Here is a 123,495-nt window from a genome sequence, read left to right on the forward strand (position 1 = left end):
CCTCCTCTACTACTCCTACTATCAGTTGTAGCATTGCCAACAGACTCTACCAGGCCTGTAGCCAGGATTTTGTTTCGGGGGGGGGGGGGGCTGAGTTTGTTTCAGGGGGGCTGAGTTTGTTTCGGGGGGCTGAGTTTGTTTCGGGGGGGGGATGAGTCTGAGTGAAAGAGGGTCTACCCTAGCAAACCTTTTGTATCGTTACCCCAATACCCCCATGCATATGGGATATATTGAGTATAGTGATCAGATCATGATATGAATAAACATAGCAATTTGCACCAGTAAGGCCTTCTCGTGGACCACCATCAGAATTTCGGTGGGGGGGGGGGCTGAAGCCCCCAGCTACATGCCTGGACTCTACTACAACAGGGCCACAGCAACACGTGGCAGGGGATGGCTAGTAGTGTATATGAATTTAATAGCCTTCACTCACCATTCAGCCACTCCTCACTGTGCTCACAACATTCTGGAACTTTATCACAGGGTAGCCCCTTATTGAGAAGAGGTGGCGGATATTCTAGAGTTTGGCTGAAGCACCAGCGTATCTCAGAGCTTCAGCATACTATGGATATTACTTCAGAAGGTAGAATTTTTCTGAAAAGGCACAAATATAATTCTCTTTTTTCCAAGGGTGCTCTGCTTTACTGTTAACTCCTATAAGGAGCTTTCCTTTGCTTATTTGTTTTATTTTTTTTCATAATCTCTGTTTTCTGATGACCTGGTGTGAAAAAGGAGAATGACTTACCTGATGAGCTGCACTACTCATTAATACTGCAGATCCTTTTCTGTGTAGATTCAGGTGGCCTATTTCTGTATTCTCATCTGCCAGCTCTGATCCATAATTCCAGCTCACCATTTGAGAATATCATAGTAATACTGAGACTATTTATGACATCTCTGACTCCAATCAGGGGGCAGGCCAGGGATGGAGTGATTTGACCCTGCAGATGTTTTGTATTTTCTCTCCCATCAGCCTCATACACTATAGGCCAGTGGGTCCTCAACCTGTGGGTTGCCAGATATTTTGGCCTTCTACTCCCATAAATCCTAACATCTGGTAAACTGGCTGGGGACCCACAGGCTGAGAACCACTGCTATAGGCAGTAGTGAGGGATAATGGGTGCTGAAATCCAAAACACATTGCAGGGTATTTCCCTGGTCCTTAAACTTTCCTTATTCTTTGCAGCTTCATTTTTATTTTGATCCCAACTATATTAAATATGTTTTAATAGTTTTTAACTGGGATTTTTAAAAATACTGTTTATATTTAATGTTTGCCTATCTGTATATTTTAAATTGTATGCTGATGATTTTATGTTAAGCCGCTCTAATTTTATCTCTCCTTTGGGAGAGATAAAATGAGGTATAAATTAGTAATAATCATTATCGTTGTCATCATCAACAACAAACAATCCCATTGCATCCATACCAACAAAGTTGCATTAGACCAAATGTTTGGTACATTTTTAGAAACAGTGCTCCCTCTAGTGATGGTTTGCATATTAATATCACTTGCTTCTCATATGATTTTTTTGGAAGTTCGTTGATGATTGTGATGGCTGAGATTACATCTCTTGCTGAATCACATATTTGCTAAGAAAATTAGATTGCAACTCCCATGATGTGCAATGTTTCCTATGTAATGGATTCCTATTTATGCAATAATGCAAGTTCTATCATGTCAATTTATATGTGCCACAAAACATACGATGTAACCAAACAACTCTTTTTCATCAGATTAATCTTCAGCTGCTGATTCATTAGGAGATAATGAGTATGGGAGATTCTCCTAAAGATTATGTTGCCATTATCTTTTATGTGTTCTCCATTCTTGTTGATTCTGAGTGTGAGGTCAATTTACTTGTGAGAAGGTGACACTACACAAGATGGGTTTTGTCATGACATTTGCAGAAAAGAACCCAATTTCTTGACACTGATGGATTTTTACATTTCTAAAATATGCGCCAGCCTTCTTAATACTGTTTTTATAGCATTTTTTACAGAGAGGCATGAAGAGTTTCATTTGGATTTATTGATTTATTTATTTAATATTTCAAAGAAGTTTTTGAGAAGTGATAGGAAAATGCAGTGAATGAATCAATAGCTTAGATATTTAACCTGCTATTTCTACACTCAGAAAAAGGAAAGTCTTACAAAATCTGGCCTTGTAAGATTGTGGTTCTTTTGCAGAAATATTCGCTTGCAGAAGATGGGCTCTGACATAAGACAGAATGGAAACTGCAGTCGAGAAATCTGAAGATGTGGAAAGGAAGCATACTATAGACACCATATCTCCTTTAAATGGAGAAAGCAGAAGTCAGGCATACAAATAATGAAAGGTTTAAGATGCATTTGCCTGTGTATGTAAAAGAGACATCCAACCTAAAGTTCTGTGATTTCTTAAGAGATGAAAGTCTTGCTATGTCAGTCAAGAAGAACATTGCATTTGTAGTATATTTATTTTTCCCAGAACTCTTAACATTTTCGGTGCACGACCAAGATAAAGTTTCTTGTGATTTCAGCATCTGGTGATCATCATGGTGAGGAATATCTGCCACCAAAAAGGATACTCCCAGTGCTATTATGTCTTATTAAAAACATGAAGGGACGGTCAGCTGTAAACTCTGGAAGAATTTCTGCACTGTATGGCACCACTTCTATACCAGTAGCAGCAGCTGCTTCTGTACCCTCTTCATTAACATCAACATAAGCTTTATGAGTGACCTTGGACACAACCAGATTACGATCCTGGTTTTTTGACATGCCTGATAAGTCAGCTTTTCCCTGTAGAAACACATCAGTCATTTCCATGGCTTCTAAAATTGGTACGAGTTCATATTTTTCTTCCAGTTTGAACTTTGGCATGAAAACTCTCATTTTTTGTTTCTTCATATGTGCTGAACTGGTCCATTCTTTCAGCTTCACACACGTGAGTTCTCTTTCAAGCTGTAAAAATATAGTGGGAAGGTGTAGAAACATTATTAAAACAGATAATCTTTATCTAAAACCATTTATATAAAACCTGCTAACCTGGATCATTTGGCTTGCAGAGCTGTTGAATGATAGCCTTCCTCAGAGCTCCTAAATAATGAAGGATTTAAAGAATAACTACGCAAGTTGTGGTTTTGAGAAGCAAAAGTTTATTGTTGAGCTTCATGCCTTTCTCAGGTTGGATGAGGGAAGAGCAAATCCAACTGAAGAGAAGGTGACACCTCAAGCAGCACTTCCACAAGCACTGGCTGAATCCCTTTTCAGCAAAACTACATATATCATCAAGGGTACCAGCATGCTCCTTTGGTTTGTGAATGGTTGTATAGGTGTGTGGGATTGAAGGTGTTTGTCAGTAATTGGCTGTAATGTATATGTGGAGGGGAGCAGCATGCCATTACTACAGGGCTCACATTCATTTTAAGTTATTACCCCACCCACTGCTAGCATGTGAACCAAGACAAAATTGTCTGGAGCCAGTTTTCCCAAGCTGGGTTGTTTAAATTAATGACAATCAATATCAACTACATTTCCCTGTGAAGCACAGGCCTGGGGGAACCCAGAACTGTGGGTTAGATGTAGCCTCTTGGACTCTTGGCCCTCTCTCCCAAGAGCTCTGCGCAGCCACGTATCAAGCCATGCCCTCCTGCAGTGAGGAACACCCTACAGGCACATGTTGCTGCGCGGGGTTGTGTCAAGCCCTCGTTTTCATGGGAGGACATGGTGGGCCGCTGTGTCCTCCTGCGAGGAGGAGTGCAGGCACAAACAGCTATGCATCCCCCTCCTCCCGAGCCCTATGCAACCGCATGTGAAACCCTCTCCACCATGTCTGTTCTAGTGGAGAGCAACCTTCAGTATTTCAGAATTGAAATGGAAAGCTCTCCTGCATTTTTAAATGTGGTTGTAAACTGACATACAATTAAAGACACAGAAAACTGAACCTTTTCAAAATGCAGTAAGTATTTTAAATGAATGAAGTTTTGCTGACTGTTTACTTAGAATTCATCTATACACAGACCATTGAGTCTGAATGGGTGCCTGCAAAATGCACACCATCAATGCACATCCCAAACTGTACATTAAAACCTCATCAGAAAGTTGGAATAAGTCAGATAATGTCCATATCAGAGTATATCACATGCAGGACTTGAAACTGGACTCAAAAATGTGGAGCGCTTGTCAGGACACCACTAGTGCTGACACCCTTAGTGGACTGGTTAAGAAAAAAGAATCCTGGGTTTGATTCCGGTCCTCATTAAGTGGATACTGTGTCCATTTTCCCAGCCTTAAACTGGTTTGTGTAGGCACTGTACAGCAAAACTGGTTCGTTTTAATCCAGCTCTAAACTGTGCTATAGTGTCAGTGTAGAAGCAACTTTACTTGTGCAGTGTAGATAAGGAATGAGATATTCAACATTTAAAACTATTTCTGTAAAGGTATTTCAGCATCTGTTTGAGTCTTATAAGATTAATCTGCCAATAGTTAATATTGAAAAAAAGGAAATTGATGAGATATTGAAGAATAAAAATAGTCATTTAAATATCACACTACTGTATAGTTTAAATAAAAAAGGATGGTGGGATCAGGTGATTCATCTTATTCTTCTCATTTTTAAAAATATTAAAAACATAAGTAGCTACTGCAAAGCCTATCTTAATCTAAATTTAAAATTTTCATTTAATTTCCATTGCTGATATTGGTAGAAATCAGACAAAGATACCTGGTCTGGAGATTCTTTGTTATCTGGCAGAAGAATGAGCATACTTAGTTCATCCTGATGATAAGGAAGCTCAAGGACTTGCAAGGGTGGGCTCTTTATTTTAGCCAGATTAAATTCATCTTCCAGGAACATCATCTGCACTGGTTTACTCTGATTCTGCAATAAACAAAGCAGCATTTAAACATTCCTAGTATTCCATAGTAGCCTGATAAGAAACTGTATACATAATACATGAAATGTTGACTAAAGTCAGCTAATTGACATAATTTCCAGTGTCAACAAAATTTAAATTCAAGAAGTCATATGCTGCACAGCTAGTGAGAAAACCCCAACTTGATCGTTGCAGTTCTTGGAAACATATGGGGGACCAAATCCCACAATTAGTCCCAACTGGAACAAATCCACTAAATTAATGGGAACTTGGCAAGTCAACTCTTACACTGATTCAATTATCACCTTTCATTTGGTACTAACAAAATCTTCTAAACCAACATAGCCATACTGGCCAATATATTTTGAGAGACGTAAGTCAAAGAAATGTAATGTTTTAAGCTCTAAATCTGTGTACTCCAGGTTATTATGGAACCAATCATAATGGATACATTCCCATGTCTGCAAGCTTTTAGACATACCATACCTTGCTAGTCCAAAATGGTGCTTCGTGTGTTTTCTTTGGATCAAATTTCACCTTCCACTTTCCTTTGAAGTATATGGCATTCACTAAGATCAAGACAGCATCTTGGGAAATACTCCCACTAGGAAAGAGATCCTTGATTTTACCTTTTCAAAAATAAATTTAGATTATTGTCTTTTTATTTAATTATTTTTTTAAAAAAATCTGTTTTGAATTGTGATGTAGAGAAACACACAAAATAATGATATAAAGTGAGCGAGAAGGGATACATGCTTTCTTACCATTTGTCTGGCTTTCAACCCAAGAGTTAATCTTCTTTCTGACTTCTTCTGTTGCGTTACTAAAGTCAACTCTTTCCAGTTCAGCATGGTACAGCTCCTTTGTGGAATGTAAGTATTGCTGTGCATAATTAAGTACAATAAGGTAACTATAATGTTTATTTACAACAAATTGGAATTTCTATTTCCATGTTTCCTAATTTTGACTTTTCATGGTTTTAACAGTTGAGCTTTAAGTGGGAATCCTTTCCCCTTCAGATGTTTGTGATTTTAGCTATCAGCATCATCCAACATTGGAGATTGGTAATGATTTATCCAAGTTAACACTGAGCACATCTGGAAGGTCAACATCTCTCAGTATATTACTTAAGTGCAGACTGGAAAGTGTAAGACAAAGAACCTACTAAGGGGCCAATAGGTAAATTTATTACGAACCAAAATAGCAAACATGTTCATGCATGTATGTGTGGGGTGGCAATGTATTTTTCTGGCCCGGCCTACAGCCCCTACAAATGAAGAACCTGTATCAAATTTAGCACACAGTCCTCCCATGATCAACATAACATACCAGCAAGGTCTGGAGCGGGGAGGGTGGACTACGGATGATGAGATTTGCAGTACATTTACCTGCTTTGAATCTGATTTCAACTGACCTTGGCCCCCACTAATGATGGACCTGGACCAAACGTGGCACACAGACACCCCATGATACGCTTTACACACTGGAGTGGTATAGAGGAGCATTGATAATGGACAATAGAATTTCCAGTGCTTTCACCTCCTTTGGCTCCAACTTTCACAGTCCACTGCAACCCTCACAAATGACAGACCTGGACCAAACTTTGAACCCCCCACAACACACTTTACATCCTGGTGAGGTTTGGGAGAGGATGGACCACAGATGATGGGATTTGCAGTACATTCACTCACTTCCAGAGACCACTGCAACACCCATAAATGATGCATCTGGACAAAACTCTCACACAGACCCCCCTCATGGCACACTTTATATCCTGGTGGTCATGTTTGGGGGAGGATAGACCATGGACTATGTGATTTAAAGTACCTTCACCCAAATCCAGAGACTACATGTTACCTCATCACCCAGGATCTATTCTGGGCCAAGTTTTGCACAAAGACTTCCCATGTTGCATTTTATATCCTAGTGGAAGATGGACCACAGACAATGGGATTTGTAGTACCTTCCCCCATTTCCACAGGCCACTGTGGCCCCGATGAATGATGGACCTAGACCAAATTTGAGACACAGACCTCACCCACGGGAAGAGGTATAGAAAGCAAAATTTCTTACCTGCAAGAACTCATAACTGTTTGATCCATACAGTCTGTTGGCAATATTCAGATCATAATCTTTGGTAGGCTGGTTGATGGCAGATAAAAGTGCCTTGAACTGTTCATGAGGTCCTCCAGATTTGTCACACTGTGCCCCAGTAACCTTTAAAGAGCAAAAGCTGTTTAACAGGACATCTGTTGTCTTGTAAAGAACAGTTTAACATATACTGTAAAGCAGGCTTTACAACAGAGTGTGAAAATACTGTATGCCATTTTGGACTACAGCTGTGATAATACCCCATCCAGTAACCACACCTACCATTCTGTCTGCAGAAGGTCTGGGAGTTGCTATCCAAAGCACACACTTCAGCACTCAGAGCCAAAATAACAAATAATATAGTTATGACAGTGAAATGCTCATGAAAATGCTCTTACCACCTCATCACATGGAGGCCAAGGAGTGTCTTCTCCCCACTTTTTGGCACTGCTGGCATGCTGCTGGCACAGAGTCTGCTGGAGCCCATCAGATGACGCAAGGCTACTTCCAGCAGGGCTCCATGCCAGCAGCATGCCAACAGTGTGCTGACAGCGCAGAGACATGCAGTCCTGACTCCTCATTCAAGAAGATGGGGAGGTAGTGGGAGGAAGCTGGGAACAGTGGAGAAACATGAGAAGGATCCCATGACCAACCTTGGTAAGGGGACAAAGCAGTATGCTGCCCCACAGTTTTCCCCGCTAGCCCTCAGCTTCTAGGCCTACATGTGATGAGGTCCCTAGAAGCAAAAAGATATAATCTTCACTAAGACAGAGGAGCCCCCAGTGGTGCAATGGGTTAAACCCTTGTGCTGACAGGACTAAAGACCAAGTGGGAGGTTTAAATCCGGGGAGAGTGAGCATGAGCTCTCTCTGTCAGGTCCAGCTCCCCATGCGGGGATATGAGAGAAGCCTCCCACGAGGATGGTAAACCATCAAAACATTTGGGCACCCCCAAGGCAACGTCCTTTCAGATGGCCAATTCTCTCACACCAGAAGTAACTTGCAGCTTCTCAAGTCACTCCTACCACACACACACACACACACTGATAGTGAAAACAAAGAAGGAAACAGCCAACAGTTTGCTGGTATCACAGAGACATGCAGCCCTGACTTCTCATTGAAGAAATTGAGGAGGATGTAGGAGGATGCTGAGAATAGTGGAGAAACATCATGGGAAGGGGTCCCATGGCCAACCATGGTAAGGGGACGAAGCAGTGTGCTTCCCCACGGTTTCCACCTCTATCCCCCAGCTTCTAGGCCTCCATGTGATGAGGTCCCTAGAGGTAAAAAGTTGTAATCTTCACTAAGGCAGTGCAAACAAAGAAGAAAAACAGAAATGGGTTTATTTGAATTACTTTTTCAAAACTAATTCCAACCAGCATACAGTTGGCTTTGCTGGCTTGGGGAACCTGAGAACTGCAGTTAGAAAACTAAATAAATAGAGCTGTAGGACACTAAACAAACTAGGCACATTCTTGTGTTTTGGTGTATGTTTTCTACCCATTCAAATATAACTAGGATATACAGGGTGGGTCAAAAGTAACAAAGGAGTCTGATGTTTCAATAACATTTTGAAAAAGAAATTGAAAAGATTTTACACAAAATGTTATGTAATTTTCTTTCCTGTATATACTGTATATGATACTGTGATATTGTGACTTTAAAAGAAAAAATAAAGAGGTTATTAGATATTGAAAGTTCTTCATGATTTTTGGCATCACCCTATATTACTTGGGATGCCAAATACCTTGGTAAAGAGCAAACAGGGTAGTGCCATTTAGGTGTTTTGTAGTCATTTTCAAATGTTCAAATCCCCATTGCATGACTCATTTAGTTAATGCACACAGCAGCCTTACTACACCAGATCATGTACAAAGACAGCAGCTAACTGCTAATGGATTTGTTTCTGATTTGGGATTAAATACCATTTTGAAAAGGTAATCTGTCTAAATTTGCATTTTGTCTTCCTTAGTTGGAGAAGTGAAAGAGACAGAATAAGACAGATAATACTCTTACAGGAACACCCTTCGAACTTCCAGATCCACCAATCTCAGTGAAGTGAAGGACCTGCAACATAAAATGTGAAATGAGAAACCTGTCATTGTGGTCTGCACAATTGTGGCACATCTTTTTTTTTAATGAGGCAAAGTAAATGCACGCACATTCTCACACAGGTGATCTTAATGATGCGAGACAGGTCCTTTGACATATATACATATATACCTCTTTTTTCCCAACACAATACTACTATCCCTGTGCCCAGAGGGAGCTGCCTCACTCATTGCTTTATGTCTATGCTGGCAACATTGTATGGAAGAGTCTATGATTAGTTTTGAAGAAGCTCCATATTTTGTTTAAAACACAAATAGAAAAACACTGTAACATGCTGCATTGTTGGGCATGGATATAGACTTATGGAGTGTGCTCCCCTTAGACCTCAACCACACATGTACTTTCCACTTCTTGTGCATACAAGATCCCAGACCCTAATTGCCATTCCTGAACCTCAGAAGAAGGGATGTGAAAATCTTTCATTTGAATTTTCACTGAGGTTTTTTTTTAAACATATCTCAACTACAGTTTCTTCCAATCCTTGTTTCATATAAGTTGTGAAGCACTGTATTTTTCTCATATTGCATTTCCACGTTTCATTTTTAAAAATAACTTTGTGTTTCAGATGCCAGTGAGGGACATTTCCAAGTGATTTCCCCCACAGCTGGGATTATGGGTGGGCCTTACAACAATACTGTCCCACATTTTCCCTTGTGACGGGATGATTACCTTTTCCATCTGTTTAGCAGTGTTCCCTCTGGCACCCATAAGGAGCATGCTCAGAGCTGCTGAGATACTCAGTGGGGAACAGAAGATGTTTCCCCCCTGACTGTTTTTCAACAGTATTTTCAGAAGTTCCACAGCAAATTCAGTGTTTGCATCAGTGAGGGTTTTCATGGTTGAAGCCAAAGATACCTGTGACAATAACAGAAACACAATAACATATCATTTAGAAGCGATATGTGGCTTATGATTCTGGCTTAATATACTGCCAGGTTACAGTTTCAGGATTATGAGATATTGTCTTATGCTGTATCAACTGTCATTGTATATTTCTTCCCCAGGGCCTTCTTCCAAGTGGCTGCGGGAGAGGGGGGGGGGTTCTAGTAAGGCAACGATGGCTGCATGTTTCACTCCCATTGGCTATCAGCCCCCATTCATGCCAGTTAGCTGTTCCAAGTGCCAGAATGAGCTCTCCTAAGCTTGCTCCAATCTACACCCCACCCTCCCTCCCTATGTCTAATGAAGCAGTTTTTATAGTTTTTAATTTGTAATTACTTTGCTGGACTGTTTGAATAGGCCATGGATCCAGGATTGGGAGACTAATATACCCAAGGCACTCTGTATGTGGTTTGGAATCAGTCTTCCTCAGTTTGGAGTGAATGTTTGCCACTTGCCCCTAGTGGCTGACAGATTAAAGACCTCATCACACTTATCTAAATCAGCATCCTTGATGCTTCCCCTTCCATCTTGAGGATGGAACCCCATGCCAGCTATTTCACAACATCATGTGACTTCTGGAAGGGGTCCTGCCCTCAATTGGGGTGGAGGCATCATTGGACACTTTCCCCACAACACGGGAGGCTTCCCATGTTGTCCAATGGAGCCAGCACATATTCTTGCAGAACGGCGATGCTCCCCACATGTGATGGGAGCTGTGTGTGGGGTGATTTGCCCCACTGCCTCCATGTTTTCTCACCGAAGCCAGGCAAAGCTGGACTCTTTACCTGGACCTTGTGATGAGGCTCTTAGGCTGATGCAGCACAGTTGTTAACTCTCATGCCATCCCTTATGGGATCTGACATAGATTCAGATCTACTGGTTCATTGGTTGATTGATGCCTAGATCCAGGCTTATGGAGTGTGCTGCCTTTGGACCACATCAACCCTTTTAGACAGTTGTAACTAAATAAAGTTGTGGCATTTTTCTCCAAGTTATGGTGTATATCTGAGGTTTGGTTCTTTATCCAGAGTATATTTCATACCCGAACATGCAATTAAGCTAAACCAGTTAAAAGTCAACCACAACATGCTCTTTGGATAACCAAAGAAATAATTAATTGAAAAGAAAAGTGGATGCTTCCAATCTTCTTGAGGTTTTAATATGTGGGAAGTTGTTTGGATATATAATGTTTGATTGTGGGATGGTATTATTTCCAAACCTGGCAATTACTCTGATTTCCTTACTTTGACAGGACTTCAATTGGGCTTAATAGTAAGTCATTTTGGTATGTAAGTCTTCCTTCAAATGAAGAAAAGAACGATGTCCAAACAAATGCAGCGTTTGTTTAGTAACCACTGTGGCTTTGTTGTTTGTTGTTTGTTTTTTGTCAGTAAGCAATAGCAGCCACCCTTTACTGAGCCTTACCTGTAAAATTGAGAATGAGGTAGAAGAAGGTGGCTTTACTCTATTGTTGAAAAACAATGTAGAAAGCAAAAATTCTCCCTCCTAAACATGGATAAAACTTCCAGTTTCTTCTATATATAATCCCAATTCTATTAGCATACAGGTGGGGCTTCTGCTTCAACATGTGAGTGGTATGAAGCTTGCCTTAACTTATGGTTTCCCCATTTTTCCTCTGTCACAATATACCTCAGTTTCACATGTATCCACAAACCAGGCTATTGTTTGTAAGACAATGACACACAATCTTTTTCTAGAAATTAAGGAACCTTTGAAACCACTCAGTTTACTAAGACCTTTGCTGAACACATATTTTGGAAATTGTGTAAGGGACAATGTCTCCAGTTTGCTGTGAGGACATAGCAGAGAACATCCATATTTAATACAAGGTGGACCAAAATTCACAAAGAGTTTCATTATTTAATACCACCTTTATGTTTACAATACAGCAAAGCTTTCCAAGCTTTGTGTTGACTGCAATGTGTAGGTGTGTTGCACGAATGTAAGGGGAAATAACAAAAATATTATTTTTCTTCGTGGTCTCTGCGAATGCACACTTGTGGAGAGACTGCGCCTGCGCGGGCTCCAACGGAAACTTCTACATTTTAAAACTTTTCAAGTTTTGGCGGTAACCCCGCCCAGCCCCGTCAGGGGATAAAAGGGCGCCCCGCGCATACCGATCCAATTCTTTTTTTTCCGCCGCACGGCTCGCTTCGGTACTTCTAGTCGAATAGTTGGATAGTTTCTCTACAGAGTTTCCTCGGGTTGTTCGACAGTATTATGTCAACAACTCGCTTCAAAAGATGCGCGAATTGTCCGAGGAAGATCCCTGATTCGGACAAGCACGCTCTTTGCCTTTTGTGTCTCGGAGAGGCACACATTACTTCTTCGTGTCGTCATTGTCAATCGTTGACGGCACAGTCCCATAAGAACCGGGTCCATCGGCTTCGATACCTTCTGTACCAGCAGACGTTGGCTCCGGTACCTTCAACATTGACATCGGCATCGACGTCAGCTGCGGTATCCAGGCCTTCAGCATCAGCTTCGACGTCGAAGGCAGCATCGACATCAAAATCTGTCGATCCCTCGGTGGAGGCCGAGCCTCGCCAGACAAGGGCGAAAAAGGCTGCGCAGAAGAGGCCGAGAGCAGCTATGTCGACAACCTCTAAAGCCTCGGTGTCGACAGCTTCTAAGACCACAAAGCCTACGAAGCAAAAGACTCCATGCACGGTCACGACCGAGACCATACGCATCCGGCACTCTTCGACCAGTTCTGTGGCGTCGGTGAGATCGATCAGGTCCACGAGGTCGACATCGGCGACTCCGCCATGTTCCACGGCGGTTCGCATTGCCTTCCGCCGGTCTCAAGAAGAGTCTTGGCGTGCTTCCACCTCATCCTCCGTCCCGCCCACCCCGGGCAAGTCTGTGTCAAAGACAGCTCAGCCACCGGCAAAGAAGAAGAAGACGATGCCGCCTCCATCCTCGTCTTCTTCTTCTTCACGAAAGCAGACCACTGCCTCCTCGGCCACCTCGTCGGCGAGGTCATCGCCGTCGCAGACTGCTGAACCCCAACCGGCACCACAACCTGCCCAGGAGCCACAGCCGTTGCCAGAACTGCCGTCGGAACAACCTGAGTCCCCGGTGATCTCGGTGGACACGGTGATCGAGGCACCGACTCGACATGTGACAGCCAGACAGGAGCTTTTCCCGTCGGTCACGACCTTGACAACTGTGATGGCAAGACAGGAGACTTCTCCAGTGTTGGAGACTCCGGAAAGGGGCAGACAGACTATGAGACTGGCCCGTGCCATTCAGGCCTCAGCCTCAAAAGCCCCCCCCAGTGGCTCTACTGCAGCGCCCGAGTCGCGATGTCTCCTCATCCCCTCCTCCCCAATCCGTGGCTGCTGATGATGAAGAGGAAGATGGCGAGTTACCGGGATCGGTACACTCGGGGTCTGTGTTATCTCTCGGGATCGAGAGATCACCCACTCACGACGCCTATTTATTTATTTATTTTATTTTATTTGATGCACTTATTAACCGCCCTTCTCAGCCCATAAGGGCGACTCATGGCGGTGTACAGTACACATAAAAGACAATTACAAAAAAGCCAGTTTCAACAACATATAAACTATACAACAATTACAGACTACACTAAACATCCGCTTCGTCTCTTAGTGGAATCATAGCCAGTCTCATATTCCTTGTTCCATTCCAGTTCTCATTACCGTATTGTTTAGCACTTAATTAAATGCCCTCTCGAACAGCCATGTCTTAAGGCTTTTTCGAAAGGACATGAGGGAAGGCGCCTGTCTGATGTGTGCAGGGAGAGTGTTCCACAGCCGGGGGGCCACCACCGAGAAGGCCCTCTCCCTCGTCCCCGCCAGCCGTGCCTGTGAGGCAGGCGGGATCGAGAGAAGGGCCTCCCCAGACGATCTCAAGGTCCTCGTGGGCTCGTAGGCCAAGATGCGGTCAGAAAGGTATTTTGGGCCGGAACCGTTTAGGGCTTTGTAGGCCAAAACCAGCACCTTGAATTGGGTCCGGTAGCAAATCGGCAGCCAGTGGAGCTGGGACAACAAGGGCGTTGTGTGCTCCCTGCCACCCGCTCCAGTTAGTAACATGGCTGCCGCGCGCTGAACCAGCTGAAGCTTCCGGGCTGTCTTCAAGGGCAGCCCCACGTAGAGAGCGTTGCAGTAGTCCAGGCGGGATGTGACAAGAGCGTGTACCACCGTGGCCAAGTCAGACTTCCCGAGATACGGGCGCAGCTGGCGCACGAGCCTGAGCTGTGCAAATGCTCCCCTGGTCACCGCTGAAACCTGGGGGTCCAGGCTCAACGATGAGTCCAGAGTCACACCCAAGCTGCGAACCTGCGCCTTCAAGGGGAGTGCGACCCCGTCCAGCACAGGCTGTAACCCTATACCCCGTTCGGCCTTGCGACTGACCAGGAGTACCTCTGTCTTGTCTGGATTTAGTTTCAGTTTGTTCGCCCTCATCCAGACCGTTACAGCGGCCAGGCACCGGTTCAGGACCTCGACAGCCTCCTTAGTAGCAGGTGGGAAGGAGTGACAGAGTTGGACATCATCTGCGTACAGATGACACCGCACCCCGAAACTCCGGATGATCTCACCCAGCGGCTTCATGTAGATATTAAACAGCATGGGGGACAGTATGGAACCCTGTGGCACCCCACAAGTCAAAGGTTGTGGTGCGGAACAGGAGTCCCCCAATAACACCTTCTGGGTGCGGCCCTCCAGGAATGACTGGAGCCACTGCAGAGCAGTGCCCCCAAGACCCATTTCCGCAAGGCGCCCCAGAAGGATACCGTGGTCGACGGTATCGAAGGCCGCTGAGAGGTCCAGGAGCACCAGCAGGGACACACTCCCCCTGTCTAGCTCCCGGCGCAGATCATCCACTAAGGCGACCAAGACCGTCTTGGTACCATGTCCCGGTCTGAAACCAGACTGTGCCGGATCCAGATAATCCGTGTCTCTCAAGAATACCTGGAGTTGTGAGGCCACCACGCTTTCCATGACTTTGCCCAAGAAGGGGAGATTGGAAACAGGCCGAAAGTTGTCTAATTTAGTGGGGTCCAGTGATGGCTTCTTCAACAGCGGCTTTATGATAGCCTGTTTTAGGCTCGCTGGAATCTTGCCTTCCCGAAGGGAGGCATTCACCACCACTGTTACCCACTCAGCCAATCCCCCTCTGGCCTCCCTCAGAAGCCAGGATGGGCAGGGGTCTAGGATGGACGTGGTGGGCCTCATTCCTCCAAGTATCTTGTCCACATCCTCGGGTTTCACAAACTGAAAAGAATCCATCAAAATAGGACAAGCAGGTGCTCTTGTTACATTCTCGGAGTCTGCATCTAACGCGGCGTCCAGCCCAGAACGGATCAAGGCGACTTTGTCTGCAAAGAACCGAGCAAATGCTTCACAGCGCGCGACCGAATTGTCAGGGCTCCCACCTGCAGTGGTGGGAGTTAAAAGACCTCTGACAATCCGAAACAACTCCGCCGGACGGTTCTTTGCAGACGCAATAGTGGCCGCAAAGAAAGTTTTCTTTGCGGCCTTTATTGCCGCGGCATATGCCCTAAGAAAGGACACAAACCGTGCTCGGTTTGACTCGCTCGGATCTGAACGCCACACGCTCTCTAGTTCCCTCTTCCTTCGCTTCATCACTGCCAGCTCCTCAGTAAACCAAGGGGCTGGTTTAGCTCGGCTACTTGAGAGGGGACGTTCCGGAGCAATCATGTCAATAGCCCTGGCCATCTCCCCATTCCAGAGAGCCACCAAGGCTTCGACATGGTCACCTACCGAGGTGGCGGGAAAATCCCCAAGAGCCGTCAGGAATCCATTCGGATCCATCAGCCTCCTGGGGCGGACCATCTTAACAGGTCCTCCACCTTTGCAGAGGTTAGGGGGCGCAGTGAGCCTAAATCTGATCAGGAAGTGGTCGGTCCATGGCAACGGAGAGATGGACAACTCCTCCACACCGCCACCCTGTTCCCATCCCTGGCAGAAAACCAAATCCAATGTGTGTCCAGCACAGTGGGTGGGGCCAGATATTTGTTGGGACAGCCCCATGGTTGCCATGGCAGACATGAAGTCCTGAGCCGCACCTGTGAGGGTCACCTCGGCATGGATGTTGAAGTCTCCCAGCACAAGGAGCTGTTGAGACTTCAACGCCAGGCTCGAGACCACCCCCGCTAGCTCAGGTAGGGAGACTGTAGTGCAGCGAGGTGGACGGTACACTAACAGAATCCCTATTCTGTCCCGGTCACCCACCCTCAGGTAGACGCTTTCAAAATTTGCGGTCTGCGGGATGGGGCACCTGGTCAGATGGATGGAATCTCTATAGACCACTGCGACCCCGCCTCCCCGCCCTCCGGATCTCGGTTGGTGCTGCACGGAGAAGCCCGGAGGACAAAGCTGGGTCAGATTTACTCCTCCAGCTTCATCCAACCAGGTCTCCGTGATGCACGCCAGATCTGCCCGCTCGTCCAGGATTAGGTCCTGGATCCAGGTCGTTTTTCCGTTGACAGATCTGGCGTTCAACAGCACCACCTTCAGTCCAGAGGGTCCGCTCACCTGGTTACACCAATTTACCTTAGGAGACCGAATTGGAATTGTTAATGTTTTGGATAAATGGTCCGAATTTGGCCGAATTTGAGGTCTCCTTTTCCCGCATCTCCTCCTTCCCACCACGACCTCTATGGGGGCCCCTCGGCTAGTGGAACACCTCCCCTCCTCCATGCCGCAGTTCCTGACCAGGGTCTTAATCTCTATTTCATCAGATGTTTGAAATGTTGGCGTTTTTTCTTGCCAATTACTTTGGTCTTCTTTGTCCCCCCTCCCCTCCTCATTGTTCTTCACAGGCTCCAGCCCACTTCCTCCCCTGCTTCTTCCACCAGTCAATAGTATCAGAGACAGTATACATAAGAGGGTGGGGGACCACATGGATGGGAACAATACACTTCGGTAGATGGTAAATACAGATGGTAAACGTTCAACCGCAAAATAGGGTGGTCCCTAGAGTGCTAGAGTCTTAAGTGCAACAGTAGTAACAGTAGCAAAATCCACGGCTACAAGGGTAGTTCTTAAAGTGCAGGAACTTAAAGTGCGACAAGATATTAAAGTGCAACAAGCCCAAAACTTGGCCCTCAATGCTACTAAAGTGCGGCAGGGGGACTCGGGGAAGGGACAAAGTGCAAAAACAGTTGGCGACAGAGGCAGGCGCCTTTAAAGTGCTATGCTATGCTCTTATTATCACATTAGCAGCAAGTTAGGATGGAACTATAACGTTCGATGTTGGCAATATGTAAACACAGTAAACAAGAGATTGACAGTTGGCACAAGTGCTATGATTCAGATGTAAAACAGACGATTGATGTAAGATAGCGGATGGACCTCCGGAGGTGGTCGACACGGTGGCGGTCGGCCCAGTTGGTCTCTATCCGGTTAAATTGCGCAGGCAACACAAGGCCAAGGCAGGTGCAACACAGCTTTATAGTCACTCCCTCCTTGGAGGATTGCTGAGTCGCACCCAGTTGGAAAGGGCCTGGGGCTTCTCCTACTCACAAGTAGTCCAGGGCAGCCAAGCTGGGTGGAAGGATTCAGGACCCCTGTGGCAGGAGCAGCAGCAGTCTGAGACTAGGCCAAGGCAGGTGCAACACAGCTTTATAGTCACTCCCTCCTTGGAGGATTGCTGAGTCGCACCCAGTTGGAAAGGGCCTGGGGCTTCTCCTACTCACAAGTAGTCCAGGGCAGCCAAGCTGGATGGAAGGATTCAGGACCCCTGTGGCAGGAGTAGCAGCAGTCTGAGACTAGGCCAAGGCAGGTGCAACACAGCTTTATAGTCACTCCCTCCTTGGAGGATTGCTGAGTCGCACCCAGTTGGAAAGGGCCTGGGGCTTCTCCTACTCACAAGTAGTCCAGGGCAGCCAAGCTGGGTGGAAGGATTCAGGACCCCTGTGGCAGGAGCAGCAGCAGTCTGAGACTAGGCCAAGGCAGGTGCAACACAGCTTTATAGTCACTCCCTCCTTGGAGGATTGCTGAGTCGCACCCAGTTGGAAAGGGCCTGGGGCTTCTCCTACTCACAAGTAGTCCAGGGCAGCCAAGCTGGATGGAAGGATTCAGGACCCCTGTGGCAGGAGCAGCAGCAGTCTGAGACTAGGCCAAGGCAGGTGCAACACAGCTTTATAGTCACTCCCTCCTTGGAGGATTGCTGAGTCGCACCCAGTTGGAAAGGGCCTGGGGCTTCTCCTACTCACAAGTAGTCCAGGGCAGCCAAGCTGGATGGAAGGATTCAGGACCCCTGTGGCAGGAGCAGCAGCAGTCTGAGACTAGGCCAAGGCAGGTGCAACACAGCTTTATAGTCACTCCCTCCTTGGAGGATTGCTGAGTCGCACCCAGTTGGAAAGGGCCTGGGGCTTCTCCTACTCACAAGTAGTCCAGGGCAGCCAAGCTGGATGGAAGGATTCAGGACCCCTGTGGCAGGAGCAGCAGCAGTCTGAGACTAGGCCAAGGCAGGTGCAACACAGCTTTATAGTCACTCCCTCCTTGGAGGATTGCTGAGTCGCACCCAGTTGGAAAGGGCCTGGGGCTTCTCCTACTCACAAGTAGTCCAGGGCAGCCAAGCTGGGTGGAAGGATTCAGGACCCCTTTGGCAGGAGCAGCAGCAGTCTGAGACTAGGCCAAGGCAGGTGCAACACAGCTTTATAGTCACTCCCTCCTTGGAGGATTGCTGAGTCGCACCCAGTTGGAAAGGGCCTGGGGCTTCTCCTACTCACAAGTAGTCCAGGGCAGCCAAGCTGGATGGAAGGATTCAGGACCCCTGTGGCAGGAGCAGCAGCAGTCTGAGACTAGGCCAAGGCAGGTGCAACACAGCTTTATAGTCACTCCCTCCTTGGAGGATTGCTGAGTCGCACCCAGTTGGAAAGGGCCTGGGGCTTCTCCTACTCACAAGTAGTCCAGGGCAGCCAAGCTGGGTGGAAGGATTCAGGACCCCTGTGGCAGGAGCAGCAGCAGTCTGAGACTAGGCCAAGGCAGGTGCAACACAGCTTTATAGTCACTCCCTCCTTGGAGGATTGCTGAGTCGCACCCAGTTGGAAAGGGCCTGGGGCTTCTCCTACTCACAAGTAGTCCAGGGCAGCCAAGCTGGGTGGAAGGATTCAGGACCCCTGTGGCAGGAGCAGCAGCAGTCTGAGACTAGGCCAAGGCAGGTGCAACACAGCTTTATAGTCACTCCCTCCTTGGAGGATTGCTGAGTCGCACCCAGTTGGAAAGGGCCTGGGGCTTCTCCTACTCACAAGTAGTCCAGGGCAGCCAAGCTGGGTGGAAGGATTCAGGACCCCTGTGGCAGGAGCAGCAGCAGTCTGAGACTCTATGAGGCTGATCCTCCATCTCCCACTGACAATGTCCGAGCCTTTGCAGATCAAATGGCTCGTATGGCTGATGCCCTAGGCCTGGAGGTGAAGCAGACTTCCAAGGCAGTGCAAGATCCTGTGTTTAAAAGAGTGCAAGCGGAATCCCCACCCGCTCCTCTTCTACCCTTCCCTACCTCCTTGAAGTGATCCAGGGCTCCTGGAAAACCCCTTCCTCCATCCCTCCAACCTCTAAGAAAATTGAATCATGGTACAGAACGGACGATGAGGGCTTGGAGTGGCTGAAACACCATCCCGACCCTAACTCGGTGGTCGTGAAGGCGGCTCAGGGGTTTGGAAGACAATCGTCGGTGCCGTCCGACCGTGAGGGGAAGAAGTTTGATGCGGTGGGCAGGAAACTGTACTCTGGTGCCCTCCTGCTGGCCCGCATGGCCAATTATGGCGCTTGTATGGGCGCATACCAGCAAATTCTCTGGGAAAAGGCAGCCCCATTTTTCCAGAGAATGTCTGACGAGGATCGCACTGCCCTCGCCACCCTGGCTCAAGAGGCGAACTCTCTGGCGCATCACCAGATGCAGATGGCCAAACACACGGGAGACACTGCGGGCAAGATGATTGCTCACGCTGTGGCAATCAGGAGGCATGCCTGGCTCAGATCTTCTGGCCTCTCTACTTCGTCGAAACAGGTGATCGAAGACCTTCCGTTCGACACCCTGGGGCTCTTTAACGCCGGAACGGATGACAAGCTGAAGTCAAACCACGACTTCAAGACCTTGGCTTCTAAGTGCGGTTTCGAAAATCAAATCCAGGCACAGAGGACCAGATGGTTCCAGTACAAACGCCGGCACACAGTTCCGTACCGCACCATACAGTACCGCCAGCCAGCCCGTCCCCTGCATACCTCCCAACAGACCCACCCTCAGCAACCTCAACAGCAAAGGAGGCAGCACCAGCAGCAACGCTCGCGATCCCGCCAGCCCTCTGGAGGCAACCAGGCTAGGCGCCGCATTTGACGCCCTAATGGACGATACCGTTTGTTCCTTCGTTACAGATGTTGTTCCCATGTCCCTCCCAATGGTACCCGCCCTCATCCTTCCATCCGGCTCAACACCGTTCGGGGATCGCCTGACGAACTTTCTCCCTGCATGGGAAAATATCACCTCAGATGCATGGGTTTTAAAGATTGTCGATGAAGGCTATGCATTGGAGTTCGAGGAACTCCCACCAACAGGGCAGATTGTCGATACCGAACCATCCTCGGCAATTCTGACAGAAGTCGAGACCTTGCTTCTGAAAGGGGCAATTTCCCCTCTCCCGGACTCTCAAAACCATCGAGCCTTCTTCTCCAGATACTTTACTGTCCCAAAGCCGGATGGCTCCCTCCGCCCCATCCTCGATCTCAGAGACTTAAACTCCTTCATCGAACCTCAAAAGTTTCGGATGGTGACGGTATCGTCCATTCTCCCTCTCCTCAGATACGGAGACTTCTTCGCGTCCGTCGATCTCCGGGACGCTTACTTCCATCTCTCAGTCAGAAAACATCACAGACGCTTCCTGGCCTTCAGGGTAGCGGGACAGACGTATGCCTTCAACGTCCTCCCGTTCGGTCTCGTGACGGCACCGAGAACTTTTACCAAATGCATGTCGGTGGTCGCAGCAGCCCTCAGGAGGGAAAAAATCCGCATTTTCCCTTACCTAGACGACTGGTTGTTGGCAGCACGCTCTCCGGACCTTCTGCGGCTTCAGGTGGCAAAGACACTTTCCCTCCTCGAGGACCTGGGCCTCCAGCTGAACGAAGAAAAATCCCATCTCGAGCCCACCACTTGCATAAAGTTCATCGGCGCCATGTTCGATTCTCTCTCCCAGACGGTCTTCCTTCCAGAGGAGAGGTTCAGGGCTCTTCGAGCCGAAGCGCTCAAAGTACGTCGATCCCGAGTGGTCCCGGCGAAGCAGATACAGGTCCTCCTCGGGCACATGGCCTCCACGGTGATGGTGACACCATTGGCGAGGCTCCGCTTCCGTCCCCTCCAGAGATGGTTCTTGGATCACTTCAATCCCATGCGGGACAGTGCTGCGAAACGATTGCTGATACCGAAGTCGGTGAAGGACTCCCTAAACTGGTGGATGAACCGCCAGCATGTCTGCAAGGGCGTTCCGTTCCACCCAGAACCCCCAGCTCTCACGATCACGACGGACGCCTCGATGTTCACATGGGGATGCCATACAGGAGACCTCTCAGTCCACGACCTCTGGTCTCCACAAGAAAGGCAGTGCCATATAAATTACTTAGAACTGCTGGCAATCTTCAAAGCCCTGAGGGCGTTTGCCCTCCTGGTCACGGGGAAGTCGGTCCAGATCCTCACGGACAACATGGTGGCTATGTTCTACGTGAACAAGCAGGGAGGAACGGGCTCGAGAAAACTTCTCAAGCTGTCACTGGAACTTTGGGACTGGTGTGTGGCCAGGTCGGTGTCGATAACAGCTTTGCACCTCCTGGGAGAGGTCAACGTCGAGGCCGACGCACTCAGCAGAACCAGGGCAACCTCTCATGAATGGAGGTTGAACCCCGACGAACTGGCAATGATCTTCAAGGATTGGGGCTTCCCGGCCGCAGACCTTTTCGCGTTACTCTGTTATAGGGACAGAACTGCTCTGCTCCCTCAGTTCGGTGCCTGGCTTGCGCCGAACACGGTGCCGGGGTGTCTCAGGGACGCGTTCCTTCTAGACTGGTCGCGGCATCTGCTCTACCTCTTCCCTCCCTTCCCGCTCATCCCGAGGGTGATCGAGAGGATCCAGTCGGCGCAAACGAACTGCATCTTGATCGCGCCGGAGTGGCCACGACAACCGTGGTTCTCGGTCCTTCTCCAATTATCCAAGGGATGGATGAGGTGCCTTCCACTTCGGCAGGATCTACTCTCCCGGGAAGACGCCCAGCTTCTCCACCCCGACCTCGCTTCTCTGCATCTTTCGGCGTGGAGGATCCAGTTCTGAGATCCCTGTTTCCAGGAGTTCTCCCGATTCTGGAGGCAGCTCACAAGCCAGCGACCAAAAAGTGCTACTCGGCGTGCCTTAACCGCTTCCAGGCCTTCCTCTCCGAGAAGGGCCTAGACGACCATCAACCATCGGTACCGTCAGTTCTCTCGTTCTTGCTGCACCTTACCGAGCGGGGCTTGTCGCTGTCGTCACTCAAGTCTCACCTGGCAGCCATCTCTTGGCAGCTTCAACGGACAGGAGAAGCCTCCTTGTTTAAGGATAGCTCCGTGAGGTCTTTTCTGCGGGGTTTCAACAACCTGCACCCCCCAGTCCGCTCCCCGACCCCGGGTTGGGACCTTGACGTTGTGCTGGATCGGCTCGCACAAGCGCCTTTTGAACCGGTGGCATCGATTGACCTTCGGCTTCTGTCGTGGAAGGTCGCCTTTCTTGTCGCTATCACCTCGGCCCGTAGGCCTTCGGAACTTGCGGCACTGCGTGTGGACGAACCGTATTTTGTTGTCCACGAGGACAGAGCAGTCCTCCGCACGGACGTGACATTCCTCCCTAAAGTTGTGTCCCCTTTCCATGTGAATGAAGACATTGTCCTCCCTTCGTTGTGTCAGTCTCCCTCTACCCCGAGGGAAAAAAGACTTCATATACTCGATGTGCGGAGAGCTTTACTCTGCTCAGTCTCGAAGGACTCAGAGACTGTTCGTGACATATGCCCAGGAGAAGGTGGGCCTACCAATCTCAGCGCAACGCCTGTCCCATTGGATCACCTCGGCAATCGAGCTTTGTTACCAGCTTGCTCGACAGCAACCCCCCTCGGTTGTCCGGGCTCGGACAACCAGGGCGATGGCGACATCGACAGCCTTCCTTAAAGGGATTCCCCTGGACGCTATTTGCAAGGCGGCCATTTGGAAGAATCCTCAGACATTTGTCTCGCATTATAGACTAAATACCAGGTGTACACCTGACATGGCCTTTGGGAGGGCAGTTTTGGGATCGTGTCCGCCCTAAAACTTTACGAAGTCTTCTTCTACGTGATCGGTACCGAGAGTTTCTTCGGTACCGTATATTGTTGTGAATGTTATTACCATGTTTTTACTTGAATTCAACTGTTTACCGGTGCTAGTGACTGTAATTGCACCTCTACACTCGATGCCTTTACTGCCTGAGGCACAGGCAACCTTGCACTATGGCCTAATGGGGCTCATCACGGGTAGTGTTTTGTGTCGATATCGACGTCTTTTACCCTGCAAATGTGTTTTTGCACTTGTTAACAAAACTGTTTTTGTGTAACTACTTAATGTGCCCTCATTGCAATGAGTGTCTTCAACAATCACCATGTTGTTTATTTCAAGGGTCATGAGTTCACTTTAATTGTTTAAAGAATGCCCTCATTTGTTGAGTGTCCTTCACTGTTGATTGGTCACCCTCATGTGACCGGGAGGATCACGTACTCCCATAACTTTTATGCACTGTGCCCTTCTTCGGAAGTGATTGCAATCTCTTGTTTAGTAAATGTTTGCACTTAATAAAATTGTTTGGCCTTGACTTGAATGGTCGGTTTGCATTCTTCCCGCCTCCGGGACCTGAGCTTGCTAGTCTCCACAAGTGTGCATTCGCAGAGACCACGAAGAAAAATGGTAGGTTACATACCTGTGACCATCTTTCTTCAAGTGGTGCTCTGCGAATTCACACTAACCCGCCCAGCCTCCCCTCTAAGCAAACCTCCAATTTCTCGCTACCGTAGCGGCGTAGGAATTGGATCGGTATGCGCGGGGCGCCCTTTTATCCCCTGCCGGGGCTGGGCGGGGTTACCGCCAAAACTTGAAAAGTTTTAAAATGTAGAAGTTTCCGTTGGAGCCTGCGCAGGCGCAGTCTCTCCACAAGTGTGAATTCGCAGAGCACCACTCGAAGAAAGATGGTCACAGGTATGTAACCTACCATTATCATAGAAATCATTTTTAAAAAATATAGATGAAAATGTTTCATGAAATATGTTGTGTCTCCATAAACTTCTTAATTACAATTATGAATGTGTCTATGTCTATGTGTCTATGTCTTTTATAAGGGGTTGGTTTAAGGATTTGTTAGTAAAACTGAATGATTGTGTCATGAAATGATGCTTGCCTAAATCGTGTTTTATCAACATGAAATATTTTGAAAGCTCTGGTATACAGTATAATCATCAAGCCCCTTTGTGACTTGTAGCCCACCCTGTATATATGCAGATTTGATTTGCAGGGACAGATTATAGAAGCCTAAGCTCTCAAAGAAAAACTACTGATGGTTAAAAATCCAGTCCAATATATCCCAGCAATTATGGGTGAGCAAAATGTGTGGCTGTAACTTCAGTTGGCATTTTCAGGCATAGATGCATGGAGGCAAAAATCCCATAAATAACTATTGACATGAACCTTAGGTTTCTATCAGCAATACAAACACCCTGGTAGGGACGTACATATGTTGACTCAGAATATTTATAATTTGATATTTTAAATATTTCCATAGCAAGCAAGGGTTTTTCTGATTAGTTCAAAAATAATTAGCTATCAAATTAATCTTTAAACATACTGCTATATGTTTATTTATTTATTTATGACATTTATATGCCGCCCTCCTCAGCCCGAAGGGGATTCAGAGCGGCTTACAAGGTATATATACATACAGTATATATTATTAGCATAGTACAATATCAGTATTAAATATTACTATATTGTACTATACCATTATATTGTAATATTATTAGTAATATTACATGTAATATAAATATATAATTATAATATATATTATTATTATTAGTATATTGTATTACATTATAATATTATAAATATTAAATGTATATTATATTATATTATATTATATTATATTATATTATATTATATTATATTATATTATATTATTAGAATAGCACAGGGGACAAGGTGGAACTGTCCCCTGGCCCCCTCTCTCTTTACTCTGGTCCAGAGTAGCAATTTATGCTGTGCCAAAAATACAAAGAATTTTTGCTCAGGTTGCTACTTAGAGAGCATGACAATATGTTAAATAGAGCAGAATAAGGTTTTGGTTACCATACGTTGTATTTATAAGGTAGTGGAAAATGTGTGATTGAATAAATTAATATAATGTTGTATATTTATACTGTACCAAAAATATAAAGGATTTTAGGTCCAGTTGTTATTGATACCCCTTCCATACTGCTATATAATCTACGTTATAAAAGCAGATAATCCACATTATTTGTTTTGAACTGGATTATATGAGTCTACACTGCCATATAATCCAGTTCAGAGCAGATTAATGTGTATTTAATATGACAGTGTAGAAGGGACCTTAGAAAGCATGACAATATATTGAATAAATTTTGGTTACGTCGTATTTATAAGGTACTGGATAATGTGTGATGGAATAAATTGATACAATTTTAAAATGATAACAGTAAGAATAACTTGGAATGAAAAAGGTGAACATGCTTAATTAGAGACAGAACTGAGATTAATCCTGAAGAAAAAGATAAAGTATTATTATGCACCAGGCAAAAATCTGGTCTAATCCAGTTGAGTTCCAGATCTGGCTATTCATATTAGAGACTGTCAACCTTAATCTTCTGAAGAAGTAATCAATCAGACACCTACTCATTTTTATTAATCTGCTCACTCAGCAGGTTTGCCGGTTTGGATAGTTTAGCAATGCTATACCATTTCATTAGAATAAAGAGGACAGACTTGTTGTTGCCTGTTTGATCAACATAGGCTATTGATGAAGGAAACAAAGGGTGCAACACAACTTTTTGAAATGTATTTTGTGTTGTGCTTTTCCTATTTTTATACGTCACAGCAGATTCTATTTTCATATTATTGCAATCCACAAGATACTGATTTCACAGTGAGGGTTGATATAGTCCCATGAAAAACTCTTTCAGTTCACTTGGCGCTTTTCACATTGTACGCCTACTTGGTTAAATTCTCCAATTATAGTGTCCATTTTGAATATGAAAACTTCACTCTCTTGTGTCTCTAAAATTCTACATAATCTATCATCCTGTCCAATAACTACCCTCCTATTAGAAATTTGTTCACACAAGGATGCACACACATTTATAATATATACACATACAAATTTTACTCATGGGAAAGAAAAGTCTATGTGAAACCTACCTTTTATTCTATGGGAGAGATTCTAACTCTGCCGAAGAGATGAAATGGTGCAGTGAGTCCTTCTGGGCGTTGATATTTAAAGATGCAAATTTGCATAAAGACTAGCTTGTTGCAAACACACTTCTGGGAGTTCCTTGGAATTCAAAAACGAATACTGGAAATGTAAATGAACCTCTGCAGTACTCAGGCTACTGTGACTGCATCTAAGAATTCATATCTGATGAGGCAAATAAAGGCTATACAAGTAATGTAATGTATGTTGTAAGTGGAACACAAATATGTTGCAATTTGCCATTTTAGAAGAGGTTGAGTTCTCTGGAAGTAGAGTCACACTGAGATCATAGGTTTCCTAATGCAACAGGTGTCTTTTTGACATTATCTAGGATTTCATAGTGTCTTCCAGGTGTGATCAAGAAATAGCAAGGACAGTGTGGTAATATTGGATCCAGGGTGGAAAATTTCCCAGTGACTCGGACACTGAAGGGGCAAATTTAAGGTAGAGGTTGGTGGAAATCTTCATCTCATTTCATGTTACTGTTTTCATCCAAACCATATTTTTTTAAAATAAATATTTCCACTATTTGATGGCAATGACTTTCATGTAAATGTAGTATTATGGCCTTAGGGCATATCTCCAGTCTATGATTTAGTTATAAATAGAAAAGTTAGCTTTTTCAATTTCCCAACTAGAAGGGGTACTGGTTTCTGGTTTTTCAGCCCTAGAAACGATCCAATAAAGGTAAGGTAAAGGTTTCCCCTTGACATTAAGTCTAGTTGTGTCTGACTCTGGAGGGTGGTGGTCATCTCTATTTTTAAGCCAAAGAGCAGGTGTTTCCCGTAGACACCTCCTAGGTCATGTGGCTGGTATGGCTGCATGGAGCACTGTTACCTTCCTGCTGGAGTGGTTTCTATTTATCTACTCACATTTGAATATTTTCTAACTGCTAGGTTGGCAGAAGCTGGGGCTAACAGCGGGAGCTCACCCTACTCTCCAGATTTTAACCGCCGACCATTCAGTCAGAAGGTTAACCAAAAAGCCACCCTTTTCCATGCCTCTGTGAAATTTGCCAAAATGACCTAGAATTGTACACAAATGTGTTGGTTTGTGTCACCCACTTATATCACCCCTAAATCTTTCCAACAACCCCCACAAAGCTGACATTCAGCCAAGCTGGTAAAATCAATTCTAGAGAGCCTGAGCACTATAGTGCAGACTGGGCCATGAGAGTGAAAGCTCAACTTCCAGTTCAGTCACTTGTTATTGCATTCATGCAATTGCTAGATGAGAAAATTTGAGCCTCCCATGATCACAAAACAACAACAACAACAATAAAAACAACAACAGGAGCAATCCAGGGGCCATACAGTCCAACCTCCTTCTGCCTTGCTGGCAGCGGACAGATCTTGTAGGCCATTGCATTGTAGGCATAGGGGTGGGGCAAACAACTAAGGAAGGCAGAGGCTTATTCAAGGACACAAATAGAGGCAGGTGGGTTGTCTTCTAAGGACTTGGCAGACTTCTGTCCTGCAGATGGAGGGGGAACTCTGGGTTTGTTTTTTTCCTTGTCCAGAGAAAGCTCAAGGTACTGGGGCCCATGATCTTCAAGAACAAGCTCTTTGACGATTCCGGGAAAGATGGGAGACCCAGTTTGTCCCCATCGGTAGGTGTAGAAAAGCTAAGCAGTCCGAAAGACTTTTTTGTGGGGCACACCAGATGCTTGTTTCTCCCCAAACCCAAGTGGAAAGCCCAAAAAGATATGCAATCTCCTTCCTCTTCCCTGGGACCTCCCTCCCTGGTAACTTGCTGACCACTACCTGATCCTTGACGTTGTCCAAGTCCAGGAGCAGCAGGGAAGGAAGCCGGGGAAAGGAAGACAAAGAGCCTTGCAGAGTACAATTTGAGAACCATTGAACTAGATAAAATGTTTAATATATATTTTAGAAGTGGTACTCCTTCTAGTGATGGTTTGCATAGCATACTATTGACATCACTTGCTTTTCGTTGTGATTTTTTTAAATTTTGGAAGTTAACATGGACTTAATTGGTGATTGTGATGGCTGAGATCACATCTCGCACTGAATCACAGATTTCCTTAGAAAATTAAAATGTAACTCCCATGATGTGCAATACTTCCTAGGTAATGGATTCCTATTTTGTTAGTAGTGCAAGTTATATCATGTCAGTTTATATGTGCCACAAAACCATATAACTCTTTGACATCAAATAAATCTTCAGCTGATGATTCATTGGGAGATGATGGGTATGGGAGATTCTCCTAAAGATTATGCTACCATTGGAAGGCAAATATAGTCACAACCGCCCTGCCCAATCTCAGTAATCTTTCCATTCTTGTTGACTATGAGAGTGAGGTTAGAGCCAACTGTTCTGACTCTCTTCATTGTTTGTGTTGTTCAAAATTTAGTCCATCTCGAAAAGCGCATTAGAAACCAGTGTACTGTGAGTTACCAACCAAGTCTTTCAGATGAGAAAAGGCAGGCATTTACATATGTAAATAAGACAGAGATATGGATGGAAAGGAATGAAGCTTCTCAATAAGATTGCCTGTTTCATACTTTTCAAGACTCATTGGAAAGTGAACTCTGCCATGGAAATCTGCATGTTTTTAAAGGCTCATGATGTGAAAAAATAATGATGTTGGAAAATAAAAAAAATGTATTCAAAATGATGCTTACCTTTTAAAACACGAGAGTGGCTAAAATAAGTAGAAATATACAATATACACAAATACATTATAGTGAGTTGGGTAATAGGTACATTAAAAAGCACACTTTAAAATTAGTACACTAACATATATTTTTAGATGCAAAAATTAAACATGGATTCACTTATGAGAGGGTGACAAAATATGAGATGGGAAATGTAGTGAAATCTGGAGAAAGGAACCAATTTTTTTGACATTGATGGATTTTGCATTTCTAAAATATAAACAGGCCTTTTTAATACTGTTTTTATAGCTATTTTTACAGAGAGGCATAAGGTGTTTCATTTGGATTTATTTATTTAATGTTTCAAAAGAATTTTTGCAAAGTGATAAGAAAATGCAATAAATGAATCAATAGCTTAGATATTTAATCTGCTAGTGCTACACTCAGAACGGGAAAATCTTACAAAATCTGGCCTTGTAAAACTGTGGTTTTTTTGCAGAAATATTCGCGTGCAGAAGATGGGCTCTGACATAAGTCAATGGAGACTGCAGTCAAGAAATATGAAGATGTGGGAAGTAAGCATTCTATACACACAATTTCTCTTTTAAATGGAGAAAACAGAAGTAAGGCATACAAATAATGAACGTTTTAAGACATCAAAGTTTTGTAATTTCTTAAGAGATGAAAGTTTTGTTATGTTAGTCAAGAAGAACATTGCAGTTGAAGTAAATTTATTTATTCTAGAACTCTTAACATTTTCAGTGCATCACCAAGATAAGGTTGCCTGTTGTAAATTCAGCATCTGGTGATCCTCATGGTGAGGAATACCTGCCACCAAAAAGGATGCTCCCAGTGCTATTATGTCTTATTAAAAACATGAAGGGATGCTCAGCTTTAAACTCTGGAAGAATTTCTACACTCACTGGAACTACTTCTACACCAGTAGCAGCAGCTGCTTCTGTACCCTCTTCATTGACATCAACATAAGCTTTATGAATGATATCGGACACAATCAGATTACGGTCCTGGTTTTTTGATATGCCTGATAAGTCAGCTTTTCCCCATTGAAACACATCAGTCATTCCCATGGCTTCTAAAATTGGTACAAGTTCACATTTTTCTTCCAGTTTGAACTTTGGTATGAAAACTCTCATTTTTTGTTTCTTCATATGTGCTGAATTGGTCCATTCTTTCAGCTTCACATATGTGAGTTCTCTTTCAAACTGTGAAGGAAACAACAAATTAACATAAAAGTAAGTGAAAATACAGTGGGAAGGCATAGAGGCATTATTAAAACAGATAATCTTCCCCCAAGTCATTGAAATATCTTTACAATAGAACTTCAGCTTGAGAAAAAATATTATGGAGACTTTCTTATCTACTACTATTCTATCCGAGCCCCCCACAAATCATATCTCATCCATGGGTTTCATCAAATTCTATCAATATTTATCCATGGGCCTCACTCTCTTTGTTTAAATTTATTACTATTTTATCATTTGTTTTATTATTATTATTATTATTTATTTTATTTCATTACTATGTTTTTATTAAGTATTTTATTTGATGTTATTGTTTTGTTTATATGTACTTTTGTTTTATTGTAGCTTGTTTGGGCTTGGTCTCATGTTAGCTGCCCCAAGTCCCTTCGGGGAGATGGTGGCGGGGTATACATAAATAAATAATAATAATAAACTTTATTTATACCCCGCCACCATCTCCCCGATGGGGACTTGGAGCAGCTTACATGAGGCCAAGCCCAAGCAACAATTACAATAAAGAAAAACCAAAAACACAAACTGAAAACGCAAAAATAAGCAGTAACATAAAACAAATAAAGTTTTTTGTTATTTATTATTATTATCTGCAGAAACTATTTTGTGGAAAATACTGCATGGATGAGGTAAAGAGAACATTGAATGCATTCACTTCATTCAAACACCCAATCATTGCTGCACTATATTTTTAAAAAAATGAAAATAATTTTGGCCCAATGTGTTTGCCATAGTTCAAGCATGATCAAAATGAGAAGGAGTGAGGTGCAATGAGTTTTGTACTCACATGTCTTTCTCTCCATCCAGGTACTTTTAATACTACTTTCACTTAATCACATGTCATGTCATCAGGACTAGTAGGTTCTAGCTACAGCTAACTATGGTTAGTTTCAAAAAAGCTAACTTTAAAACATGAGTGAGTAACCCATAGCGTGCTAGCCTGGATCATTTGGCCTGCATAGCTGTTGAATGATAGTCTTTCCCAGAGCTTTTCCTCAGATACTGAAGGACTTCATAAATAACTATGTTAGTTGTGATTTTGAGTAGCACTACTCAAGTTTATTGTTCAACTTCATACCTTTCTCGGGTAGGATCAGGGAGGAGCAAATCCAACTGAAGAGGAGGTGACACCACATGTAGCACTTCCACAAAGCAATGATCAAATCCTTCTTCAGCAAAACTACATATATCATCAACGATACCAGCAAATCTTTTGGGTTTGTGCAAAAGTTGTAAAGGTGTACATGATTGGGGACATATGAGTGTATTTTTCTCTTAATGAAGATGTTTGTCAGTAATTGGCTGTAATGTATATGTGGAGGGGAGCAGCATGCCATCAGTACACGGGGCACGTAGCTGGTGATCCCAGATGAAATTGTCCAGAGCCTGTTTTCCCAAGGTGGTTTGTTTAACTTAACCACAATCAAGATCAATTACATTTCTGTGTGTAGTATAGGCATGGGCAAAACCAGGTGTGCAGACTGGATGTGTCCCCTTCTGCTTGGCTTGGGCCCCAGCTGCATGTCATAGCTCTTGCCCCACCCCTCCCAGTCACACGTGGCTGTGTACAGTTCTTCCAAGAGCTCTGCGCAGCCGCATATCAAGCCTTTCTCTTTGTGGGAGGACATGGTGATCCACCATGTCCTCCTGCGAATAGGAGTGTCCTACAGGCACATACTGGAGTGTGTCAATTTCTTCTCTTCGTGGGAGGACATGGTGGACTGCTATGTCCTCCTGTGAAGAGAAGTGCCCTCCCCAGAGAGCCCCATGCAGTTGCATGTGAAACCCTCCCCCCCCCGTGCCATCCTCCCCTTAGCGTCCCCTCTTGCACCAACCTTGCCCCCCACCCAGCCTGGCTCACCTACCTAGGTCTGGCCAGCGGCCTTGATCCAAAAAAGATTACTCATGCCTAATCTAGTGGCACAGCAAGCTGTGGTACATCCAAACTGAAGTGGAAAACTCTCCTGAATTTTTAAAATGATGATGTGAACTAACAGACAAGTTAGGACACAGAAAACTGGATCTTTTAAAAATGCAGTAAGTATTTTAAATGAATAAATTTGTTTGGCTGGCGGTTTACTTATGATTTATCTACGCAGACCATATAATGCAGTTCATGCTGACTTGAAAATGGGTATCTGCAAAATGCACACCCAAAACAGCACATTAAAATCCTCACCAGAAAATTTGAAATAAATCAGATAATGCGCAGATCAGACTATATCACATGCAGGACTTGAAACTGGAAGGGAAAATAGGGAGTTCTTGTCAGGACACCACTAGTGCTGTCACCCTTTAAAAAGTGTCAAAACACAGCTTGCAAGAAGGTAAATAATTGCTACCTCAGGAGAAAAAACCTAGTAATTCCCATGGCAAAATCACTTTGTTTTCATTTCAGGGCCCTGCCATGGTCCAGCATTTATCCCAAATTGGCCTAGTAATTCACATCAGTGCATCTCAGTGAACTGGTTAAGAAGAAAACACACCCTGTTTTATTATGTTATTCTCGCTCTTTTATTGTATTACCATGTTATTGTTTAGCATTTTTACTTAATGTTATATCAGCTGTCTTGGCCCCATGTTAGCTGCTGCGAATCCCTTTGGGGAGATGGTGGCAGGATACAAATAAAGTTATTATTATTATTATTATTATTATTATTATTATTAAAATATTCCTGGTTTTGATTCCAATCGTCATTAAGATACCGTGTCACTGTCCTAGCCTTAAACCAGTCCCTGAGGTGTTTGTGTATGCACTGTACAGCAAAACCAGTTTGTTGTAATCCAGCTCCAAACTGTGTTATAGTGTCAGCATAGAAGCACCCCTTACTTGTGCAGTGTAGATAAGGAATGAGATATCCAACATTTAAAAGTATTCCTGTAAAGATATATCAGCCTCTGTTTGGGGTCTTATAAAATAACTTTGCCAATAGTTAATATTGGGGAAAATGGAATTGGTGAGATATTTGAGAATAGAAATAATCACTTAAATATCACACTACTGTATAATTTAAATAAGAAAGGATGGTGGAATCAGATGATGCATTCACCCCTCTCTTATCATTTTTTAAAATATTAGAAACGTAAGTAGCTACTGCAAAGCCTATCTATCTAAATTTGAAATATTCATAGAATCATAGGGCTGGAAGAGACCTCACAGGCCATCCAGTCCAACCTTCTGCCAAGAAGCAGGAAAATTGCATTGAAAGCACCCCTGATAGATGGCCATCCAGCCTCTGTTTAAAAGCCTCCAGAGAAGGAGCCTCCACCACACTCCCTAGCAGAGAGTTCCACTGCTGAATGGCTATTCATCTAATTTCCATTGATAACATTAGTAGAAATCAGACAAAAATACCTGGTCTAGAGATTCTTTGTTATCTGGCAGAAGAATGAGCATACTTAGTTCATCCTGATGATAAAGAAGCTCAAGGACTTGCAAAGGTGGGTTTTTTATTTTAGCCAGATTAAATTCATCTTCCAGAAACATCATTTGCACTTTTTTACTCTGATTCTGCAATAAACAAAGCAGTATTTAAACATTCCTAGTATTCCATAGTAGCAGGATAGGTAGCTGTATAAATAATACATGAAATGTGGACTATAATTAGCTAGTTGACATGATTTCCAGTGTCTACAAAATTTTAAATCAGAAAGTCATATGGTGCCCAGCTAGTGTTTCCAGCAGGCCAAAACTTTCATTTCTCTGTATTTCTCAGAAGGAGGAAAAAGGAGGCTGCAGAAAGCAGCATGGCATTGGAGAACTCTTTACTATCAACCATAGAGCCCCAAGGGCTGCATGAGCACAGTTTGAGAACGCCTTGTTCTAAACCAACATAGCCATATTGTATTTTGGGAGATGTAAGTCAAAGAAATGTAATGTAAAGTTCTAAATCTGTGAACCTCCAGGTCATTATAGAACAGATCATGCATTCCCGTGTCTGCAAGCTTTTAGACATACCATACCTTGCTAGTCCAAAATGGTGCTTCATGAGTATCCTTTGGATCAAATTTCACCTTCCACTTTCCTTTGAAGTATATGGCATTCACTAAGATCAAGACAGCATCTGGGGAAATACTCCCACTAGGAAAGAGATCCTTGATTTTACCTTTTTGAAAATAAATTTAGATTATTGCCTTTTTATTTAATTATTTTTTTAAAAAAATATCTGTTTTGAATTGTGATGGAGAGAAACACACAAAATGATGATACAAAGTGAGCACGAAGGGATACATGCTCTCTTACCATTTGTCTGGCTTTCAACCCAAGAGTTAATCTTCTTTCTGACTTCTTCTGTTGCGTTACTAAAGTCAACTCTTTCCAACTCGGCATGGTACAGCTCCTTTGTTGAATGTAAGTATTGCTGTGTATAATTAAAGACAACAAGGTAACTATAGTGTTTATTTACAGCAAATGGGAATTTCTATTTACATGTTTCCTAATTTTGACTTTTCATAGTTTTAATAGTTGCGTTTTAACTAGGAATTCTTTCCCCTTCGGATGTTTGGGATTTGAACTGCTATCAGCATCACCCAATGTGGAAACTGGTAATGAATTATCCAAGTTAACACTGAGCACATTGGGAAAGTCAACATCTCTCAGTATATTACTTAAGTGCAAGGAAGTGGAAAGTGTAGGACAAAGAACGTACTAAGGGAACAATAGGAAAATATATTACAAACCCATATAGTAAACGTGTCCATGAATACAATTAATTTTTTACTATTATTAATAGTTAACTGGAGGGTGTTTTTTTTTACAATATATATAAAATTGATTGGAAATTAATGTAACAATATACTTTTATCACATAGATTTTATAAGAGTAGAACATTCTCTAACTAAACAATCAAACATAGTCATACAATGATAATAATAACTCGAACACATTCACAAGACATCCTTTGAATTTGAAATATGCAAATATATCCAATGCTTAAACAAAAAGAGCAATTATATTGTGATAGTTCTATCAAATTCATGCAGTCCATGTTGTTCACAATTTAAAATGGAATTGCTATGGGAAGAGGTATGGAGATCACAATTTCTTACCTGCAAGAACTCATAACTGTTTGATCCATACAGTCTGTTGGCAATACTCAGAGCATAATCTTTGGTAGGTTTGTTGATGGCAGATAAAAGTGCCTTGAACTGTTCATGAGGCCCTCCAGTTTTGTCACACTGTGAACCAGTAACCTTTAAAGAGCAAAAGCTGTTTGACAGGACATTGGCTATCTTGTAAAGAACACTTTAACATACACTGCAAAGCGGGCTTTACAACAGATTATGAAAATACGGTATGCCATTTTGGACTACAGCTGTGATAATACCCCATCCAGCATGCAAGGCCAACAATCTGTCTGCAGGAGGTCTGAGAGTTGCTATCCAAAAAGTATGATTTCTAAAGTCTGCTTGGCATTTATATAAAACACATGTTGAGACACACATAGCCAAAATAACAAATAATATATTTATGTCACTGAAATGCTCATGAAAATGCTCTTACTACCTCATCACATAGAGACCAAGAAGTGTTTTCTCCCCACTTCTTGGCACTGCTAGCATGCTGCTGGCACAGAATCCTATGGAGCCCATGAGATGACACAGGGCTACTTCTAGCAGGGTTCCACTGGCGTCCATGCTACCAGCATGCTGGCAGCACAGACACACACAACCCTGACTTCTCATTGAAGAAGCTGGGGAAGAAGAGGGAGGAAGCTGGGAACAGTGGAGAAATGTCATGGGAAGGGGTCCCATGACCAACCTTGATAAGGGGACAAGCAGTATGCTGTCCCACAGTTTCCCTCACTATCCACCAGCTTCTAGGCCCACATGAGATGAGGTCCCTAGAGACTAAAAGATATAATCTTCACTAAGATAGTGCAAATAAAGAAGAAAACCAGAAATAAATTATTTGAATCATTTTTTCAAAATATTCCAATCAGCATACAGTTGGCTTTGCTGGCTTGCGAATCCAGGAAAAACTAAATCTACAGAGCTTTAAGAACCTCTTCACATGGCCCCTGGGGCCATGCCTTTTAACCAGCAATTGCCAGTGAAAAAGAAGGTGCACAGGGAGGCTCATAGTGTCCTACAAACCCTCCCTCCTTCCCCCATCATATGGTGGGAACGGGACAAGGCTACCCAAAATACACTTTTCCCCTGTGAAGGGGCAGGAAGCGTCTTGTGGGCAGGGCCAAGCCAGAGCTCTTTAATGATGTATCCAAAAGGAGAAAAAAGTGACTTTGAAACTCCTGAGTGAAGAGGTCCTAGTAAACTAAACAAACTGAGCACATTCTTGTGTTTTGGTGTATGTTTTCTACCCATCCAAATATAATTAGTGGGTCAAAACTCACAAAGTGTGGGTCAAAACTCACAAAGGAGCCTGATGTTTTAATAAAATTTTGGAAAAGAAATTGAAAAGATGATTCCTTGGATGAATAAATTTAGGAGACTTTTGCACCTCAAAATGTACAATTCCAAATCATGTTCAAAGACCACAGCTAATTGCTATTGAGTTTGTTTCTGGTTTTGCATTAAATACCATTTGAAAAGGTAATTTGTCTAGATATGCATTTTCTCTTCCTTAGTTGGAGATATGAAAGAGATAGAATATGACTGATAATACTCTTACAGGAACATCCTTAGAACTTCCAGATCCACCAATCTCAGTGAAGTGAAGGACCTGCAATACAAAATGTGAAATGAGAAATCTATCATTGTGCTCTGCACAATTGTGGCATCCTTTTTTATAAGGCTTAGTAAACACTCACACATTATATATGGAGTGCTCATGTGGAGTAAAAAAAAAAGGGGGGGGCTAACTCAATAGTTGTGTCCAAACTGGTCTTATGTATTCCAGAAGTATTGGGCACAACTCCTGCCACTCCCAGTAGCATGTCCTTTGAAAATTGCACACCTTTGCCTTGAATGAATAGAGTACACCCTTGAAGACATCTGCCCTCTGGCTACAATGGGAGCTATTTGTAGTCCTGTTCCTTTTTGGGAAACCTATCGACATTTTGCTATCTGAGATGAAGGATAAGGTAATACTCCATCCACTCCTTAATATCAAGTCCAGAAGTCAATCTAAGGTGGAGTCTAGATGAGCCAAATACAGTGGAGTCACATTGCAACTGCTATGAAGAGTCCACATAATGTATGACTGGATTTGCAGCAGAACTGTTGCATCCAGATGTTAATCTGATACAAGGGGAAACAAAATGTACTCCAGACCTTCCTGGATATGGCCTGATCCAGTGTCTACACTTTGAACAGACCCACTGTGGTGTAATTGGCCAGAAGCATATAAGTTGGCTGTTTATGTTTCTTTGTATGAAGTCACAGTAAGGTGTCCAACCATTTGACCAGCAGAAGAATATCCATGAGAGAGCTGCTTCTGGTCAGTAGCACAGCAGTGGAGGCAGTAGCCCTAGTGCACAGTTGGCTTGACCAGCCATCTAGACACCAAGAAGGCTCCAAGGAGGTTCTGGTTCTACATCAGGATAGCTGTCTAGCAGTTGACACCAGCATATTTGGGTAAGTGTAGAGAATGCCTCAACTCTATGCTAATTATGGAAATGGTTTTCTCCAATATAGCTAAAATCAGCAGATGATCTTAATGATGCGGGACAGGCCCTTTGACATACCTCTTTTCTTTCACCACAATACTAATAATCTTTTGCCCTGAGGGAGCTGCCTCACTCATTGTTTTATGTCAATGCTGGCACCATTGTATGGAAGAGTCTATGATTACTTTTTAAGAAGCTCCATATTTAGTTAAAACAAAAATGGAAAACACTGTAACGTGCTGCATTGTTGGGCCTGGACATAGACTTATGGAGTATGCTCACCTTAGACCCTAGCCACACTTGTATTTTCCACTTCTTGAGCATACCTTAATTGCTATTCATGAAACTCAGAATAAGGGATGCGAAAATCTTTTATTTGAGATTTTACTGAGGTTTTTAAAAATATCTCAACTACATTTTCTTCCCTTCCTTGTTTCATATAGATTGTGAAGCTCTATATTTTGCCATGTTACATTTCCACAAGTTTCAAAGTTTTTAAAATAACTTGTGTTTCTCAGATATCAATGAGGAACATTTCCAAGTGATGTCCCCACAGCTGGGATGATGAGTGGGCCTTACAACATTACTGTCCCATGTTTTTCCCTTGTGACGCTATGATTACCTTTTCCATCTGTTTAGCAGTGTTGCCTCTGGCACCCATAAGGAGCATGCTCAGAGCTGCTGAGATACTCAGTGGGGAACAGAAGATGTTTCCCCCCTGACTGTTTTTCAACAGTATTTTCAGAAGTTCCACAGCAAATTCAGTGTTTGCATCAGTGAGGGTTTTCATGGTTGTAGCCAAAGATACCTGTGATAATAACAGAAACACAGCAACATATCATTTAGAAGGGATTCTGGCTTTATACATGACCAGGTTTCAGTTTCAGAATTATGAGAAGCTGTCTTGTGTTGTAACCACTATCATTGTATATTTCTTCCCCAGTGCCTTCTTCCAAGTGGGAAAGGCTTATTGACTACTAGCAAGGCAATTGGGGCTTCTAGCAAGGCAATGATGGCTACATGCTGCACTCCAAATGGTTGTCAACTCCCATTCCCTCCAGTTAGGTAATCTAGAATAAACCCAAGTATCAGAGTGCATTCTCCTATGCTTGCTCCAAAGTACACCACACCCTCCCTTCCTATGTCTTATGCAGACATTTTTCTCATTGTTAATTTGTAATTACTTTGCTGGGCTGCTTTAATAGGCCATGGATCCATGGTTGACAGACTAAGGCTGGTGCAGCCCAGTTGGTTACTCTCATGTCATCCTCTATGGAATCTGACACAGGGTCAGATCTCCCGGCTTGGTTGTTGCCTGGATCTAGGCTTATAGAGTGTGTTGCCTTTGGACCCCATCAACCCTTGTATACAATTGTAACAAAAAAGTTGTGGCTTTTTCCCCCTCCAAGTTATGGTGCATGTCTGAAGTATGACATATTTCATGCCTGAACATGCAATTAAGCTAACCACAATGTGCTCTTTGGATGACCAGAAAATTAATTAGTGGAAAAGAAAAGTGGATGCTTCCAATCTTCTTGAGGTTTGAATATGTGGGAAGTTGTTTGGATTATATAATCTTGATGTAGGTTTGCATTATTTTGAAACCTGGCAATTACCGTACTTGATTGCTTTGACAAGAGCTCAATTAGGCTTAATATTAAGTCATATTGGTATGTAAGTCTTTCTTCAAGGGAACAAAAGAAACTTGTACAAATAAATGCAGCTTTTGATTGGTAATTGTGGTGGCTTTGTTGTTGCTTTTTTTTTGTCTGTAAGTGACAGTGGCCACCCTTTATTGAGTCTTGCCTGCAAAATTGTGAATGAGGTAGAATAAGATGACCTTACTCTACTATTGAAATACAATGTAGAAACAAACATTCTTCCTTCTAAACATGGATAAATGTTGATTTCCAAATTCATATATATATATACAATATACAATATGCAATATAGATGCCCCAAGTCCCTTTGGGGAGAGGGGGTGGGATATAAATAAAGCATTATTATTATTATTATTATTATTATTATTATTATTATTATTATTCCAACCTTCTATTTCTCCTATTAGTATAGAGGTGGTATTTTCCGCTTCGAAATGTTAGTGCTATGAAACTTGTCTTAACACATGGTTTCCATGTTTTTCCTCTGTCATAATATACCTTGGATTCACTAGTATCCACAAACCAGGATATTGTTTGTAAGACAATGGCACACAGTCCTTTCTGGAAATTGGGGAACCTCTGAAATCACTCAGTTTGCTAACACTTATTTTGGAAATTGTGTAAGAGACAATGTCTCCAGTTTCCCGTGAGGACATAGCAGAGGACACACATGTTTAATACAGGATGGACCAAGTCACAAAGGGTTTCATTATTTAACAATGCCTTTATATTTTGTTTTTAATTTACAATACAGCTGAGCTTTCCAAACTGTGCTTTGGCTGCAATGTGTAGTTGCGCTAATGTAAAGAGAAATAACAAAATGTTATTATCATAGAAATCATTAAATATATATAGAGATGAAAAGTTTTCATGAGATATGTTGTGTCTCCATAAACTTCTTTATTACAATTGTGAATGTGTCTGTATCTCTTATTAGAGGTTGGTTTAATCTCTAGTTAGCTAGTAAAACTGAATGACTGTGTCACGAAATGATGCTTGCCTAAAATGTGTTTCACCAACATGCAATATTTTGAAAGCTCTGATATACAGTACATAATTATCAAGCCCTTTCTGACTTGTGGCCATCCTTGTATATACATATGCTGGCATCATCTGAGGAGAAGATGATAGAAGCCTAAGCTCTTGAAGAAAAAGTATTGTAAGTTAAAAATTTACTCCAGTATATCTTAGCAATCATGGGTGAGCAAAATTGCTTTTAGGAATTGTGGAAGTTGAAGTCCAAAACACTTGGAGGGTCAGAGTTTTTCCATGCCTGTTTTGCAGGATATTTATCGGATACTCACCAGCATTTATAGGCATACATGCTATGCATGGAGGAAAAAAAATGTCATCAATACTTATAGGACATAAACCTCAGGGTTCTATCAGCAATATTTCAATAGCAAATGAGGTCTTTTCTGATCAGTTTAAAAATTTTAGCCATCAAATTAATCTTTAAACATACAAAAAATACAAAGGATTTTAGCTCTGGTTCCTGCTGATACTCCTTCTACACTGCTATATAATCCACATTATCTGTTTTGAAGTGAATTATATGAGTCTACACTGCCATATAATCCAGTTCAAAGAAGATTAACATGGATTTTATATGACAATGTAGAAGAAGAATTAGAAAGCATGACAATATCTATACACACAATAAAAGTAATTTATTTATTTTTAATTATTTATTTGTCGTGTCAGAGCAACCAGTCCATTATATTACATTTCTAACAGAACAAAGCAAACAAACAGAAAAACACAAAATTTGTGAGTTTGGTAGTTGGTTAAATGTCCTTTGACCAGTATCTGGCCACTTGGAGTGCTTCCGGTGTTGCTGCAAGAAGGTCCTCCATTGTGCATGTGGCTGAGCTCATGTTGCATTGCAGCAGGTGGTCAGTGGTTTGCTCTTCTCCACACTCACATGTCGAGGATTCCACTTTGTAGCCCTATTTCTGAAGGCTGGCTCTGCATCTCGTGGTGCCAGAGCGCAGTCTGTTCAGCGCCTTCCAGGTCGTCCAGTCTTCTGTGTGCCCAGGAGGGAGTTTCTCATTTGGCATCAGCCATTGGTTGAGGTGCTGAGTTTGAGCCTGCCACTTTTGGACTCTCGCTTGCTGAGGTGTTCCAGCGAGTGTCTCTGTAGATCTTAGAAAACTATGTCTAGATTTAAGTCGTTGACGTGCTGGCTGATACCCAAACAGGGGATGAGCTGGAGATGTCTCTGCCTTGGTCCTTTCACTATTGGCTGCCACTTCCCGGCGGATGTCAGGTGGTGCAATACCGGCTAAGCAGTGTAATTTCTCCAGCTGTGTAGGGCGCAGACACCCCGTGATAATGCGGCATGTCTCATTAAGAGCCACATCCACTGTTTTAGTGTGGTGAGATGTGTTCCACACTGGGCATGCATACTCAGCAGCAGAGTAGCACAGCGCAAGGGCAGATGTCTTCACTGTATCTGGTTGTGATCCCCAGGTTGTGCCAGTCAGCTTTCGTATGATATTGTTTCTGGCACCCACTTTTTGCTTGATGTTCAGGCAGTGCTTCTTGTAGGTAAGAGCACGGTCCAGAGTGACTCCCAGGTATTTGGGTGCACTGCAATGCTCCAGTGGGATTCCTTCCCAGGTGATCTTCAGAGCTCGGGATGCTTCTCTGTTCTTGAGATGAAAGTGAACATCTATATGTGTGTATGTGGCAAGGGTATCAACTTACACAGACAGCCTCCTGCCTCCACAAACAGCTATAACTCCCACCAGGCATGTAGCCGGGGGGGGGGGGGCTTGAGGGGCTTCACCCCCCCCCCCGAAATTCTCATGGTGGTTTGCGAAAAGGCCTTACTGGTGCATTATTTAAACTGTTATGTTTATTCATATCATGACCTGATCACCATACTCAATATATCCCATATGCATGGGGGTATTGGGGTAATAATACAAAAGGTTTGCTAGGCTAGACCCTCTTTCACTCAGACTCAGCCCCCCCCCCGAAACTCAGCCCCCCCCTGAAAAACCCCCTGAATGAAATTCAGCCCCCCCCCTCCCGAAACGAAATTCTGGCTACGGGCCTGCCCACTATGCAGGAGACACCAATCACCCTCTGTCCAATAACATTGCAGGATATTGTGAGCGCCTCATCCCAGTGTTCCATTCTCTCACCATTGGTGTGAAATTTGCATGACCCCCACCATTGCTTCTCTTAACCCTTTCCTACCCTTTTCTATGGCATACAGCAAGAAGAGGAAATGATCAGCAACTGAATATACGGGGGGACAGGGACTGACTCACCATAGTGGGAGTTGTAGCTTATCCAACAGCCAAAGAGCACACAGAACCCTACTGTTAACCTTATGCATTTTGTAGAAGTATAAAAACTTGACTTTTTCAAGTAACCCAGGCAACACCAGGTACCCAAGCTACATAGTATTGAATAAAACAGAGTAAGGTGATGGTTATGTGGTATTTACAAGGTAGTGGAAAATGTATGATGGAATAAATTAATCTAATTTTCAAATGATAACTGTAAAAATAACTTGGAATGAAAAGGGGAAACATGCTTATTTAGAGACAGAGCTGAGATAAACATTGGAGAGAAGGTCAATGTAGCAGCATGCCCAAGGCAAAAATCTAGTCTAATCCAGTTGAGTTCCAGATCTGGCTATTTAGAAACCTTAACTGTAAACCTTAATTTTCCCAAGAAGTAATCAATCAGATACCTACTAATTTATATCAACCAAGATTGTTCACTCAGCAGGTTTGCTGGGTTGGGCAGTGTAGCAATGCTGTCCCATTTCATTAGAATAAAGAGGATAGACTTGTTGTTGCCTGTTTGATCAACATAGGCCATTGATGGAGGAAACAAAGGGTGCAACACAACTTTTTGGAAACATATTTTTGAGTAGTGATTTTCCTATTTTTATATGTCACAGCAGATTCTATTTTCATATTATTGCAATCCACAAGATACTGTCTACAAAGTGAGGGTTGATATAGTCCCATTAAAAACTCTTTCAGTTCACCTGGAGCTTTTCACATTATATGAATTCTTGGTTAAATCCTCTGATTATAGTGTCACTTTTGAATATGAACACTTCACCCTCCCTCTTGCATTTTTAAAATTCTACATGATCTATCATCTTGCCCAATTGCTACCTTCCCATTGTAAATTTGTTTAGACATGGATGCACACACATTTATATTATATACACATAAAAATCTTACTCATGAGAAAGAAAAATCTGCATGAAACCTACCTTTTATTCTGTGGGAGAGATTCTAACTCTGCTGAACAGATGTATCTGAAATGCTGCAGTGAGTCCTTCTGGGCGTTGATTTTTAAAGGTGCAAATCTGCATAAAGACTAGCTTGTTGCAAACACACTTCTGGGAGTTCCTGGAAATTTGATAACTAATACTGAAAATGTAAATGAACTTCTGTAATAGTCAGACTACTGTGACTGCAATCAATAATCCATGTCTTATGAGGCAAACAAAGGATATACAAGTAATGTAATGTATGTTGTAAGTGCAACACAAATATGTTGTAATTTGTAATTGAGGGCCTCTCCACACAGCCATATAACCCACTATATCAAGGCAGAGAATCCACAATATCCGTTCTGAATTACCTGAGTCCACACTGCCATATAACCCAGTTCAATATGATGAGTCACTCTGTAAGTAGAGTAACACCGGTATCACAAGTTTCTCAATGCAGCAGATATCTTTCTGTAATCATCTAGAATTTCAAGGTGACACTGACTTCTAGGTTTCATCAAGAAATAGCAAGAACAGTGTTGCAATATTGGAACCAGGTTGGAAAATTGCCCTAGTGGCCAGGACAATGAAGGGGCAAATTTAAGGTACAGGTTGGTGGAAATTGTCATCTCATTTCACATTATTGTTTTCATCCAAAACACATTTTCTTTATATAAATATTTCCACTTCTGATTGCCGTGACTTCCATGTAAATTTAGTATTACAGTCTTGGGGTATATCTCCAGTCTATGATTTAGTAATAAACAAAAAAGCTAGCTTTTTCAATTTCCTAACTAGGAGAGCTATTGGTTTTTCAGCCCCAGAATCCTTCGGCCAACACATGCCACCTTTTTCCCATGCTTGTGCAAAATTTGCCAAAATGGCCTAGAACTGACCACAAATGTGTTGGTTTGTGTCATCCACTTACATCACCTCTAAACCTTCCAATACCTCCCCCCCCCCCCCCCATAAAGTGAAAAGCTGACATTCAGCTAAACTGGTAGTATCCATTCTAGAGAACCTAAGCATGATAGTGCAGACTGACCACTTATTATTTATTTATGAAATTTATACCCTGCCTTTCCCCACTTAAGGGCCCAATGCGGCTTACAGCCAGTAAAAACATACAATATAAAAATTAAAAACAAGTTAAAACCATAAATATTAGTAAAAGCTTTAAACCACTAGTTAAAATTCCCCTAAATTAGATTTTAAAACCACCCTAATAATATGCGGCAAGGTCAAATCGCCTTCCTAATCATTGGATATCATGAGTTCCCTCTTAAGGCTTCTTGAAAGGTTTTTAGAGAAGGTGCAAATCTAATCTAAGATTGGGAAAAGAGATGAGCCCTGTGGGACCCCACACTCTAATGGCAATGGGATCAAGCAGGACTCCCCCAACATCACATTCTGATTGCGATCTGAGAGGAAGGACTGGAACCACTGTAGAACAGTGTCACTCAGCCCCATTCCTATTAGTTGCTCCTGAAAGATACCATGATCAATGTTATCTAACACCACTGAAAAGTCAAGGGCAACCAAATAGGTCACAATTGTCTTATCTAGTTCTCCACATAGATCATCCACCAAGGCGATTAAAGCCGTAACTGTTCCATGTCCTGGCCTGAAGCCAGATTGAAATGGGTCTAGAACAGTGGTTCTCAACCTGTGGGTCCCCAGGTGTTTTGGCCTACAACTCCCAGAAATCCCAGTCAGTTTACCAGCTGTTAGGATTTCTGGGAATTGAAGGCCAAAACATCTGGGGACCCACAGGTAGAGAACCACTGGTCTAGAAAATCTGCTTCATCTAAGAACTCTTGGAATTGTCTGGCCACCACCCATTCCAGAATTTTGCTGATGTATGGTAAATTGAACACCGGTCTATAGTTTTCAAGTATGGTTGGATTAAGGGATTTTTTTTAAAACATAGGTCACGCCACCATTTATTTTAGAGCCATGGGCACTTGCCTTGATGGAGAAAGGCATTAATGAGCTCCCTTATCCAAGGCATGCACCCCCTAGCTTGTTTAGCAAGCCAGGAGAGATATGGGTCCAGAACACAGTTGGTGGCCCTGACTTCTCCAAGGATCTTGTCGGCATCCTTGGGTAAAACCAGTTGAAAGTGATCCATAAAAAGATGACCAGACAGTGCTTTGGTTGCATTTACAGAAGCTGTAGCAACTGTGGTGTCCAACTCAGAGTGAATCCGACTAATTTTATTGGCAAAGTAGGATGCAAAGACTTCCCAGTGAGCTGTCGAGTGGAATGGAATATCCTCTATGTTGGGTTTTATCAAACTTTGGACCACTCTAAACATCTATGCAGGTTTATTCTTCACTGCAGCTATTGAACTAGAATACATAGATTTTTTGCTGCTTCTATTGCCAGTCCATATATTCTGCTATGTTCATTAATTTTCAAATTTGATTCATTCTGAGGTTTTGTTTTTGTTTTTGTTTTTTTGTCACTCACACTCTAGTTTCCTCCCCTCTTGTTTCATTGCTAACAGCTCACTGGAAAATCAGGGAGTCAATTTAGCTCCACTTTGGGAAAAAGGATGCTTCCGGGCGATCGTATTGATAGAGCTCAGTCAGGCGTAAATAGAATTTAAAAAAAATTGAAAGTGTAAATCAAGAATGCCATTGCTAGATGAGAGGATTTGAAACTTCCATGATTGCAAATGATGGCATATATCTCAAGAGATTCTAGACCTCAACTGGAGATGGTTAGTCCTCTCAATTTCTCCCAATGTAAATTTAATTAGTAAGTTCTTTAAAAACTGAATCTACTGTATACTCTACCAAGTGTATTCATAACCATGAAGAAATATCTGACTTTGAAAACTCATAAGAAATAAAATAGATCATAGGATATAATGTTGAAACCATGTGGTATCCCTTTATTATGCTTGCTTTGGATATTAACTTCGCCAAGGATCGCTATCAAACTATATGGCCTTTTGGATTGACACATTGTAAATAGATATTGATTAAATTATTACCCACATAATGGGAATCCTGCCATTTAGGCATTAAAAATAAGATGTTTATCAGAATGGTGTAATGAGGTCTGACACCACAGATATTTTTTATTATATAGACTGAATCTACACTGCCCTATATCCCAGGATCTGATGCCAGATTATTTATTTATTTACTACATTTATACCCCATCTTTTTCACCCTGAAGGGGACTCAGAGCAGCTTAAAAGTAGGCAAAAATTCAATGCTGGATAAAACAAAAATAAAACAAACATATGCATTAAAAACCATAAAGTTAAAAAATATCTAAACATTATCTGGTTATCCCAGATTATCTGGCAGTGTAGATTCATATAATCCATTTCAAAGCAGAAAATATGGGATCAGATTCTGGGATATAGGGTAGTGTTGATGTCACCGTGGCATATGCCAATTCACCTTTACGTTTGTGATGGAGTCCCTTTGGAAGTAGGTGTACATCATTTTTTTGAAATGGCTGAAATGGACAAATTAATTTTAATGCTACAACAAAATAATACACAAAAACCGCAAGAGGGATGGAAACCTTTTATGGATTTCATAAAAAATCAGAAGAAGATGACAGCAATAGGATTTGTGTACTAAAAGTATTATGAAATAATAAATGACTACAAATAATATAACTTGTATATCTAAGAACCAAAAAATAGTTTTTAAAAATAAAATTGTTGAGTTAATATTTTAAATTAAAGCAGAAAAGTGTACAACTTTAAGAAGAAGGAATATTACACAGGGTCGGAAGAGAAGAGAAGAAAAGAAAAGGGGAGGGTTTTCAATAATATCTGTTTAGGAAAAAGAGGATAATGTTGAAGGACATGAGGTGAAGCAGGAAAACACTCTCTGTGTGAGGATGCGGTGGGGTATTAATGTGTGCAGATCAGTTGATTTGCTTTTTCCCATTTGAGGGCTCCAAGTCAGCAGGAAAAAAAACTTTCCCTATGTTTAAAGAAAACTATCAAAGGAAGCACTTAGTAGTATGAAGAAAGGGAAGTTTGTTTTGTTCACAGGCTTCAAATCATGCGTGTGCAGATCAGTTGATTTGCTTTTTCCCATTTGAGGGCTCCAAGTCAACAGGAAAAAAAACTTTCCCTATGTTTAAAGAAAACTATCAAAGGAAGCACTTAGTAGTATGAAGAAAGGGAAGTTTGTTTTGTTCACAGGCTTCAAATCATGCAGTCAGAAGAGACCACAAGGGCCATCAAGTCCAAACCCCTTCCAAATCATCCTCAAGAATAATCTCCTCCAAATTGCCCATATATATGCATATATAATTAAAGCTATTTGTAGAATTAGAATTAGAAAGAGGAAAATTGCTCCCCCCCCTTATCCCAGGTAAGTTCTTTTATGTTTAAAAGAGGTTTTGGGGGGCGGGGGTTGAGGGGGGGGGGTTAGGGTGTCCAGGTGTTCCCCTGAAAGGATCCAGGAGTGTATCTGGACACCCACCCCAGAAAGCATGCGCTTTCTGGAGTGTGTGTAGATTAGGACCCAGGAACATTTGTGTTTTTAAAACGCAAATGTTCCCAGATTAAAAGCCTGTCTGGATGCACGGAGAGAAAAGTGGAAGATAGAGAGCTAAAAATTGAATGAGTTAAGATGCATTTACCTATGTATATAATAAAGAGATCAAGCATACAATTTTGTAATTTCTTAAGAGACTAAAGTCTTTCTAGGTCAATCAAGAAGAAAACTGAATTCAGAGGATTTATTTCTTCCAGAACCGTTAACATGTTTGTTTCACCACCAAGATAAAATTGCTTGTGGTGATTTTGCATCTGATGAACATCATGGTGAGGAACATCTGCCACTGAATAGGATGCTCCCAGTGTTATTATGTCTTATGAAGAAAATGAAGGGACGGTTAGCTTTAAACTCTGGAAGAATTTCTGCACTTTCTGGAACTACTTCTACACCAGTAGCAGCGGCTGCTTCTGTACCCTCTTCATTAACATCAACATAAGCTTTATGAATGACCTTGGACACAAGCAGATTACGATCATGGTTTTGTGACATGCCTGATAAGTCAGCTTTGCCCAGTAGAAACATATCAGTCATTCCCATGGCTTTTAAAATTGGTTTGAGTTCATATTTTTCTTCCAGTCTGAACTTTGGTATGAAAACTTTCATTTTTTGTTTCTTCATGTTGGCTGAACTGGTCCATTCTTTCAACGTCATATATGTGAGTTCTCTTTCAAACTGTTAAGAGAACAAGAACAACAAATCAATGTAAAAAAAAAGAGTGAAAATAAAGTAGGAAACAAATAATCTTTCACTAAGATTATTCACTTAATAATCTCCCCTTTGGGGAGGTGGGGCAGGATACAAATAATAATAATAAGGAAGATGGACCAGCCTAACCAATGGGGGCCTGTGCTTAAGCACACCTAAACACAATAGTAAATCCGGCACTTGCTGCACTGATCTTTGTACTCATATGCTCCTCTCTTCTCACACAGTTTGTCTATCATCTAGATCAAACTTCTTAAACTGTGGGTCGTACCCCAAATGTGGTTATGTAAGTGAATGGTGGGGGTCGCATAAGGCTTCTTCCCCTTCCACAGGGTAGGAGGGCTGCTACTGCTACTATCCAAGGAAGAGGTCAAGAAGCTGAGTCCAAGCTGCTAAAGGAAGGGAAGGGGACCAACCAAAGAAGGCAACCTGCTATGTGAATGGATGAGGGAGAAATAAACTAGCTCTGAAACAGAGGAAGAGGAGAGTGTGGGTTGAGGAAAATAAAAGGGATGTGTAAAGGTGAAGGAGGAGAAGGAAAAGCCTCTCCAGACATTTACTGTCCTTCCTTCTCCCTTATTATACACAGTTGCTTGAGAGAAAGGTGCTTTCTTTTAGTTGTTATTTTAAGGATTGCATCTTAATCTTCTTGCAAAGCTTGGCTTGGAATAAAGTGGACCCTCTGTATCCATGGATTCAACCACTCACAGCATATATATATATATCTATCTCCAAAAAGCAAACCTTGACTTTTCCATTTCCATAATAAGGGACACCATTTTACTACACCCTTGTATGAGGTGTATATCATGGTACTTGACCATCCATGATTTTGATATCCATGGAGGGTCCTGGAATCAAACCACAGAGGACACTGAAGATCCACTGTACATGTAGTCCCTGAGTTATAAACATCTGACTTACAAATGACTTATAGTTAAGAACGGTGTTGAAACAACAGGAAGTGAGAAGAAATCTATCCATAGGAAGGGAAATTCACTCTTGAAAGAATTATCATAGGGAAAAGGGGTTTCCATTGAAGCTTTCTCACCAATCCTTGTTTCCACAACAAGCCTTTTTTTTTTTCAAAATCCAATTATCACAGGGACAGAAAGTGAGGTGAAAACTTCTGAACAGGGTCAGACAGCAAAACAAACATCACAGGGGTGTTAACCCTTCTCTATGCTATCCAAAGCTCTCTCTCTCCCCCTCTCTCTTTATATATGTTTGGCTGAAGTTACACTTAATAAATGTTCTGACATATACAAATTCGTAGACACTGAGAACTGAGAAGCCCTGGCCCTTGAGCGTTCTAACTGGAGGTCAGCTATGACTAGCAGTGATGTAGAATTTGAAGAGGCATGACTGGAGGGTGAAAGGGAGAAACGTATGAAGAGGAAGGTGTGTCAAGCCAACCCCAACTGGGACTGCCTTCCAGCTGGAAACCGATGCCCTCACTGTGAAAGAACATGCAGGTCAAGAATAGGACTCCACAGTCACCTACGTATCCAGTGCCAAGACCCTACACTTGGAAGGCCCTCATACTCGGACAACAAGAAATCACCTAAGTAAATAAATAAGTATATACAAATTCAGCTTAAGAACAAACCTACAGAATCTGTCTTGTTTGTAACTTGGGGACTGCTTGTATTTTACTGAAAGGCTTTTGTTTCCATTTACTTGGGACTTAAACATAAACTATTCTGTAGTGCTCTGGTACAGTTTGCCCTCCGTACCCATTGATTTAACCATCCCTTTGTTAACTATTGTAGAAAAGAAACCAAGCAAAAATACCTGGTCTGGGGATATTTTGTTATCTGGCAGAAGAATGAACATGCTTAATTCATCCTGATGATAAGGAAGCTCAAGGACTTGCAAAGGTGGATTTTTTATTTTGGACAGATTAAATTCATCTTCCAGGGACATCATTTGTACTTGTTTGCTTTGATTCTGTAATAAATAAAGCAGCGTTTAAATGTTACTTCTATTCCATAGTAGTAGAATATATAGCTGTATAAGATAGCACATAAAATGTTGACAATAATTGATATGATTTCGATTTCAGCAGGTCTTTAAATCAAGCAGACTCATACCTGCTATTGCCGATAGCATGTTATAGCACTGTACTTAAGTCCCGACCCCCTCATATTTAGAGTTTGCTCTAGCCTTGGCCCAGCTTTTTAATTGCTCTGAATAGGCAGGATTGTTTATATGTGTTATTGTGGTACTTTTATGCTTATGTTGTTTTGTTAATTTTATGTTATGCTGTTTACTTTGTATGTTTCGGTGATGTTACAGGATGATGTTACAGTATGTTTCAGGATGAAACTGTCCTGAGTCCCCCTCGGGGAGATAGAGCGGTATATAAATAAAGTTTTATTATTTATTATAAGCAGTCATCTGTTGACTGGATAGTGGGAAAACCTAAACTTGATCTTTGCAGATCTTGGAATATTTGGAAACCCAAATTCAACCTATAATTCCAACTAGAGCAAACTTAGTCAATGGAACTGGATGGGTTAAATCTGGCATAAGTCCCAATGATTTAATGAGTCTCTTCCACTTTGGACTAACAATGGAATGCAGTCTTATGACTGTATGCAATTCCCATAATCTTTTCAGTTAGCATAACCAATGGCCACACTGGGCAAGTTCTTCTGGGTGATGTAGGTCAAACATATGTAATGTTTCCATGCTCACCATTTACGAGAAGTCATAGAATCATAGAATCAAAGAGTTGGAAGAGACCTCATGGGCCATCCAGTCCAACCCCCTGCCAAGAAGCAGGAATATTGCATTCAAATCACTCCTGGCAGATGGTCATCCAGCCTCTGTTTAAAAGCTTCCAAAGAAGGAGCCTCCACCACACAGAGAGTTCCACTGCTGAACGGCTGAAGTCAAATATTGTGGAACAGATCATAATGTATACATTGTCATCTCTGCAAGCTTTTAGTCATATCATACCTTGTTAGTCCAAAAGAGTTCTTCATGTGTGTCCTTTTTGTCAAATGCCATCTTCCACTTTCCTTTAAAGTATATGCCATTCACTAAGATCAAGACTGCATCATCATCAATAGCCCCACTGGGAAAGAGATCCTTGATTTTACCTTTTTGAAAATAAATTTAAGGAAAATAGATTATCATCTGATAGCTGAAAATGTTCAATTATTCATTTTATAAAATACCAGTTTTGTACTGTAGTCAAGGGGCACATCCAAAATGATCTCATCCAAGCTAAGTGAGAATGAATACATGCTGCCTTACAATTTGTTTGACTTTCAACCCAAGAATTAATCTTCTTTCGAACTTCTTCTGTTGCATTCTCAAAGTCAACTCTTTCCAATTCAGCATGGTACAGCTCCTTTGTGCAATGTAAGTATTGCTGTACAGAATTAAAGATAATAAGGTGATTAATATTTTCATTGACAATAAATTGGAATTTCTAGTTATGTGTTCCTTCATTTTTATCTTTCATTGTTTTAACAGTTGAGTTTAAACTAAACCAGGGAATCCTTGTCCCTCCAGAGGCTTGGGATTTAAGCTGCTGTCAGCACCACACAGCATAGCCAATGATAGTGAACTATGAGAGTAAAAGTTGAGCACATCTGGAAGGCCAACATTTTTCCAGCATATTTATTTAGTTCAGACTGTTGCAAGGAAGTTGAAAGTTTCATAAAGGAGAAATATCCCTCCAATTTCCAGCCCAAGTGCACTTTATAATAACGTTAGCACAAGTGCACTTTATAATATTAACACAAGTGCGCTTTATAGCTTTTTCAGCGCAAGTGCAAATTGTAACAACTTCAGCACAATTGGACTACATAGCATTAACACAAGCGCACTTTATAGCTTCTACTACACTGGAAGGAATACACAGCACCGAGAGGTGGGAATACTGGGACCCAGAGACAGATAAATATTACTATGAGCATTTGCTCACAACCGAGATTACAATTGCTGGAAATGGAGGGAACATCCCCGGGGGGGGGGGGGCTGCGGGTGGGAGGGCCGCCATTGAGGTGGTGACTGGGAGAGGGAGATACGGGAAAAGGAGTATAAAACATTCGTTTCGGCCCAAAATTTTTAATAACAAATTGGCAACTTCCAAAGATTCTAGAAATCAAAGACAAAAGCAAATTCGACCTAAAATTCTTAATAGGACATTGACAATTCCAAAAATTAACGCTACTATTCGGCCCGAAATTAATAATGATAATTTGATAGCTCCAAAACTCACTCCTGACAATATACAACTGAGGTGCCAGGATGGTGGCCCCTCCAGGCTAAAGGTGGTGCTGTTCAATGCCAGGTCGGTAAATGGAAAAACATCTATCATTCAAGATCTAATCCAAGAGGAGCGAGCCGATCTGGCTTGTATAACGGAGACCTGGTTGGATGAGGGGGGAGGGGTCAATCTCTCCCAACTCTGTCCACCAGGTTATTCCGTTCAGCACCAACCAAGGCTTGGAGGGCGGGGAGGCGGAGTCGCAGTGGTCTATAAGAACTTCATTCCACTGATCAGGTGTCCCATCCCACAATCATCTTCCTTTGAATGTGCCGGCTTCAGGATAGGTGACCGGGACAGGATAGGGATTCTGTTAGTGTACCGACCACCCCGCTGCACTACAGTCTCCCTACCTGAGCTAGCGGGAGTGGTCTCGGACATGGCGTTGAGCTTTCAACGGCTTTTGGTCTTGGGAGATTTCAACGTCCATGCCGAGGCCCCTCCTTCTGGTGCGGCTCAGGACTTCATGGCCGCCATGGCAACCATGGGCCTGTCCCAACTAATATCGGGTCCCACCCATAATGCCGGGCACACTTTAGATTTGGTTTTTGTTCAGGGATGGGATGGGGGTGACGGGATGGAGGAGCCGACCATCGCTCCGTTGCCATGGACCGATCACCACCTGATCAGATTTAGACTAACTGGGCCTCCTAACCTCCGCAGGGGTGGTGGACCCATTAGAATGGTCCGCCCCAGGAGACTTATGGATCCAAATGGATTCCTGACAGCTCTTGGGGATCTTCCCACCTCCTTGGCTAGTGATACTGCCGATGCTCTGGTCTCTCGTTGGAATAATGAGCTGACTAGGGCAATTGACACTATCGCTCCGGAACGCCCCCTCTCGAGTAACCGAGCTAAACCAGCCTCTTGGTTTACTGAGGAGCTGGCAGCAATGAAGCGAAAGAAGAGGAGGCTAGAGTGCGTGTGGCGCCGGAACCCCACCAATCCAGCCCAAACACACCTGAATGCCTTTTTAAGGTCCTACGGTGTGGCAATAACGGCAGCTCAGAAAATATTCATCACAGCCAATATTGCATCAGCGAAGAATCGTCCGGCGGAGCTTTTCCGAGTTGTCAGGGGCCTGTTAAATCCGCCAAAAAGCGAGGCCTCGGACAACTCGGTGGCTCGCTGTGAAGCATTTGCTCGATTCTTCGCGGATAAAATTGAGCGGATTCGGTCAGGTTTTGACGTTATGTTAACGGCAGTCTCTGGGGATGTAACGAGAGCATCTGCTTGTCCAGTTTTATTGGATTCTTTTCAATTGGTTCAGCTTGAGGATGTGGACAGGATCCTTGGAGAGGTGCGACCCACCACATGCATCCTAGACCCCTGCCCATCCTGGCTGGTCAAGGAAGCCAGAGGGGGTTTGGCGGAGTGGGTGAAGGTGATGGTTAATGCCTCCTTACAGGAAGGAAAATTTCCAGCGAGTCTAAAACAGGCTGTGATAAAACCGCTGTTGAAAAAACCATCACTGGATCCCACTCAATTTGACAACTTTCGGCCAGTTTCCAATCTCCCCTACTTGGGCAAAGTCATGGAACGTGTGGTGGCAACACAACTCCAGGGGTTTCTGGTAGACACTGATTATCTGGATCCGGCACAGTCTGGCTTTAGGCCGGGACATGGAACTGAGACAGCCTTGGTCGCCTTGGTAGATGATCTGCGCAGGGAACTGGACAGGGGGAGTGTGTCCCTGTTAGTTCTGCTGGACCTCTCAGCGGCTTTCGATACCGTCGATCACGGTATCCTTCTGGGTCGCCTCAGGGATATGGGGCTCGGGGGCACTGCCTTGCAGTGGCTCCGATCCTTCCTCGAGGGACGGACCCAGAAGGTGTTACTGGGTGACACCTGTTCGGCCCCACAACCATTGTTGTGTGGAGTCCCACAGGGTTCTATTCTGTCCCCGATGTTATTTAACATCTACATGAAACCGTTGGGAGAGATCATTCGGAGTTTCGGAATGAGATGTTATCTCTATGCAGATGATGTCCAAATCTGTCACTCCTTTCCACCTGTCACCAAGGAGGCTGTCCAGACCTTGAACCGGTGTTTAGCTGCTGTATCGGACTGGATGAGAGCTAGCAAATTGAAATTGAATCCAGACAAGACAGAGGTCCTACTGGTCAGTCGTAAGGCCGAACAGGGTATAGGGTTACAGCCTGTGTTAGACGGGGTTACACTCCCCCTGAAGACGCAGGTTCGCAGCTTGGGAGTGATCCTGGACTCATCGCTGAGCCTGGAGGCCCAGGTCTCAGCGGTGGCCGGGAGAGCTTTCGCACAATTAAAACTTGTGCGCCAGCTGCGCCCGTACCTTGAGAAGCCAGATCTGGCCACGGTGGTCCACGCTCTTGTCACATCCCGGCTGGATTACTGCAACGCACTCTACGTGGGGTTGCCTTTGAAGACTGCTCGGAAACTACAACTAGTCCAGCGAGAAGCAGCCAGATTGCTCACCGGGGCGACGTACAGGGAGCATACCACCCCCCTGTTGCGCCAGCTCCACTGGCTGCCGATCCAATTCCGAGCACAATTCAAAGTGCTGGTTTTGACCTATAAAATCCTTTACGGTTCCGGCCCAGTGTATTTGTCCGAACGGATCTCTCTCTACGTCCCACCTCGAAGTTTAAGATCTTCTGGGGAGGCCCTGCTCTCGACCCCGCCACTGTCACAAGTGAGGCTGGCGGGGACGAGGAGCAGGGCCTTCTCAGTGGTGGCCCCTCACCTGTGGAACTCACTCCCCGGGGAGATCAGATCGGCATCTTCCCTCTTGGTGTTTAGGAAAAGACTCAAGACCTGGATCTGGGATCAAGCCTTTGGTAATTCTGAAAGCTGATTGAATGAACTGATGATAGACAAGGACTAATGGAATGGGTGGATATATGGACTCTAAACCTGAGCTTGAGACTGTTTATGATTTTATTATGTATTGATGTTTTTAATTAATTGTTGTAACTGTTTTTATCTGTATTGTTGTGAATCGTTTTGGGCATCTAATTGTGCCCCCATTGTAAGCCGCCCTGAGTCCCCCCCGGGGTGAGAAGGGCGGGGTATAAGTAAATGAAATAAATAAATAAATAAATAAATAAATAAATAAGGATGTAAGATAAAGAACCAACTTCTGGTGAAGACTCCATTTTCTTTTTACTTTCCTTGGATGCTGTGGCTCTATGAACTCTCATGACGACTGCCTAGACTTCAAAGCTGATCACTAGACAACTGGTTAAATAGTTGTCACATTCATTCAAAATATACGAGAAAGGCAGATTTTCACATGTATCTCTCTCAAAGCTTATATATGTAGTAGTGACCCATACGGTTCTTCACTCCTAGAATTAAGTCTGTCAGAAGCCTCCCAGTGGATGGGTGTGCCATAGAAGTCCAGATGCTCACCATTTAGTCGAATCTTTCATGATTTAGGGTGGCTTTCTTTTTTCTTCATACTATTCTTATTCAAAGCTTAGGTCTAATATGACTAATGTTAGGGTAAGAGTGAACTGTTATAGAACAAATGTAAAGTGTCATTTTAAAATGACAAGCATAGCAATTTATTCTTCATTACAATGACATTATTAGGTTTACCGAAAGCAAATATTATTTATGAAAATGAATACATATAACAGGAAGAGCCAACTTGGAGAGTTCTTTGGTTGTTGGACTAGAACACTGAGGTCCCTTCCACACAGCTGTATAAAATCCACATTAAACTAGACTATATGGCAGTGTTGCCTCAGATAATCCAGTTCAAAACACATATTGTGGATTATTTGCCTTGATATTCTGCGTTATATGACTGTGTGGAAGGGCCCTGAGACACCAGTATTTAAACCCCTACTTGATTGAAGAAAACTACTGATCGACCTTGGACAGGTAACACTCTTTTAGCCTCCAAAGAAGACAAGAGCAAACTGCATCTAAACAAATTTTGCCAACAAACCCTGCCAAATCACAAAAGACTTACAGGCACACAACAACAACAGTTAATGTGTCTGTTAACTCTATTATCAGCTGTAACCAATAAACATGTTGTTATCCCAATCCATTTTGTCTAGTATCATTTTTGAGGTGGGAGGGTCTGTCGCCTTGCACACGCAACTAGTTTGCTGGGGCAAAGTTCACAGAACCAGTTACTATTAACACTTCTGGTCCATTCAAAATTTGACTGATAGGTGAAGAGATAGGGAGTGCATGGTTACTTACTTGCAAGAACTCATATTTATTTGATCCATACAGTCTGTTGGCAATACTAAGAGCATAATCTTTAGTAGGTTGATTGATGGCAGATAACAGTGCCTTGAATTGTTCGTGGGGTCCTCCAGGTCTGTCACATTGTGCTTCAGTAACCTTCAAAGAGCAAAAGTTGTTTAACAGGACATCTGCTTTCTTGTGGAGACAATTTGTCATATGCTCCAAATTAAGCTTTACATCGAGAGTTTAGAAGAATTACATTAGACTTTGGACTACACCTTTAGTCCAAAGTCTAATGCAATGCTTCCAAACTCTTGATGTAAAGCTTAATTTGGAGTATATGCAGGAGGTCTAGCAATTGTCCTCCAAAAAGTACAGTGTCTAAGGTCTGCTTTGCATTTATGTTTTCTATGCACAGTTTAAATAAACATTTTAATGTGCACACATAAAAATAACGAGTAACATATATATGACAGTACTCGATAAAAAATTATCTACACCAGGGGATGTTCCAAACACAGCAGAAAATAGTTAAGTAATTTGTTTCTGGTTTGGGAATATCTACCATTTTGAAAGGCTAATCTGTCTAGATCTGCAAAAGATATAGCCACTCTCAAACATAGACTCCTTGAAGTAGATAGATAATTTCAAACAAAATTTTCAGCAGGTGCTTTACTTAAAAGTTGATATGCCAAGATATGCTAAGAATTGCTTTTACAAGGGCCAGATTTGAACAAATGGAGTCAATGGAGAGACACAGTAGTTTTAATTATATCCCATTAGAAGAAAAACTCTGTATCTGTGGTGCCCCCAAAGTTGAAAATTTGAACCACATATAACTGCTGTCTGTACGAAAAAGATTGGAAACAACACTTATGGTATTTTACTTGTAATAAAATGAGCTGGGATACATCAGCCAAAACCACATTTTTACCAGCTGGTTTTAACGTGATGTTAATAACAAAAGTTGCTCTTTATCTTTATAAATCATCTAAAATGAGTTTAGAGTATATTGATTAGATTAGCATACAGTGTAAGGAATATGAGGACATCTGATATATTGTATATACTTAAGATTAAGGTATATTTGGCTACATTTTCTTTCTTGATATGTATATTTATATTTTTATTTGGGCTAGATGTATACTGTACATTGTGTTTATATTGTGCACTTTGATAAGGCCAATTGGCTGATCAATAAAACTATTTTGTTTCATCTAGATCTGCATTTTTTCTTCCTGAGTTGAAAAGGTGCAAGAGTTAAGTTATGACTTATAGCACTCTTACAGGAATGTCATTAGAGCATCCAGATCCAGTGATCTCAGTGAAGTGAAGGACCTGCAACAGAAAATGTAGAATGTGAAACCCTTCATTTGCCTTTATGCATTTGTGGCATACATTTTTTCATGATGCCTAGTTGAAAAATATGCTCACATACATTCTCTAAGAAGTGGAGGAAATATAAAACGGATGACACCACAGTTGTGTCCAAATAAACCTTATGTGTTCCAGAAGTATTGGACTAAAATCCCTGCCATCCCCAACCAGCATGCCCTTTGGAAGTTGCACACCCTTGCCCTGAGAGTACGTGCTAGAAGACATCTCCTTTCTGTCTACAATAAGCAACTTTTGATAGTAGTTCTTTTTTTGGGAAATCTATGGACATTCGTTGCCTGAAGTGAAGATGATGACACTCCACTCCTTCATCCTATGTACCGAAGCCCACCAGGTTACTGGTTGACTCTCAGTTTAACACTAACTATGGGAAGAACTTCCTCCAATACACTTAAAAGCAAAAAGTGGTCATTGTGTTACATGACTGGCCCTCTAGCACACATAGCTCTGTTCTTTCAATACAGTGATATGACTTCATGCCAGGAGGGAACTCCCTCACTCATTGCTTCATAGCAATACTGGCTCTATTACATTTCCAAGGGACTTCACAACTTTCCAGAACTTAGCAGGAAAACTACTATTTGGTTTACTGCTTGTGGACTGTTCTCATCTTGGACCTTACATGCTCAAATACTTGGCTCTTCCTGTGCATACAACATCCCAGGCCTTGACTGACATTCCTGACCTTCAGAAAAAGAGATATGAAAATCTCTCATTCTAGATTTTACTGAATATTTTCAAATCCAACTACATTTTTCCCATCCTTGTTTCATATGAATTGTGAAATTCTACACATTCAAAACACATTTTTTCTTAATGTGTAGGTTTCAGCTATCAGTGGAGAACACTTCTAAGTGATTTCCCCCTCAGCATGGATTATGTATGAACCTTGCAACAACATTATCCCATGACATTCCTTGAACTGAATGGTGATTATATGACTACCTTTTCCATCTGTTTAGCAGTGTTCCCTCTGGCACCCATAAGGGTCATGCTCAGAGCTGCTGAGATGCTCAGTGGGGAGCAGAAGATATTTCCTTCACAATTGTGTTTCATTAGTATTTTTAAAAGATCCACAGCAAATCCAGTGTTGGCATCAATGAGGGTTCCCATGGTGTAGCCAAATAAACCTGTGGCAATAACAAAAAAATACAATAACATAACTTTAGGAGAAGTAGGCCATTTCAGAAAATGGGTTTCCTTGAATCATGTTGACATGGAGATTTGACAATAGAAAAGAGTTTGTCTTCTGGTTATTATGAATTGATAAATCACATTTGCAGCCTTCATTGAAAAACATCTCTCTTTTTCCTGAAGGAAAGAGAGAAGAGGGAAAGGGAGAGGGAGGGAGGGAAAGAGCGAGAGAGAGCCTTCTTTTCATTAAAAATTGCAATTTCATCCAGGTAATGTAAAAAGTGCACATACAATGGTAATGTGCTACATACCAGACATAAGATAAATACAAAAATAATTCCTGTATCAAAACATTGCATTTAACAACACAATAATGGTCCAAGATAAAACCAATGGCAGCTTCAATATAGTTTGCAAAAAAGTCAAATGAGACTAATTGTTCTGTAGCTGAATTTTCTGCGATCAAAAGGCATTCACTCTCACAATGTTCAATTTTAATTTGTAGATTGTATTGTCTTTTTAAAAAGACAATACTGAGCATTGAACCAGGCTGAGCATTGAACCAAGATATCTAAACAAAACATGGAAATACGTATTGTCGAAGGCTTTCATGGCTGGAATCACTGGGTTGTTGTAGGGTTTTTTGGGCTATATGGCCATGTTCTAGAGGCATTTTCTCCTGATGTTTCGCCTGCATCTATGTCAAGCATAGTATGGGGTTTTATGTCCCTAGCTATTATAAGAACTATTTATTGATTTCAGTGGTGTTATATGTTGTGTACTATTATGTAGTGAGAACTCCTTCCTGCTCATTGGGTAGATACTGGTTGCTTTAGAACTGATACACCAGATGGAAGTGAGAGAGGCAGCTGAAGGACCAGGTAGTAGTGAGAGGACTACCTGGTAGATTTGTGCATGGATCCCTTTTAGCTGCTTACCTTAGGCTTATTTTACTTTCAAGGGAGCCTGGATGGCCATAACAGCAAGGACTCAGCTGCTATGTATTTTTTGAACAAAATGGCTCACATTGCTGTTGGGTGTGGCTTCTTCCTTTCTATTTGGAAGTACATACTATTTTAACCTCATTCCTCAAACCCAGGCTCCCTTGAAAGGAAGAAAGAAAAGGGTGCTTCCTTAACCCCATTCCTCAAACCCAGGCTCCATTGAAAGGAAGGAAGAAAAGGAGCCTAGAAAGAGTGTTTCTTTAACCCCGTTGCTCATATCCAGGCCTCCTTGAAAGGAAGAAAGGAAATGGTCCCAGGAAGGATGCTTCCTTAACCCCATTCCTCAAACCCATCCCCCTTGAAAGAAAGAAAGGAAAGGATTCCAGGAATGGAAAGGGGGAGCCGCCAATTGGCCGGATCTTCCCGAATCTTTTCTGAAAACAGATTTTTCTATTAGCCAATATTTGGGAGGCTTCTGAAAATTTGGATACCAAAAACAGATCGCCCTCCAGCCAAATTGCACAAGCTTACTACCTGGAACCATCTAATTGGTTTCAAGGTAGCACTCTGGTGTGAGTAGGGTGCTGCCAGACTAGCCAATTTATCAGCCCGATCGACTGGGAACACACCCATTGACTAGAGTATGTAAAGTGTTGTTATAGTAATATCTTACTGTTTGTCTTTTGTTTTCTCTTTTTTGGTTGTTTGTTTCTGTATTGATTGGTTTTAATCAAATGTATATGGAAACTGGGCCGCAATGCAAGTTGTACAGGGCAGAGGGAGATATTATATCTCCCTCTGCCCTATTATATTATTGTGTATTAGTGATATGTTGATTTTTCGTTATTGCTTTATTGTAAATTGTCTTTTATATGTTGTACACCGCCGTGAGTCGCCCTAGGGCTGGGAACGGCGGTTAACAAATGCAGCAAATAAATAAATAAATAAATAAATGGTGGTAACAAGGTTGCATGCTCTTCTGGATGAAGTCACTTGAGAGAGAGATTCAACACCTATCTCATTCCAGTCACTCTCTGGCCTAGAGAACTTGGAGAGTGAGTCAGGCCATCCAAAAAATGCCAGATCAATTTTCTATTTTTTAAAAAACCAACAACCTACACATCATGTACTATCAAAGATGAAGGGGATGACCTAGCACGCCTCACTGAATTTGGCTGGGAAAAGATAGTGGCCCAACCTGGGCTCAGGTTCTCCCAGCCAGATACTGTGTTAGTGAGCAGGAGAGAAAAAGTGGACATGGGGTGGGGAAGAGGGGGAACTTAAGTAGATTACTTGCTAGGGATTACTTGCCAGGGAGTTGAATCACACTGTGTATGTACCTGAGTGATGAAAACTAGGGATAAACTGATCATTCTGTTAGTGTACCATCCACTGTGCTGCTTGACAGACTCCTTGGCCAAGCTCATGAAACTTGTCTTGGAGGTGTTGTTGGATTTTTATTTTTTTTTTGCCTCTGAGTGACTTCAACATACCACTAGAGACTAGTTTGTCAGGTGCAGCTCAGGAGTTCATGGTATCCATGATAAACATGGGCCTATCCCAATTGGTATCTGGACCTAGGCATTCTGCAGGTCATACCCTTGATATGATTTTCAGCTCAGAACATATGGATCTGTGGGCAGAGGTAACCAATAGCTATGAGTTGTCATAGACAGATCACTTTCTGGTCAGGGCTAGTATCACAGCTACCCCTGCAGGAGTGGGGGAATTATGGTCCGTACTTGAAGGCCAATGAATCCAGGAAACCTTTGAGAGTTTTTTTGTCTGGTATCACCAATGGTCTTGTTCAAGCCCAGGTTAATTGGTGGAATCAAAATCTAACCAGAGCTATTGACACAATTACTCCCAAACTAGGTTTCTTGGTGTACAGAGATCTTCAGGGAACTAAAATGAGAAAGGCCAATGACTAGAGGACAGATGGCAGAAAATGTGACCAGACATGATATAAAGGACATCTTTGTTCATAAAAGGTGGTGATACATACAGTGAAGAAAATTTTCATTTCAGCAAATATTGCGTTTGTGAATTCATGTCCAGCTGAGCTATTCAGGGTGATGATAAGTTTAACTCAAGAACCTTCCCCTCTGAGCTCACTGCTAGAACTTTCAGAAGCTCTCTGTGAACATTTCACAGATAGAATCTCTCCTATAATAGTCAACTTAGGGCTCTTCCACACAGTCATATAACCCAGAATATCTAGGCGGAAAATCCACAATATCTGCTTTGAACTGGGTTATCTGAGTCTACCCTGCCATGTATTCCAGTTCAAAGCAGATTATGTGCAATTTTATTCAGCTGTGTAGAAGGGGACTCAGATGCCATAATTGGAGCAGAAGTTGATAAGCCATGTTTTGACTTGGTAGTGGAATGACACCAGCAGTTATTCCCTAACTGGGTTGCAGCAGTGGAAGAGGCCTTCTCTCATATCTTCTAAAACTATATAGCTTGAGCATACCAGTCTTTGAAAGCAAAGTTTCTAACAAGACAGAAAAACAAAGGCTCAGTGATTTATTTTGGTGGCAACTCTTGCCACACACTGTATCAGAACAGACAATCAATAAATAGCAAGCAGAAGGCCTTCTAGAGAAAGCTGAAGTCATGAAAGCAATAATTAGTGTACAAGGAAACACTCCCATAAATATATCATGTGAACCATGCCGTGCCCAATGTCCATAATTCACACTTGATAAGATCAAAAACAGATTTCTAAGAATCTGCACCTGGGAAACATTTTTGTATTTTAAAATAGCCCGTGACAATAACAAAAAAGAATGGCTCATCAGATGGAGGGGAAATCTTTGGGGCAGTGGGGAAAACTGTCGGGGAGTGCCCTGCTTTGTCTTCTTATCATCCCCCAGCATTCCTGTCTGCTCCTAGCTTTGTCCTATATTGTCCCTGGCTTAGTCAATGAGAACACAGGTACTCACCTGTTTTCTCAGGGCAGCTTCTCAACATGCTGCTGAGACACAGCCAGGATGGAACCGGGATGGAGCCCTGCTGGGAGTAGCCCTGCATCATGTGATGGGCTCTGGCAGGCGTCATCCTGGCTGTGTCTCGGCGGCATCCTGGGATGATTTCAGATTGAATTGTACAATATTTTATCCAGCAATGTCATTGGTTTTAAATACTGCATCTTGAGATTGTTCATGTGTCTTGTCCCTTATCCCTGATGCCACCCGAGGATTGCAGGAGCAGCAGCAGCAGTAGGAGGAGGAGCAAAGGACAAGAGAGCATGGAAAGATCCAGAAATTCAAAACATATGGTTAGTCCAGTAGTAGGATATATGTCTCTGAGCAATGAGAACTGCAAATATAAACTCACATTTATAAGGCATTCCATGCAAAAACATGTGCTTTGGCATACAGTGACAAAACCAGAAATATCTGTTACTGGAGTCAAAAGTCATTTTAGCTGGATTGTTGTAGGTTTTTCGGGCTGTATGGCCATGTTATAGAAGCATTTTCTCCTGATGTTTCACCTGTATCAATGGTTGTGAGGATGCCTGCCATAGATGCAGGCGAAACGTCAGGAGAGAATGCTGGTAGAACATGACCATACAGCCCAAGAAACCTATAACAACCCAGTGATTCTGGCCATGAAAGCCTTCAACAAGTCATTTTAGCTGTTGGAGAATCAATTAAGTGTATGGCAGGGAGAGGGAGAGAGACAGAAACAAAGGACATTCAGATTTATATAATATCTAATTAGGGGAGAGGAATTGGCCACCTGCAAGAATGTTGCTCAGAGGACGGCCAGATGTTTTGATGTTTTGCCAGCCTTGTTGGTCTTCAGTCCTGCCGGTACAATGGTTTACCTCAGGGGTTCTCAAACTAAGGCCCAAGGGCCAGATGCGGCCCTCCAGGGTCATTTACTTGGCCCCTGGTCTAAACTTTAGACTTAGGGTCACCCTAAATCTGAAACAACTTTAAGTCACACAACAACAACACCAACAACAACAACAATCTGAATAACTTGACTATCTGATCAGCCAAAAGCAGGCCCACCATTCCCATTGAAATACTGGTGAGTTTATGTTGGTTAAAATTGTTCATCATTTTAAATACTGTATTGTTCTTTCACGTTTTTTGCAATACAAATAATATAACTGCAGTGTGCATAGGAATTTGTCCATGTTTTTCGCAAAATGTAGTCCAGCTCCCCCAACAGTCTGAGGGGAGTTTGAGGACCCCTGGTTTAACTCATTGCGCCACCAGGGCCAATTCTCTCACACCAGAAATAACTTGCAGTTTCTCAAGATGTTCCTCACACGAAAAAAAGGGAGAGGAAGAATGTTAGCCCTATTGTATGTAGTGGGTAGTGTTGCTTGTAGCATATAAAGTATGTACATATAGGTTTTCTCCTAATAATGTGCTCTCTCTCTCTCTCTCTCTATATATATATATATATATATATACACACACACACACACAATTGCGTTAACAAAAATATTATTTGAAGGAATACAAATCACATCAAATTTCCCAATGCAATCTCTGACAACATGTTCTCTAGATTTAAGATTCCAACCAGATAGATTCTATGACATAATTTTGAACAGAAAGTTAATTAATCAGGGGTGGGGGTGGGGATTTCAATTTTAATAAGAGTATTAGTGATTTAAAAGACTTGAGCAAATCTCCATGTTTCTTAGATTGTCAATCTATTGTGTGAATCTGCTCCAGTCTTGCACCTTCATCATGGAATCCTCTTGAGCATACACTTATTAATTGAGTGTACATTTATTAATAAGGGATTGGAATTATCTGTTTTACTTAATTCTAAGAGTCTGTTATGCATCTGTTTTCTGTTCACTGGGGAATTAATGTTTAACCTCATGCTCCTATTGCAACTTTCTTCAGCCAATTTTGTAATATTAATATTGATTTGCCCAGACCTGAATACATGTATTATTCTGCTTTTGTTTATCCTGTCTGCACAGTTCTATCAGAGTTTGTTCATCTTTTGAAGTTTCAGAATTTTCCAGATCAATGAGATTATCCATCTCATTATCAATTTAATTATTAATAAAAGATGGCCTTGCAAGATTTTTGACCAACAGCATTGTTTTCAAAGAACCAAGAGAATAACAACTCCATGTTTAGAAACTTGCTTCTTGATGAATACATTTTTTGTTACATGCTGATCTGTAAAAGTAATTTTTTTATTGTCTTTTGTAGTGGTTGGTGTAGGTTTTAGATCTGGGACATCCATTAGCAAGGTATCTTTGGCAATTATGAGAAAGGGGGACTCAGAGGTGCGTTCTTGGGATGGGCCATGTCAGGAGCTTGCACATCCACTGCATTCCCGAGCAGCAGGAGGTATTTGCATGGGTCATCCACTCTGCTTTTCCTTATTGTCATCTCTAGGTTCCACTGTGGGCCGAAGTATTGAGCTTCAGTCAACAGATTGATTGATTGATGCCTAGATCCGAACCCATGCAGGGCAAAGTCACTTCCTTAGCTGTAACCAATGAAAGTTGTGACCTGTTTATTTTTCACCCTTATATGGTGCATGACTTATTTTACCTCTGTATATGCAATGTAGCATATTGCATATACAGAATCATGGAAGCAAAAATTCTGCCACCACCCTACACATGCACTGTCACGAAGCTGTCCAACTCTGCTCTAAGAAGCAAAAGAGAAGAGTTGGACTATGTCTTCTTCATTGCCTTCCACAACCTTATACTTTGCCTAGCTATTATAGCCACACTTTCTGTACCAACTATTTGGTCTGCTTTGCCACTACTTTCTGTTGAAAAACAGATAATTAGACTTCTGAGGTAGTGCTGAAATGAGACATTATTCTTCCTATGGTAGGAAGCAGGGTCAAAAGGGGGGAAACTCACAAGTACATCATGTTCTTGACTGACTTAGCCATAGAAGCTGATTGTTGCACCAAAAACTGTCCACAATTATGACATGCAGACATTCCACACACAAAATATTGGAGACAGGAAGAAAATTGTGAATGTGGAAAAGATAGTCATGATAATAGAATTCCAGCAGCATTCCTGAGACGGTTAATGTAGGGGACCACATAAACATACGCAAGATAATGTTCCTTGTAGGAGAAAATAACTTTGAAAATTTGTGCATACACAAGCAGAGTGGATCTATCTGATTCAACAGCTGCTACCTAGAATAACTTCACACTTTACTGCCAACTGTTTGTTTTTATGGCAGAGGAGCAATAATGGAAGGAATATTAGCAGAGATCCCAGAGCAGGGCCCTGTTCACAATACACAATTAGTGCATAATGGTTGCACTTTAATTACCAAGATTTGTGATAGGTTTGCTTTAGGCTTGCCAGAAGTTAGAAATGGCTTAAAGACACAGAAAAACAAAGAGAGAGAAAAACAGTACTAGCCTTCCATGTATTATTCAATTGCTTACTGGATTTGCATGTTCCAGGCTCAGTTAAGAGCCACCAATTTGTAAGAATGGGTAGTCCCCAGGGAAGGTGATAAACATGCCAAAATGAGATGTCAAAATATCTTCTTGGCACTACAAGGTGGGCAGGAATGCACAGGTTTCAGAAGAGAGTGGTAGGGTTCACACTGTTCCACCATAAAAAGAGGCCAAGTCCATGGCTCAATCCAGTATATGGCCTCTAAGCAGGCCTGTAGCGAGGGGGGGGGGGTTAGGGGTTCAACCCCCCCTCCCCCGAAATTTTTAAGGTTAAAAAAAATAAACCTGGTTTACTCATGAATTTTAACTGGTTGACCAAATCCCTGTGCTAAGTCTATAAGACGCAAAAAATTAAGAGTCCTCCAGAACTGCAAGCACTATCTCAAGCAAATATTGACAATTTAGCCAACACTGTCATTACTTGCAGCAATAGCGAATGTAGCGAAGTGTTGAATGCTCTCATTAAGGAGGCCAGACTTGGTGGAGGTGGTTGACAGGTGCGGAGCTGCAGGCTATTGAAGGCTGCTCTGCCCCTGCTGTGCTCTTTGCTTCAGCGTGAGCTAGGAGGCAGGTTTCAACTCCCCCCCCCCCATTTTCAAAACTCCCCCCCCCCAAAAAAATGTCAACCCTCCCTGAATTTTTTTTTCTGGCTACGGCCCTGCCTCTAAGATCTCCTACATCCCAAAGGCTTTGCTAAGCCCACATGAGTTGAAATTCCCAGCACATTGTGCAACAGCCCAATCTGCAACCATCGTGAGATTCAATCCTTGTAGCATGGCTGAACAAGTAGTTTGGCTGAGTGCAGATGCCAGCTGGCTTAATCTAATAGAGATATTTCAGTCAGATGTACCGAGAGGGGGGCTCTACTATACAAATTATTTCCCTTTTGAGGAGAGAAAAGCAGAGGACAGTCAGCCAATTAAGATCAGGTTAAGATGCATTTGCCTATACATGTATCAGAGTGATCAAGATTAGGATTTTGTGATTCTTTAAGTTTTACTTTATTAATCAAAATGTATGTTAAATTTGGAGTATTTATTTCTTCCAGAACTGTTGACATGCTCAGCCCACCACCAAGATACAGTTGCTTGTTGTGATTTATGTATCTGATGAGCATCATGGTGAGGAACATCTGCCAATGAACATGATGCTCTCAGTTTCACTGTCTTCTATTAAGAAAATGAAGGGATGGTCAGCTTTAAACTCTGGAAGAATTACTGCATGCTTTGGAACCACTTCTACACCAGTACCAGCAGCTGCTTCTGTACCCTCTTCATTGACATCAACATAAGCTTTATGAATGACCTTGGACACAACCAGATCACGGTTCTGGTTTTTTGACATTCCTGATAAGTCAGCCTTTCCTTGTAGAAACACATCAGTCATTCCCATGGCTTCTAAAATTGGTTTGAGTTCATATTTTTCTTCCAGCTTGAACTTTGGTATGAGAACTCTTATTTTTTGTGTCTTTATGTTGGCTGAACTCATCCATTCTTTCATCTTCGCATACGTGAGTTCTCTTTCAAGCTGTGAAAACAATAGCAACAATTCAATGAAAATAAAGAGTAAAACTATAATGGCAAGATGAGCACTATTAAAAAAAAACATATTTCCCTAAAATAAAAATAAAAATGTAGCTTAAGGGGAAACACTACAAAAACCCACTTATCCGAAGAAGCATCACTTCCTTAGAAATTATTCTATGGAAAAGTATGAATGATTGAAGTAAAGAAAATATTGAATACACTCACCTAATTATACCAAATCATTATTGCCCCCCCCCCCCCAGGAGATTAATCATTTTTACCAAATTCATTTGCTATTTTTTAAGCATGATCAAAATGAGAAGCACTGTGCTGCACTGAGTGTTGTACTCATCACATTCAACTTTAAGGTAAAAGAGTTTGTGCTCTTATCACATTCAACTTTCTTGGGCAGAGAGGTTCAGATGCTTTCACTTAACCACAACTTGTCATGACATCGGGACTAACAGGTTGAGCTACAGTGAACTATGATTAGCTTCAAACAAGCTAACTTTAAAACAAGGATGAAGAACCCATGAGCTTAAACTGACTTCTTAACTGGTTAACCTGGAGCATCTGGCCTGCAGGGTTGTTCAGTGAGGCTCATGTCTTGAGCTCTTCCTCATAGATACAGTAAAGAGGGGCTTGAAGAACAACTTGTTATTTAAAGGAACATTTCTCAAGGTTATTGTTCATCTTCATTCTTCTTTCAGATATAGGGAGGGAGGAGCAAGGCCAAATTAAGACTCAAGTGACAGCTCAAGTGGCAGTTCCACGAAGAACTGATTGAATCCACTTTGATCTTCTCTTTGACACCACTTTGATCATCTCTTTGAAGTTGCAGCCATGTAGGCAGGTAATGGTTCACCCTGTACCTGCCCACATTCTCTTTTGATACAGCACCAAAATGCCAGCCACACCTTTAGTTCACTTAACCAGGCGAGTAAACTAAGGGTGTTGCTATTATGTGGGGAATAGCAAAATTCAATTTTTGTCTTCCTCAAAAGGGAGGCATGACTATTATGTGATGGCAACTATTATGTGATGAAATACAGCAATCAGAAGTGAAACAGAAAATTCTCTTGCATTTTTGTGACCATGATGATTGAGGATTCTGATGATGGGACAGATGAGTTAAAGGTTCACTTCAGTTCATTCCTGTGTCAATAAACTATAGTGTGATCTGACATAAAAATTCAGACATGGAAATTGAGGCAGTATCAAAGTTCAGTAAGCATTTTAAATAAACAATAAATATATATGTAACATTAATTGATGCTGGCACTCAAGATTGATTACATTACCCTGTAGCACGCTCATATTTAAAACAAAAATATTAAATATTTTTGAATAAAGATAACAATTTAAACATCACACAATATTTTTAAAGGAAGGGTGGGGGGATCAGGTGCTCATTCAAAGAATCATAGAATCATAGAATTGGAAGAGACCTCATGGGCCATCCAGTCCAACCCCCTGCCAAGAAGCAGGAAAATTGCATTCAAAGCACCCCTGACAGCCTTCTCTTCTTCAGCTAACATGTCCAGCTCTTTAAGCAGCTCCTCACAGGGCTTGTTCTCCAGACCCTTAATCATTTTATTTGGCCTCCTCTGGACACATTTCAGCTTGTGAACATCTCCCTTCAATTGTGGTGCTCAGAATTGGACACAGTATTCCAAGTGTGGTCTAACCAATGCAGAATAGAGAGGTAGCATGACTTCCCTGGATCTAGGCACTATATTCCTATTGATGCAGGCCAAATTCCCTTTGGCTTTTTTGCTGCTGCATGACATTGTTGGCTCATGATTAACTTGTTGTCCACAAGGACTCCAAGATCTTTTTCACACGTACTGCTCTCGAGCCATACTGCATCAATTAACCTTACTATTCCCATTCTTTTGAATATCAGCAATATGAACACCCACCATAAAACGTTACAGAATTATTTTAAAACATTTACTTTATTAACATTTGTAGAAATCAAAGAAAAATACCTGGTCTAAAGATTCTTTGCAAGCTGGTAGAAGAATGAACATATTTAGTGTACCCTGATAAGGAAGTTCAAGGATTTTCAAAAGTGGATCATTTATTTCAGCCATATTAAATTCATCCTCTTGGAACATCATTTGCACTTTTTTCTTTTGATTCTGTAATATATAAAGCAGTATTTAACCATTTAACCAATCCATAGAAATGTAGCTATATACACTACATGAAGTGTTGACTGTACTTAGTGAGCTGACATTATTTTCAGTGTCAACAAGATTTCATATCAGAAAGTTACCTGTTGTCTGGCTAATGGGAAACCCAGAACTGATTGTTGCTGATCTTGAAACATTTGAGGGCCCAAATTTAGTCTTTAGTCCCAACTTTAGCAAACCCACTAAATCAATGGGAACTTGATAATTCAACTTTCCATAAGTCTTAATTATTGAATGAGTTTCTTCCATTGGGAACTAATAACAGGATTTGGGCTCATCATTATAACTCCTACAATCACTTCAGTCAGCATAGCCAATGGCCACACTGGGCAAGCTGTTCTGGGAGCTATAAATAAAAAAAATAATATAATGTTTCATGTGCTAAATCTTGATTCTATATGTATAAGAGATCGTTCATTATTGTGGAACAGATAATTTATACATTCTTATCTGTGCAAGCTTTTAGAAATATCATACCTTGCTAGTCCAAAAAAATTCTTCATATGTTTTCTTTTTATCAAACAACACCTTCCACTTTCCTTTGAAGTATATTGCATTCACTAAGATCAAGGCAGCATCTGAGGAAATAGTCCCACTAGGAAAGAGATCCTTGATTTTACCTTTTTGAAAATATATTTAAGGAGAAGAGATTATCATCAGACAGCTGAAAACTTTCAATCATTCATTTTTAAAAATATATCAGTTTTGAGAGGCACATCCAAAATGATCAAATTCAAGCTAAGTGAGAATGAATACATGCTCTCTTACCCTCTGTTTGGCTTTCAACCCAAGAATTAATCTTCTTTCGAACTTCTTCTGTTGCATTCCTGAAGTCAACACTTTCCAATTCAGCATGGTATAGCTCCTTTGTGCAATGTAAGTATTGCTGTCCAGGATTAAAAATAATAAGGTAACAATTATTTTTCAGTCACGAGATGCAGAGCCAATCTTAAGAAATGTGGCCACAAAGTCGAATCCACAACACACGAGTGTGGAGAAGAGCAAACCACTGACCACCTGCTGCAATGCAACCTGAGCCCTGCTACATGCACAATGGAGGACCTCCTTGCGGCAACACCAGAGGCACTCCAAGTGGCCCAATACTGGTCAAAGGACATTTGATCAACTACCAAGTTTGCAAACTTTGTGTTTTTGTTTTTTGTTTTTTTAATTTGTTTGTTTTGTTCTGTTGGAAATGTAATACAATGGTCTGGTTGCCCCTGACACGATAAATAAACAGTCACAATAAACTGGAATATCTATTTATGTGCTCCTTTATTTTCACCTTTCATTGTCTTAACAGTTGAGTTTAAACTAAACCAGAAGTTTTCCAACTTTTCCAAGCTCTCCTTTAACCTCACTCCTGCATAGTACAATTTATGCCTGAGCAAATTCTGCCAAAGAAAATCATTAAAGTCTCCATAAATGATAAATTATTTGAAGGCACATAACAAAACTGCTAATAAGAGTGATTAGATAATAAAGGTTCCAATCCAACTAAAGTAACTATTTCTTGAATGAATCTATATTTTGTCATGGCTAGAATGAACAAACTGAAATCAATGAAATAGTTAGTCATGACTAACATAAGTTCTATTAATTTTAGTGAGTTTGCAATGTGTTATTAAAATAAGCAGAACCAACTGTGACAAAGTTGGCATGATCATTGACTATAAACCCTTCTGGTCCATGCCGTTCACCATTCAAAACAGGATTGATATGTGAAGAAGTATGGAGAGTTTGATTTCTTACCTGCAAGAACTCATAATTGTTTGATCCATACAGCCTGTTGGCAATACTCAGAGCATAATCTTTGTTAGGTTCATTGATGGCAGACAAAAGTGCCTTGAACTGTTCGTGGGGTCCTCCAGGTTTGTCACATTGTGCCCCACTAACCTTCAAAGAGAAAAAACTGTTTAACAGGAGATCTGCTTTCTTGTGAAGGTAGTTTGTCATATTCTCCAAATTAAATCAAGAGTTTGGAAGTATTGCATAGACTTTGGACTACAGCTTTAATAATAATCCAGCCAGCAGGCATCACCACCATTCTGTCTGCATGAGGTCTGGCAATTGCCCTCCCATTGTCTATGCACAATTTAAATACACTTGCATTTGCACACACATCAAATATAATGAGTAATGTAGTGCTCCAAGAAAATGCTCTTAGAGAAGTAGTAAATCGTTTTAATTTTAACACCTAAAAATTATTATACTGGATTTTGTTTAAAAACAGCATAAAAAGGGAGTATTTTCTGTTTTGGGTTATCTCTACCCTTTCAAAAGAATAATCTGTCTAGGTCTGCATTTTCTCTTCCTAAACTGAAGATGTTGAAAGTGTTAGGTTATGGCTTATATCACTCTTACAGGAATGTCTTTAGAGCATCCAGACCCAGTGATTTCAATGAAGTGAAGGACCTGCAACAGAAAATGTAGAATGTTAAACCCTTCATTCTCCTTTATATCATTTTTTATGTGGGGAAAAACATGAACACATTACATTATCATGTAGAGGATGCTACAGTAATTAGGTTCAAATAAATTTTATGTATTCCAGAAATACATAATATTGTACTAAAAACCCTGCCATACCCAACCAGCATGCCCTTCAGAAATTGGCGACTCCTGCTCTGTGTGAATTTAGAGTACATCATGGAAGCCAACTCCCTTCTAGCTATAATAAGCAACTATGATTGACAAAGGTTTTTTGGGGGGAAATCTATGGACATTTGCTGCACCCCTTCATCCCATGTATAGAAGCCCACCAGGTTACTGCTTGACTCTTAGTTCAACATCAACTATGGGAAGAGCTTCTTCTGATATACTAGCAGGTGATCTTAAGGGTTCAGAACTGGCCCTCTGGCACACATAGTGCTGTTCTTTGAACACTCTCCTGCCATCTTCAGTACCTCGCCCATTACTTCATGGAGGTCTATGATAAATTTCCTCCATGAAATCTAGAATAAATTTCCAAGGAACTCCAAAGCTTGTCAGAACACAAGATGGAAAATGACTATAATGTGTTGCATTGCTGTGCTTGGAGATTAGAGATTGAGCTCCTGTTAGACCCCAACCGCACATGTATCACCATCCTCTTATACATCCCAGACCCATGACATTCACAACCCATGGAAAAGGGGTTGAATTTTTCTGAGCTTGAATTTCTCCAAGAATGGATCTACACTGCCTTATATCCTAGGATCTGACCAGATTATCTGCTTTTAACTGGATTATATGAGTCTACACTGCCAGATAATCTGGGATAAGAAGATAATATGTGATCAGATCCTGGGATATAAGTCAGTGTAGATCCAGCCTGAGTTTTTTTGAATCCCAACTGCAATTGTTTCCATCCTTTTTTTAATTTGGGTTGTGAAAAGTTTGATTTTTTTCACATACTAAATTTCCATACATTCTAAGGGATTTATTTCAAATTTGTTGTGCTTCAGCTATAAATGGGGGGAGGGGGGTGGATTTCTGAGTGATTTCCCCACAGGTGGGATTATGTGTGGACTGTATCATGATTTCCCTTGACTGGATGATTACCTTTTCCATCTGTTCAGCAGTGTTCCCTCTGGCACCCATAAGGGTCATGCTCAGAGCTGCTGAGATGCTCAGTGGGGAGCAGAAGATGTTTCCTTCATGATTGTCTTTCATCAATATTTTTAAAAGATCCACAGCAAATTTATTATTTGAATCAATAAGAGTTCCCATGGTGTAGCCAAATATACCTGTGATAATAACAAAAACATAATAACATATCTTTAAGAGAAGTAAACCACCTTGAAAATAAAGAGGTGGCAACAGAGATTTTGTTGTGTAGTTGTTATGAGTTGATACAGAAGTAAATCACATTGAAAAATAGGTCTCCTGGTAAAGAATTCTACGTTATTTGAATCCTAGCATCTACAGATGTTTCCACTCTCCTGCACATACACAATGATAATTTTCTGCACACCAGACAAAAGATGAATACAACACTGTGTTTGGATCAAAATACTGCATCCAATAACACAATAATGGTTTAAGATAAAATGCCATTCCAAAGATAAATATGTAATTGTGGAAATATCAATGCATCTCTGTTTTGATTGACATATATAATAAATGGAAACTAATCACTAATACAGTTAGTGTCATAACATTTCATCATAGTGTTGATCCATCACAAAACAATGTCATAAGTTGTATAGTGTTACGTTAGTATAGTCCATCCTTACATAGCAGTTTTAGCATCATCTGCAACAGAGCTGAATGAGAATAATTTTCTCTAGCAACACCTGAATTCCCTGTGAGGAGACTTGTAATCAACTTTGAATAAAATCTTTATACTTCAAAGTATTCACTTACAGAATAGTTACCCTTAAATGCAGATTATACTGTCTCTTGTTTTAAGCAGACTGAGCATACAACCAAAAGACAAAGACAACACTGGGGAAATTTACTTCTTTGATCTATAATTCCCACAGTGACCTGAAATTTATGAGTAAAGTTAGAGTTACCCAGAGAATGGGGTAGAACAAGATAAACTTACCCTGCTGTTGAAAGACTAAATATAAGGTAACTTTTCTTCCCCTAAGAATGGATAATTTTGGTTTTCACTATCCTTTATATATGTAGTTACTATCACTCCAATTAGCCTATTAGAAATAGAGGTGGGATTCATATTTCAACATGTCAGCACTAAAAGGCTTTTTTTTAACTTGTGGTTTTCCATGTTTGACCTCTCTTGCAAGTGTTTAGCTGATGGGCTAATTAACAAAACGTATTACTATCTCTGTTGCAACAAATCCCAGTGTCATATATATCCACAAACCAGGTGATGTTTGTAACACATTTTTTTCTGGAAGTTAGGAAATCATTGAAACCACTCAGCTTTCTAAGATCTCCGCTGAACACATGATTTGGAAATTGTGTGAGTAATAATGTCTTCAGTTTCCTATGTGCTCATAGCAAAGGACACTGTTGCATAATATATATGTAACCTTGATCTGCACAACATAGCAGCTTAAGATGTCAAAGAGAAATTGTTTGCTTGATTGAAAACTTACTTCAATATATGTCACAGAGCATGGAGAGCAACATGTGCTCTCCAGTGTTAGACTGCAACTTCCATCAGGCCCAGCTAAAGTAAGGGATAATGCCAAATACAGCCCAATAACATCTGGAGAGCCACCCTGAGCAAAATAATCTGGAGTGTTGTGCTCTGGAGATGCCTTGATGCAACACAGTAGGATTTCCAGTGACTTTTTAGTGTGGCTGGGCTGAGAATGTACTGGAGATGCTGCTACTGTGTCATCAGTCAGAGGCATCTCCCTTGCAGAAGCTTGCTAATGGCATTGTTTCTGGTGTTCACAACAGAGCAGCAACCTATATGAACAGCAGAAGTGAGGTCATTAGCAAGGCTTTATCAACGAAGCTGCTTCTAGCCAACACACTGTAGTAGGTCTGTTGAACATTTGGACACTGGATCAAGTTGATCTAGCCCAATCCAATTGTCCACATTTACAAAACACCAGTATTACTCTGGAGTCTCCTGAGAGCTCTGGAATAAATTCTTGTTCCCCTTGTTCCAGATTACCAACTGGAAGCAATGCTTCTACTGTGAATTAGCCATACGTCATTTGAACTTCCCACAACAGTTACATGGTGAGACTTCTTTACTTGGCCACTTGGCGTATTTCGGGCTGTATGGCTATGCTCCAGTAGCAATCTTGCCTAATGTTTTGACTGCATCTGTGGCTGGCATCTTCAGAGTCTCTGTTGGTGCCAGCCACAGATGCAGGTGAAACTTTAGGAGAGAATGCTGCTGGAACATGGCCATGCAGCCCAAAAAACTCACAGCAACCCAGTGATTCCAGCCATAAAGTATATAAGGAACCAAACACTTCCATTCCCATGGGAAATGATCAGACACTCTTGGAATTCAAAAACATTTGGAAGGTACCCTTGAATATTCTGAAAAGCAATGGCACCATTACGTTTCCATATTTTTATGTAACACAACAGATTCTATGTTCATGTATTATCACAATCCACAAGTTATTGTTTGCAATGTGTGGGTTGATATAGTCCCCCAAAAGACTCGTTCATTTCAGCTGGTGCTTTTCATGTTGCAATCATTCTTTGTTATTTTCCATATTTTGATTGTCAGTCTTGATTATGAACACTATACCCTACTGTTTTTCTAAATCTCTACGTTTTTTAACATCCTGCCCAATAGCTGTCCCTTATTTGAGGTTTGTTCACACATGCAAGCACATATACATATACATCCACACCACACTCATTTAACACAAGGAAAAAAGTCTACATTAAACTTACCTTTATTCTATGGGAGAGTCTAACTCTGCTGAACACATGTATCTGAAGTGGTGCAGTCCTTCTGAGCACTGATATTTAAAGATATATATTTGCATGAAGACTAGCTTGTTACACTTCTGAGTTCCTGGATGTTGATTACGTAATCCTGAAAATGCAAATGAATCTGTGCAACAGTCAGGCTACTGTGACTGTAACAAGGAATCCAAGATCAATGAGGCAAAGAATATACATGTGGTGCAAAATATTTGGTAGGCAAAATACAAACAAGTTGTGATTTGTAATTTCAGAATACGTTGAGCCATTTTGTAAGTGAATCACACCCGTAACATAGGTTTCCTAATGTAGCAGATGTCTTTCAATAATGCATATAGAATTTCAAAGTGACTTCAATATTTTTTAAAGAAATAGCATGGGACCTGTAGCAGTGGTAGAACTCGGGTTGAGAAATACACAGTGACTAGGAGACTTAGGAGGCAAATTTAAGGTAGAGATTGATGAAAATCTTCCTCTCTCAGATGATTTCTCCAAGATAATTAATAGTATATTTCACATCAATGTTGTCATCCTAAACATATTTTCCTTCAAATAAGGCAAACAGTTTTCCTCCTCCATTTCTACACATTTCAAAGACAGTTCAAAGACAGACTCCCACAGAGCCCATCAAATGATGCAGAACTGCTTTCGGTGGTTTCTCACGAGACTCCTTCTCCACAGTGTGTAGAAAATTTCAAAGCCAGGCACAAATAGACTCCACTCCATTTCATGTACATAGGAACGTCTAAAAACGGGTATCTGTCCATGGAATAGGAAGTGGGGGATTTCTCCATTTACACTCCTTTTTATGAAGTGCCCGTCCATCATCCTTCTGTGCATTAGTGGTTTAAAGACAGTGTGGGTCCTATTGAAATAAGTGTTTCAAAAATGTACCGATCTCCTCTAGAAGAGGGATTCAAAGAAACAATCCCATTTAAATGAGTTTCAAATGGGGGGGGGGGGGGATCATGGTGTCAAAGTCTTCTGGTCTGCTCAAGTGAAAGAGAAGAGGGAATGATCTCATTGAAAGGAGTGTTAAAAGTGGAGGGATTCAAACGTGGAAAGATCATGGAAATGGTGTTAAGAGGAGGAATTCAAAGAGAAGAGGGGGAAATCCCATTGAAAGGCGTGTTTTAAAACTGACAATCGCCAGCCTGTGTGATGGGAAATTAAGTGGATGGTTGGGCTTGAAAGGGGAGGAGGTGATCCTGTGTGGTGAGGGTGAGTAAATTCTCCTTTAAAGACAGAACCCCACGAAACATCACACAAAGATGATTCTGTCTTCCTGCCAAAATGGGATGAGGTCCCAAATCTTTCCAAATTTGATGGCTTTAGCTTCCATGTAAACTTGAGGTTACAGACTTAGAACTTCATCACAGGGAGCTAGAGGAAATGAGGAAAAGTGGGAGAAAGGGTGGAGTTTCATGGGGTTCTGTCTTTAAAGAAGACAAAGAATTTACTTACTCCTATCACACTAAAGATCACCTCCTCCAGCTTCTAACTCAACCATCTGCTTAATTCCCATCACATGGGAAGGCAATGACTCCTCCCATTTCAAGGATATCAGCATGCTTTTTAAAACAGGCATCCTTTAAGGTGGCAGTGCCTTCAAGAGCCTTCCACTGGAGCAGATTTAAGACATCCTTCTTAAGGTGGTACTTTTCATGGGATCATTTGCACTCAAGGCCCTTCCACTGAAACAGAAGCACTGTGTGGCATTGTGGCATTTTCCCTTGGATTGACTATGATAGTGCCTTCATGCATCAAGCCCAGCCTTTTGTGGCTAGGTGTTGGTATCCATATAGTCCAGATAAGCCAAGACTACTTTGGCCCCACTGGACCAATCATTTGTCCATATGTCACTTGTCTTTGACCTCACCAGGCATGGATCTCCCTGCAAGAACATAGCTCTCTACTGAGGTCATAATGGTGTGCCCATGGGATCAACAAGGAGTACTCCCTCCTTTTTGTTGATCATGCATTATCACCTGAACAAATGCAACCATGATGATCCAATACTCATAGGGAATATTGAGGCTGGTGACGAGCAGTGACATGAATGACCCATCCCCTTTCCAGATAAGCCAAGATGACTTTGGCCCCGCTGTACAACTTTTATCAATGCAGGGAAAATATGATGGTGGCAGTATGATTGTGAACACAGATCTTGACAAAATGGATTTGATCCTGCTGTCCAGCCAACCAGAATGCCCTCAGGTACTTGAGACTTTCCTGTATGTGCCAACTTGGCTTAGTGGAGAGAAAACTTGGGTGAAAAGCATAAAAATTTGGATATATAACAAATGTCATTGGGCATCATGGAGACTACCAGCACTAATAAGTATGGAGGGCTTTTTAAAACTAATGTAGAAAAGCCCTAATTTTGCCACGAACCTATACTGAACTATATGTTTTCAACTGACATGTAATTCAATTTTGATTTTTGTAGTTTCCAGCTACAGAAATCTTCACTGACACAAACACACATACTTTCCACATGCCAGTAAATAGCCTTAGTGGTGGGCTGCAGCAGCTAAAATGTGAGGAAGGAGAGACAAGGTGCCATAGTTCCTACTCACAAATGTTTATGTTGAGTCTTCCTAACTGAAGACTAGGGCTTTGATAATTTGGATTATATGGTAGTGTGGAAGGGGCCTGGCTAAATAATGATACAACAGGACTCTTGTCATACATTCAACATGACAAGCCTATATACAGAAAACTGTTTGATTTTTAAGTTAGTGCTTAATTTCAAGCTTGTGAGCATTAGCCAGTCTGTGAAAGCCAAGCCTGTATCATTCCAGGAAAACAGATTCTGTGATGGTGACATCTCTTACTACATATCATATCAGAAAGGGCAATCAATGAACAACAAGCAGGTCCTTCTAAGAAGAAGCTGAAGTCAGGAAAATAATTATTTTTAATGGAAACACGCCTTTAAATGTGTCATAGGAACCCTCTAACCTCACAACTGCCCTGCCCAATCTCAATAACTCATACTTGATAAGATTAAAAGCAGATTTCAAAGAGCCTTTATTGGGGAAAGTTTGAGAAATTACAAGATTTTGCATTTTCAAGGAAATGGTGACAAAAATAGGGAAGAAAGCCTCTGAGTAGAAATGCTTTCTGAATAATTATGAATCATATTGTACAACATGTTAGCTCTGTCTGGCAATATCATGGGTTGAAGCTGCTTCAGCATTGGAAGGAAGATCTAGAAAATTGGAAAAATATGTAGGAGGCAGCGGAAGCAGTCCTACTATTGCAGGGCTTGGGAGATATGTTCTAACAACATAAAACAAAGCTCATTCATTCCAGCATCACATTGCTTTTTAAAAGCAATCTGTACTCTTTTCATCAAATTCCAAGGAGTAAATTTTAGTGCCAGCAATGGGCAAGAGTGAACAAATTGAAATTTAATCCAGAGAAGAAAGAAAGCGATGTAGGGGTCCAATTTATACTGCATACAGTTACACTTGTCTGGAAAGTCAGGTTCATTCACTACCTCAATATATGCCTGCAAAATTGATCCCAATATCCTTAGATTGACTGTTCTTGTTAAATAAATCATCCTCAATATTAGTGAAAACCGGAAAGGAGGAAAAAGGAGTGCCATTATTAATCCAGTTTCTAATCCTTCATCACAGTTAAGCAAGCTGAAGAGAATTGTGACTCTAGATCAGGCATAGGCAAACAAAGATCCATGGGCCAGACACACTCCCCGGGCACTTTTTTCTGGACTTCCTCATTTTTCCTGTCCTTTTGGCATAAGGACCTAGCAGCCAATCTTGACCTTATGCCAAAAGTATGGGGAAGGTCCATTTACGAACCTACACAATCTCTTCAATCTTCCGGAGAGGCCCTTCTCTCACCCCCCCCCCCCAATCGCAAGTGCGACTTGTGGGGACAAGGGAGAGGGCCTTCTCTGTGGTGGCTCTCGGCTCTGGAACTCACTCCCCAGAGATATTACACAAGCCCCCCTATTCTGGCAGTCTTCAGGAAGAGCTTGAAAACTTGCCTGTTCCAGTGTACCTTCAATGAATGAATGAACAATAATTCCATGACCTGACCAATTCTTGCAAAATGCCCTCGGGAGCATTTTATTTTACGCTAGTGCAATTAAACTTGACTTTATCCTCCAAATCCCCTGTCCAGATACATTACACTGCTGTCTCACCCAGTGTTTTAATTTTTTAATCTATTGGAACCGGCCCTGCCCATTGTGATTGATTTCTGTGTTTTAAATGTTGCGATTTACTTTGTCTTATGTATTATTTATAATGGTTTTTGTATTGTATTTTTATTTTTTATATTTTATTGCAGTGTTCTGTTGTATATTGAAATATTGTATTGCTGGGCTTGGCCTCATATAAGCCCCCACGAGTCCCCTTGGGGAGATGGTGGCGGGTATAAATAAAGTTATTATTATTATTATTATTATTATTATTATTATTATTATTAAAGCACACAGCAGCTGAGAGCCCTCTGGAGTGCTCCAGCCACCATGTGTCTCACCCTCTTCCCAGCATAAGTGTCCCTGTCCTTATGACAGGAGGATGGCCCAAGGAAGGCACACAGGGATGATTTGAGTTAAGGTGAACTATAAATCCCAGCAACGACAACTCCAAAATGACAATATCAATTCCCCCCAACCCCACCAGTATTCAAATTTGGGCGTATCGGGTGTTTGTACCAAATTTGGTCCTGTGAAGGAAAATACATCCTGCATATCGGATATTTACATTACAATTCATAATAGTAGCAAAATGAAAATAATGTTATGGTTGGGGGTCTCCACAACTTGAGGAACTCTGTTAGGAAGGTTGAGAACCACTGCCTTAGGAAGATACTTTGACAATTGTACACTGTCCTACACCACCCTGTGGACAGAAGAGGTAAAACACCCACCGTCTCACTTTCTCACTTCCCTTGTTGGATAACTTTTACCAAAAACTACTTCCAAGTTTGACATGAATTTTTAGGGTCTGGCAATTATTGTCCCCTAAAATAAAGGTAAGCAGGATGACCCTGCAAACTATAGACCCATCAGCCTCCTCAATACTATCAGCAAACTATACGCAAGGCATCTTCAATGGAAACTGCTGGACTGGATGGAGCAAGAGAACATGCTTGCAGAGGAGCAAGCCGGTTTCAAGGAAGGACGATCCACCATCGATCCACCATTACATAATATTGCAACACCTCATAGAAAAATATTCCTCCCACAGGTCATCCTCTTTCTATGCTGCATTTGTAGCCTTCAGAGCAGCTTTTGATCCCATCTCCTGTACCAAGCTATGGGAAAAACTTGGGTCCACCTCAATAGACAGACGGCTCCTGTAAAATATGAGTAGATAAATAGGTATCGCTTTGGCAGGAAAAGGCAAAGAAATTCTCCAAGAAATCTTGCTGGCTGAGGAAATGACGATGCAGGCTCCTCGGCTTGAAAATGAAGAAAAGCACAACTCAGATCCAGAAATGAGCAATGACTCCAGAAGCTGGAAATGAAAGGAGGCTTGCCTTTTGTGTTTCTCATGTGACTGTAAAGACATTGAATGTTTGCCTATGTATGTAAATGTTGTAATCTGCTCTGAGTCCCCTGGGGGAGAAGGGCAAAATATCAATAAAGTGAATTATTATTATTATTATTATTATCATCATCATCATCATCATCACAACAAGATGAGTCCACAGCAGACACTCTGCTGGCTGTTGTATTGGATCACACATCGGACACTTCCCAAGTGTCTAGGACTGTGTGATGTATTGGTGAATAATGCGTACAGATCCCAGTAAGGTGGTCTTCTGCAGCTGGCAGATGGTAATCTTGTCAGCGCCAATTGTGTTTAAGTGAAGACCAAGGTCTTTAGGTACTGCACCCAGTGTGCCGATCACCACTGGGACCATCTTTACTGGTTTGTGCCAGAGTCTTTGCAGTTCGATCTTTAAATCCTCATATTGTGTCATCTTTTCCAGTTGTTTCTCTTCAATTCTGCTGTCACCTGGGATTGCAACATCGACAATCCATACTTTGTATTTTTAACACGTTTGTGAGGTCAGGAGTATTGTGCTCCAAAACTCTGTCTGTCTGAATCTGGAAGTCCCAGAGCAGCTTGACGTGTTCATTTTCTGTAACTTCTTCCAGCTTGTGACCCCACCAGTTCTTTGTCACAGGCAGATGGTATTTGTGGCATAAGTTCCAATGAATCATCTGAGCAACGGTGTTATGCCTCTGCTTGTAGTCTGTCTGTGCAATCTTCTTGCACAGCTGAGGATGTGATCTACTGTTTCATCTGCTTCCCCACAGAGTCTACACTTGAGATCTGTTGTCGACTTTTCAATTCTGGCTTTGATGGCATTGATTCTAATGGCTTGTTCTTGGGCTGCCAGAACCAGGCCCTCCATCTCCTTTTTCAAAGCTATTATTATTATTATTATTATTATTATTATTATTATTATTGGCAATGTGAATGTAGTGTAATGGTTTCAATATTTATGATGTTATGTATGTAATAATGTGTTGTCCTTCCTCGGAACCTTGACAGGTCAAAACACATCAGGCTATCTAACTAATTAAAGCCACAATTTAGTACTTTGAGGGATGCCTTTCTTTTCTTTTGAGGAAGAAACTTTCAGAAGTTTAGAAGATCAATAGACAACCCAAAGCATATAGAAGAATCTCATGGCCCTGGAAGATAGTGCTCCTCAAGCAAAGGTTGAATTGGAACAGAAAGGGTTACTACATTATTACCAAACCAGATGCTAATCACCCATGCAAATATTGTGGCATGCAGCTCTGTGGCTAACCACACAGGGGAGCCACACACAAACCCAAAGACTAGTAGCTCAGTCGCCAGCAGGTCCAAAAAAAGATTGCACTGCATATGCCATATAATCTATTATACATGTATTTTGGCAGTTCATGCACTCTCATTAATTCGTCGCCCACAGAATGATATATCCAGGTATTTTTCCCTGCCAGTGGATTTTATTTGCAAATAACACACTATTTTTATTTGTACACATTTAAATATTCAGATGCATTCTTCTTAATATTCACTCTGCATTTTATTTGTATGTCAGTGTCATTGCAAAGAAGAACAGTGAGTGATGAAACATAGAATCATAGATTTGAAAGAGCCCACAAGAATAATCCAGTCCAAACAAAGAATGAAAACACTCCTGACAGATGGGCATCCAGCTTCTGCTTAAAAACCTCCAGAGAAGGAAAACCACCATACTCCAAATCAGTATATTCCACTGTCAAATAGCTCTTATCATCAGGAAATTCTTCCTAATGTCTAGATCTCAACCTGTGGGTCCCCAGGTGTTTTGGCATACAATTCCCAGAATTCCCAGCAAGTTTAGCAGCTGTTAGAATTTCTGGGAGTCAAAGGCCAAAACATTTTAGACTGAGAACCACTGGCATAGATAGAATCCCTTTTTCTGAAATTTGAATCCATTTCTTCCCTTGGACCACCAGAGCATGGGATGCTTGTTGAGACAAGCTGCACCTGACTCAACAGGGCCTAACTTGGTTGGGGGGGGGGGGGGAAGGGGTTACTCCAGATTTGGGTTTTCTTGGGGGTAAAAATGGCTTGATTAACCTGGGGAATTTATTCAACTTAGAGCTGATTGCACCACACATCATCCTAAGTGGTTAGCTTCTTACTCCCCAATATGGCATCCTTTCAAATATTTAAACACACTTTCATGTCCCCTTCCAGTCTTCTCTTCTCCTAGCAAAACATACCCAGATCCTTAAGCTGCTGGGTGTCCTCCTGGACTCATCACTTACGTTTGAAGCTCAGACGTCGGCGGTGGCTGGGAGGGCCTTCGCACAATTAAGACTCGTGTGCCAGCTGTGACCGTACTTCGTGAAGTTGGATCTGGCCAGTGTGGTCCATGCCTTATTCACCTCCAGATTGGACTACTCTAATGCACTCTACGTGGGGCTGCCCTTGAAAACGGCCCAGAAATTTCAATTGGTACAGTGGGCGGCAGCCAGGTTACTAACTGGTGCGACTTACAGGGAGCGGTCAATCCCCCTGTTTAAGGAGCTCCATTGGCTGCCGTTCATTTTCCAGTCCCAATTCAAGGTGCAGGTTCTTACCTACAAAGCCCTGAACGGTTTGGGACCTGCATACCTGCGTGACCGCGTTTCTGTGTACGAACCCACACGATCTCTTCAATCATCTGGAGAGGCCCTGCTCGTGCTCTCGCCTCCTTCGCAGGTGCAATTGGTGGGGATGAGGGAGAGGGCCTTCTTGGTGGTGGCCCCCTGACTCTGGAATTCACTTCCCAAGGACATCAGGCATGCCCCAACATTGGCAGTCTTTAGGAGGAGCCTGTAAATGTGATTGTTCCAGTGTGCCTTCCCAGAATAAGGAAAATTCCCAGCAATATGTCCTCACAACGCACTTTACTATTGGGTTAGGATGGACTGTGCTCCCTCATTTCTTTTAAAACCCTACACCAGATATATCCTACCTTCTTCATGTCAGCGTTTTTTTTTAAATTTTAAACTATTACATTTGGCCCAGCCATAGGTTTTTAAATTCTTGTATGTTACTGTTTATTGTTTATTGTTTATATGTAATTTATATTAATTGTATTGTATTTATTGTTTTGTTTATTGCTTTTTGTTTTATTGACGTGTTGTTGGGTTTGGCCTTATGTAAGCCACTCCGAGTCCCTTGGGAAGATGGTGACGGGGTATAAATAAAGTATTATTATTATTATTGTTATTATTATTATTATTAGACTTAGCTTGTATACTTTGAACAATTTTGGTTGACCTTCTCTGGACACATTCCAGCTTGTCTTAGTTAATTCTTTGTAAATTGAGAAAGGTCCAGATCTAATAGGTTATATAGTGGATTTGGGATAAAGCAAGGTTTTCCTGGGTTGTCTCGAATTAATTGTCTTTTATGGGAGGCATAGTTTGGATGCTTCTGGTAAAAGCATGAGGCATCTGGATGGGCCCTTAGGTAAGGCAAACCCATAGAATACAATACAAATTCCTGGGTCATTCCAGGCACAGGGCCATTTCAGAGCAAATCCCCCACATATATACACCAGGGAATCAGTATCACATTGGCTGCTACCTATCACCCACTTGTACCATAACCATAGAAAACTAAAAGTATTTAGATATATAGAAGATCTTTATTATCATTGTATGTTGTATAATGAAAATAAATGAGTTCCCCCAGCAAACATCACAAAACAATACATCCATCCCTCCACATTTCAATCATAAATCACAATTTTTCTGTGCACGGGGTGCTCTCCTTTTGACTTAAGTGTACACCATATCAGTTTTAATAGCAAAAATACTTTTCAGCTGCTTGTACATTTCTTTTGCAATGCTTGAATATTAAAGGTGGCGACTTATTGTATAAGGAATGCTTGCTGAGCATCTCAATTTTGTTTGAGAAAGAATATACAACTTGAACTTTGCAAGTGAGCTGCTGAAGAGTGGCAGGAGGATGCTGTGGGAAAGGGAGAGGAGAGAAGGTAGAAGGACGGGGAAGGGGAGGGAGGGGAAAGGGAAGGTGAAGGGGACGGGGAACAGGAGGGGAAGGGAAAGGAAGGGGAAGGGAAGGGGAAGGGAGGGAAGGGAGAAGGGAGGGTTAGGGGAAGGGAAGGGGAAGAGAAGGGGAATGGAAGGATAGGAGAAACAGAAATAAAGAAAGAAAAGAAAAGAAAAGAAAAGAAAAGAAGGATAGTAGGAAGGAAGAAAAAAAAGAAAAAAGAAAAGAAAAAATATGGAAAAAGAGCAGGACAAAAAGAAAGAAACGGAAAGAGACAACAAAGAAGGTAGAGGGAAAAGAACAGAAAAGATGAAGAGAGAAGGACAAAGAGAAGAGGGAAATCAGAGAGGAGAGAGAAGATACAGAAAGTAGAGGAAAGGGATAAGAGAAAGGAGACAGATGAGTGAGATGTGTGAGGTATGTGAGATGTGTATAGTGTGTGATGAAAAAGAGATAAAAGGAGAAAATAGAAAGAAAAATATAAAAAAAGAAAAAGGGAGAAAAGAGAAAAGTAATATGGTAAGGTTGATATGAGATGGGCAATGTGTGTGAGATGTGCATGGTGTATATGATGTGTGTGTGGTGTGCAATGTGTGTGGTTTGGCTGGTATATGAGTTGTGTGTATTGTGTGTGTGGTATGTATTTTTGGCGATGCACGTGTTCTGTGTGATGTGTATGATATGAAATGGGCAAAATGAAATGAGCAAGATGTGTGAGATGTGTGTGATGTGTGATATGTGGTTTATCTGGTGTATATGGTGTGTGTATTATGTGTGGTGTGTGTTCTGTGCGATGAAAATGTCCTGTGTGATGTATGTGTGCTGTGTCAGATGTGGGGAGAACGGGGAATAGGAGGGGGAGGGGGGAAGGGGGAGGGGGAGGAAGGGAAAAGAAGGGGAAGAAGGGAAGGGGAGGGGGAACGAGGGAAGAAGGGAGGGAGAAGGGGAGGGAGGAGGAGGAGGGAGGAGGGGGATTGGAGGGGGGAAAGGAAGGAGAGGGGAGGTGATGCGGTAGAGTAAAAAGAGACGTGAGAGGAAGGGGAAAGGGATGGATGGAGGTGGACTGAATAGTCAGACTTTTACCACAACTGGATAAACGTCTCAAGTCTTTGGGATTTCAAACCGGTGGGAAGTATAAAAAACAGATTGAGAGGTCAGCTCTCCCTGCCTTCCTTCAGCCAAAGCCTTCTACTCTCCTCTCAAGATGTTTTGGGTTGAGTTCTGTCAAAGACTGGCTCATACTGTGACTCCCTGTTTAGTTAAAATATAGACAGAAGTGGATCAAACATCCCAACAGTTGAGGAAAGGAATGGCCATCAGGAAGAAGGCAAAACGCCTTGGAGTAGTGTTTCTCTTGATTTCCTCTGATTCTGTCTGGCTCTCACTTCTGGTCCTGTTGCTTCTTGTTATCTCTGCAAATTCACCTTCCTCCTGAAGTCTTTGCAACAGAGATCACAGTCAAAGGGCTTGGAGGTAGTATGTTTCTGACTGGAGTTGATGCATCTGAAACCCTGGCTGAAATCTTTGCCATCTCCCAACACTTTTGAGGCTTTGCACCTGAGGATAATGATAAGAAGGACATGACATGACACAAGACAGCTTTATCAGCTTGGTGAAGTACCCAATTTTGAGCCAAGATCTAAAATATTATGCCTGTTTGCATACAATCTGGCTCCTTTCCCAGATCAGAAGTCCAGCAGAGAACAGGAGTTGAAGACCCCCATGCCAGGAACCCAGCCACCCCAATTCAAACTGTTTTTAATGAGACACGTAAGGAAATGCAAAGACTACAAAAAGACTTCTAGAACAAACTTTGTACTGTGCTGCAATTGACTCACCTTAGGAACCACTGTTGGGGAACTGGGCAACCAAGAAGCTGGGATTTCAGTTTGAAGCCAATGCATCCTTCTCCTTGCATCACTGGCAACAAATAGGCCTGGGTCTATCTCAGCCGTATGTGTGATAATTTCTTCATGGTACACATCTTCATGTACAGCTTATCCATCCAAGCTGGTCTTGGGTGTATAAGAAATGAAAAGAGAAATGTTTTCATTTTAAGTTGTGTTGCCTCCTTCTGTTTCTGCAAATCAAACTTTCTCTGGAAGTCTTTGCCACAGAGATCGTAGCATTTTCAAAAACCTACATTGTAGAAAAACGATTACTTTCAGAAATGAAACATAACAAATTCAAGTCATTTTTTCTTATATCTTAAATTCCACTCTTTCTCTCCCTCTTGCACATTCCCTTCAAGGAAACTCAGTCCAATCACACAAATCTCTTTCCTCTCTCTCCAGCCCTTGTCTCACTCAGAAATCCTCATCTAACTGAACTCTCAACTGTCATTCTCCAACGTATATGCTCGCCTTATGCAAATCTCCCCAGACATCCACCAATCAGCACTCGCTGCAATATTCCATTCTCCCCCTCGTACCACATACAGTGGAATAGAAATCAGTACGTTTTACAATATTTTCTAATACAAACTCATTAGATGAGAAACGAGTGTTTACAGCCATATGTTCTAGAGCTTCCAAAGACACAGTCCAAACTTTGGCAACAAAAGTGACAAGGAGTCTGATATAATTGGATGACAATTTCATGATGTTCCAACACTTCAGAAGGGAAAACAGGGGCCTTTGCTGAACAGCGGCAAAATGTGGTCATAACCCAAGGACATTTATCCTAGTGAAACTATTTGGGCCTCTTTCTGAGTACCTGTGTGCCATCCTTGCAAATTCACATGTTCTCCTTTCATGAACTTGACTGTTCATGGTTTTCTAGCTCTTGCTTCATTGGTCCCACCTCCTTGCCCCAATGGTCATTCTCCTCTTCTTCTGCACATCATTGCTGTGAGCACTGTTTATAATAATGAAAATCAGAACTGTGTCAAGTAGCTTTTCATCATAATTTAGCCACAGGATAAGCAGTTTTGTTTACATGTGATAATATGCTATTAGGATAACAATTAATGAGGGCCAATTTCCCTCATATCGGAAATATCACAGAGGAAAGATCATATTCCTCGAGTCGCCTGTGGGCTGAGAGGGGCAGTATAAAATGTAGCAAAAAATTAAAATAAATATTTCAAATATGGCCCCTCTCAAACATCATCCTTTGTGTTACCACCACCATTTCTTGGTGGCCATGGAGCTCTTTGTGACTGCCTGGCTGTCACCTATCAAGTCTGCTAATGTCAGAATGAGACGCCCTTATGATAAGCAAGAAGGAGCATCCCCAGACTTTGCCCAAGTGGGGCAAAATAGCATTCAACCAGGAAAACCTGGAATACTCACAAAAGTAGATGTGCATAGCAGATAAAGTCAATACTGAATTCAAGGTAAAAATTGAGTTTTCTGCATAGTGTAGTTAAGCCCCAAATAACTGCAACTATAATCAATCCAAAGAAACAACTTGACAGTCCTTGGATGTCTTGCAACTGTCAAGCCTCTCTCCCTCCCATCTCTGCTCAGATCTGAAACTCATCCTGATAGTGACATCATCCATTGCATCAGAATGTTTGTGATCAGCTAAGGCTGTCTCCATGTCAACAACAGTTTAGACAACCTCTGCAACTAGGCCCCATCTACAGTACTATACAATTTAACTGCATTGAACTTCATTATTTGAACCTACATATGGCAGTATACATGGAGTCTAGCATATTTATTTCTTTGAAGTTACATAACTGGTGTGGCAGAGTTTAGGATAATATGGAATACCCTCATTAATTGAAAAAGGTCAATTACATACATATTATGAACAGATCATTGGTAAAATTTGTAAAATGAGTATTTTTAACATTTCAGTTGGAAGATGAACAAGCAAAATATTGTATGATAAAATGGGATGATTATCAGCCAGACGTTGATGGCAAAAGTGACTAGGAGACTGATATGGGAATCAGAGAATAACATAGTGACTAGGAGACTGATATGGGAATCAGAGAATAACATAGTTGGAAGAGATTACATGGGCCAGGTAGTGGGGATGGCACAAGGGAGGGGGGAATATCAAACACTATAAATATCAGTCTATATCTGATTTCCCAACTATATTCCAGAGGTGAAGCTTAGGTCTTGTGACTCTCAGTCATTGTCCGCCGGATTTTAATCGCAGCCGTGCAGAACTTAGTGGTATTATACATCACAGCCGAGTTTGTGCCTGAGAGCAGCAGGGCTATGTAGAACTGTCCAGAGCATCCTGGGTATTTAATTGTCCATGGCAAGATGAGACGAGATCAAATGTCTATAAAACAGGCACTGCAGAAACACATGCTCTGTTGTTTCTATGTGACCTTATTCATAGGGACATAGCCTCACAGAGTATGGGGTTTTCTGGTAACGGCCCTTGAGTATGACAGAAGAGAATGCATGGCATCGTGCCAAGGTGAAGGCTCTTTGATGGCTTCCTACCTCTAACATACTAAGACATTCCATAAGGGAGGTATGGCCCCTACTGTCTGCATTAGTGATAAAGGATGGGGCACTAGATAGATCTGTTTGGTGCTCAATGTCTGTTATTCGTTGCTTGATCTGGGATTTGGCTTGGTCAAATCCCATGGGCCATCATTAACTGACCTAAATGGTAATTTTCTTTTACTTTTGTGAGTAAAAAATGATACTCAAAACTGTGACAGATAGTTTCTCATGACAATGTTACTACATGGTGTGTGTATATACACCCCAAATAATACTATGCTATAAAAGTACCAATATGAGGGAGCTGATTTTCCAGCCACAGTACAATGTACTTGACTCTCCAATACGTTGTGTGGTGTTTTTTGTGTGTGTGTGTGTGTGTGTGTGTGTGTTTTGTATACATATGATCTACATTTAACTGGGCTAAGCATTGGGAACCAGCATTAATTGACCTAAAAATGGATGGGTTATGTGTAGATAAACCAACAAGCAGACCTAAATATCAATTATCTGATAACATTTAAGATATGCCTTCCAGGACATATCAACACTAACTAGGTTACCCAGGGGAACCCTTGATCCAGCATATATGTACCGAATCTAGAGTTGTTGTCCATATGTGCTAAGGCCACTGGGAGTTCACCTTGACCTCAGTGCTATCGCTGCTGCAATTCAATGGCTATTGATCTGTGTGTGAGCACCTGGTCAACACTTGTCCTATTGGTTAATGTCCTTTTATATCATATCTTGTTGCATTGAAATTGGGTTGTCTGCCATCTCTGCTCTAGTCGTCACCTTTCTGTTTCAATTCCTTGAGAGTCCATGTATAAGGAGCCCAGTTAGTAACTGGTTGGAGAGGATATTTGGGAGTGATAGTGTCAATAGCCCTGGTTAGAGTTTTATTCCACTTATTGATCAGGGATTCAACAGGATTGTTGGTGATTCTAACAGCAGACCCTCTAAGGCTTCCTGGAATCTCAAAGGATGCATTAGCTTTCAAGCAATGACTATTTTTTAGAGATTCTTGACCCCTGCAGAACTAGGTTGTAACTGTGATACTAAACCTGACCAGAAAAGGATGTGTTCGTAATACCTCAACCTCAGATGTATTGGTCACCCCAGCTTCAAAGTCCCTGGAGGAATGAATCCATTGATTAGTAGCTCTGCTTTCCAAACACATCCATTTTAGTACCATAGTAAAGGTTTGGGTAATGCTTTATGTTGAAATAAGTAGTACTCAGGAGTATATTCTGTTCTTTACTTTTTACAGATATATATATCCCATAAGAACACACAATTAAACTTAAATCACAGAAAACGTAAGAACACACGGTCAAAGTAAATAAAGGAATGTACAGTCCTTATTATTCCCTCCTCCACAATGAATATGCAGAGAATTACTTAAGGCAAACCCATAGACACACATGTCTCAGTCATTCAAGACAGGGTCATTTCAGAACAAATCCCCCACATATATGCACCAGGATATCAGAAGCAAGTTGGCCGCCCCTCACTTAATTGTCCAATAACCACAGAAAGCTTCATGTATTTAGAAAGACAGAATAACTTTATTGTCACTGTACATTGTACAAGGAAGGGAAATGTTTTCCCCAACACACATCACAAATACAACATACCCATCCCTCTGTACTTCAACCACCAACCACCAGAAGGAAGGTCTGTTTCTGTGCATGGGTAGCTCCCCTTTTGACTTCAGAGTACACCACATCAGTTCTTAAAATAAAAATATTCTGATTTTCTTTGTTTTCGTCTTTTCCTTTTCAGCTGCTTGTAAATGTCTTTTGCAATAGTTGAAAATTAAAGGCGGTGACTTCCTGTATAAGGCATGCTTGCTGAGCATCTCAATCTTCCTTGAAGAAGAATAAACAACTTGAACTCTGCAAGTGGGCAGCTGAAGAGTGGCAGGATGATGCTGTGGGAAAGGGAAAGGGGAGGAGGGAAGGGAGGAGGAGGGGGAACCAGAAGGGGAAGGGGAAGGGGAAGGGGAAGGGAAAGGGGCAGGGGCAGGGGCAGGGGCAGGGGCAGGGGCAGGGGAAGGGGAAGGGGAAGGGGAAGGGGAAGGGGAAGGGGAAGGGGAAGGGGAAGGGGAAGGGGAAGGGGAAGGGGAAGGGGAAGGGGAAGGGTGGGGGAAGGAGGGATAGCAGATACAGAAAGGAAAAAGAAAGAGAGAGAAAGAAAGAAAGAAAGAAAGAAAGAAAGAAAGAAAGAAAGAAAAGGGGGAAAGAAAAAGAAAAGGATATGGAAAAAGAGAAGAAGAAAAAGAAAAGAGATAAAAGAAAAAGAAAACTAAAAAAGAACAAAAGAGAACGAGAAAAGAAAAGTGAATAGAGAAGGGCAAAGAGAAGAGGAAAATTAGAGAGGAGAGAGAAAAGACCGAAAGAAGGAGAAAGAGATAAGAGAACGGAGACAGATGAGTGAGATGTGTGAGGTATGTGAGATGTGTATAGTGTGTGATGAGAAAGAGATACAAGATAGGAAAAAATAGAAAGACAGAAAGACATAGGGGAAAAGAGAGAAAAGAGAAGGGTGATAGGAGATGGGCAATGTGTGTGAGATGTGCATGGTGTATGTGATGTATGTGGTGTGTAATGCGTGTGATTTCTCTGGTGTATGTGGTGTGTGTACTGTGTGTGTGGTATATGTCCTTGGCAATGCACGTGTTCTGTGTGACGCATGTAATATGAAACGGACGATATGAAATGAGCAAGATGTGTGAGATGTGTGTGATGTGTGTGGTTTGTCTGGTGTATGAGGTGTGTGTATTATGCGTGATCTGAGGTATGTGTTCTGTATGATGAAAATGTTTTGTGTGATGTATGTGTGGTGTGTCAGATGTGGGGAGGAGGTGGAATGGGAGGGGGAGGGAGGAGGAGGGAGGGAGAAGGGGAAGGGAGGGAAAGGGGAGGGGAGGGGAGGGAAGGGAGGGGAGGGAGGAAGGGAGGGAGGAAGGGAGGGAGGGAGAAGGGGAGGGAGAAAGGGGAGGGAGGGGAAGGGAGGGGTGGGAGAAAGGGAGGGAAGAGGGGGGAGGGAGGGGGACGGCATGGAGGAGGGGGATTGGAGGGGGTAAAAGAAGGAGAGGGGAGGAAAGAGACGTGAGAGGAAGGGGAAAGGGATGGATGGAGGAGGACTGAACACTCAGACTTTTGCCACAACTGGACACATGTCTCAAGTCTTTGGGATTTCAAACTGGTGGGAAGTTTAAAAAACAGAAAAAGAGAGGAAAGTTCATCCTGCCTTCCTTCAACCAGAGCCTTCCACTCTCATCTCAAGATGATTTGGGTTCAGCTCTGTCAAAGATGGGTCAATACTGTGATTTCCTGTTTAGTTAAAATATAGCCAGAAGTTGATCAAACATCCAGACAACTGAGGAGAGGAATGGGCATTTGGCAACCCACCAGGAAGAGGGCAAAATGCCATGGCATAGTGTTTCTCTTTATTTCCTCTAATTCCGTCTGGGTCTCACTTCAGGTCATGTTGTCTCATTTTGTCTCTGCAAATTCACCTTACTCTAGGAGAAAGGTGATCACAGCAAAAGGGTTTGATGGTGGTATGTTTCCAACTGAGGTTGATGAGGCTGAAATCCTGACTGAAATCTCTGCCATATCCCAACACTTGTGAGGCTTTTCACCTGAGGATAATGATAAGAAGGACATGACATGATATAAGACAGCTTCACCAGCATAGTGAAATCCACAATTTTGGGCCAAGATCTAACATATTACACCTGTTGCATACCATCTGGCTCACTTCCCAGATCAGAAGTCCAGCAGGGAATAGGTATTGAAGGCCCCCATGCCAGGAACCCAGCCACACCAATTCAAACTGATTTAATGGATCAGAGAAGAAAATGCAAAGACTACAAAAGACTTGTAGAACAAACTTTGTACTGTGCTGTATTTGACTCACTTTAGGAAACACTGCTGAGGGACAGGGCAACCAAGGAGCTCTGATTTCAGTTTGAAGCCAATGCATCCTTCTCCTTGCATCATTGGCAACAAAACAGGCCTGGGTCTTTCTCACCCATAAGACCCTTTATTCGCGATACAGATCTTCATGGTACTGCTTATCCATACATAGTCTTTGGGATTTCAAACTGGTCTTGGGTGTAAAAGAAAAGAAAAAGTCAGTAGAGACATCCTGTCTTCCTTCAACCATGGTCTTCTGCTTCCATGCCAAGTCTGTTTGAGTAGAATTTTGCCAAAAGCTGGCAAACAAACTATGATTTCCTGTTTAATGAGAATGGGTCAAAGATTCAGAAAGTTGAAGAAAGGAATGGGCAACCCATCAGGAAGAAGGGAAAATGCCTTGGCATAGTGTTTGCCTTAATTTCCTCCTATTTCAAGTGGTGTTCATTTCAGGTCGTGCTGTCTCTGCAGATCAAGCTTTCTGTGGAAGCTTTTGCCACAGATATCATAGCAAATTGCTTTAAACTGGTGTGTTTCCATCTTGGAGAAGCAGGGGGGTGATGTGGCTGGAACTGTGTCTGAAAGCTTTGCCTCAGTCTTGGTGCGTGTGGGACTTGTAGTCCAAGCTGTGCTCCTGCAGAAAGAAAGGGCTTTAGTACACTGCACAAGACGTATGGTACCCAAACAGCAGTCCTACTGGCACAAATTTAAATAAATAAATAAATAATGCCTTTTTACTACCAACAAATATGATTTGTCCGCAATTATTATACTTTGAGAAAGTACCCAATTTTGGGCAAAGGTCTAAAATATTACGCTTGTTGCATGCCATCTGGCAAATACATGCATTGTGGGTGGACATCCCGAATCAGCCTGAAAAGATAATGAACCTTGGATCAAAGGGGCATCCAGCTTTCAAAGACAAGCTATACAATGAAATTGGGCTCCATCATTGGGGGACTCCTAAATGCCCTCAAGGTTCCTATGAGGACACCATACGTACTCTGTGCTGCCCTCACAGAAACCTTGTCTGAATCCAACTTTGTATATAGATAGCATTATCAAAAACCTACATTGTGGAAAAACTATTATTTTTCGAAATTAAACATAACAAATTCCACTCATTTTTCCTTACGTCTTCAATTCCACTCTTTCTCTCCCTCTTGCACATCCCCTTCAAGGAAACTCAGACCCATCACAACAGATCTCTTTCCTCTCCCTCCAACCCTTCTCTCACTCAGAAATCCTCATCTAACTGAACTCCCAACTGTCATTCTCCAACACATACGCTCGCCTTATGCAAATCTCCCCAAGCATCCACCAATCAACACTCTCCACAATATTCCATTCTCCCCCTCCCACCACATACGATGGAATAGAAATCAGTACGTTTCATAATATTTTCGAAATGAGTGTTTTAAGCCAAATGAGCAAATACTTCCAAAGTCTCACAGTCCAAACTTTGGCAACAAAAGTGACAAGGACTCTGATATAATTGGATGACAATTTCATGCCCTTCCAACATTTCAGAGGGGAAAACAGGGACCTTTGCTGAGCTGCATTGAAGTGTGGTCATAACAGAAAGACCTTTTCTCTGCTGAAGCAGCTTGGGCCTGTTTCTGAGTACCTATGTTACTTCTTTGCACGTTCACATGTTTTGCTTTCATGAACTTGACTGTTCGTGGTTCTAGGCTCCTTGCCCCAATGGTTCTTCTCCTGTTCTTCTGCACTGCTGCCCTTCCTGCAGAGCCAATAATAATAATAATAATAATAATAATAATAATAATAATACTTTATTTATACCCCGCTACAATCTCCCCAAGGGACTCGGTGTGGCTTACATGAGGCCGAGCCCAAAATACAACAATACAAGCAATAACTATAACAATACAAGCAATTTTAAACAACAAAACAGTAAAACAATAACATAAACATTATCAAATAAGACAGCACACTTTAAAATCTATGGGTAGGCCAAATGTAATTAAAATTAAAAAATAATGCTGAACATGGGCGAAAAGAGTGATGGGGCGGTTTGTGGAAACGAACATTATTCTGGGAAGGCACACAAGAACAACCACGTCTTCAAGCTCCTCTTAAAGACTGCCAAAGTTGGGGCATGCCTGATGTCCTTAGGAAGAGAATTCCAGAGTCGAGGGGCCATCACCGAAAAGGCCCTATCTCTTGTCCCCAACAATCGTGCTTGCGATACAGGTGGGAGCGTGAGCAGGGCCTCTCCAGATGATTGAAGAAATCATGTGGGTTCGTATACAGAGATGCGGTCACAAAGGTAGGCGGGTCCCAAACCATTCAGGGCTTTGTAGGTGAGAACCTGCACCTTGAATTGGGTCCGGAAAATGAATGGCAGCCAGTGGCGCTCCTTAAACAGGAGGATTGACCGCTCCATTCCCTCACTCCCTTCCCCATCTTCCCTTTGGAGACTCATCACGACCTTACACTCTTTCCTCCATTGCTTCATCCTCACTCTCTCATTGAAAACAGATTCTACTTTTCCTCGAAGCATCTTCCATGTCATTGCTGTGCACTGTTTATAAAAATGAAAATCAAAATAGTGTGAAGTAGCTTCTCATTATAATTTAGTGACAGCATAAAGCAGTTTTGTTTACATATTTCCCATACGATAATATGCTGTTCGGATAGCAATATATGAGGCCATATTTCCTAGTAACAGATCAGAAATATCCCAAAGGAAGGTTCAGATTCTTAATATGGCCCCCCTGGGACATCATCCTTTGTATCACCACTATCATTTCTCAGTGGCCATGGAGCTCTGTGAAAGTGCCCAGCTGTCAGCTATCGAATCTGCTAACGTCAGAATGAGACTATTTGTAGGACTTTCGCATACAAAATAAATAGATATAATGGAAAAGTTCAGTAATATGGGGTAACATTAAAGTAATACATAATATTCGCTGGCCAACACACATTTTGGTGCCTTGAATTTTAGCCTTCTTTCTGGGTATATTTGAACTGCTGATTCCAAAAAATGGCACCACTTTCACCCATCAGCTCTTGTTTTTGAGATACTGGCATGTACCAGTCACGATCTGCTACCACTGTCATTAACTTAAATAATATTTTTTCTGTTACTGTTGTGAGCAGTGCGTATGAAAATGAAGCTCAGACCTGTGACCAATAGTTTCTCACCACAATATTAAAAGGTAAAGGTTTTCACCTAACATGAAGTCCAGTCGTGTCTGACTCTGGGGTGTGGTGTTCATCTCCATTTCTAAGCCAAAGAGCCGGTGTTGTCTGTAGACACCTCCAAGGTCATGTGGCCAGCATAACTGCATGGAGTACTGTTACCTTCTGCCAGAGCGGTACCTATTGATCTACTCACATTTGCATGTTTTCGAACCGCTAGGTTGGCAGAAGCTGGAGCTAACAGAGGAAGCTCACGCCGCTCCCCCGATTTGAACCTGCGACCTTTCAGTCAACAAGCTCAGCAGCTCAGCGCTTTAGCCCACTGTGCCACCAGGGGCTCAACCACAATATTACTACCTGGTAAAAAATAGTTTATATATTCCACTACAATGCTATGCTAAAAAGTGCAATATGTGGGAGCTGATTTTCCAGCAGCAGGGTAGAAATATTATAGTACAATGTATTTGGATCTCTGAGATGGTTTTTTGATATTTGGAAGGTCTACATTTAGTTGGGTGAAGTACTGGCCTAAAAATGGATGGGTTATGAATAGGAAAATCACTTTGAATGCGATTTTCCTGCTTCTTGGCAGTAGGTTGGACTGGATGGCCCACAAGGTCTCTTACAACTTTATGATTCTACTAGCCGTCCCCTGCTATGTGTTGCTGTGGCCCAGTCTGGTTATCTAGAAAATAAAGTATTGGTTTCTAATGTATGTAATTTCTTTATTCTTGTGGGTTAATAGTATTCCTTGCTGCTTCTTTGTTTGAATTGCCTACTGTGGAACATGCAAGATATCATTGTCCTTCTTTAAGGGTCCCTTTCAAATCTATGATACTATATCTCTGTGTGTGAATCATATATATCTATTAGGCCTGTTTGATCAAGAAAAAATTTGTTTCTATATTCGATTCGTAATTGGGGTGTTTTTTTGTTTCGATATTTAAAATATTTACAAAACTTTCCAAAAAAATGTTTTGTTATTTACGAAATTTCGTAAATATTTACAAAACATTTTAGAAACAAATTTTTTCTTGATCAAACAGGCCTAGTAAGTGTGAATGTTGCAGTAATGGTCACCTTGATTAGCATTGAATGGCTTTCTCCCACCCTGGACATTCCATAGATAATATTAGATGATATAACTCTCCATTTGCCTAGTTTCCAACAGACCTCTGAGGATGCCTGCCATAGATGTGGGCAAAATGTCAGGAGAGAATGCTTCTGGAACATGGTCATACATACAGCCCTGAAAACTCACACAAGCGGCCTCCGCGCGCCATCCGGCTCCGGCTCCTGCGCCCTCCTCCTCCTCGGGTGAGCGCGCGCGTGCCATCCAATCGGCTCCGGCTTCTGCGCCCTCCTCCTCCTCCTCCTCCTCCCAGCTGTGTTGCAGGAAGTGCTAGGAGGAGGAGGAGGAGGAGGAGGAGGAGGGCGCAGAAGCCAGAGCCGGATGGCGCGCGGAGGCCGCTTGTGAGCGCGCGCGCGCGCATCCAATCGGCTCCGGCTTCTGCGCCCCCCTCCTCCTCCTCCTCCTCCTCCTCCTAGCACTTCCTGCAACACAGCTGGGAGGAGGAGGAGGAGAAGGGGGGTGCAGAAGCCGGAGCCGGATGGCGTGCGGAGGCCGCTTGTGAGCACGCGCGCGCCATCCAATCGGCTCCGGCTTCTGCGCCCCCCTCCTCCTCCTCCTCCTCCCAGCTGTGTTGCAGGAAGTGCTAGGAGGAGGAGGAGGAGGAGGAGGAGGGCGCAGAAGCCGGAGCCGGATGGCGCGCGGAGGCCGCTTGTGAGCGCGCGTGCGCCATCCAATCGGCTCCGGCTTCTGCGCCCCCCTCCTCCTCCTCCTCCTCCTCCTCCTCCTAGCACTTCCTGCAACACAGCTGGGAGGAGGAGGAGGAGGGGGGGCGCAGAAGCCGGAGCCGGATGGCGCGCGGAGGCCGCTTGTGAGCGCGCGCGCGCCATCCAATCGGCTCCGGCTTCTGCGCCCCCCTCCTCCTCCTCCTCCTCCCAGCTGTGTTGCAGGAAGTGCTAGGAGGAGGAGGAGGAGGGCGCAGAAGCCGGAGCCGGATGGCGCGCGGAGGCCGCTTGTGAGCGCGCTCGCGCCATCCAATCGGCTCCGGCTTCTGCGCCCCCCTCCTCCTCCTCCTCCTCCTCCTAGCACTTCCTGCAACACAGCTGGGAGGAGGAGGAGGAGGAGGAGGAGGAGGAGGAGGGGGGCGCAGAAGCCGGAGCCGATTGGATGGCGCGCACGCCATCCAATCGGCTCCGGCTTCTGCCACGGTGCACTGCTGGGGTGCTTGGGAGCGCCGGATTGGCTCCCAGGCACCAGCAGCCGCACTCAGTCAGCACAGCAGCCTCCATCCCATTAACGACACGAGCTGACGCTCGTAAAATATATGGGGCTGCTGTTTCGATATTTTTAAACCCTTCCGGGTTTGAAAATGTGTTTTGAAATCGCTTCGAAAATGGTAAAAATAACGATTTAATTACGAAATAACGAATTAACGAACTAAAACCGACAGGCCTAATATCTATCTATGGCTGGATGGCCCTTTGTCATGAGGGCTTTGATTATGTTTTCTTACCCTGGTGAAGAGAGTTGGACTGGATGGCCTTAAGTATTTTCTGTTGGTCATGGGGGTTCTGTGTGGGAAGTTTGCCCCAATTCTGTTATTGGTGGGGTTCAGAATGCTCTTTGATCGTAGGTGAACTATAAATCCCAGTAACTACAACTCCCAAATGTCAAGATCTATTTTCCCCAAACTCCATCTGTGTTTATATTTAGGCATATGGAATATTCGTGCCAAGTTTGGCCCAGATCCATAATTGTTTGAGCCCACAGTGCTCTCTGGATGTAGGTGAACTACAACTCCCAAACTCAAGGTCAATGCCCACCAAACCCTTCTAGTGTTTTCTGTTAGTCATTGAGGTCCTGTGTGCCATGTTTGTTCAATTCCATCATTGGTGGATTTCAGAATGCTCTTTGATTGTAGGTTAACTGTAAGTCCCAGCAACTACAACTCCCGAATGACAAAATCAATTTTTTTAGTGATGGTCACTCCTTGGGTTAATAGGTGTCTTGTGGTCAGATTTGGTGACAATTCGTCCAGTGGCTTTTGGGTTATGTTAATCCCACAAACAAACATTACATTTTTATTTATATAGATGAAATAATCTCATCAGTCCTGTTCTGCCTCTGTGCCACTTATTGGGTTGGATTAGAAGGAATCTTGCACAAAGGACAGATCGGAGGCTGTATGTATGAAGTAAAATAACATTTATTTGAACAAACTCAGTATTGAATAGATATCAGATGTGACTTCTAAACTATACTTAATCCTATGCCACTAAGTCACTATCTATATCTAAAATAACTATTACTATGATTAACTACTGTTATTTTACTATCTATTAACTCTGACGTAACTACTATCTATCTCTCCGATGTAACTACTCTCTATCTCTAGCTTAACTACTATCAATTTCTCCGATGTAACGTGAATTCTTGTGCTCTTTCTTATCTCGTCTACTATCTATGGCCACCTCACCACTTCTGGGAGTTCACATTGACCTTGGTTCTATCACTGCTGTAAACAATGGCCATAGATCTCTGTTTGAGCACGTGACCATCACTTGTCCTATTTTTTTTAAATCATATCTTGTTGCATAGAGGTTGGGTTGTCTGCCATCTGTGCTTTAGCCGCCGTCCTTCCTGTTTTTTTCTTTCTTTTTTCAATAATAATTTTTATTATTTTATCATGGTTTAATAATACATTTGTTATACATTTGTTTTACAGCAGATACATATTATTCAATACAACCTAACATACTTTTATTTATTATTTACTTTATTTCTATACCAATTTTCTCAGCCTTCAGGCGACTCAAAGCAGTGAACAACATCAGTACAAAACATCACAAAACAAGTATAGGGCAATTAAAAACAATTATCATATAAATCATTAACATCAGTATAACAATCATTAGCGCCTCAACAGTAAAATCAGAATCCAGTCTCGTCATCCATTATTCCGTATTCCTATGTTCAATTACACTGTTTAATCAAATGCTTGTTCGAACAGCCAGGTCTTCACTTTCCTCCGAAACACCAGCAGGGAGGGGGCCAATCTGATATCTGCAGGCAGGGCGTTCCACAGCCGAGGGGCCACCACTGAGAAGGCCCTGTCTCTCGTCCCCACCAAGCGTGCCTGTGATGCAGGCGGGACCGAGAGCAGGGCCTCCCCAGATGATCTTAGTGTCCTAGTCGGTTCATAGGAGGAGATACTTTTGGCATCTAGTGTTATTTTTCTGCTTATTCATATTGTCTATCTCTCACCGCTGTGCTCCCTACCCCCCCTCCTCTTTTAACTTTTAATATACATGTCAGCTTATCATTTATTGTCAGTTTCCATATTTCCTTATACCACTCCTATATTTGTATATTTATTTCTTTTTTCCAATTCCTTGCTATAAGCAGTCTTGCTATTGTTAATAAATTTGTTATCGCTTCCTCTTTTTTCCATTGTTTATTGTTATATAATTGTGAAGTCTCGGCCTAGTATTTATTTCCTTGTTTGCTTTCTTGCCTGTTGGACTGTTTCATTTTGCCAAGTTTAGGGGAGAAGCTTAGGTTCCCCCTAGAGGCCGAGCTAGGTTGGTGCAGCCCATTCTGACTCAGAGCCAGAATGGGCTGGTGAAAAAACCTTTTATTGCATTCTTTTTGGTCTTAGCTTGAAGTTAGTTAGTCAGATAGTGTCTGGTCTGGCCTAGCAGTCGGAACAGGCCATCCTTAGCACATATATGCCATAATGAATAGTTATACTTGCCCCATAGATGAGAGCTGTACATGTCAGTATCATAGATATATATGCCATATAGATTAGATAATACATGCCATAAAGATAATAGCAGTTTATGCTTCATAGAGTTCTTAATAATACATGACTCAAAGATTATATTTACCTCAAAGAATATAGTTATTGTTACCTCAGAGCATCATTATATCACAGTCTCCTGTTATCTTTACCATCAATAATCAAACTGCACCTTTGTTTACCTTGTTTTGATTCATCTTGATTGTTTAGTAAACTTAATTGGTTAATTTTAGTCTCGTCTCTAGAGTCCTATTTTGGGGGCATTAAAGTACATATAGGGCATACCGATGGTCACTGGGAAAATAGCCAGACACATTAATTTTCCCTAGATCTTCCTGGTGTGCCATCATAATAATGATAATAAAGCTATACCAGGACTTCTTTTAATATTCATTATATCTTCTATTTCTCTAAATACTTTCCCCCAAAAAATATTTACATATTTACATTGCCACCACATATGTATATATGTTCCTGGTTCTTGACATCCTCTCCAACAATTTTTTTGAATAGTTTTTATTTATACGTGCTATTCTTACTGGTGTTAGGTACCATTTCCATATTAACTTATAATAATTTTCTTTAACCCGTATTGATAATTTTTTTAGATGTCTTTGTCTCCATAATTGTTGCCACTCTATTTCATTTATTTTTATCCCTAAATCATCTTCCCAGACCTCCTTGGGGGTGTTATTTTTTGTTTTTTCTTCCTTTATTTCAATTATTATCTTATATATTTTACTAGTTATTCCTTTCAAATTCCTGTTTCATTTCTATGAGAGTCTCTGTATACCGAGGAGCCCAATTAGTAACTGGTTGGAGAGAATATTTGGGAGAGAGAGTGTCAATAGCCCTGGTTAGAGTTTGAGTCCACTTATTGACCAGGGATTTACTTTAACTGCTTTTAATTTCATAGATAGTTTGATAATATTTTAACTTTGTATAAAGTAAATATTTAAGATGCATCTGTTGTAAGATTTGTAAGGCTCTTTGCATACTGGACTGGGGAAAACATAGAATATGAGCAACAACGTCACCTGCTTGATATGACAATTTTCATAAGTAATGCAGAATTTTCTACAAAAATTAAATGCAAATATCTCTGCAAACTTCAAGGGCTGCAGTTCTTTCCTTCCCATCAGGATGCGGGAGTCAGCCAATTCGTCATCACAAGGATTCTGCTAGATCTGCTCCTTCAGAACAGGGAAGTCTGGCCTCTATGTAACCCAAGTCACATTTTGGAAGCATTTCAGTTTGTGATGCCTTGAATTTATACTCCTGCAGAAACACTCCTCAAACACTCTTCCAGGGGTGCAGAATTAATGTAGTTTGATACCACTAACTGCCAGGGTAAATGCTATGGATTCATGGGAGTTTTAGTTTTACAAGGTCTTTAGCCTTCTCTGTTAAATAATGCCGGTATATCACCAAATTGTAACTCTGATAATTCTATATCATTGAGCCATAGTAGTTAAAGTGGTGTCAAACTGTATAAATTCTACAGCATAGATGCAGCTTAGTTTACTATTGAAGAAACTGGACATCTTGTTGATTTAGTTTCCCAACTCAGGATAACAATAAAGGCCACCTAAGGTTTTGAAACACAAATTTGAACACAAATGATTATATGATTCTATGGATCTCATCACATTGAAGTCAGTAAGCCAGGGGACAGCGGGGGGAATCGCGATGGATCATGGCAAATCTGGTGCGGGGAACTTGTTGCCCTGCATCTCGCATTGCCTGCATCGCCCTTTACCTATCCCATGGGGGAGGGGGAACATTACAGTCCAACGTCACCCATTCTCTTAGCATCTCCCATGTTCCTGGAGCTGTCTCTTATGACCGTTCAACCTCACTTCAGGCACGGAGCCCTGTCAGAAGTAGAGCTACATCATAAGATGGGATTTGGTGTGCTTCATACCTGAAGTGAGGTCGAACTGTCACAGAACGGGCAATTTTGTCTGTGTGAAGAGGTTAAAAGAGATACATTAATGGAAGAGAGGCCAACAAAGGAATCGATTGCCAGAAAAAGGTGGTGAGGACCCTGTAATACTTCATTATTATTATTATTATTATTATTATTATTATTATTATTACTACTACTACTACTACTACTACTTCAGTTCCATTTCAATTTTATTTTATTTGAGGGTCAGATACAAAGCCAGGGATAATGACCTGAGACAATGTATTTATTTACAGTATTTGTATGCTGCTTTTCTCACCCCTAGGGGGACTCAAAGCAGTTTACACGCAAGACATGGCAATGGGTTCAAATTACAGGAAAGGAGATTCCACTTGAACATTAGGAAGAACTTTTTGACTCTAAGAGCTGTTCAACAGTGAAACTCTCTGCCTCAGAGTGTGGTAGAAGCAACTTCTTTGGAGGCTTTTAAACAGAGACTGGATGACCATCTTTCTGTGGTGGTTTGATTGTGCTTTTCCTTCATAGCAAGAATGGCCCATATGGTCTCTTCCAACTCTACTATGCTATGATTCTATTATTCTAAGGCCAGGGCCATCCTGTTTCATTTCATTCCAGTTTTAATTTAATTTCCTTTATTTCTATTTTAGAGACAGGGCAAAACTGTTTTGTGTTGTGTTGTGTTCTATTATATAACTAGAGATAAAGCAAGAGCCAAACTATCTGATTTTGATTTTTTTTAGTGCCAGAGCTAGGGCCAGTGTATTTTATTTAACTTTCATTATATTTTATTGTGATTGATTTTTCTTTTGGGGTCAAGTCAGGGCCAGCATATTTTATTATATTATTTTTATGTATTTGCTTAAATAGAAATGTCTTTGCCTGCTAATGAAAGGAAAGCAGGGAGGAACCAACCAAGCCTCCTACAGAAGGGTGTTCCAAGGGTGGGAACAGCAGCTGAGAAGGCTGTCTCCCGTATTCTCACCAAACAAGTCTGTGATGATGGTAGGCCAGGGCAAAGCCCTTCTTTGTGGATCTTCAGACTCAGGTATATATATGGAGATCTGGTCTTTCAGATAGTCATGGTGAAAGGTCTCCAGGGCTATATTATGAGCAGCTTCAAAGAGGAAGGATTCTTAGGGAAGAAAGAGCTCCTTGAGAGTGAACATTCACTTCCCATCCTCTAGTCCAGTGGTTCTCAACCTGGGGTCCCCAGATGTTTTTGGCCTACAACTCCCAGAAACCCCAGCCAGTTTACCAGCTGTTAGGATTTCTGGGAGTTGAAGACTAAAAACATCTGGGGGGCCCAGGTTGAGAACCACTGCTCTAGTCTCTCTCTCATGGGAAGAGTTCATTGAAGTAGATCTGTAACACACACCCCCCCCCCCCATTTTTTCTCCTTTGCCTAAAGCTCTTCCACGCAGGTCCAAAACCCGTGGTGTGTTTTAAATCCTGGTTCCTTTCATAATTTTGGCCTGTCTGGAAAGGCCCTGAAAATGCTTGGAAAAGCTCCCAAAATCAATGAGTAGTATGGCCATCTTTTCAAAATAGTAATAAGGAACAGCTGAAATTCATGACATGCATTCATGAAATGACAATCAGGAAGCAGTTAACAAATTTGCAATCTATTTAAATGCCAAAGAAAAGTATTAATTTAACATACTGTTCGCATTCTTAAAATATATTTCTGTCTTTTTGAAGGACCCACACCCCAAAATACATTATTTTCAGCACCGCATTCAGTCTATATAAAATGAAAAGCTTTCTAACCTTGAAATAGGGAACACCTGGCAACCAGTGCAAAAATGACCAAAATCAGCAATCAGCCATGCTGTTTAGTGATTTGGAATAAACTTCTCTGTTTATTTTGGAGCCAGTTGGGTGGGAACTGAAGAAACTGACTCAAAGTGATGAAGGAACCCATAAAGAAGCATGCCAGCTGTCCATTCTGTAGACTTTGATATCCATGCCTTGGTCATCTCTAGATTGGATTACTATAATGTGCTCTACGTGGGGCTGCCCTTGAAAATGGCTCGGAAATTCCAACTGGTTCAACGGGCGGCAGCCAGGATGTTAACTGGTGCTCCTTACAGAGAGAGGTCAACCCTCCTGTTTAGGGAGCTCCATTGGCTGCCGTTTACCTACCGAACCCAATTAAAGGTGCAGGTGCTTACCTACAAAGCCCTAAACGGTTTGGGACATGCCTACCTTCGTGACCGCATCTCAGCTTATGTACCCACACGCTCCCTTCGGTCATCTGGAGAGGCCCTGCTTGCGATCCCACCTGCATCGCAGGCGCGTTTGGTGGGAACAAGGGATAGGGCCTTTTCTGTGGTTGCCCCCCGACTTTGGAATGACCTCCCCAAAGACATTAGACTAGCACGCATGTTGGCAGTCTTTAGGAAGAATTTGAAGACCTGGCTATTCCGATGTGCCTTTCCAGAATAGGATAACCTAGCACTTTGTCCGAGAAGCACTTTACCAGAGCTTAAGACTCTCTGAACATTGCACTTGCCCAGAATTTCCAATACACCTCCTGTCACACCCAGCACTTTTAACCTGTACCCATCATTGGCCCGGCCATGGTTTTATTGTGTAATAGTGTAATGTTTGTTATTGCTTATGTTTTTAATTTGCCTTGTATTGTATTGTGTTGTTTGCTGTTGCTGTGTTGAGGCCTTGGCCTTTGTAAGTCACATCGAGTCCCTCGGGAGATGCTAGCGGGGTACAAATAAAGTTTAATAATAATAATAATAATAATAATAATAATAATAATAATAATATCTATCAAAGAGAGTGCCTTCTGTCCATTTGTGGTACCCTATTTTTGGAATGCTTTTCTTAGGCTTATATTTCTTTTGGTGCCAAGTCAATATATTCTTAGTCCTCATAAACTTTATAATTTTTAAATAATGTTAAATTTCAATATTTAAAAATGTAAATTCCATTTCAATCAAATTTTAAATTTTTAGGTTGCCTGGTTGCTGAATATATAGGTGTCTTTTAAAGCACCTCTTATTGTTTAGATTGCATTGTTGCTATGCACTGTTACATTAATTGCCTTATATAAATTTATGCACACCGCCCTGTGTGCCCATTATGAAAGTGCAATATAGACATCTGTAAAACGAATAAAACAAACAAACAACAGGAAATGAATCCATATCCGTTCCCAAAAATAAAGATTATTGGACTGCCTGAAGTTGTGGAGGGATGGGAGTCAGCATATACATCTTGCTCCCTAAAGTCTCTAAAACTGATATTGTTTAGAGTCATTGAAAGAACTTGGATGCATCTATACTATTTTATTATGATTCCACTTTAACTGCCATGGATCCATCCAATGAAGTTTTGTAGTTTGGTTGACCAGACACTTCGACTTCTCAGTTAGAAAGCTCTAATGCTGTAAATTAGGGGACTAGACCATAACATTCTCTAGCAGATAATTCTGATGGCCTCAGCAAACTACAAATCCTAGTATTCTGTGGAACATTGCTAGAGTTGTTAAAGTGAAATCAAATAAGGGTTATAATGGAGCAATGCAGAAACAATACTACGACCTCACTCCTAAGACACTGATATCCCATTTGAGCAACAAAGCTCCATGCTGCCCATTACATGACATAGCCTCACTTCCAGCGGAGCTCCATTGGTCAACTGGGGTGACAGCATGGTAGGACGCTGCACTGCCAACATAAGAGCCTCCCTGCATTCCATTTGGAACAATGGGGCTATCTTGGGGATAAACCATGCAGTCGAGCTTCCTCACATGTGATGGGGAAGTGTCGCTTCTGGCCAGAAAAGGCATAGAACTCCAGGATTGCCCCACTGACCCACCGATGCATTGTGGGGGTTGGTTAATTGGCACAGGGGACCTCATCAATGTCCAGCATTCTGATTCTCCAGCCTCCATGGTAAATTGGGGGGCAGTGGGCAATCCTGGGTGGCAGTGACACTTCCCTATCACATGTGGAGAAGCATTACTTCGCTCCATGGTAGCCCTCCATGGTAGCCCCATTGTTCCAAATGTAATATGGGGAGGCTCCTACATTGGCAGCGCAGCAGCCTACGACACTGCCACCCCAGTTGTCCCACAGAGCCCCACTGGAAGTGAGGCTACAATGTGTGATGGGTAGCCTGGGGCTCTTTGAATCAATTGGAGCAGAAGCATCCTAGGATGCTGAATTTCCATTGTGTGATTAGGTCTTTAGACTGACCATGCAGGAATTCCGTGGCATTATCACCTGAGGAGCTGCAAGCCATGAGACAAATTTTAGTAATTTGTCATAGGCAGGTGTCGTTTTCTAAACAAACAAGCAACGAAACAAAATAATGAAACAAAATCCTTCCAGCATATCTACTGGTTTGTGCCACTTTTTAAAATTCCATTGAGATCAAAAATGTTCCCTACCACTAGTTTGATCTGGAACTGGCTCCAATTCAATGCATGCCCCATTTGGCACTAAAAAGTGATCCCCATTACTATTTGTTAGTGATAGTAAATTTCACAGCAGAGAAGCATCATGGTATTTTAGTTGATGGAGCCTAGCAGCCCATTCAGCAGATGGTAAAACTGGGTCCCTAAGCAATTAATTTTGCCCAGGGTATCTTATGGTTGTCATAACAGCTCCCTATGGTGGACCCTGGGTGGAGTGCCCCTTTTTGGCGAGACCAATGGAAGGGTTATATAGCTCAAAGATGAACAAAGAGGAGTGAAAATCATGCAATCATACAGTTGGAAGAAACCACAAGGGCCACCCAGTCCAATCCCCTGACATGCAAGAAAACATAATCAAAACATCCCAGCAGATGGCCATCCAGCCTCTACTTAAAAGTCTCTAGAGAAGGAGACTCTGCCATGCTCTGAGTCAGCATATTCCACTGCCAAACAGCTCTTACAGTCAGGAAGTTCTTAATGTGTAGGTGGAGTCTTTTTCTGCAATTTGAATCCATTGCTCTGTGTTTATATATTGCTCCCTCCTCAATATGACATTCTTTCAGATATTTAAACATGGCTATCATATCCCCCTCAGTCTTCTTTCCAAGCTCGCCAAACCATTTCTTCCTCAGCTTGGTTTCCAAACCTTTGATAATTTTGGTTGCCCTTCTCAGAACACATTTTAGCGTATCAATATCCTTCTTGAATTATGGTGCCCAGAATTGGACACTATTCTAGGTGAGGTGCAACCAAATCAGAATATAGTGTCTAGATCAGTGCTTCTCAACCTTGGGTCCCCATATGTTTTTGGCCTACAACTCCCAGAAATCCCAGCCAGTTTACCAGCTGTTAGGATTTCTGGGAATTGTAGGCCAAAAACATATGGGGACCCCAGGTTGAGAACCACTGGTCTAGATCAAAGGAAGTCATAGTCGCATTCTATTCTGGTTTTGTCAGATCTCACATGGAATACTATGTCACTTCTGGGCAAGTGCATGAAATTATGATTTCATGACATTTGTCAACTACTGCCTGGTTTAATTTTCCATAGCCACATTGGACAACTTTAACAATAGACCTCTAGTCAGCCACTAAATCCAGCTTTTCACCTGCTCAAACCACAAGGTGGTAAGGAAGAGCACTGTCCAACATACTGTATGCTGTTCTCCATTGTACTCTTCAAGCTAACTATCATCCAAAAATGGATGAAGAGGTGGATATCTGAGCTTACCCTGCCTGTCCATGTCTAGAGTTATGATGCTCTGAACCTGGCACAGTCATCACTAGTTTCCCCTCCACTGGTAGCCAGCAAAGATAGATCCTACTCTACAGTGCCCCACACTACATGGGTTCAGATCTGCATTCTGTGGGTTGATGAACAAAGAAAAGATGCAACCCATCTTCTTTCCTAATACATATGAAAACTGTACAAACAGGTTGACAATGAGAACAATTTTAAGCTTTTGGTCTGTTCATAATAGATAGGTGCAGAATGTGACATCATCCACTGATGCAATGTTTCTCAACCTGGGGGTTGGGACTCCTGGGGGGTCACGAGGGTGGTTTCAGAGGAGTCACCAAAGAAAACACATATTTCTGATGGTCTTAGGAAACCTTTTGGCAGAGAAGGCTGAAGATCTCCTGGCCTGTCCTTCTCTTCCTTTTAGATATTGGTGAACTACAAATCCCAGAATTCAAAAACAACCCCCACCCCCACCAGTATTCAATGTTGGCCATGAAGGCAGTGTGGAAAGTTTGGTGCAGATCCATTGTGGGCTGGTTTCAGAGTATTATTTGATTGTACCTTAACTATAAATCCCTGCAAATACAACTCCCATATGTCAAAGTCTATTTTCCCCGAACTCCACCAGTGTTCACATTTTGGCATATTGAGTATCCCTGCCAAGTTTGGTCCAGATCCATCATCGTTTGAATCTACAGTGCCCTCTGGAAGTAGGTGAAGTACAACTCCAAAACTCAAGGTCAATGCCCACCAAACCTTTCCAGTATTTTCTGTTGGTCATGGGAGTTCTGTGTGCCAAATTTGGTCCAATTCCATCATTGGTGGAGTTCAGAATGCTCTTTGATTGTAGGTGAACTATTAATCCCAGCAACTACAACTCCCAAATGACAAAATCAATCCCTCCCAATCCCACCAGTATTCAAATGTGGGCGTATCGGGTATTTGCTCCAAATTTGGTCCAGTGAATGAAAATACATCCTGCATATCAAATATTTACATTATAATTAATAACAGTAACCAAAATTACAGTTATGAAGTAGCAACCAAAATAATTTTATGGTTGGGGGTCACCACAATATGAAGAACTGCATTAAGCGGTCATTAGGAAAGTTGAGAACTACTGCACTGAGGCCTCTGAAGGATCCCAAGAATTCTTGACAGATTATCTCAGCATCCAGCATCTGGTCATAGGGCCAAAGTGAGGCACTTTTTTGATGTTTCCCATCCTCCAATGGCCACCAAATGACTATGGAGTGAGAGCTTCCACTGCTTAAAAAACCTGAATCCTGTAGGGGGAATAACAGATCTAATTTGCCAAATAGTCACTGTTGAATGTTTTTATGTTGAACTAGCTGTGCCCTGCCACGCTTTGCTGTGGCCTATAGTAAAACTTATCAAAGTTGAGGTAGATATCTGGACTATTATGAAAGAGAGGTACCTACCTATTCCTTCCCCCTTTTCCTCCCCCTTTCTCTCCTTTCTTCCTTCTCTACTTCTTTCTTTCTTTCTTTCTTTCTTTCTTTCTTTCACTACTTGGTTTCATCCTTCTCTCTTTCCTTCATTCCCTCCCCCTTCCTTCCTTTGCCTTTCTTCCCTCCCTGTTTGCTTCCTTCTTTCTCTTTTTATTTCCTTTTATTTCACCACCATCATAACAATAACAATAATGCAATGCATTGCCTCTGGGACCTGACACCTCTCCCATTCCCCCTAAAAGGGTCTCATAGGAATAATAGCATCATAATAATCATAGAAATAACAACCTTTACCCGCCACGCGTTGCCGTGGCCAACCTTCCCTCTTTCTCTCCTTCCTTCCCTCCTTCCTTCCTTCCCTCCCATCTTTCCTTCTCCTCTTCCTTCTTTATCTCTTTCCTTCCTTCCCCCTTTTTCTTTCTCTTCTGGTCTCTTTTCTTCCTTCTCTCTTTCCTTCTTTCCTTACCTCCCTCTTTCTCTACATCTTCCCCCTTCCTTCACTCCCTCTTTCCTTCCTTCATTCCCTTTTTTCTTTCCTTCTCTCCTTCCTTCCTTCCCCCTTTTTCTTTCTCTTCTGGTCTCTTTTCTTCCTTCTCTCTTTCCTTCCCTCCCTCTTTCTCTACATCTTCCCCCTTCCTTCACTCCCTCTTTCCTTCCTTCATTCCCTTTTTTCTTTCCTTCTCTCCTTCCTTCCTTCCCCCTTTTTCTTTCCCTCCCTCTGTCTCATTTCTTCCTTCTCTACCTCTTTCCTTCCTTCCCCCTTTTTCTTTCTCTTCTGCTGTCTCTCTTTTCTTTCCTTCCATCTTTCCTTTTCTTTCCTTTTCTTCTTCTTTCTCTAACTTTCCTTCCTTCCCCCTTTTCTTTATCTCCCTTTCTCTTTCTTCCTTCTTTCCTTCCTTCCTGTCTTTCCTGGATTTTGACAGGGCGGGAAGGGGCGGGGTGGGGTTTGGAGGTGGCGTGAAGTAAAAGGAGGTAAGATTGGGGCAGGCGAGTGATGGAGCGTGAGGTTGTGTGTGTGTGTGCGGCAGCGGGGGGAGTGATGGAGCGTGGGGTTGCGTGTGTGTGTGCGGCAGCGGGGGGGGAGTGGGGTTGTGTGTGTGTGTGTGGCGGTGGGGGGAGTGATGGAGCATGGGGTTGCGTGTGTGTGTGTGCGGCAGCGGGGGGGAATGGGGTTGCGCATGTGTGTGTGGCGGTGGGGGGAGTGATGGAGCGTGGGGTTGCGTGTGTGTGTGCGGCAGGGGGAGTGATGGAGCGTGGGGTTGTGTGTGTGCATGCGGCAGGGGGTGTGTGTGTGCGGGAAGCGGCGCGGCGGGGCTTGGAGTGGGCATGGCTTCCGCAGTGGGAACTGTGTGCGCGCGCCAGGGAACTTGCGGCTGGGCACCAATGCGCATGCTCAGTTGTTTTGCCATTTTGTGAGTGTGTTGTTGTGTTGTTTTTCATTTTGAGTAGATATGTTTGTACCTTATGGGTTGTGTTATGGGCATGGCAATTTTGGTTAAGTTTCGTTGGGGGGGTTTGTGAGTTTTGTTGATTTGCCGTTTTGTGAGTGTGTTGTCGTGTTGTTTTTCATTTTGAGTAGATATGTTTGTACCTTGTGGGTTGTGTTATGGGCATGGCAATTTTGGTTAAGTTTCGTTGGGGTTTTTTTTTGAGTTTTGTTGTTTTGCCGTTTTGTGAGTGTGTTGTTGTGTTGTTTTTCATTTTGAGTAGATATGTTTGTACCTTGTGGGTTGTGTTATGGGCATGGCAATTTTGGTTAAGTTTCGTTGGGTTTTTTTGAGTTTTGTTGTTTTGCCCTTTTGTGAGTGTGTTGTTGTGTTGTTTTTCATTTTGAGTAGATATGTTTGTACCTTGTGGGTTGTGTTATGGGCATGGCAATTTTGGTTAAGTTTTGTTAGGTTTTTTTGAGTTTTGTTGTTTTGCCCTTTTGTGAGTGTGTTGTTGTGTTGTTTTTCATTTTGAGTAGATATGTTTGTACCTTGTGGGTTGTGTTATGGGCATGGCAATTTTGGTTAAGTTTCGTTGGGTTTTTTTGAGTTTTGTTGTTTTGCTGTTTTGTGAGTGTGTTGTTCTGTTGTTTTTCATTTTGAGTAGATATGTTTGTACCTTGTGGGTTGTGTTATGGGCATGGCAATTTTGGTACAGTTTCGTTGGGGGGTTGTGAAGTTTTGTTGTCCGGTTGAACCAACCTAACAGATTTATATATATAGATGTTTTTTATATTGTGAAATGCTATCTTAAATTGTAAGTCGCTTGGAGCACCTTGGTGGAGAGTGACTAATTAATAAATGAAATGAAGTGAAGTGAAGTGAAACCTACCAAAGTTATATCTATCTGGTACATGCAAGATCTTCTCATACAGGATCTCAGCCAAATGTTCTTGCATTGAGAGAACAGGGAGCATATTGGTTCAGGAACTATTACATCTGAGAGGCAGGGCTGGCCCTAGGTAATTTTCAAGTGTAAGCAAACAGTATTTTGGCGCCCCCCCCCCAAAAAAACCTACACAGCCATATAATCCAATTCAAAACAGATCGTCCAAGGGCCCCTCCCCACAGCCATAATATGAAGGTTAAAAAATTCTACAATATCTGCTTTGAACCGGGTTACCTGAGTCCACACTGTCATATATTCCAGTTCAAAGCAAATAATGTAAAATGTTATGCACCTGTGTAGAAGGAGCTCTAGAGTTTATATGGTAGTGTAGATGGGGCCTCTGTTACTCATACTTGTTGGGAAAGCTGCTTTTTTCTCTACCTGGGCAAAGAGCCTTAATTTGAGGCCCTTCCACACAGCTCTATATCCCAGAATATCAAAGCAGAAAATCCCACAATATCTGCTTTGAACTGAGTTATCTGAGTCCACACTCAAATAATGTGGGATTTTCTGCCTTGATATTCTAGGAATAGGACTGTGGGGAAGGGCCCTAAGTGCTTCCCGTGCAAGGAGATCTTTGGGCTGGCCTCAAAGTTCCCCCCAAATCCCTTTGCCTTTTTCTCCTCCTCTTCCTCCTTGGCGCTTTACTTTACTTCCCAGCGAACATCTCCCACTTACTTTCCTCCAGCCTCCATTCCCTCCCCTCCTTCAGGAAATACTCCACCCACAATCTCTGCCACCACATGGCTTCCTCGGAGTTGGAATCCCATTGCTCTGTGGCCGCCCTTTGCAAGTGGGAGGCAGGCACTACATCTCTCAGTCTCTCTTGCAGCCGGCCTTGTCCCTGCCTCCCCCAGCTGGCTCGAAGGCTCTGCTTAGTATTGTTGTTGCTGCAAGGTTAGTGAGTAGATCAGCTGGTTGACCAGGAATGCCACTCCAGCACTGAAGGCTTTTTCGACATGATTTTTGCCTTGCATCAAGGCATTCCCTTTGCCCCTGTGGGCGTCTCAAGAGCGTCCCTTGGGGATTCGCACTATATGCAAATGCGTAACTTGCCTATTGCTTCAGCCGCTCCTGCTGAAAGGCATATATTTTACTTGATCCTGACTTTGTGTCTAACCTGCAACATGTTAAAATTCTTGGAGGGAAGAGGACTTCTGCAAGAGGAAGTCTGCAGCAGGAAAAGCTTAGACAGTTAAATTGCTGGTGCTGAGCAAGTACTAGCTGACAAAAATATCTCTCTGGATGAGGAGAGATTGTGAGATCGTGCATGCATGCTCTAAAATGTTGCTCCTCACTTTGAGACTGATGTTTGGGATTAGCATCAGGTTCAAACTGCTAAGCAAACATTGATGGACATTGCCCTTGGAAATTATTGATCTCCTTCTAAATACCTAATATACAATTGATTTAGAACTGAAGAGAAATCTTCTGGTTAGTGATGAAAAGAAGGCTGAGTGACTTGCATTCTTTCTGTAAAAAAATAAAAAATAAAGACATTTCATAAGATTTTGGTTTTACCAAAGTCCCAGGTGTTTGGGACTCCCAGAAGCCTTAGTCAGCTTGTCCAATGGTCAGGACTTCTGGATGCTGAAGTCCAAAACACCTGAAGGGTTGTGTGGGCCTGATTTAAAGCAAAAGGCTTAGCAAGAATGTAGCTTGGTAAAGTTATATACAGATAAGGAGAACAGCAATTTTAACAGGATACAGGAATTCTTATTTTATTTTTGTGAATAATGAGGCAAAAATATCAGATTTCTGTGGGCATATAGGTTGCTTACTTTAATAGAAGATAAGATTAATAATAAGTAGATACTTCATCACATTGAAGTCCAATTTATGGGCGATAGCAGAGAGGATTTGCCAGGCAGCATGGTGAATCTGGTAGGCAGTGGGGGAAACCATTGCCTGTTGCCCTGTGCCCCTCATCGCCCGTCACCCATCACCCATCCCACAGCGGAACCATTGCTGCCCAACTTCCCCCCACTCTCGCCCCATTCTTTCCTATGAGAACATGGGAAGTCCCTCAGAATGGGGTGCCCATAATATGAACAAGGAAGGGGTAGAGCAACCCACTCCTTTTTGCTGGTCTAATAGTCACACTATTTTGACCACAGCAGGCACTACAGCCAAGCACTTCTTGAATGTTTCTGTTGCCATCAAGGAGAGGTGGCGGTACCATAGGGATGTGCCATTCCTTTCACCTGCAAGGGGTCGCACAGAAGGGTGACGAGAGTGCTGTCCATCTGGAATGTGGATTGGACCAAAACAGATCCAATACAGCTGGCCTGCAAATTCAGTTCCTGTAAATTCTGAAGGATCCCTCAAGTTTGCCTAAAACAAAGCAAAGTAAGGTTAAGGGCAGAAAACCAAGGATATTTTACCATAAGTACCCATGCATCAAGAAGACAATCAGCATTGGATTTCAGATGACTTCACATTTTTTAAAGAATCCTGAAGACAAGCCCTAGATTAGTTATTCTCAACCATCCTAATGCTATGACGAGATTAGTTCTTCTCAACCATCCTAATGCTGCGACCCCTTAATACAATTCCTCATGTTATGGTGACCCCCAACAGTAAAATTATTTTTTGTTGCTACTTCATAACTGTAATTTTGCTACTGTTATGAATCATATTGTAAATATCTGATATGCAGGATGTTTTCTTCATTCACTGGCCAAATTTGGCACAAATACCCAATCTGTACAAATTTGAATACTGGTGGAGTTGAGGGGGATTGATTTTTGTCATTTGGGAGTTGTGGTTGCTGGGATTTATAATTCACCTACAATCAAAGAGCATTCTGAACTCCACCAACGATGGAATTGAACTAATCTTGGCACACAGAACTCCCATGACAAATAGAAAATACTGGAAAGATTTGGTCATATCAAAATGCAAAATGTTGGCTCCAAAAGTTTCCCTTGACTAATGCATGAAATCAGCTTATACACAAGTCTATATATGATAACTAAGTTAAGACACAGAAGAATATTAGGAAGAACATGTTAAAATCAGAGAATCCCCCCTTTTTATTCTGTATTCTTGAACTTTTATTTTATTACATTTCATGTTTTGTTTCTAACCCTTGTTACTTTAAAATGTTCAGTCAAATCATTATTTAAAGGGGGAATTCTTTTGGGGGTCAGACAATATTTCAGATTTCATACAATGTGAGATTTTGTTTAATTCTAGTGCATAAGGGTTATATGTGGTTTTTAAATTGATCAATATGATTAGCTTGCTATGCCATATTTTGATGAGTTGTTTAATTACCTTTTCTTACTGTATTAACTAGAAATTTGTTTATTGTATCCCTTTGTGTAAGAGCTTTTGTTTGTTAAATGTATATTTTTCCTTTGCACTAAAGAGTACTGAAGGTGGTAAATCCCAATTATAAAAATGCAATAACACAGTCATGAAATACAAAGCTAATAATGAAAACAAGGCATAACAAAACATCAATCAAATCAATAAAAAATAATTGGTTAAAACCAATTACCATGTATTTACAATTCAGAAGTAATTATTGTTTACTTACATGTCTGGCTACAGCTTTCTGAACCTTCAGAGGCTCCAAGGCAGCCTCACACAGAGCATATTACAATAAACTAAATGAGATGTAAATATGGCATGTGTCATCGTGGCCAGAGGCAGTTTGTCAGAGAACAGGTGCAGTTGATATACCATCCAAAGCAATGGATCAACACGCCTGGCCACTGTCAAAACTTGGGCATCCATCTTCGAGGCTAAATTAAACACTACACCCAGGTAGGAACTAAAAGGGGAGTGCTGCCCTCCTTGAGACAGGTTGAACCACTCTTTCCATGATCAGCCTTTCAAATGACTAGGAGTACCCCATTTCCATTTGTTAGCTTAACCTTGCCCATTATTGATGTCAGACACTGATTGCTAGCTTTCTTTAATTTAGATAGAAAGGATAGCTTTCTTTAATTTAGATACAAAGGAGAGATAGAATTGGATGGCATCAGCTTTTTTGGGAGACATCAAACTTACAAACATTGGATGGTCTCCCCCAGTGATTTCACGTACATGAAAAACAGAATGAGAGATACAATGAAATATGGAGCAATGTAGTCATAGGTCAACTGCAGTCAGCCAGAATCACTTTTGGAGGTTGTCTTTTAACCAAAAAAAGATTACAAAAACATAACATAGTATCCAAATCTCATCTCAGGACTTCATCAGACAGAGCTGGGGAAAACAGGTGAAATTGTCTTCTTTGTGTTTAGAATCATCTTCTTTGCATAGGATTCCGTCTTTAGAGAAAACGGAGAATTTACTTATCCTCATCACACAGGATCGCCTCCTCCCACCTCTAGCTCAACCATCAAGACAAGCACCACTTCTGTAGGCTCCTTAACTTCCCCTCTCAAGCCTCTTACCCTCAAGGAGTCATAAGGGATCATTCTTAAAGATCCCATTCCATGTGTTAATCACTACATCCCCCATTTCCATCCACATTTGGGGCTCAGAAGACAATTTCTCCCTGGCTCAATTTTACCCCTTCTGAAACACTGCACAGATGAAGAAGCATGGATGACAGGCAGACATCTGGTGTTGTATGAAGGGATCAATGCTACTTGATCTATTAACCATTTTAGAAGTGTGTGGAAACAGGGATGGTCTTGCATGTGATGAAATCCTCAATCAGATGGCCAGGAAGAAATTCATGTCCAATATACTAAAATCTGCAAAAAAGAAAAATCCACTAAAACCAAGGGTGGTACATTATCCTACCCAGCTTCTGAATCAGATCATCCATCAAGGTCAATATTGATTTCACAACCAGATCAGAAACTAGACTGAAATTGAAGAATTAAAAATAATCGGTGTCACCATTACAAGTGGAGATGGGATGCTTCCACACCTTTCAGCATTATGTTCATGCATGCAATTTTGAAGACTGAGCAGAAAATATTCACAAATGGAGAAGTTCAGTGAAGTTTTTTTAAGGAAGCCTCAACACTGCCTATATTAAGTATGACAGGAGGAAAATTTCAAGCATGCACCAGGCAAGTTTCACATCACTAAGGCTGTACAGATTTTTTTTTATTTCTGTGCATGGGGATTAGTGGAAACCACTGGATCTCATGGGACAGAAGGTGTAATTAACAACAACAACAACAACAATATCAACAACAACAACTTTATTTATACCCTGCCACCATCTCCCCAAGGGGACTCATGGCGGTTTACACAAGGCCAAGCCCATAATACAATACATCAATATACAACAGAACACAGCAATAAAATGAAATAAAAATAAAATAAAATACAAAACAGTACATTATAAGCAATACATCAACAATATAAAATTGCAACATTTAAGACGAAGGGATAAAATTATCAAAGTGGTTCCAACTACGTCTACTTTACCACCCACCCTCCTCATGTAAACATCCTAAGAATAATTAAGTAATGCATTGTGACTTTGGGGGACATGACCAAAATAAACAACTTATGAGCAATAAAATAAGGAAAGGGGGATGCCATGGAGATATTTATTTATTTACTATATTTATATACTGCCATTCTCAGCCCAACGGTGACTCATGGCGGTTTACAGGACGGTACTTAAATAATCTACATGGAGAACACAAAATTATTTTGGAAAACCTTTTTAAAATGAGAACACAATCTAATAAATTATCTAAGCAATATCAACTCAATACTTGGACAAATTAAAGAATAAATGTGAAGAGCAGGCAATCGGAATCTACTAATATAGATGGAGAAAAGGCTTTGCAAATAATTTTAAGCAAGCAAGACCAATACAACATTGACCAAATGTAGGCATACTATTCGTTGAGCCAGGAGTTCACACCTAGAAAAATGGTAGAGGAAATGAAAGAATGTATTCATATTAAAATTAATATGAATTATTAATTAAATTAATGCTAAAATTGCTGTGCAGCAAAGCTGTAATACTACGCACACTCCCATGGCAGAGTGCCCCATTTTTAAAAACCTGTACTTTATTTTCAAGTCAATTAGGGGAATAGCATAGTCGGGAACAGCCCAATAATCAGTGATCATGGGATATTTCTACTTGTGATGGGAGAAATTGGAGAGTTGGGAGTATGGCAATTGAGAAATGTATGAGTTTATCACAGGACACAGGAAAATCCTGATTACAGAAGTAGAACAGCATCTTTGTCTTGGACTTTTCACATGATGCCACTTCTTCCTCACCACTCTCGCAGTGTTCTTTTACAAACACAAATGATCCATTAATGCCCCCCTACTTGAAAAATAAATACTTTCCATTAGTCTCCAACCAGAGAGTAGTGGGGGTAAGAGCAATGCCATGTGATAGGTATAAGGCGAAGATGCTGTTGTTCTGCTGTAACAGCAATTTGCCTGTCTCCTATGATAAAATCTCTAGTAAGGTAGTAATGAAGAAGCAGCCGCCACTGTTATCAGAAAGCAGATGTCCAAAGAGTGTTTCTCAACCATCCCTTCATCTGATTGCTGGACTGAGAAGAAGTGAAAAACAGCTTAGTAGATAGCAGTTCAGAAGTTTTAAAAAATCCAGAAAGAACAGCAATCATTTTCCCCATCATTCCCATGGACTATAAACATAATCCTTTGCAGATGCATACTCACATTACAATTCTATCTTCATCAAAGTGTCAATATCACAAGTGAAAAGTAGAGCTGACGGGCAGCATATTCAACATTTTGCTCTGATGGCAGCAATTCCTAAGCATTCAAAGCACACTTCTGTCTAACTTGCCAACTATCTCTTCCATTTCTATTCCAATTTAAGCTTCAAAAAGAATGTAAGCCACAAAACCCCATTATATAGCTTCATTCAGAAGTCGGACGGACACATTACTCAGGAATATGCAAAACCAACAAGTTGTAAGCATTTAAAATGCATCCGCCTTTAATAAACATGTTTTTATTGTTATGTGCTTTCAAGGTGACTCTTATTTAGTGTTTTCCTAAGAATGATTTATTCATTTGCCCTCATTTTTCCTCTGAAACTGAAAGAATGGGACCTGCCCAAGGTCAACTATTAGGTTTCAAGAGGTGAACAGGGATTTCAACCCTGGTGTTCAACTCTTAGGGCCCTTCCAGAAAGGTCTTATATCCCAGGATCTGATCCCAAGTTTTCTGCTTTAAACTGGATTATATGAGTCCATACTGTCAGGTAATCTGGGATAAGCAGAAAACCCAGGATCAGATCCTGGGACATAAGGCCTGTCTGGAAGGGTCCCTAGTCTAACATTCAAAGTACTAGATAATATTGATTGTTTCTTTAACATGACCATTCTTCCATTCCTTCTCATATATATGCCTCAAAAGCAACAAAATAGAAAGACTTCATTTATGCAAAACACAAAATGGAGTGCAATAGAATAAGGAGTCAAAGAACCAGAACAGACAGAGGCTGGATCCACACTGCCCTGTATCCCAGGATCTAATTCCAGATTATCTGCTTTGAATTGGATTATGAGTCTCCACTGCCATATAATCTGGAATAAGCAGATAATCTGGGATCAGGTTATGGGATATAGGGCAGAATAGAAGGGAGAAGAGAACAGAGTGGTAAAGCTTATGGTCTCATCAGACGGGCCATATGCCCACTATATTCTTCTTGCTTTCTTCTTTCACCATGGAGCCCATTATATAACGCGCCTACTTCTGGCTGAGCTCTGTGGTGAAAGGGGAGAGCAAATGGCATATGTCGCTGCCGCAGCAAGATAAAATGCTTCCCATGTTGCCTTTGCAATGGGGGGAAGCTGGTCAGCAACACTTACCTCCTTGGGATAGGGGTAGAGGTATATTGAGCAATGAAGGCGTGGAGTAACAAGTTTTCCACACCCCCTGATGGGTCCACACAGATTCCCAATGTCAATGTGATAAGGTAGTTGGACACCTGATTGACTTGCAAGGGGCCAAGGGACTGTGTGGTGTCCTCATTCAGGCAAACAGACCACACATATATACACATGCAGACCTATGATGGAAAACCTTGTTTTTACACTAATGCATGTTTAAAAAATACAGGTTCACTTGTGTGTATTTTCCCCTTGCTACCTGAATTGTCACTTTTAACAAGTAATATGATTTTGATTTTGATTTACTTTTTTTATACCCCACCTTTTTTCCTGTGGGGACTCAAGGCAGCTAATAATCCCCAATTTAGATCATAGTTTTAAAAGTGCAATACAAAAAATTTAAAAAATACATAATACAGTGTGGATTAAGGTAAAAAAACCAGATTGAAATATAATACATACACTTAAAATAGCCTTTAAAACTTACACGCACCCTCCTCCAGAATCCCACCCAGATTTCCCCAACAGCTTGCCCCTTATCCTTCCCCAAATGCCTGCTGTCAAGGAAAGGTTTTGACCTGCCTACAGAAAGGTTTTGACCAGCCTCCTGGTCTGTCTTGGGAGGGAGTCCCACAGTCTGGGAGCAGCCACCAAAAAGGCCCTCTCATGTGATCCCACCAAAGGCATTTAGAATCCATTAGAGCTATATGATTTTTCTCTGCTCACTGAGTAATGATGCATATGGACAGTACTGAATAGCTTCCAGGA

The 123,495-nt window shown here is 41.9% G+C and overlaps 4 protein-coding genes across 4 annotated transcripts; all 4 read right to left on the minus strand.

The window, feature by feature from the left end:
* Nucleotides 1-2,440: 2,440 nt before the first annotated feature.
* Nucleotides 2,441-26,511, minus strand: LOC132774539 (serpin B4-like). The gene is made up of 8 exons (XM_060774729.2): nucleotides 26,423-26,511; nucleotides 9,731-9,916; nucleotides 8,966-9,016; nucleotides 6,933-7,076; nucleotides 5,624-5,741; nucleotides 5,346-5,488; nucleotides 4,709-4,864; nucleotides 2,441-2,946 (listed from the first exon to the last, which is right to left on the minus strand). The coding sequence occupies exons 2-8, from the start codon at nucleotides 9,896-9,898 to the stop codon at nucleotides 2,536-2,538; spliced, it is 1,191 nt and encodes a 396-aa protein (XP_060630712.2). The 5' UTR covers nucleotides 9,899-9,916; nucleotides 26,423-26,511; the 3' UTR covers nucleotides 2,441-2,535.
* A 3,257-nt stretch (nucleotides 26,512-29,768) lies between these two features.
* Nucleotides 29,769-38,737, minus strand: LOC132774536 (serpin B3-like). The gene is made up of 7 exons (XM_067467524.1): nucleotides 38,555-38,737; nucleotides 36,996-37,046; nucleotides 35,414-35,557; nucleotides 34,607-34,724; nucleotides 34,327-34,469; nucleotides 33,719-33,874; nucleotides 29,769-30,312 (listed from the first exon to the last, which is right to left on the minus strand). The coding sequence occupies exons 1-7, from the start codon at nucleotides 38,720-38,722 to the stop codon at nucleotides 29,902-29,904; spliced, it is 1,191 nt and encodes a 396-aa protein (XP_067323625.1). The 5' UTR covers nucleotides 38,723-38,737; the 3' UTR covers nucleotides 29,769-29,901.
* Nucleotides 38,738-48,248: 9,511 nt separating this feature from the next.
* On the minus strand, nucleotides 48,249-60,079 carry LOC137096935 (serpin B4-like). Its single transcript, XM_067467523.1, has 7 exons — nucleotides 59,899-60,079; nucleotides 58,846-58,896; nucleotides 57,571-57,714; nucleotides 52,353-52,470; nucleotides 52,053-52,195; nucleotides 50,883-51,038; nucleotides 48,249-49,055 (listed from the first exon to the last, which is right to left on the minus strand). Exons 1-7 carry the CDS (start codon nucleotides 60,064-60,066, stop codon nucleotides 48,645-48,647), a joined length of 1,191 nt encoding a protein of 396 aa, XP_067323624.1. The 5' UTR covers nucleotides 60,067-60,079; the 3' UTR covers nucleotides 48,249-48,644.
* An 8,361-nt stretch (nucleotides 60,080-68,440) lies between these two features.
* Nucleotides 68,441-74,909, minus strand: LOC132774537 (serpin B4-like). The gene is made up of 7 exons (XM_060774727.2): nucleotides 74,731-74,909; nucleotides 73,552-73,602; nucleotides 72,940-73,083; nucleotides 71,956-72,073; nucleotides 71,665-71,807; nucleotides 70,981-71,133; nucleotides 68,441-68,990 (listed from the first exon to the last, which is right to left on the minus strand). The coding sequence occupies exons 1-7, from the start codon at nucleotides 74,896-74,898 to the stop codon at nucleotides 68,580-68,582; spliced, it is 1,188 nt and encodes a 395-aa protein (XP_060630710.2). The 5' UTR covers nucleotides 74,899-74,909; the 3' UTR covers nucleotides 68,441-68,579.
* Between the last annotated feature and the right edge of the window lie 48,586 nt (nucleotides 74,910-123,495).

Source organism: Anolis sagrei, chromosome 4, assembly GCF_037176765.1.
Source record: "Anolis sagrei isolate rAnoSag1 chromosome 4, rAnoSag1.mat, whole genome shotgun sequence".
Lineage (NCBI taxonomy): Eukaryota > Metazoa > Chordata > Lepidosauria > Squamata > Dactyloidae > Anolis > Anolis sagrei.

Bases quoted from the DNA above. Each gene is read 5' to 3' on its own strand.
- LOC132774539 (XM_060774729.2), bottom strand. From the start codon at position 9,898: ATGAAAACCCTCACTGATGCAAACACTGAATTTGCTGTGGAACTTCTG. The intron at 9,017-9,730 runs GTAATCATCCCG...TTTATGTTGCAG, and splicing joins CTGCTAAACAGATGGAAAAG to GTCCTTCACTTCACTGAGAT. The intron at 2,947-4,708 runs GTATCTTTGTCT...ATATTTTTACAG, and splicing joins ACAAAGAATCTCCAGACCAG to CTTGAAAGAGAACTCACGTG.
- LOC132774536 (XM_067467524.1), bottom strand. From the start codon at position 38,722: ATGAAAACCCTCACTGATGCAAACACTGAATTTGCTGTGGAACTTCTG. The intron at 33,875-34,326 runs GTATGGTATGTC...TGTTTATTGCAG, and splicing joins CACCATTTTGGACTAGCAAG to AATCAGAGTAAAAAAGTGCA. The intron at 30,313-33,718 runs GTATTTTTGTCT...TTTCCTTCACAG, and splicing joins ACAAAGAATCTCTAGACCAG to TTTGAAAGAGAACTCACATA.
- LOC137096935 (XM_067467523.1), bottom strand. From the start codon at position 60,066: ATGGGAACCCTCATTGATGCCAACACTGGATTTGCTGTGGATCTTTTA. The intron at 58,897-59,898 runs GTAGTCATATAA...TTTCTGTTGCAG, and splicing joins CTGCTAAACAGATGGAAAAG to GTCCTTCACTTCACTGAGAT. The intron at 57,715-58,845 runs GTAAGAGTGCTA...TGCTCTTTGAAG, and splicing joins GATGCTCTAATGACATTCCT to GTTACTGAAGCACAATGTGA.
- LOC132774537 (XM_060774727.2), bottom strand. From the start codon at position 74,898: ATGGGAACTCTTATTGATTCAAATAATAAATTTGCTGTGGATCTTTTA. The intron at 73,084-73,551 runs GTAAGAGTGATA...TTCTCTTTGAAG, and splicing joins GATGCTCTAAAGACATTCCT to GTTAGTGGGGCACAATGTGA. The intron at 71,134-71,664 runs GTATGATATTTC...TATATATTACAG, and splicing joins AATTTTTTTGGACTAGCAAG to AATCAAAAGAAAAAAGTGCA.